Here is a 144179-nt window from a genome sequence, read left to right as displayed (position 1 = left end):
CTAGAGCCCTGTGTATTTTTATGCTATTTCTGCTAGTTATTTTGTGTATATATTGTGTATAGACATCTCCAGAGGGAGACGTATCAATGTCAGTTTAGTAGTAGTGCTGTAATAAAGTATCCTTTATTTTTGCAACACTTGTGGTTCTTTCTTGTAAGTTACTGCCTGACTACTGTGGTATTGCAAGTGCTTTACATTCCTCCTGGATAAGCTTTTGGTGCTTGCCTCAGCAAGCCCTAGAGAGCTTCTGCAATCTGGACACCTATTCACTATCACTAAGGGTTGCCTAGATTCAGTGTAGGTGCCACACTATAGGTGTACACCATAAACTGAGCCAGCCTCCTACGCCTGTGATCCTCATGTGTCAGCGAATCCATATTCATGAGGAAGGCTGTCTGTTGTCCGATAGGTTGGAGTCCTGTTGATCCAAAGCAATCACTAACGCCTCCCGGGCCCTGGCCCAATCTAGGATGCCCTGTCCCCACCTGACTTCTTGTAGCTTAATCACACTCTCATAACTCTGCCATTTCAGCATCTCCCATCACCAACTGACAACTCTCGGGCCTCGGGGGTCCTTCCAGTTTCTAGTAATTTCCCTTTTGGCTACAATGAACGCTAAATCCTGGAACTGGCTTGTGATTTTTGTTTTGGCAGTATGTGGGAACCAACTGAGCAGGCAGTGTTCAGGGGTACACAGGACTTTCCACTTGACAACTGCAGTCAACACCCTCGAAATGCACTTGCAGTACTTGAGCAAGGGCCCAAAGCTCCAGAACATGTGAATGAACTCTGCTTGTGCTTCTCCGCATCATGGGCACTTGGCATACTCAACTCCAAAATAACAGCTAATATTCCTGGGAATGAGGTAAGCCCTGTGAACTAATATGGCAAGTGTCAACATTCCCAAGTCAAGGGCCCAAAATTTGCAGAGGGCTCTCTCGAGGCCAACATGGGGAAAACACAGTATTTCCGCCAATTAACGCAAAGGCCTGAGAAGTCGCCAAACCGTTCTAGAAGAGCACGGGCCCCTTTCAGAACTCCATCTGTATCTCAGAAAAAGAGTAGGTGTAGAACGCAATGTAATGATCTTCTGCACCTACCCGTACACCATCATATAGCACACCCTTCCTGGCATGGCGTGCAAGGGGGTTCCATAGCGAGAGCAAAAAGGAGGGGCCTTGTACCCTGCTCTACTCTGTACCCCTCAGAGATAGTTCAACCCATGCAAACTCTTGGCTGCGGATCTGCATACAGTTACTTGGTCCAGGCCACAAAACTCTCCCCAAGACTGAACCACCTTAGTACCTCATAGAGGTATGGCCGTTCTAAGCTATCAAAAACGTTTTCAATGTCTACGGCAAATATCGCCGCTCATGCTCTGTCATAGGTGTCAGCCTCTAGGCTCGTGAGAAGTCTCCAGATATTAAGTGCCATGTTGCGTCTTGGTCCCAGTGAATAAGGGTAGGTATATGATGGAGCAGCCTGGTAGCTAGGATTCACTGAGTATTTTATAATCGATGGTCAGCAGCAATAAGGGTCGATATGATTTGACATCAGTGGTCTCCTTTCCTGGTTTTAGTAGAGCCACAATAAGGCCTACGCTAACAGACCTGTTTCTCTGGCTGTTTTGCATCGGCCGACCAGCCTAGGGGCAAGACGTTCAACGCAGTTCAAGTAAAACTCCACTGGGAGGCCATTAGTGCCCAGCGTCTTATTTGAGCCACATACTTGATAGCGGCCCGAATTTCCAGAAGAGTAATGCCCTTACCCAGTTCCACTGCATCCTGCGGCGAGATCACTGGGAGGGCCGCTGCAGATAAAATGTTATCAAGATCCTCTGCCCCATTTATGGTAGTGTGGTGGTATAGGTCAGAATAGTAGGAGAGAAATGTGGTACTGATATCCTCCTACAGGTATAATCGAATGCCTTGGGTAGATTCCAACGCAACTATCACTGAACCCCATTTGGCTGGGATCGTGAGCGATGCTAACAGAGACCAGGTTCAATACCGTTCAGCATACACCTGGATCATATAGTTTCTGTAATCAAAACATTGGAGTCACTCTACATCCACCACCTCTTCCTCTAGCCTCCAGGAGCTCAGTCTGCAGCTCTGGGTGGTCCCGTCTCCATCACCCAAGAGCTCTCAGTTCCATTTCTGTGACCTCAATGTCCTGCAAGAGCGTATGCCACATTCCTGTGACCTCAGAGATGCAGTGACCCCTGATTACTGCTTTAAACGTTTCCTACTCTAATAGCAGGGATGATACAGAACATGTGTTGTCTTCGAAATAGGAGCCTATAGCAGCCCCAAACATGTCCCAGAAAAAATGGATCCTTCAGGGATGCGGAATATAAGTGCCACATGGTGATGGAGGGTCTAGGGCTACTCCTCTACTTCAGATTAGCCCCACCAAAAGCGGGGTATGGTCTAATATGGTCCTAGTTATGTACCCTGTTCAAGATACTAATCCATGGACATTCAGAGAATATAGACTTGCATCAAGGCACATGTGGAGGTCATATAGGGGTGAGAAGAATGGGTAGTCCCATTCCCCCGGGTGATGACAGTGCCTGGAGTTGACTAAACCCCATTCCTGCTGCCAAGCAGAGAATGCTTGGGCTCCTCTATATACCGGGGAATCATGTAGGGGGGGTGTGAGCAGTCAAGGGCAGATCTGCAATGCAATTGAAGTCAACCCCCCCAAAATGATCAAACCTATGAAGTGAGGAGACAAGACTGTGGACAAGGATGAGAAAAAGGCAGGTTGGTCAATGCTGGGGCCACAAATACTCCCTGTAGTGATGTCACGTCCACCCAATCACCCTTCCACTAATATTCTAGGAAAGGATTTTATAGTTTACGGGGGGTTGCCATGGTGGGTAAGAATAGCAAACCTTAGTGTGTCACGGTCGCGATGTCAACCACCAAACCTCAGAGGACAACCTTCTCTGCACATGTCAAACGCTCATGATCAAGGCACGTTGTAAACATTCCCCTCTGTAAACCAGGTAACAAACAATCCAACTCCCCATCCCCAGGACGAGCACGCCAACTCCACTCATCCAAACGTCCACCCAGATAACAAGCATTCATGGGTGTACCCACAGAGCTCAAACAAAAAAGTGGGGTGGGGGATGAAGGTCGGAATTCATCCTCTCACCGGCTCTCCCCCATTCTGCCACTGTAATGCAGCTATGGTGCAGCCCTGGGGCTAGACATGATTTAGTAACATTCACAGCCATAACCCCCCACTCCACTCTCCTCACATCTACATCTGTAAGCTCACAATTCATTAACTTCTCAAGTCAGTTCATCAGCTGTCCTCTGTATAACGTGACAGGGAAGCATCAGAATCCTCGGAGCTGACATCGGGTGTTGCATTTGACTCCCTGTCGGCTCCCACACTGGGACAGGGAGTGGGAGTCAGCTCCTCCCTACTCATTGCAGCTACCACCTCCAATGCTCCCAGTTGTTCCCTCTGTATCTCTACATTAGGCAGGGCCCTGGGTTGGGAGCTTCTGTCAGGTCATGTCCATTTCTGGCACTTAGTTGCTCAGTTCGAGGGTCCCAGCTGGGACCAACGTGTGGATGAACCTCTAACCACTCCCACACCTCCCGGAGGTTTGGAAGAACTGCACTGCTTTAGGGGTGCTCACCCACAGTCTGGCCGGGAACAACATTGCGTACTGCAGGCTTTGTGTCCGGAGTTGTCTTTTAGCTTCAAAGAATGAAGGAAGCTGCTTCCGAACTTCTTTTTTTAACACTTGTGTTTATTGGCTTTTGGTAAACAGATCATCACAGCACTTTTTTAAAGGCGCATCTGACATATTGCAACTGTATGGTAACCCCATGGGTGCAGGATTCTCTAAAGCATGATCAATAACATTAGATCTTGTTGTGGCTAATCTTGCAAATTGAGTTAAGCATTCTCTCTTCCCAAAAGCTTAGGGGTTTACAGATGTCTAGGATTACTGAATACCAGAGAAACTAAAATATTATAACATTGTATAATACTTATAAACCATAACCATGTCCATATATGCCTAAGTCCTGTTCTGGAGTGTATAATCATTGTCAGTCATGTATTGTGCACGGGGTCAGGGTCCTGTGGCAAAAAGGAGATGTCAGAATGGAGGGAGGGGGACTCTCCATCGCGGGCAGAACCCACCCCGCCAGTCAGCTCTCTAGACTCATCACCTGACGGGTCATCCACTGCCTCAAGGGACTCCAATTTGTCAGCATCTTCTGTCCGTGGGGGTGCTTTGGGTCAGCTTTGGAAACCTCTAACTTTCAATCGCCGCAGCATTCTTTTCTCTGCCCACACCCACAGTGTAACATCTTTCACCCAGGTCTCCAGGCTAAGTCCCCTGGGAGGCTTCCAAGCCATGGTCACTTCATGCTTCGCCAAGGCCAGGGCTATATCCACAAATCTATTTCCCACTTACCTGGGGGCCGGTCAGTGGTAGATGCCCAGTAGACAATCTGCTGGGGTATTGTCAAGTGATTATGTAGTGTCCAGTTCAGTCGTGAGATAACTTCATCCCAAAACCCAGTGAGTTCAGGGCATCCCCAGTCTTGTGGCTGAAGTCAGAGTCCAGTGTCATGCAGCGAGGGCACCCCGGAGGATCCCCGTGTATAAGTTTTTAAACCTGTGGAGGTAAGATAGTTCCTGTGTGTGAAGTTATATTGTATGTCCTTAAAGCATAAGCTGCAGTAGACCTTCTGTTGGTAGGCAAGCACCCTCCCCCATTTGGCATCTGACAATTTGTCCCAATTCAGTCGGACATCGAGCCCATAGGGCGTATAGTGGTTTCCGGACTAGCCTATTCAGTGCTCTGTGACTAGGTGAATGCCCATCGTCAAGAGGAGTTGAAGGACCTCATGTGGCGGTGGCTCCGTTGCAGTAGTTCCCCACAGCTCTCGCAGAGTACAGGTTAGTGCTTCATGGGTAAGAAATTGTCCCACTGGGAACCCAGTCTGCTCAGCCAGGTCTCTAAACAGAAGGAAAGAACCCTTCTGAAAGCAGTCACCCAGTGTCACCAACCCCGCATCTGTCCAAGAGCTCAACTGACCCACTGTAAAAAAGAAGTGGGAGGGTCGCCGTGGGGAAGGCCCACCAATGGGAGTTCAGGGGCATAAGGGGTTGTCACAATCCTTGCCCCCAGCAGGTCAAGGCAGTTGACATTATGATACACAGGTGGGTGAGCCGAAACGCTGGTGGCAATAATTTCACCAATGGCAACCACTGATTGGGTTCCTCACCCAACAATTCCATCTCCAACAGGGCTACTCTATCCTGCCACTTTGTGATCCACTGAAGCTGGGCTGCTAAAAAATACATTTCAAAATCAGGTACTTACAGTTCCTCCTCAATGGCAGGTTTTCAAAAAGGGGGCCAAACATCGCCCGTCCGCCAAGTTGAAACCGCCGGGCGGCCACCAATGCGGCCACACTCCCGCGGGGTCTATTTTGAGATCCCCGCCGGCCCAGCGGGGATCTCGGCCGCAACACGGGAGCCGGATCCAAATGGAGCCGGCAGTGTTGCGGCTGTGCGACGGGTGCAGTTGCACCCGAAACGCTTTTCACTGTCTGCTTTGCAGACAGTGAAAAGCTCCATGGAGCCGTGGCAGGGGGCCCCTGCACTGCCCATGCCAGGGGCCCTGCGACTCCCCTTTCTGCCAGCCTTTTCATGGCGCCATGAAAAGGCTGGCGGGAGGGGGACTCGTAATCCCCTGGGCAGTCCTGCAAGCAGCGCTGCCCTGGGGGATTACAGCGCCGGGACAGAAGTGGTGGGAAGCCGCTGGTCCCGGCAGTGCAACGCCACAGTCGTAATGCCCAAGTTTGTACCGCCAGCCTGTTGGCGGTACAAACTCCAAAACAGCCCTGGCGGTCTTTGACCGCCAGGGTTGTAAAGAGGGCCATAATGTTTCCTGAATGCCTCATTAATATGACTTGGCAAAAAAAAACAATGGCCCGCCCAGCTGTCTTCGGTCGGGTGATGGGTGCTGCCCCTAGACTCCACATGGACCAGCCAAGGCAGGAGTCTTCCCACCTTCCCCTCCTCCTCATGAACTCGATTCACATATTTTTTATAAACATAGCATCTGATACACTCTAGAGTCATGTTATACTGTTCCCATGTTTCCAGCAGTTGCAGGAGAGTCCCAGGGCTCTCACCCTTTTTGTTGTCTTGCACATGTAGGTCATCCTGTAGCTTTAGGTGGCCACATGCCAGGTCACATTGAATAGCTGATGTCTGTCCCAAACAGTGCCCCCTCACCACAACCTTAAAGGCTTCTAATTCAATGGCGCGACTCAAAGCTGTCCCTGGATTGGAAGTAAAGAAGTCTGTTATTCGGTCCATCAGAGCATCTCTGAAGGCAGCATCTTCTAAAGATGCCAAGTTCAATTGCCAGGTTGGTACGGGTGAGCGTGCATAGGTTGGTTGCAATGTCAATAGGAGGGGGATATGGTCCGACAAAGTACGGCCCAGATATTGCATGTGCGTTATACAACTACTGAGTGACTTATTACAAACAAACCTGTAGATCCTAGAATGGCCGTAGTTGAGGCTTGAATAAACGAATACTTCCTATCTGTCAGGTGTTGTGTGCATCAGGGATCTTCCATGTTCCAGTATGTAACCCAAGCCATCAAATTGACGGCCACCCTCTTGGCTGTGGCCCCCGGGAGTGGAGGTGTGAAGTGGTCCATAGTTGTGTCAATGATACAGTTAAAGTCATCTTCAATGAGGTACGGTCCCTCGTCAATTGGGCCAGTCTAGACAACAAATAAAAGAATGAGAGCTGATCATAGTTAGGTGTGTACATGCTACCTAGTACCACCGGCTTGCCACAAAGGCAACCCTCCACTAAGACATAATGGCCCTCTTAATCCACATCTACAGTGGTGGTCTCAAAGGGGAGCCACACCCAGATCAATGCCCCCCTTGTAAAGGCAGACTACATGGTAGCATAAAGCTGCCCCCACCAGCATCTGGGGAGATGGTCAGCCTCAGTACGTGTGAGATGGGATTCCTGAAGCAGATCAATGTGTACCACTCGTCTCTTCAGGTATATCAGGACATTGTGTCTTTTGGCTTCCGAACCCAAGCTGCTTATGTTCCATGTCATCAATATATAAGTGCTGAGTATGTTAGCCACATGGTCTGTAGCAGAACAACCAAGCATGGAACATCACTCTCTCCAACTATCCCCAACTAGCAACCCCTCCATCCAAACAAACCACTCCCAGGGATCAGTATAGGACAACAACAACAACAAACAATTATCCCAACTCCCCAACCCCAGAGTAGTCTAGCAACGGCCACCCAAACCATACAGCACCACAAGAGAGCAGCATCACCACTTCAGAATCCCTGGAGTGGTCAAAAGGGGGATAGGCCACAGTGTTCATACAAGTCCGTCTCTGGTGGCCACAGCAGCCCCTGCAGTGGCACCAACATCCACATTGGGGTATTATAAGCAAAGGAGGGGCAAGGTGCAAATCAAACAAAATCATCCGCTGTCTAGGGAGTTACATGTGGGGGCACATTGTCTTCTATATGCCAGGATTCCGAATCAGTTGCATCCTCTTGGTTTTCTGAGTTGCTGCCACTTTTCTTGTCTGCAGCTCTGGCCTCAGTAAGCAGAGAGGCAGCCTGTAATACTGCTATTTTACCCAGGTCAGATTGTGTTAGGGTGGGTTTTGTCAGTGGGCCGTGACGTGTGTGGCCCCGTGATCCTTGTTACCAATGATGGCGTGGGGAAGCCTTTTCTGTCTTATTAAGAGATTTTTCAGTTCCAGATCGATAAGCTTCCAGCCTGGTCCAAGCTTTTTCTGGGTACTGGCAGAATTGTGAATGGCCATCTAACAGTATCTTTAGTTTAGCATAGAACATGAGGGAGTATCTTATTCTTTCCTCTCGCGGCATTCACTTTATTTCCAGGAAGGAGGCTCACTTACTTTGCACCACTGCTGTGAATTCTGGGAACATTGTGACCTGACTGTTATCACAGGCCTTCCTCCCTTGCTCGCTGCAACAGCACATCTCTGTTCATGTAATGCAACAGGTTAGCCACCACAGGTCTGGATGGTCCGCCTGGGACAGGCAGCTTAGCGGGTACCCAATGGGCCCTCTCCATTGCAAACGAAGGTGTGAGCTGTGCCGGGGCCACCACCAATCACATATAAGGTTCCAAGAAGGCCACCATATCCGATTCTTCAGTCCCCTCTGGGAATCCTATGATGCGCATGTTGTTACACCTGCTGTGCCCCTCAGTATCCTCTGCTCTGTGCTCCAATCTCTGCACCTGTTCCATAAGGTGGGTAACCTGGGTCTTCACTGCTTGGTGTGAGGGGCGTAGGTCTGCCGGGGCAGTTTCGTTGTCCTTCACCCTACCAATCATTTTCAGATGGTTCGCGTGTTGGAAATGGGGTCTTTGGTTGGCAGTCAGGTTACCCCCTGTCCAAGCAAGGACCTTCACTCTAGTCAGGGTAAAGGGGAATCACACTCAGTTAACCCCCGCTCACCCCCTTGGTTGCTTGGCATGAGCAGGCAGGCTTAACTCAGATTCAATATGTTAAGTATTTAAACACACACACACACACACACACACACAGTAATACAGTGAACCACTACAAAAGGATACAACGCAAGTTTAGAAAAATAGTAAATATTTTATCGATATAAACAAGACCAAATACGATAAAAATCCACAATATACAGTTAAAAATACGAATCTAGCACTTAAAAGCATGAAAACAATGCCTTCAGGCCCAAATACTGCACGTTGGTATTATACGGCGTCGTGACGGAGTTGTTTCCTACAATGCGACGCCAATGGTGCCGTTTACGGAGTCGTTCAACCCCCCCCAAGGTACAGTACCTTAAGAAACAAGTAGAAAACAGGCCAGTGCACGGAGTCGGGTAGAGCGGCTTCACTGGGTCTGATGCAGAGTCGGTTCCAGTGCCACGGGGCAGAAAGACTGCAGCAACATGCAGCGGCATCGGGTAGGTGGAGATGAAGCGGCGTCAGATACGCAGTCAGTCCCTTGGTTCCCACAGGTGGGAAGTCCTGCAGAGTCACGATGCTGCAGTGCAACCTCCCGGGGTCACGATGACATCACAGGGCCGCAGGCACTGCGATGGCATTGGATCGTCACGGACGTTGGACTTACGACACTCTGGTGTCAGCGAAGTTGGACCTCGGGCAGGCGGTGTTGTGGTTCTGGGGTAGCAGCGTCAGCTCACAGGATCGTCAGATTCGTCACACTCAGCGAGGTCAACAGCCTCGGAGCAAGCTGAGCCACAGTTCTGGGCAGCGGCATCCTTTTCAAAGTCGCACGACGTCAGCTGCCGTCGCTAGACTGGTTTCTCTCCAGGAATTCACTTCCAGAGGTCCAGGAACTGGAATGGCACCCTCTGGCAAGCGAGAGTCCACAGCAAGTAGTCTTAGGTCTGGTTGGTGAAGCCTTTGCTGTCCCTGAGGCTTCAAAACAGGAGACATGCTCTACTCCAAGCCCTTGGAGTCACTTCTCAAGCAGGAATGCAACAAAGTCCACTCTCTGTACCCTTGCAAAGGGAGAAGCAGCAACTGCAGGATAGCCCAACACAGCAAAGTCACAGGCCAGGGCAGCACTTCTCCTCAGCTCTTCAGCTCTTCTCCAGGCAGAGGTTCCACTTGAATCCCTGAAGTAATCTAAAGTCTGGGGTTTTGGGTCCAATACTTATACCCCTTTCTGCCTTTGAAGTTGGCAAACTTCAAAGTAAAGTCTCAAGTGTTTATAAGTGCCTTTCTTGTCCAGGCCAGCCCTCAGCCACACCCCAGGGGGTTTGAGATTGCATTGTGTGAGGGCAGGCACAGCCCATTCAGGTGTGAGTTGACCACTCCTCCTCTCCCTTCCAGCACAGATGGCTCATCAGGATATGCAGGCTATACCCCAACCCCCTTTGTGTCACTGTCTAGAGAGAGATGCAAACAGCCCAACTGTCAAACTGACCCAGACAGTGAATCCACAAACAGGCAGAGTCACAGAATGGTTTAAGCAAGAAAATGCCTACTTTCTAAAAGTGGCATTCTAAAAACCACTTTCACTAAAAGATGTATTTTTAAATTGTGAGCTCAGAGACCCTAAACTCCAAATTTCTATCTGCTCCCAAAGGGAACCCACACTTTAATAACATTTAAAGGCAGCCTCCATGTTAACCTATGAGAGAGATAGGCCTTGCAATAGTGAAAACTGAATTTGGCAGTATTACACTGTTAGGACATATAAAACACATCAGCATATGTCCTACCTTAAACATACCTAGGGCCTACCTTAGGGGTACTAAGGTTTAGGCCTGACAAGTGGGTACACTTGCCAAGTCGAATTGGCAGTTTAAAACAGCACACACAGACACTGCAGTGGCAGGTCTGAGACATGTTTACAGGGATACATATGTGGGTGGCACAATCAGTGCTGCAGGCCCACTAGTAGCATTTGATTTACAGGCCCTAGGCACCTCTAGTGCACTTTACTAGGGACTTACTAGTAAATCAAATATGCCAATCAGGAATAAACCAATCAACAACACAATTTACACAGAAAGCATATGCACTTTAGCACTGTTTAGCAGTGGTAAAGTACCCAGAGTCCTAAAGCCAACAAAAACAGGTCAGAAAAAATAGGAGAAAGGAGGCAAAAAGATTGGGGATGTCCCTGCAAAAAGGGCCAAGGCTAGAACCGCACACAGCAGGCCTGGGTCAATCAAGACCTTCCCTATTTCTTGCAGGAGCGTAATCTTTGAGTCCTCTAAAGCCCCCAATTTCCCATCCAGGGTAGCTTGTATGGCACATGGAGAGGGATCTGGTGTCCCTTCTATACCAGGCAGATCTTGCAGTGAGTCCTGCGATGCTAAGCACGGCCCGTGCAGTTTAGTTTTTGGCTTAACCATGGTGATCCCCAGTGTCTTATACTGCAGTGGGCGTGTCTCTACCTGTTGCATCGGGGGCGGATGTCGTCTGAGGGGCGGTACAGTTGGAAGTCCAGACACTGTCCTCGGGAGGCCCCACAATTATCAGGGGACAGCAGGCCCGTGTTGCTCCCAGAGGGAGTAAGCAGATGCAGGAGAGAGCACCTTCCCAATGACACTACCCCATGTGTCTCCGCGTATCAACAGTGAAAACGCCATCAGGGTCCACCCCTTCAACTGGGAACATGGTGGAAGGGCACCACAATCCTGTGGTCTGTTACAGTGTAGATGATCTGCCACTAAGCAGCTGTCTCACCTTAGATCATGCGCTCAGGTGGAGCCATTTGCTCCCATCATTGGTAACCCCTGGCCAACAGACTGTCTCAGTAGTTGTGGGTCACCAAGCAAGGCGCTCAATACCCGCCTTGGGGCTCCGCTGTCCTCACTATCAGTCTCCTCAGGGGGGAAAAGCGATTGCCATCAAATCCGGTCCTCCAGGCCAGCTACTCAGGGCACAGGGCCTCCCAGCTGAGCTGTCCATTGGGCCACCCAGCCCCACCATGCATGTCCTCTCCCGTCTTAGGTCTCAAGCAAGGGCTGGTCTGGTCTGTCTGCGTGGCACAGCAGGAAGGGAACAGGTGTCTCCGGCCTCTAAGAAGTTAAGGAGGGAGCCTCTCCCAGGCTTCAAAACTGCGGTTTCACACCTCTCCTACGGCGCAGTTCCCCTCTCTGGTCTCCTCATCCACTTGGCACTCCCTGTATGTCCTTTATCCTCTCCAGCCTCGTCCCTATGCCAATGCCGTGGCTGTACTCCCCCGACCCCAGAGCAAGTACAGTCAGCGGTGCAGGGCAGTCCCCGGAGCTCTCCACCAGTTGGGCCTGGCCTCCATTTTGGTAAAGGAGCCCACAGTAACAGGTCGGTCATCCAGGCATTCTCGGACATTTGAGTGGGCCTGACAGCGGCAGCATCTCCCCTGTTGGTGCCGACTGCTTGCAGCCGCATCCCCTGCCCGTGATGACACCCGGTATGTGGGGTTTAATCGTGGTTAATGTTAGGCCGCTGTGGAGCTCCTAAATTGCCATCTTGGCTGGCTATCCCCTACCCCCCCCCCCCCATGCTGCTTCTGGACTTCTTTTGTAAAAGCCAGAAGGGGCATGACTTTGCTGTTCCCAAGCTTGAGGTAGCATTTAGCCCTGTCCTGTGCCAAAATATGATGACAGTGTCTGTAGTGCAAGAGGCCCACAACCACTGGGTGAGGTAGCGCTCCTGCCAAAGGCAGCCTAGATGGGACCGTATGCACACATTCAAGGAAGAAGGATGACAGACCCTTCAGAGCCACCTTGTCTTTCAGCCACCATTCAAGGAAGTCCACTGTGTTATCACCCTCAGTGCAATCTGGGATACCTATCATTTCTGCAGGCCCTGTTTTCAATGTTGTTTGCTTGGGTTTCCAATATCCACACCTTGTTCTGCAATTCTTTAAGGTGGTCGCGCATCCCGAGATGTCTGAGGGGACACAGGCCACTAGCCACTCCGTTATAGAGAACCTTTCTGCGAGGTGTCTTTGGTCATCCCTCAGGATGCTCAAGTCAGTCCCCAGAGTGTCTATTGTAGTTCCCAATACCTCGCAGGATGCAGAAATAGCCTGCATGATCACCTGTAGTGTGGGGCCAGTCTGCGGTACAAGCAGGGATATTGCCCTGTCCCCCTCTAAGCCATCTGAAAGCAGCACATCTGGGCCCACGGTCCGGGGTCCAACTCTCTTTTCTTAGTGGCTTTTCCCATGGCTATAGGTCTGCACTTGATGAAAAACGGCAGAGTAAGATCTTGAGGGCAGTGAGGAAGAGGCTGATGGAGGGGTGCCAGCTCCTTACTCCCAAAGAACACCCAGGGGGTCCTTGCAGGCAGTCTAAAGATGCAGTGTACAGTCCATCAATTCGCTAAGGGCGATGGTAGTGCAGAAGTACAACTGATCCTCAGAGGATGGTCCTGCCCTCCACCAGCAGGCAGCCCGAGATCGTCTAAAGGGCACAGATTGCCACCCTCAGCTAAGCCCATGAATCTCAGGGGCCGCCAAAGGGGATGGTCAGTAGCCTCCACAGTGTGGGTAGCAGAAAGGGTCTCGCATCGCCCGAGGATGCCCCAGGGGTGGCCCACCAAGGTCAAACAGCACCCTCATGTGCTGTCTAAGTCGGGGGCATATATTAATACTGATGTGCACTCAAGTGTTTCGGGCACCCCAGAATACTCTCCGTCCCACACTCCAGGGGCCTCTGTTGACAGCCCCCCTCCATACCTCAATAACAATGAGGTCTCAGGGCCCCTCTGTGACTGCATCCTCTGGTGGGGTCATCGTTACGTGCATCCTTTAGGCGGCCTGCTCCAGACTGCAGTGGTGTGTAGCACCCAGGGGTCGGTGCAGGCAGTCCACGCCAGGCCCACGCGACCCTGAGCGAGTCAACACGCAACTCCAGGTATGTTGAAGGAGTGTCCCCATCCCATCAGCTGGGTCCAAGTGGCTCAGTATGCTGGTCAGTGGGTCCAAGGATGTCGGGCCCCAGCTCTCCCCTGGGTCGGGCCCCCCCAAAAGGCCCATCTTGCACAGCTTACCTCTGGGCTAAGACTGTAGGCGTGCTGTGTCAGGGTCACTCTCAATCCCCCGGGGTAGCTGAAGCAGTGCTGGCGTCCCCTCTGTAGCCTCCTTGCTCAAATTCAAAGGAGGAGTCCATTCAGCAAGCGTGCATGAGGCCCAGGGTCGTCCCCTTCCAGCAGGAGCCGGGCAATCCAAAAAAACAATCAACAGGTCAGAACTGCTCAGGGCCTCAGCTTTTGACGGTGCTGGAGTCACCAGGCAGACCTTCACCTTGCATCTCCTTGTAGCGGATCTGTAGGTGAGTGGTCCCAGGCCCTCAGAGTGATCCTGAGGCAGCATAAGTGGTTCCGGGATCTCCCCCTCGGTTTCCTTGCCCCGTCTGGGCTGGGAGACAACAGCAGTTTTGCAGGGCAACAGCAAGTGATGGGTTGCTTCCAGGTGCGGCTGGCAGTGGGCTCGCGGCTAGATCACCTGCAGTTCTCCACACTACCCTAGCCATGCCTGGCTGCCATCTAAGGTACTGCTGCACATGCTGCGCGTCACAACTGTGATGGTTTCGCCCTGTGGGGGGCTCAAACTGCCTGTTACACTCTTCAAGCGTGGGGGGCATATAAAGGCTAGTATTCAGGGCCCGGGCCATTTATAACAATAGGATGGTGGTAAATGGGGCAAGGTAGGAGCTGTTACCCCCTAGTGATTGTAGCTTACTCGATTGAGATAGTAATGACCCATATCCGAAGAAAACATTTGACAAATAGCTGCTTAACTCTCAATGAGATAATTATTTTGGCAGCAGAAAATGTTTCCACCTGGAGACGTAACACACTAAACCCTGTTTTACTGTTGCTAACCCCAGAAGGAGATGATGAGGGTGAATTTGATCATGACTGTGTTTGTGTTATCGAGTTGTGTACAAAACAGAGACCTGACATAATGAATCTGACCATACCCTTTTTGTTGATGGGTCCTGCTTGTGAGACAAACATGGACTTTTGAGACCTGCTTATTCTATGTGTATGGTGAGCTGAGTAGTGGGAGTGCATTATTTGTGCCATGCAACTTCTGCGCAACTAGCTGAACTGATTACACTTACCAGAACCTGCTGCACTTCAGAAGGCTGACGAGTCGCAATTTACAATGACAGACAGTACAGGTTCGGAGATGACATGACTTCGGTCAATTGTGGTCACAACGGGGTTTGTTGATTTGGCCACTTCTCCCATTCAGAATAGGACATATGATTCTAATCTGTTGGATACTTTGCAATTGCCAAGGGAAATTGCTGTGGTGAAGAGCACTGCACACAAGAGTGGCATTGATCTTGTCACCAGAGGCAACCGTTATGTGGATGAAATTGTCTGTTACTGCACTCCTGAATCAAACACTATCCACTTGGATGAACCATGTAATGCAGCAGAAATTATTTCCGATATGCTACTGAATACTGTACATACCTTCAATGAGCTGAGGGAACTGCAACATGCCCCCCAGACCTAGAGAAAGCCAAGTGGGAAAAGATGGGATGTTTGAAGGATGCCAGTGACATGTGGGTAACCAGTAATGGAAAGCCAGTTCTCCCTGATTCCCTCTTGCCCACGATGGTGCAGCACATGCACGGTCCAACACACAGGGGAAGAGATGGGATGGTGTTGACCTTCAAGCTTTACTGGTATAATCCCCATTTCTGATTAATGGCAGAAAACTTGTGCCAGTATTTTGGCAATTGCCAGAAACAAAATGTAGGCAAAATAGTTTCAGTGATTATGAGCCACACTGAGAAGTCTGATGGTCCTTTTAGCCGTCTCCAGATCAACTTCATGGAGATGCCTCGGTGTAACCAACTGAAGTATTTCCTCATTATCATGTGTTTGTTTCAAGAGGGGTTAAAGCATCTCTCACCAGAAGATGTGATAGCCTACATTTGCTACATTATTGCTGCAGGAGTTGATACTGTGATTCGGGATGCCAGTTCACCTTGAATCCAATCAAGGAACACACTTTAGGAGTGAGGTAATGCAGTTGCAATGTGCAGCCTTGGGGATTGACCAGAAAATCCATTGTAGTTACAGGCCTGAGGCATAAAAATGTTGAACAAAACAATCAAAGCTAAACTGTCTAAAGCCTGTGCCTCCACGACACATAAACGGCCTGATGCTCTTCCTCTGGTGCTAATAAGTTATCGAGGTACCCACTGTAGGAGAACAGGATTGTTTCCTTACGAGGTGTTGATGGGGACACCCATACAAATCTCTTCCATCCCAGAAGCTGCTCTTATGAATATCACAGTTGACCTGGTTCTCGAGTACTGCAAGGGATTATCCAATGTTGTGCGCTCTACCCTTCATCAGGTCGGCGCTGCTACTCCTGCTCTATGAGAGTCTCCAGTGTGTGATTTGAACACTGACAATTGGAATCATGCCAAGAAACATACCCACAAATTTTCCCTGGAGGAGCACTGGACAGGCTGTGATCTTCATCACCAACACTGTAGTCAAGGGTGCTGGTTTGATGACTTGGATACATGTCTCCCATACCAAAAGGGCAAGACACGAAGAGGAAAAAGCAGAACCAAACATCTATAAATTCCTCAAGTCACCACAGGTTTGAAGTGTCCGAGGCATCTGAAGAACAGGAAGATCAGTCTGAGGGTCCACAGTCCCCATCAGGTGAGCATCATCCAGAGACAGATGAAAGTGATGTCATGCCAGTGACCACAGTCATACCAACCAGGGATTGAGAATATGTATTCACTGGGAAAGGGAAAATTCATGGAAAGCTGAAACTAACTTGCCGTAGCTGCAAGTAGCAGAGAGTGGTGTGGGATAAGGAAGTTCCACCTTAGAGAGTAAACCAGCTTCATCAGAACCAGAGATCTAACGAAGGTTGGTCGAGAAGTACAAACACCTGAAAGAGACTACTGACGGCTAAGAAAAGACCAGAGAGGATTAGAGAAAATTATGAGGTAGGAGAACCAGAACAGTTTGACAAGACTTCTGTTGTCGATCAAAGACTAGACTTGCCTACTGCAAACAACTCAAAAGGGAGATAAAGGTCAACTGGAAGTATTCAGGCCCAGACTGGATGTTTCTTAAACAAATCAAATTTGACCCTGATGATTGCCTGACTGACCTTGACAAACCTTCCTGAGACAAAGACAAGCCACACTGAGAGCATATCCATATAGATCACTGACAAATGTTGAAGAGACTATCAGAGTGTTAGAATAGCAGTCAGAGGACAATAAGGGGGTCATTACAACCCTGGCGGACGGTGTTAAAGCGGCGGTAAGACCTCCAACAGTCCGGCGGTAAAAAAAATTGGAATTACGACTGTGGCGGAAACCGCCAACAAAGACAGCCACTTTAACACTCCGACCGCCACGGCGGTACAGACAAACAGCTTGGCGGTCACCGCCAACAGACAGGGGGAAGACAAAGTACCGCCCACAGTATCACAACCTACCAATCCGCCACCTTTTCCGGGGCGGATTCACCGCGGACAAAAACACGGCGGAAACAGGACTTCGAAAGGAAAACGCTCACCTCTACACACCCCACGAGGAATCCTGACGCCAGGGAACCAGAGCTGCACATCCTGCCAGCCCTCATCTTCTTGCTCCTCTACCAGGAGCACGAACGCTGGTGGCGAAGACAATGGTGAGTACTGCACCCACGACACAGGGGAGGGAAAAAACAGGGACACACACACGCAACACCCCCACCCCAAACCTCACCCACTAATACATATTTATACATTATAGTTACACCCCCTAACCCTCCCGGAAGAATGCAAAGACAAAAGGAAATGAGTGTATCCATTGTAATATATTAAAATCAAGTACGCAAAAATATATATATATACACCATAAACAAAATATACACCAAGCTTAGTAGTCCAGGTACTGCTCCAATGAAGTCCATGGAACACTGGGCCCACATGATATGGGCTAGGCCCACACAAGATCCCCGACCATGACGGAGAGAACACTGCAGGGGCATCAGAGAGCAAGAAAACAGGCACCTCAGGGGGAGGGAAAGGGGGGCACCTCAGCCGGTTGAGTGCACAACGCCAAATCCACGAGGGGGCCACATGCCCACTGTTCAATCCTGGGGAGTGCAAAGCCACAGTCTCTCAAGTCTTTACAGTGGGTGGGTTGCCCACTGTTCCATCCTGGGGAGTGCAAAGCCACAGTCTCTCAAGTCTATACAGTGGGTGGTCTGCCCACTGTTCCATCCTGGGGAGTGCAAAGCCACAGTCTCTCAACTCTCTACAGTGGGTGGTTTGCCCACTGTTTTATCCTGGGGAGTGCAAAGCCACAGTCTCTCAAGTCTCTACAGTGGATGGTTTGCCCACTGCTTTATCCTGGGGAGTGCAAAGCCACAGTCTCTCAAGTGGATGCCTTTCTCCACTGGTTCCCAGAGTGCTTCATCCTGCCAAGGACAGAGGTAGTGGATGTATCTCTCCACTGGTTCTGGAGGGGGCATGGTGCCTAAAGTGCTTCATCCTGCTGAGGACAGAGGTAGTGGATGTATCTCTCCACTGGTTCTCGAGGGGGCATGGTGCCCAGAGTGCTTCATCCTGCTAAGGACAGAGGTAGTGGATGTATTTCTCCGCTGGTTCTGGAGGGGGCATGGTGCCTAAAGTGCTTCATCCTGCTAAGGACAGAGGTAGTGGATGTATCTCTCCACTGGTTCTCGAGGGGGCATGGTGCCCAGAGTGCTTCATCCTGCTAAGGACAGAGGTAGTGGATGTATTTCTCCGCTGGTTCTGGAGGGGGCTCTGTGCCCAGAGTGCTTCATCCTAGTCGTGACGGACTCAGTAGCGTCAGTGCCCTTGGCGCTCATGGGCCAACGGTGCTTGAGGCGGCGATGCCCTGTTCAGTGGTGCCCTGTTCAGTGGTGCTTGAGGCGGTGGTGCCCTGTTCAGCAGTGCTTGAGGCGGCGGTGTCCTGTTCAGCGGTGCTTGTAGCTGTGGTGCCTTGTTCAGCGGTGCCCTGTTCAGAGGTGCTTGTAGCGGCGGTACCCTGTTCAGCAGTGCTTGGAGCGGCGGTGCCCTGTTCAGCAGTGCTTAAGGCGGCGGTGCCCTGTTCAGCGGTGCTTGGAGCGACGGTGCCCTGTTCAGCGGTGCTTGGAGCGGCGGTGCCCTGTCCAGTGGTGCTTGAGGCGGCGGTGCCCTGTTCAGCGGTGCTTGAGGCGGTGGTGCCCTGTTCAGCGGTGCTTGAGGTGGCGGGCTCCTTTGCAGTGACTCAGCTGCTGGCGGTCCTCTCTGTCTGAGCAGGGATTGTGCTGGCGGTCCTCTCTGTCCCAGCGGGTCTTGTGCTGGCGGTCCTCTCTGTCCCAGCGGGGCTTGTGCTGGCGGTCCTCTCTGTCCCAGCGGGGCTTGTGCTGACGGTCCTCTCTAGCCCAGCGGGGCTTGTGCTGGCGGTGGCCTCCGGGGCAGCAGGGCAGGTGCTGGCGGTGGCCTCCTGTGCAGCAGGGATGATGGCAGTGGCCTCCTGGGCAGCGGGGACGATGGCGGTCTCCTCCGCTGTGCTGCTCTTCCCAGACTTTCCGGGTTTCTTGTGGCCCTTCCCCACCTTGGAAGGTGTCGCAGCTGACTCCACACTCCCACCAGGGCCCCTGGGAGCGGCTTTGGTGGCTGGAGTCTTCCCCCTCTCCCGCAGGGCACTGGCCAACTTTTGATGCTTGACAGGTGGGGGACTGTCCGTGCTGTGGTTCCGTGCCACACTGGCTGCCCTGGTGCTGGTGCACTCCAGATTCCGGTGACTACAGGCACCACTGGAGAGTCAGGCCCTAGGAGACGGACGGTGTGGGGGAGGTGTGGGAAAGAGGTCAAGGTTGGACAGGAAAAGTTGTTTGGAGACAGTGGGACGGGTAGCTGGAGGGGGTTTGGGAGTTGAGGAAGAGGTTGTGGTTTTAGGAGGTGTTCGTTTGGTGACTTTGGGTGAAGATGCATGCACTGGAGGCTATTGTGAGGTGGATGGCTGTTGGATGGGTGTGTGCCTGCGTTTGTGTATCATGGGAGGTGGTGTCACAGACACACTGGGAAAGGACACAGGGAACGTGTGAATGGAAGTGGGGGTGGTGACTGCACGTGAGCGGGGTGTGGTGGTGGGTGTGCTGGTGATGGCAGTAGTGGCTGTAAATGTAGTGCATGCAGGTGTGAGTGTAGACGAGACTGGGAGGGAGGAGGGAGACGAGGAGGAAGGGGACACAGTGGAGGCAGTGGATGTTGGTGTGTCTGCATGTGTGTGATGCTTGCGTGTGTGCCTGTGGGATGTGTGGTGCTTATGTTTGCCTGAGCTTCCCTTGTGTGTTGACGTTTGTGCATGCTGGTCTGAAGGTGTGCTTGGGATAGGCTGGGGTACCGGGGATTGGGTCTGGGTAGAGGAAGTTGGAGGGGGGAGGCTAGAGACAGGGACAATGGCTGCTATCAGTGCTGAGGCCAGAGCCTGAAAAGCTCGCTGAAGGGCGGCCTGACCAGAATGAATGCCCTCCAGGAATGCATTTGTTTGTTGCAACTGCCTTTCGACGCCCTGGATGGCATTCAAAATGGTAGACTGCCCAACAGTGGGGGACCTGAGGAGGTCAATGGCCTCCTCACTGAGGGCAGCAGTGGTGACTGGGGCAGTGGCTGAGGTGCCTAGGGCGAAGGTGATGCCCACACTCCTGGGTGAGCGGGCACAGGGCAAAGGCTGAGGGACTGCTGGGAGGGCGGTGCTGGTAGTGGGGGTGGCGGCTGTACCTGTAGATGCAGGGGGCACAGATGTTGCCGCCACCACAAGGGAGCTCCTATCAGAGGACGAGTCTGTGTCACTGGTGTCAGCTCCTGTCCCCGCTGTGGAGCTCCCCTCGCCCTCCGTCCCACTGGTGAACTCCGAGTCCGTAGTGTCGCCCTCCAGGGCCATGTGGGATGCAGCTCCCTCGTGCTCCGGTGCCATTGCTCCTCCGCCTGATGATGCTAATGCTGATGCTAATGCACACAAGAACAGGGGGACCACAAAAAGGGGGGGGACGACAGAAGAAAGACATGTTCAGTGCATGCATTACCGCTATCGTTGGCGGACACCACAGACATAGACACAGAAGACCCCTGCACTACGCTGCGCTCTTGGGCTCCACTATTTAATCCCTGGGAAATGGCCTACTAGGCTATGGGTGACATCTGCACACATGGATGACACAGGGGCATGACTAGGTGTACTTGGCACTCTACAGAGGTGGGGTGGGGTGCCACATGGCCTGCCTTACGGAGGGACCTTGCACCGCTAAACAGGGCACCGCCACCTCAAGCACCGCTGAACAGGGCCCACCTCCACCACCCAGACACCTCCACTGCGCGCAAAATCAGCAGGATGAGAGTGTACTCACCCCCTTGTGGCTGCTGTGATGCCCTCAAGCGCCCATCCAACTCCGGGTACGCCACCGCCAGGATCCTGAACATCAGTGGGGTCATGGTGCGACGGGCACCCCTCCCACATTTGGGAGGCCATCCCCAGCTGAGCCTCCGCCGTCTTCTTGCTCCAGCGGTGAATGTCCTCCCATCTTTTCCGGCAGTGGGTGCTCCATCTGTGGTAGACCCCCAGGGTCCGGACATCCTTGGCGATGGCATGCCAAATATCTTTTTTCTGGTGGCCGCTGACCTACATGAATTGTACAGGGGGAAGAGAAACTTATTACCAAATGCACCGTCACAGTCATTGGCCACAAGTTTCTCCAACTCCTTTGATGTGTAGGCAGGGGCCCTTTCCCCAGACACTCGAGCCATTGTCTCTTCCAGACCGAGGTCACAGCAGCACATGCAGTGTAGGTCCTCTCCTGTCGAAGATCAGGTATCGAGTGATTGAACAGACAGAAAATGGCGGGCACGTCCGCAGCGATGTGTAGCGTCACCACCGGCGTATATCGTCATTGGCTCCTGGGACCCATAGGGTCCATTGTTAACTAATGCAGCACTGCGCTGCGGTATTCGACCGCCTACCGCGACGGTGTACAACACCAGCGCAGTTACCTCACATCCCATTGTCCCACTTTAGAGATTAGGCATCCGCCATTTCAGGGGCCCACATGTAGGAAAGTACCATCTTGCCTGGCATGTTACCCCCATTTTTCACTGTATATATGTTGTTTTAGTTGTATGTGTCACTGGGACCCTGGTAACCCAGTTGTGAGAAAACAGGGCTGATTGCAGAGGCCCCATAACTTTTTGCCCCCATTTTCCTCTTTTTGCTGGTGTTTTCCTGACTTTGATGGTGCCCTGGGTACTGCTAACCAGTCCCAGGGCCTGTGCTCTGTGTAAAATGGATATGCAAATTAGGCTAATTATAATTGGCTAAGTTAACCTACCTATAAGTCCCTAGTATATGGTAGGGCATGTAGGTTTAAGGACCACAGCATAGGTGGTGCACACCTAGGTGCACTGCTGAGGTGCCCAGTGTCATTTTAAAAGCAAGCCTGCCTTGCTGGCTGCTTTTAAATTAAAGTTATATGCAAATTCGACTTTGGAATTAAAGGTACTTCCAAAGTCTTAAACTACCTTATTTTTACATATAAGTCACCCCTAAGGTGTGCCCTAGGTGCCCCTAGGGCTGGGTGCCATGTAACTATACAGGGAGTGCAGAATTATTAGGCAAATGAGTATTTTGACCACATCATCCTCTTTATGCATGTTTACTCCAAGCTGTATAGGCTCGAAAGCCTACTACCAATTAAGCATATTAGGTGATGTGCATCTCTGTAATGAGAAGGGGTGTGGTCTAATGACATCAACACCCTATATCAGGTGTGCATAATTATTAGGCAACTTAACAAAAAACAAATATATACCCATTTCAATTATTTATTATTACCAGTGAAACCAATATAACATCTCAACATTCACAAATATACATTTCTGACATTCAAAAACAAAACAAAAACAAATCAGTGACCAATATAGCCACCTTTCTTTGCAAGGACACTCAAAAGCCTGCCATCCATGGATTCTGTCAGTGTTTTGATCTGTTCACCATCAACATTGCGTGCAGCAGCAACCACAGCCTCCCAGACACTGTTCAGAGAGGTGTACTGTTTTCCCTCCTTGTAAATCTCACATTTGATGATGGACCACAGGTTCTCAATGGGGTTCAGATCAGGTGAACAAGGAGGCCATGTCATTAGATTTCCTTCTTTTATACCCTTTCTTGCCAGCCACGCTGTGGAGTACTTGGACGCCTGTGATGGAGCATTGTCCTGCATGAAAATCATGTTTTTCTTGAAGGATGCAGACTTCTTCCTGTACCACTGCTTGAAGAAGGTGTCTTCCAGGAACTGGCAGTAGGACTGGGAGTTGAGCTTGACTCCATCCTCAACCCGAAAAGGCCCCACAAGCTCATCTTTGATGATACCAGCCCAAACCAGTACTCCACCTCCACCTTGCTGGCGTCTGAGTCGGACTGGAGCTCTCTGCCCTTTACCAATCCAGCCACGGGCCCATCCATCTGGCCCATCAAGACTCACTCTCATTTCATCAGTCCATAAAACCTTAGAAAAATCAGTCTTGAGATATTTCTTGGCCCAGTCTTGACGTTTCAGCTTGTGTGTCTTGTTCAGTGGTGGTCGTCTTTCAGCCTTTCTTACCTTGGCCATGTCTCTGAGTATTGCACACCTTGTGCTTTTGGGCACTCCAGTGATGTTGCAGCTCTGAAATATGGCCAAACTGGTGGCAAGTGGCATCGTGGCAGCTGCACGCTTGACTTTTCTCAGTTCATGGGCAGTTATTTTGCGCCTTGGTTTTTCCACACGCTTCTTGCGACCCTGTTGACTATTTTGAATGAAACGCTTGATTGTTCGATGATCACGCTTCAGAAGCTTTGCAATTTTAAGAGTGCTGCATCCCTCTGCAAGATATCTCACTATTTTTGACTTTTCGGAGCCTGTCAAGTCCTTCTTTTGACCCATTTTGCCAAAGGAAAGGAAGTTGCCTAATAATTATGCACACCCCTTCTCATTACAGAGATGCACATCACCTAATATGCTTAATTGGTAGTAGGCTTTCGAGCCTATACAGCTTGGAGTAAGACAACATGCATAAAGAGGATGATGTGGTCAAAATACTCATTTGCCTAATAATTCTGCACTCCCTGTAAGCAGGGACTTTATAAAAATAGATTTATAAGCCCTGGTGAGGTAAAAACAGCCAAATTCGTTTTTCCCTCATTGAAGTAAATGGCCTTCATAGGCTAGAATGGGCAGACTTTATTTTAAATTTTAAAGTCTCCTTAAATGTTACATACCAAGAATTTGGTATCAAATTAATTGTTGTAATAAATCCCACAACTTCCAGTTGTTGGATTTAATATAACTTGTTCAGGTAAAAAGTTTAGACTTTACCTAAAAAGTTGCCAATTTCAGCTCTGCATTGTTTTTGCTGTTGTGCTCTGATTGGCCAGCCTGCAGCAGCTTCTGCCAGGCTGCCTTGATGAGGTGTGAAGTGGCCTGACTTCACAGAAAGGAATGTGCTTGGGGGAGAGAATCTCCCCTCAGCAGATGGTGAGGCAGGAAGGGGGAGGGCTGCCAAACTGGTCTTCAAAGGCAGAGAAGGACATTTGCAGCACCCAGCAACACCCCCACATCCTGCAACCCCAGACAATTAGGTGCCCCCCTGATTAGATTAGGAGAGGGCAGGAGAGGGGTGTGTTTATGATTTTTAGCCACACCAGTGGGTGGGATCAGCCAGATGTAACCTCCAAAAATTAGATTCATCCATGTTGGATTTTTAGAGACTGTTGCCTTCTGGGATGGATTTTTGCCACACTTCCCAGGAAGTGGTCATCACAGGGGGGCGACCCTGTCCCTGATTGGAGAACCAGGGCCCCCCTGCTTTTCACCCAGGAGCAAGGATAAAACTGGCAGACCTGCCCCCACACCTGAGATCCCCACCAAATTTCAAGAAGAAAGAACTTAAGGAGAAGAAGGACTGCCCTGCTGGACCCCTGGCCTGCACCTGGAATCTGCACTCAGAAGGACTGCACCAGCTGCACACTTGGGCTTCACCACAAGAAGGACTTTGCCTGGCTTCAACTGGTTCAAGGAGGGACTCCCTGTTTGCTACAGGTGAAAAATTGCTAACCAGAGTCCCCTGCACCAACTCCTGAAGAAAGCGACCAGCTGACCACTGTCCAGTGGCCAAAAAGGAGTTTGCGCCAGGTGCATTCTGGGAGTTGAAGTCCGCACCCCCCAAGGACCATCACAGAACTTCTGGACCCTTGGGGTGAGCTGTGGACCCCAAAAGAACCTTAAAAGAACATCTGGGTGAAGCCCCAGAAGTTTGGAAAAGATTTTAGAATTTTTGGAAAAAAGCTCCAGAGAGGGACCGACCCGCCGCGGAAATTCTATCTGGCTTGCCTCAACCGCGACCCGGCCTGACTTCGTGGTTCGTCCCGGTAAAGAAAAACATCCAAAAAAGAGACTAAGTCCGAAGGTAAAAAGTTGACCGGGACCTCCCAGCCATCGTATCCGAGAAGGGCTCCATGGACGTCGGATCAAGATCCAGGTTTACCCCGGTCGAAGGATTTTCATCTCGAAAAAACGACTAAGTCCGAAGGTAAAAGTCTCCACCGAGGAAACCCACATCGCGTATCCGGACAAGGGCTCCAGGAGGTCGGATTCAACTGGCAGGTTCGTCCCGGTGAAGAAAAACTTCAAAATAAAGACTAAGTCAGAAGGTAACTTTTTAACCGAGGCCTCCCGCGACCTGTAGCCGAGCAGGGCTCCATCGCGGTCGGCCTGAAAGTTTGACTTTGCCCCGGTCGAGGTGCAACCAGATGACCCGATTGGCGCTTTTTGTTTCTAAGCGCTAGAAAAGTAATAATTCTTTAAAAATTCATATCTCCGGTTCCCCTGAACCGATTTTAATCGTTTTTGTGTCATTTTAAAGATAAAAATATAAACTATTTTTATAATTTGCTTTTGTATTTTTAAACTGTTTCCTGTGTTTTATTTAAATACTGTTTTGTGATATTTGAATGCTTTACACTTTGTCTCCTAAGTTAAGCCTTGACGCTCGTTGCCAAGCTACCAAGGGTTGAGCTGGGATTAATTTACTGAGACCTAACTGTACCTAGGTGGAGGTTAGTGGCTTGTTGCTAGGTGTAGGTACCTACCTGCCCTACCAATAACCCATTTTCCAACACCAGTGCTCATAAGTGTGCCTGAATGTGTTACCTGTGTAGTGACTAACTGTCTCACTGAGGCTCTGCTAATCAGAACCTCAGTGGTTATGCTCTCTCATTTCTTTCCAAATTGTCACTAACAGGCTAGTGACCATTTTTTACCAATTTACATTGGCTTACTGGAACACCCTTATAATTCCCTAGTATATGGTACTGAGGTACCCAGGGTATTGGGGTTCCAGGAGATCCCTATGGGCTGCAGCATTTCTTTTGCCACCCATAGGGAGCTCTGACAATTCTTACACAGGCCTGCCACTGCAGCCTGAGTGAAATAACGTCCACGTTATCTCACAGCCATTTTTCACTGCACTTAAGTAACTTATAAGTCACCTATATGTCTAACCTTTACCTAGTAAAGGTTAGGTGCAAAGTTACTTAGTGTGAGGGTACCCTGGCACTAGCCAAGGTGCCCCCACATTGTTCAGAGCCAATTCCCTGAACTGTGTGAGTGCGGGGACACCATTACACGCGTGCACTACATATAGGTCACTACCTATATGTAGCTTCACAATGGTAACTCCGAATATGGCCATGTAACATGTCTATGATCATGGAATTGCCCCCTCTATGCCATCCTGGCATAGTTGGCACAATCCCATGATCCCAGTGGTCTGTAGCACAGACCCTGGTACTGCCAAACTGCCCTTCCTGGGGTTTCACTGCAGCTGCTGCTGCTGCCAACCCCTCAGACAGGCATCTGCCCTCCTGGGGTCCAGCCAGGCCTGGCCCAGGATGGCAGAACAAAGAACTTCCTCTGAGAGAGGGTGTGACACCCTCTCCCTTTGGAAAATGGTGTGAAGGCAGGGGAGGAGTAGCCTCCCCCAGCCTCTGGAAATGCTTTCTTGGGCACAGATGTGCCCAATTCTGCATAAGCCAGTCTACACCGGTTCAGGGGACCCCTTAGCCCTGCTCTGGCGCGAAACTGGACAAAGGAAAGGGGAGTGACCACTCCCCTGACCTGCACCTCCCCTGGGAGGTGTCCAGAGCTCCTCCAGTGTCCTCTGCCATCTTGGAAACAGAGGTGCTGCTGGCACACTGGACTACTCTGAGTGGCCAGTGCCACCAGGTGACGTCAGAGACTCCTTCTGATAGGCTCCTTCAGGTGTTGCTAGCCTATCCTCTCTCCTAGGTAGCCAAACTCTCTTTTCTGGCTATTTAGGGTCTCTGTCTCTGGGGAAACTTTAGATAACGAATGCAAGAGCTCATCCGAGTTCCTCTGCATCTCTCTCTTCACCTTCTGCCAAGGAATCGACTGCTGACCGCGCTGGAAGCCTGCAAACCTGCAACATAGTAGCAAAGACGACTACTGCAACTCTGTAACGCTGATCCTGCCGCCTTCTCGACTGTTTTCCTGGTGGTGCATGCTGTGGGGGTAGTCTGCCTCCTCTCTGCACTAGAAGCTCCGAAGAAATCTCCCGTGGGTCGACGGAATCTTCCCCCTGCAACCGCAGGCACCAAAAAGCTGCATTACTGGTCCCTTGGGTCTCCTCTCAGCACGACGAGCGAGGTCCCTCGAATCCAGCAACTCTGTCCAAGTGGCCCCCACAGTCCAGTGACTCTTCAGTCCAAGTTTGGTGGAGGTAAGTCCTTGCCTCACCTCACTAGACTGCATTGCTGGGAACCGCGACTTTTGCAGCTACTCCGGCCTCCGTGCACTTCCGGCGGAAATCCTTTGTGCACAGTCCAGCCTGGGTCCACGGCACTCTAACCTGCATTGCACGACCTCCTAAGTTGTTCTCCGGCGACGTGGGACTTCTTTGTGCGACTTCGGGTGAGCACCGTTTCACACATCCTCGTAGTGCCTGTTTCTGGCACTTCTCCGGGTGCTACCTGCTGCTGAGAGGGCTCCTTATCTTGCTTGATGTCCCCTCTCTCTCCGGGTCCAATTTGCGACCTCCTGGTCCCTCCAGGGCCACAGCAGCGTCCAAAAACGCTAACCGCACGATTTGCAGCTAGCAAGGCTTGTTGGCGTTCTTTCGGCGGGAAAACACTTCTGCACGACTCTCCACGGCAAGAGGGATCTGTCCACCAAAGAGAAAGTCTCTAGCCCTTTTCGTTCCTGCAGAAACCTCAGCTTCTTCTGTCCAGTAGAAGCTTCTTTGCACCCGCAGCTGGCATTTCCTGGGCATCTGCCCATCTCCGACTTGCTTGTGACTTTTGGACTTGGTCCCCTTGTTCCACAGGTACCCTAGATTGGAAATCCACAGTTGTTGCATTGTTGGTTTGTGTCTTTCCTGCATTATTCCTCTAACACGACTTCTTTGTCCTTAGGGGAACTTTAGTGCACTTTGCACTCACTTTTCAGGGTCTTGGGGAGGGTTATTTTTCTAACTCTCACTATTTTCTAATAGTCCCAGCGACCCTCTACAAGGTCACATAGGTTTGGGGTCCATTCGTGGTTCGCATTCCACTTTTGGAGTATATGGTTTGTGTTGCCCCTATCCCTATGTTTCCCCATTGCATCCTATTGTAACTATACATTGTTTGCACTGTTTTCTAAGACTATACTGCATATTTTTGCTATTGTGTATATATATCTTGTGTATATTTCCTATCCTCTCACTGAGGGTACACTCTAAGATACTTTGGCATATTGTCATAAAAATAAAGTACCTTTATTTTTAGTATAACTGTGTATTGTGTTTTCTTATGATATTGTGCAAGTGACACTTGTGGTACTGTAGTAGCTTCACACGTCTCCTAGTTCAGCCTAAGCTGCTCTGCTAAGCTACCATGATCTATCAGCCTAAGCTGGTAGACACCCTATACACTAATAAGGGATAACTGGGCCTGGTGCAAGGTGCAAGTACCCCTTGGTACTCACTACAAGCCAGTCCAGCCTCCTACATTGGTTGTGCAGCGGTGGGATAAGTGCTTTGAGATTCCTTACCACTCTTGTCGTTCTACTTTTCATAAGAGAAAAATATACAAAACAAGGTCAGTGTATATACACATAGCCAAAAAGTTTTGCATTTCCTCTTTTCACTCTTTTCTAAGTGCTGAAAAGTACTTCTAACTTTCTAAAAAGTTCTAAAAAGTTTTAAAAGTTTTTTTTTCCAGTCTTTCTAAAAGCTTTGACAAACTTTTTTTTCTTTTTCTATCACTTTAACTCTCTCTAAAAATGTCTGGCACAGGCCAAAATGTTGATCTGTCCAAACTTGCATATGATCACCTTAGCTGGAAAGGAGCAAGGAGTCTCTGCATAGAGAGAGGTTTGAGTGTAGGGAAGAATCCTTCCATGGAATTGTTACTTAACATGCTTAGAGAACAAGATAAGGCAAGAAGTGCTCCATCTGTTGAAAAAGTAGCTAATGGTTCCCAATCTGATCCAGGGACTCCCCCAGGAAAAGATTCAGGAAAGAAACTTCCTAGCCTGCCCATTACTAGACAGTATAGCATAGTTGGTAATGATGTTGAGTCACACCATACAAATAGTGTTGTCTCACATCATAGCAAAAGCATTTATTCACACCACAGTGGTACTGATGTTTCTGTTAGCCAAGCTGTTAGGGTGCCCTCTGTAAGGGACAGGTCTCCTTCTGTCCATTCTCACCATACTTCTGTTTCAAGGCATGTCCCTCCCACCCACCCTGATGACAGATTGTTAGAAAGGGAGCTCAATAGATTGAGAGTGGAACAAACCAGACTGAAGCTCAAGAAGCAACAGCTGGATTTGGATAGACAGACTTTAGAAGTAGAGAAGGAGAGACAGAAACTGGGTTTAGAAACCCATGGTGGCAGCAGCAGTATTCCCCATAGTCATCCTGCAAAAGAGCATGATTCCAGGAATCTGCATAAGATAGTTCCCCCTTATAAGGAGGGGGATGACATTAACAAGTGGTTTGCTGCACTTGAGAGGGCCTGTGCTGTACAGGATGTCCCTCAAAGGCAGTGGGCTGCTATCCTATGGCTATCATTTAGTGGAAAAGGTAGGGATAGGCTCCTTACTGTTAAAGAAAATGAAGCTAATGATTACAAAGTTCTTAAGAATGCACTCCTGGATGGTTATGGCTTAACCACTGAACAATACAGGATAAAGTTCAGAGAGACCAAAAAGGAGTCTTCACAAGACTGGGTTGATTTCATTGACCATTCAGTGAAGGCCTTGGAGGGGTGGTTACATGGCAGTAAAGTTACTGATTATGACAGCCTGTATAACTTAATCCTGAGAGAGCATATTCTTAATAATTGTGTGTCTGATTTGTTGCACCAGTACTTGGTGGACTCTGATCTGACCTCTCCCCAAGAATTGGGAAAGAAGGCAGACAAATGGGTCAGAACAAGGGTGAACAGAAAAGTTCATACAGGGGGTGACAAAGATGGCAACAAGAAGAAGGATGGTAAGTCTTCTGACAAGGGTGGGGACAAATCTTAAAATGAGTCTTCATCAGGCCCACAAAAACACTCTGGTGGGGGTGGTGGGCCCAAATCCTCTTCTAATCATAACAAGGAAAAGAAACCATGGTGCTATTTATGTAAAATAAAAGGCCATTGGACAACAGATCCCAGTTGTCCAAAGAAAAGCACCAAGCCTCCTTCCACTACAACCCCTACTGCTACACCTAGTGTCCCTACTAATAGCAGTGGTGGTGGGAGCAAACCTACTAATAGCCAATCCAAGGGAGTAGATGGGCTCACTATTGGTAACTTAGTTGGGGTTGGCGTTGTTAGGGAGGCCACAGAGGCTGTGTTAGTCTCTGAGGGGGCTATTGATTTAGCCACCTTAGTTGCTTGTCCCCTTAATATGGATAAGTACAAGCAGCTACCCCTAATAAATGGTGTTGAGGTTCAGGCCTACAGGGACACTGGAGCCAGTGTGACTATGGTCATAGAGAAACTGGTCCACCCTGAACAACACCTACTTGGTCACCAGTACCAAGTAACCGATGCTCACAACAACACACTTAGCCACCCCATGGCTGTTGTTAATCTCAACTGGGGGGGGGGGTTACTGGTCCAACGAAATTTGTGGTAGCTTCAGATTTACCTGTAGACTGTCTATTAGGGAATGATTTGGAGACATCAGCTTGGTCAGATGTGGAGTTGGAGGCCCATGCAGCAATGCTGGGCATCCCAGGGCATATTTTTGCTTTGACAAGGGCTCAGGCCAAAAAGCAAAATGGACAGGGAAGCTTGGATCCTGGAACAATGGACCAAGTGCTCCCTAAAGCTAGGGCTAGTAGAAGCAAACCACTTCCTACTATCCCTCCCTCTACAGTGGATTCAACTTCTGAGGAAGAAGAATTCCTTCCCTGTGCAGAACCTATACCAAAGGAGCTTCAAGCAGACACTGCTGAGCTTTTGGGTGAAGGGGGGCCTGCCAGGGAGGAGCTGAGTGTGGCACAGCAAACCTGTCCCACATTAGAGGGTCTCAGACAGCAAGCTGTCAAACAGGCTAATGGGGATGTCAGTGACTCTCACAGAGTTTACTGGGAGGACAACCTCTTGTACACTGAGCATAGGGATCCTAAACCTGGAGCTGCCAGGAGATTAGTGATTCCTCAGGAGTACAGAAAGTTCCTCCTAACTCTTGCCCACAACATTCCCCTAGCTGGGCACCTGGGTCAAATGAAAACTTGGGACAGACTGGTTCCATTGTTTCATTGGCCTAGGATGTCTGAGGACACAAAAGATTTTTGTAAGTCCTGTGAAACCTGCCAAGCCAGTGGCAAGACAGGTGGAACTCCAAAGGCACCCCTTATTCCACTGCCTGTGGTTGGGGTTCCCTTTGAAAGGGTAGGGGTTGACATAGTTGGCCCCCTTGACCCTCCTACTGCTTCAGGCAATAGGTTTATCTTGGTGGTAGTGGACCATGCCACAAGATACCCTGAAGCAATTCCTTTAAGGACCACTACAGCACCTGCAGTGGCAAAGGCCCTCCTAGGAATATTTTCTAGGGTGGGCTTCCCAAAGGAAGTAGTATCAGACAGGGGAAGCAATTTCATTTCTGCATACTTAAAGGCCATGTGGAAGGAGTGTGGTGTAACTTACAAGTTCACAACACCCTGTCATCCACAAACAAATGGACTGGTTGAGAGATTTAATAAAACTCTCAAAGGCATGATTATGGGTCTCCCTGAAAAACTCCGCAGGAGATGGGATATCCTTCTACCATGCCTCCTTTTTGCCTACAGGGAGGTACCCCAGAAAGGAGTGGGCTTCAGCCCCTTTGAACTTCTTTTTGGACACCCTGTTAGGGGTCCACTCACACTTGTAAAGGAGGGTTGGGAACAACCTTTAAAAGCTCCTAAGCAGGATATTGTGGATTATGTACTTGGCCTCAGATCAAGGATGGCTGAGTACATGAAAAAGGCCAGCAAAAACCTTCAGGCCAGCCAAGAGCTACAGAAGCAATGGCATGATCAGAAGGCTGTTTTGGTTCAGTACCAACCAGTGCAGAAAGTGTGGGTCTTGGAGCCTGTGGCCCCAAGAGCACTCTAAGATAAATGGAGTGGACCCCACACAATTGTTGAAAAGAAGGGAGAAGTCACCTATTTAGTTGACTTAGGCACTGCCAGGAGTCCCCTTAGGGTGCTCCATGTCAACCGCCTGAAACCCTACTATGACAGGGCTGATCTCACCCTGCTCATGGCAACTGATGAGGGACAGGAAGAAGATAGTGATCCTCTACCTGATCTCTTCTCTTCCACAGAACAAGATGCTCTTGTGGAAGGTGTAGTTTTGGCTGATTGTCTTACTGCTGAGCAGAAAGACCATTGCATAAATCTCCTAGATCAATTCTCTGAACTCTTCTCTACTGTGCCAGGTACCACTTCTTGGTGTGAGCACACTATAGACACTGGAGACAGTTTACCTGTCAAAAGTAAGATCTATAGGCAGCCTGACCATGTCAGGGACTGAATAAAGCAAGAGGTGCAGAAAATGTTAGAACTAGGAGTGGTTGAGCACTCTGAAAGTCCATGGGCTTCTCCTGTGGTACTTGTACCAAAACCCCATTCCAAAGATGGAAAGAAGGAAATGCGGTTTTGTGTAGACTATAGAGGTCTCAACTTGGTAACCAAAACTGATGCTCACCCTATACCCAGGGCAGATGAGCTCATAGATACACTGGCATCTGCCAAGTATCTAAGCACTTTTGATTTGACTGCAGGGTATTGGCAGATCAAATTGTCAGAAGATGCTAAACCTAAAACTGCATTTTCAACCATTGGAGGACATTACCAGTTTACTGTAATGCCTTTTGGTTTGAAAAATGCACCTGCCACTTTTCAAAGGTTGGTGAACACAGTCCTGCAAGGGCTGGAAGCTTTCAGTGCAGCATATTTGGACGATATAGCTGTCTTTAGTTCCAGCTGGGATGATCACCTGGTCCACCTATGGAAAGTTTTGGAGGCCCTGCAGAAGGCAGGCCTCACTATCAAGGCTTCAAAGTGCCAGATAGGGCAGGGGAAGGTGGTTTATCTGGGACACCTTGTTGGTGGGGAACAGATTGCACCACTTCAGGGGAAAATCCAAACAATTATTGATTGGGTTCCCCCTACCACTCAGACTCAGGTGAGAGCCTTCCTAGGCCTCACTGGGTATTACAGGAGGTTCATTAAGAACTATGGCTCCATTGCAGCCCCTCTTAATGACCTCACATCCAAGAAAATGCCTAAAAAGGTATTATGGACAGCAAACTGTCAGAAAGCTTTTGAGGAGCTGAAGCAGGCCATGTGCTCTGCACCTGTCCTGAAAAGCCCTTGTTACTCTAAAAAATTCTATGTCCAAACTGATGCATCTGAATTAGGAGTAGGGGCAGTCCTATCACAACTTAATTCTGAGGGCCAGGATCAACCTGTTGCTTTTATTAGTAGGAGGTTGACCCCTAGAGAAAAGCGTTGGTCTGCCATAGAGAGGGAGGCCTTTGCTGTGGTCTGGGCTCTGAAGAAGTTGAGGCCATACCTGTTTGGCATTCACTTCATTGTTCAGACAGACCACAAACCTCTACTTTGGCTAAAACAAATGAAAGGTGAAAATCCTAAATTGTTGAGGTAGTCCATATCCCTACAGGGAATGGACTATACAGTGGAACATAGACCTGGGAGTAGCCACTCCAATGCAGATGGACTCTCCAGATATTTCCACTTAGACAATGAAGACTCATCAGGTCATGGCTAGTCTTATTGTCCTTCGTTTGGGGGGGGTTGTGTAGGAAAGTACCATCTTGCCTGGCATGTTACCCCCATTTTTCACTGTATATATGTTGTTTTAGTTGTATGTGTCACTGGGACCCTGGTAACCCAGGGCCCCAGTGCTCTTAAGTGTGCCTGAATGTGTTACCTGTGTAGTGACTAACTTTTTCACTGAGGCTCTGCTAATCAGAACCTCAGTGGTTATGCTCTCTCATTTCTTTCCAAATTGTCACTAACAGGCTAGTGACCATTTTTTACCAATTTACATTGGCTTACTGGAACACCCTTATAATTCCCTAGTATATGGTACTGAGGTACCCAGGGTATTGGGGTTCCAGGAGATCCCTATGGGCTGCAGCATTTCTTTTGCCACCCATAGGGAGCTCTGACAATTCTTACACAGGCCTGCCACTGCAGCCTGAGTGAAATAACGTCCAAGTTATCTCACAGCCATTTTTCACTGCATTTAAGTAACTTATAAGTCACCTATATGTCTAACCTTTACCTAGTAAAGGTTAGGTGCAAAGTTACTTAGTGTGAGGGTACCCTGGCACTAGCCAAGGTGCCCCCACATTGTTCAGAGCCAATTCCCTGAACTTTGTAAGTGCGGGGACACCATTACACGCGTGCACTACATATAGGTCACTACCTATATGTAGCTTCACAATGGTAACTCCGAATATGGCCATGTAACATATCTATGATCATGGAATTGCCCCCTCTATGCCATCCTGGCATAGTTGGCACAATCCCATGATCCCAGTGGTCTGTAGCACAGACCCTGGTACTGCCAAACTGCCCTTCCTGGGGTTTCACTGCAGCTGCTGCTGCTGCCAACCCCTCAGACAGGCATCTGCCCTCCTGGGGTCCAGCCAGGCCTGGCCCAGGATGGCAGAACAAAGAACTTCCTCTGAGAGAGGGTGTGACACCCTCTCCCTTTGGAAAATGGTGTGAAGGCAGGGGAGGAGTAGCCTCCCCCAGCCTCTGGAAATGCTTTCTTGGGCACAGATGTGCCCAATTCTGCATAAGCCAGTCTACACCGGTTCAGGGGACCCCTTAGCCCTGCTCTGGCGCGAAACTGGACAAAGGAAAGGGGAGTGACCACTCCCCTGACCTGCACCTCCCCTGGGAGGTGTCCAGAGCTCCTCCAGTGTGCTCCAGACCTCTGCCATCTTGGAAACAGAGGTGCTGCTGGCACACTGGACTACTCTGAGTGGCCAGTGCCACCAGGTGACGTCAGAGACTCCTTCTGATAGGCTCCTTCAGGTGTTGCTAGCCTATCCTCTCTCCTAGGTAGCCAAACCCTCTTTTCTGGCTATTTAGGGTCTCTGTCTCTGGGGAAACTTTAGATAACGAATGCAAGAGCTCATCCGAGTTCCTCTGCATCTCTCTCTTCACCTTCTGCCAAGGAATCGACTGCTGACCGCGCTGGAAGCCTGCAAACCTGCAACATAGTAGCAAAGACGACTACTGCAACTCTGTAACGCTGATCCTGCCGCCTTCTCGACTGTTTTCCTGGTGGTGCATGCTGTGGGGGTAGTCTGCCTCCTCTCTGCACTAGAAGCTCTGAAGAAATCTCCCGTGGGTCGACGGAATCTTCCCCCTGCAACCGCAGGCACCAAAAAGCTGCATTACCGGTCCCTTGGGTCTCCTCTCAGCACGACGAGCGAGGTCCCTCGAATCCAGCATCTCTGTCCAAGTGGCCCCCACAGTCCAGTGACTCTTCAGTCCAAGTTTGGTGGAGGTAAGTCCTTGCCTCACCTCGCTAGATTGCATTGCTGGGAACCGTGACTTTTGCAGCTACTCCGGCCTCCGTGCACTTCCGGCGGAAATCCTTTGTGCACAGTCCAGCCTGGGTCCACGGCACTCTAACCTGCATTGCACGACCTCCTAAGTTGTTCTCCGGCGACGTGGGACTTCTTTGTGCGACTTCGGGTGAGCACCATTTCACGCATCCTCGTAGTGCCTGTTTCTGGCACTTCTCCGGGTGCTACCTGCTGCTGAGAGGGCTCCTTGTCTTGCTCGACGTCCCCTCTCTCTCCTGGTCCAATTTGCGACCTTCTGGTCCCTCCAGGGCCACAGCAGCGTCCAAAAACGCTAACTGCACGATTTGCAGCTAGCAAGGCTTGTTGGCGTTCTTTTGGCGAGAAAACACTTCTGCACGACTCTCCACAGCGAGAGGGATGCGTCCACCAAAGGGGAAGTCTCTAGCCCTTTTCGTTCCTGCAGAAACCTCAGCTTCTTCTGTCCAGTAGAAGCTTCTTTGCACCCGCAGCTGGCATTTCCTGGACATCTGCCCATCTCCGACTTGCTTGTGACTTTTGGACTTGGTCCCCTTGTTCCACAGGTACCCTAGATTGGAAATCCACAGTTGTTGCATTGTTGGTTTGTGTCTTTCCTGCATTATTCCTCTAACACGACTTCTTTGTCCTTAGGGGAACTTTAGTGCACTTTGCACTCACTTTTGAAGGTCTTGGGGAGGGTTATTTTTCTAACTCTCACTATTTTCTAATAGTCCCAGCGACCCTCTACAAGGTCACATAGGTTTGGGGTCCATTCGTGGTTCGCATTCCAATTTTGGAGTATATGGTTTGTGTTGCCCCTATCCCTATGTTTCCCCATTGCATCCTATTGTAACTATACATTGTTTGCACTGTTTTCTAGGACTATACTGCATATTTTTGCTATTGTGTATATATATATTGTGTATATTTCCTATCCTCTCACTGAGGGTACACTGTAAGATACTTTGGCATATTGTCATAAAAATAAAGTACCTTTATTTTTAGTATAACTGTGTATTGTGTTTTCTTATGATATTGTGCAAGTGACACTTGTGGTACTGTAGTAGCTTGACACGTCTCCTAGTTCAGCCTAAGCTGCTCTGCTAAGCTACCATTATCTATCAGCCTAAGCTGCTAGACACCCTATACACTAATAAGGGATAACTGGGCCTGGTGCAAGGTGCAAGTACCCCTTGGTACTCACTACAAGCCAGTCCAGCCTCCTACACCACATGGCTTCATTTTTACCTGCGTTACACATACCTAGGCCTAGACTCAACAGACATACAGGCCACTTTTCCGATTATGATTTGTGTTCTGTGTAAGCTGTGGGTACGTACCTCTGAGTTGGTTGACTCTGTGATCGCTGTTGTCCTTCATAGGCACCGTCCACTGGGACATGTGAGGAGATGGCGGCATCCTCCGGTGTACAGACCGCTGGTCGACCTGTCGACAATGGAGGAAAGACATGTGATCATCACATACAGGCTTGACCGTTCCACAATCCAGGAACTGTGTACCCAGCTGGAGCCAGACCTGATGTCAGCTATCCGCCATCCCACAGGAATCCCCCCTCAAGTGCAGGTGCTGTCAGTGCTCCATTTCCTTGCAAGTGGGTCATTTCAAACAACAGTGGCCATAGCATCAGGGATGTCCCAGCCTATGTTTTCAAACGTGTTGTCCAGAGTGTTGTCTGCCCTGCTGAAACACATGCAGAGCTACATTGTTTTCCCTCAGGTTGAGGATTTGCCTACAGTGAAAGGTGATTTCTATGCCCTGGGACATATCCCCAACATCATAGGTGCCATTGATGGGACACATGTGGCTTTGGTTCCCCCCCGCGCAGGAGTGAACAGGTGTACAGAAACCTGAAAAGAGTTATCATTCGATGAATGTGCAGATGGTATGTTTGGCAGACCAGTACATCTCCCATGTGAATGCCAATTTCCCTGGCTCAGTGCATGACACCTACATCCTGCGGAATAGCAGCATCCCTTATGTGATGGGTCAACTCCAGAGGCACCGAGTGTGGCTAATAGGTGAGCACCTGGAAGCAAGACTGTGGGAATGGTTGTCTGGGTCTGGGGTTATCCCTACCGGTTAGTGTGTGTCTAACAGTTGTCCCTCGCCATTTGCAGGTGACTCTGGTTACCCCAACCTGTCATGGCTGCTGACCCCAGTGAGGAATCCCAGGACAAGGGCAGAGGAACGCTACAATGAGGCACATGGGCGAACACGGCGGATAATCGAGCGGACCTTCGGCCTCCTGAAGGCCAGGTTCAGGTGCCTCCATATGACAGGTGGATCCCTATTCTACTCACCAAAGAAGGTGTGCCAGATCATCGTGGCCTGCTGTATGCTTCACAACTTAGCTTTGCGACGACAGGTGCCTTTTCTGCAGGAGGATGGTCCAGATGGCGGTGTTGTTGCAGCTGTGGAGCCTGTGGACAGTGAAGACGAGGAAGCAGAAGAAGAGGACATGGACAACAGGGACTCAGTGATCCTGCAATATTTCCAGTGAGACACAGGTAAGAATACAAACCTGCCTACTACATGTAGTTTAACACTACTACCTCTCTACTGTCTGTCGTTTTCACCCAGTGTACGGTCACTGAGTTGTCACTTTCCCTTACGATTTCACAGATGTGGGTCTCACTGTGTGACATCTGCTTTGATTCCTCATGGACTAGAGCTGTGTGACATAGGTATGTTGACATTACAATTGAAAGAGCTTTTTGCTTCAGTAATTGCTAATACACTATTCCGAAATCACAGACTGACTCCAGATTGTTTTGTGCTTCAAGGGTGTTTATTTAAGTGCAAAATATTGGAGGGGGTTGCAAAATGGTGAGGGGTGATGGTGGAGGAATGTCCATGGCAGAGTCCAGTCTATTAGTCTCACAGGTGCATTGCCCAAATGGGCATAGGAAGGGGTGGTGGGTTAGCCTGGGTTCCCTGTAGTGGTGAACACACTGCTGATTCACGTGTCCTGGGGACAGAGGTATGGGCCTGCTGTGTGGGTGCTGTGCTGGTGTTTCCAGAGGGGGGAAGCTCTGTAGTGGCCTGTGACTGTGTGATGGGAACCGACTGTCCCGATGTCCCCGAAGGCCGGGCTGGTCATCTAGATCCAGTTGGACAGAGCTGCTGTCATCACTGTGGGCCTCTTCTGTTGGTGGTGTGGACATGTGTGGACCGTCCTGTCCGGTGACACTGGGTAGGGGTCTTGCAGGGGTATAAAAGGATGTTTATTACATCTGTGTGTGCCATGGTGTGCAATGGGTGGGTGACCGTGTACCGCAGTGCTTGCATTCTTGTGTGGGTCCTTGTGTGATGATGGTTTAGGGGGGTGTATGGGTTTGTGCAGTGGGCATGCTTTGGTGATGGGTGTCCATGCTTTGGTGTTGCATGCAGGGCTTGGTGTTGGGATGTGTGGTTTGTGATGTTGGGACATTTGTGAGGAGTTGGAGTGATGGGGGTGAGGGTGGGGGTATGTGATGGCATGCAGGTAGGGTGGGGGATGTAATAGTTAAGATTTGACTTACCAGAGTCCATTCCGCCATCTAATCCTGCGAGGCCCTCAGGATGCAGAATCTCCAAGACCTGCTCGTCCCATGTTGTTAGTTGTGGGGGAGGAGGTGGTGGTCCGCCGCCAGTCCGCTGAACCGCAAGGTGGTGTCTTGAGACCACGGAACGCACCTTCCCCCGTAGGTCGTTCCACCTCTTCCTAATGTCATCCCGATTTCTTGGGTGCTGTCCCACTGCGTTGACCCTGTCCACTATTCTTCGCCATAGCTCCATCTTCCTTGCAATGGAGGTGTGCTGCACCTATGATCCGAATAGCTGTGGCTCTACCCGGATGATTTCCTCCATCATGACCCTGAGCTCCTCCTCCGAGAACCTGAGGTGTCTTTGCTGTGCCATGGGGTGGTGATGTGTGGGGTGGTGTGTGTGGTGATAAGTGTGCTGATATGTAGTGGGGTGTTGTGTGAGGTGCGTGGAAGTTATGTGGGTGATGGTCTGGTGTGCCTGTGGATGCTAGTATTGTTGATGGTGGTGTCTCTCTGTGTGCTTCTTTCTCAATTGTGGTCGTAGGGGTTTGTGGGTGATGTGGGTGTGTGTTTTATATTGTATTGGGTGTGTGGGAGTGGTGTGTGTATGTGTATCAGGTGTGTGTATTTTGAATTGTCCAATGTGGCTGTGTTTTGTATGTGTGTGTGTATTTTGAGCGCGGCGGTGTGTACCGCCAATGGAATACCGCGGTTGAAAGACCGCTGCGTGGATTCGTGTGTCGTGATAGTGTGGGCGTATTTCAGTTGGCGTGACAGTGGAGGTTTTGTTTTCGCCAGTTTATCACTGACCTTTGGTGTGGTGAACTTGTGTGGTTGTCTGAATTTTGGAGGATTCCGAGCTGTGGGTCATAATAGCTGTGGCGGATTTCCGCGGCCGTGGCGGTGTGTTGGTGGTCTTCTGCACGGCGGTAAGCGGCTTTTACCGCCAATGTTGTAATGAGGGCCTTTGTCTTTAGAACTCCAGTTGATGCAGAATAAAAATCCTGGTAGCTTTTGAGGCAGGGTAGTGATGCTACGATAGTGGATAGAGGGCTATCCATTTTTACTGGAGAATCTGATATTTTCTTGATCTGTTTTAAGCAACAGTGGTGTAGCAACGCTGCAAAATATTACTTGTAGGTTTGGCAGTTGCCATTTCTCTTTCTATGTTTTGATGGCTGTAGGATGTTTATCTGCTAGGAGAGGATATCCCCCATTTTCTAAAACATTCCCACTTGCCTTTGTTCTTTTACTTTTCTTGCTCTTTTTTCTTAAATCTCTTTTACCAGCAGGATTCTATTAAACTGTTCTACTCTGATTTTGATAATCCATTAGAAGATGTGCCAGTTGTTACCGGTACCCATTTGTATTTGTGGGCTACTAAACATGTTTCTTGTTCTTACAAATGGTTAAAATCAAGGTAACAGCGTGAGCATATGATGAAATTCTTTACCCACATGATTAACATGAAGATTACTAACCAGAACATGCATGATGTAACCTGAAAAATGAATAAAGATGAAACAGTATTTGTAGATGAACTGAAATAGAGGATAAGAATAGATGAAGAAAAGATGGAAAAGAAAACAGGTGCAGAACCTTAAAAGGATCACTCCAAAGACTGAGCATTGATGTCACCAAGATGGGGTCTCTATGTATAATACAACACCCAGATGGAAATAAGACTGTCAAGAAAGTGGGATGAAGTGAATGAAAGCATAACTACTTATTTATGGGAGAAACCTTCTAAAAATAATAGGTAAGTATAAAGGGCATTATTAAGTGTGATGTCAGCCTACTTCTAGTTGCCACACAACTGGGTAGTTAACTGCTATGTAGCCCTAGTTTTCCCTATGATTTATCACACTAACGAGTTGGATGTTTCTCTTGAGTAATACATAAGGCGAAGCAAGCATAGTTTTCAACAGATTCTTAGTAATATCTTTGGCACACATTCTATAGGAGTGGCATTAAATGATGTAAAGATTATAAAGCTTTCCACACTGGTAAATCTTCTTGCTACTAATACAGCAGGACAGCCAATCTTAATCAATAAAGAATTGTGTGCAGTGAGACCTATGATTATACAAAATTTCCTTCCGTTGAATTTATTCCCCACAAAGGAAGGAGGAGTTTCATTCATACTCAGGAATGCTGTGGCTATATTTCGTGCATAGATAAACAGCTTGACAGCTACATTACTCACATCATGAACATAAAGCATGAACTAACTGAGCTGTAAGAGTCAGCAGCCAAAGAAGGATCTGGATATGTATTTGGAAAAGGTTTTGCTAAAATAGGAGAACGGTTTGGTAGTGTAGGTGGAAGAATTTTTCAATTGCTTCCAACTCCTATCTTGGTAATACAAATCTGCATTGCTCTTGTGCTTATTTTTCCAGAGATTTTCAACAACATTTCACCATGGAATGGCATGGATTGTTGTTATAGGAAGCTGTTAGCAATGAGAGGAAGAAAGAGAATGAGACTTGACATGAAGGTTGAAGTAATGCAAAGTGATCTCTATGACACCTTGAAAGATTTGGAAGACTCTAAGGTGTAGAACCAAAGGTTAATGAATGATGTGCAGTAATAAAGAAAATAATTGATGATTTAGAAATCATCAGGGGGGGTTTGTCAGACTTCTTTTTCCTTTGCTCATTTTAAATGTATTATAAATTGAGCTAACCCTGACACAAACTATATTTGCACTGTTCGCCATCTTGCAGTCGATGTCACAACACATCACATGATCACTACGACTGTTGTTTCTTGTTTTAAATAAACAATTGTGAGTTTTACACTAATAAATATAGAGCCTTCCCAGAGAAATTGCCTGCACTGTACCTAACCAAGGACACCCCAACTGTCTCAAGCTGTTGACGTACAATGTACCAAATAATAGGCTCCAATAAACCGTAAGAAAGACTGAAATCCAATGTAATACCATTGTGAGTGAATCTCAGAATGTATTCTGTAGTCAAATGTTCCTTCTTGCTTGTTCCTTATCGGTGCATATCCTGAGAACCATGTACTTGTGTGGAATGTATGAAAGTCTTTGTCTAAAACCCTATAAAAGTATGTGTAATTTTCTTTTCCCTGGAACCTCCTATTCTCCATCTTTAGAAGGATCTGTATACTTTACTGATAAACGTATTGATGGCATATTTCATGTAAATGCCTATAAATTCTTTACATTACAATTTCAAATGACAACCTTTGTCTGTTATTCTTATATGAATTGCAGCATTAAATTGAACTTGACCAAAATAAGTATATGTGACGGACGCAATCAGGAAGCACCAAAGTCCGTCTCGGGACTACAAAGCTCCTGGTCCTTGTGGTTGGTGCACCTTTGGGGTATGATCATTTAGGATGGGTTTGCGCACAGACACATGTCTCTAATAACCTGTAATAATGAACTGCCATGGCTATACCATACAATATTATACTATAGGATTTATAGAGCGCATGGTGATCCAAAGATATCCCTGGGCTGGGTTTGAAGAGGTTGAAACATACAAAGCGACATACAAAGATAGGAGGCAACTAGAGATAATTATTGTTTAAACCCTGTTATTATTTGATGAGCCAGGTTTTCAGGGATTTTCAAAAGCATAGCTCTTTATCTATTGCTCGAAAAGCAAGCGGAAGCAAGTTCCAGAGCTTAGCTGCATTAAAGTTGAAAGATCGCCCTCCAGTTCTGGCTCTTTTAACACTAGGGACTATGACCAAATGGAGGTGTTTTATTAGGGATGTACAGGGAAACAAATTGGCGTCCAGTAGGTGGACCTTGTCCTTGAAAAGCATGGTGGAGAATGCACAGTGACTTAAATTATATTCTCTGCATAATAGGGAGCCAGTGAAGGTCACTCAAGCCCTGTCTTGCTGATTTCACTCTGGCAAACCCCAGTAACATGTGTGCAGCTGCATTTTGGACTACCTGCAGTTTACGTATCACTCCTTTAGGAGACCCCAAGTACTATGAATGACCATAGTCTAGACACGAGACAACAAGGGCTTGTACTACCACCTGTCTTGAATTTTGTGGAAGCAGGGGTAGGATCTTACAAAACATTCTTAGTAATCCAAAGCAACTAGCAGAGATTTTAATAGCCTGGGCTTCCATCATTAAAGTGTTTTCAAACCATATCCCTAAACTTTTTATGACCGTCTTGTGGAGCGGAGGGGCACCGAGGCTGTTAGACCAGCCTGGAACCTGTTGAATGGCAGTTGTTTCCCGAAATCATGAATTCTGTTTTGGCTCCATTGAACGTAAGGCAAGACTTACTCATCCAGCTGGCCACCTGCTCCAGGCAAGGTTCAAGTGTGGATATGCAGGGACCCAAGTCTGAAACAAGAGAGACGACCAGCTGGGTGTCATCTGCATAGGATACTATGAAAATCCTGTGAGAAGCAATAATGTCCGCAAGTGGTTGCAGATATATATTAAATGGTTTTGGAATGAGTGAGGACCCTTGGGGGACCCCACAAGTAGTGGGCATGATCTTCGATACACAGTTGTCTTTGTCAAAGGCCTGGAAAGTTTGTTCCCTCAAAAAGGAACCAAGGGCCATATGTACGAACACATTTTCCCATAGACACAGAATGGGTAAAAACCTTTCATACATCTGGCCCTAACTCACTCCAGGGCTCTACCTGCGATACCAGCTTTACCCACCCTAAGAGTGTGGGGTGGTTGATGGTATTGAAGGCTGCACTGAGGTCCAGGAGTATAATAACTACTGTGGTCCCTTGATCCAGTCTCATTTTAGCCTTCTCAACCACAGCCGAGAGGGCAGTTTCTGTACTGTGTTTTGGCCGAAAGCCTGTTTGTGTGCAGTGCAAAATGGAATTAGCTTCCAGGAAATTGGACAGACATTTGTTGACATGTTTTTCTGACACTCTGCTAACACCAGGGAGCAGAGAATTTGGGTGGTAGTTTGCTAAGCTATGAGGGTCTAAGTTGGGCTTCTTGAGGTGGCTCTGACCATTGCATGTTTCCAGAAGCGGGTCACTATCCCCGTTTCTAGGGATAAATTCATCATGTCGAGAAGAATGGGAAAGATAGTTTCCAGCTCAAGAGGAAGGATTCTCAGCTGTGTCAGATCCAAGGAAGATCCTGACTTAACTTTCTTGAACAGGGCAGTGAATCCATTCAAAGAGAGGGGAGTGAATTGGGATAGGATCACACCATGCTTTGTTCTTACTTTACTCATTGATGTGGAGGTATCACTTTCATTGTTAATCTTAAGTGAATGATAAATGTCATTAATTTGAGTAATAAAAAAAGTGGCTAAGGCATTACACCTATCAATACAAGGTTTGGACACCGGTACGTTAGTGTTAGATACCTTCAAGGATTTTGCAATTTTCGTGATTTCTCTAGGGCAGTTAACTGCTTCTTTAATTCTCTCTTGAAAATATGAGGCCTGAGCTTGATAAATTTCAGTATGATAAATCCTCACTCTCACCTCTCTATGGTATTTTTTCTTTTTCTCCATAGTTTTTTCTCCATGCTCTTTCTGTAATCTTGCACAATTTTTTTATCATTCTAAGCTGCCGGTGTACCAAAGGCCAGACTTGTTTTGTGGTTTTTGAGTTACGATTTTCTTAGGTACATTTTGGTCTATAGAATGCCTAAGCCAATATGAAATCATATTATTATCGACTTCAGGATTAGGGTCTAACTCAGGCAGTGTTAGGCTCAGTGCGTGTCTCCAGCTATCTTGGCTTAACTTAGACCAACATCTTACTTCTACCGTCTTATCTTTAGGAAATGGAGTGACTTCGGCTATCCTAAGAATCATGGGGATCAAAAAATTATCAGTCCATGAGAGAGGTATCGGATTAAATACCTGTAAAGCCAGGCAGTTTGTAAAAATGGGGTCTGGTAAATGGCCCTTTATATGAGTGGGGGCCTTCACCCTTTGCTCCAGTTGGATGACAGCCAGATAAATGCTAGATTACTTCCTTTTGAATCTATGGCTTCAGGAAAGTGTCAGTTCAGATCCCCTAATACTGTGATATTCTATGTTTTGAGGCCAAATTTGCAATGGCTTCCAGAAAAATCTGGTTAAATTAGCTTGATGGTCCTGGAAGGTGGTATATTAGAACTCCTGAGAAAGTGGTTGTGTGGTACAGTGAGATATCAAACACCAAACTTTCACAATGTAGAAGTGTAAGGTCAGTTCGTCATTTGAAGGGGGACTTCACAATAATAGCTAGCCCTCCCCCTTTTTTGTCTGCCCTGTCCCTCCATATTATAATAATCTGGAGGCCTGATTCTTCATGAAGCCAAGTCTCTGTCAGGAAGAATACGTCTGGTTTTATATTTTCCAGTAAAGATCATTTATCCATTTTATGACATGGAAGGGACCTACAGTTAAGCAAATACATGTTCCCTGTCAATTTAAGCGATGGGGAGTTACAGGGAAGAGGATCTAGTATGAAGCTATAAGGGCAGTACTTACAGTTATTATCCCTCTCAAACTGCTCATCTGTAGTAAGTTATTACAGTTGAGTTGCAATGTCATAATACCTCCTCTCAGGGCCAGCAGCCAAAGTGGAAGGCATCATTACAGTTTCACTTTAAACAAGAAAAAGGGTATCTGACTTTTCATTTTCTGATCTGTTTATCTAAAATGAATAGTTATGAGGATAAAGGGGATACTTATTGCAGCATGTTTATGACCCTGAGGGTCATTACAGACAAAATAGAACTGCTCTGCAATCATCTACATTTTGTGATCCTCTTCAATTTTTTATCTGATTACATTAAACAGAGGGGGTCATTACTACGTAGGCGGTCTTTTTGCAAGACTGCCGAGGGACTGCCGTGCGGAAGACCGCCTGTGCAGGTGGTTTGCCGCTCGGCGTATTATGACTGTTGGCTGCTCTCCGTCGTTATTCCGACGGAGAGCCGCCAACAGCCATACTTGCGGGCGGCGGAGAAGTGGAGGTTGCTCCACCTCCACCGCCACGCCAACAGAACACCGCCCAGCGAATCACGTCCTGTGATTCGCCGTGGCGGTGTTCTGTTGGCGGTGTGGTGTCGGCGGAGCTGCCCCCATGGCTCCCGGAGGATCGACGGACCAGGTAAGTCGTGGCCGCCATTAAGTAGGGAGGTGGTGGTGGAGATGAGAGGACATCTGGGAGGCAGAGGGGGACGAAAAACGGTGTGAAAAAGAAGGTGGAGTTGGAAAAGGGGCAGGCCGCTGGGGCAGCAGCGGTGGGGGAGAGAGAGAGAAGGGAAGAGCGAAAGTGAGAGAGAGAGAGCGGAGTGAGAGAGAAACAAGGAAAAGGAGCACTAAAGGACAGTAGTGAAGCAGAGCAGAGAGCAAAGCAAAGCAAAAGGAGCACTAAAGGACAGAATTTCGAATTATCTGGATACACTGGATATGATACTGACCTGCAATTCGTTTTTGTCCTTCTGGTAATGGAAAAGGTAACTCCTTCGGGGAATACACCCTTCCAGCTAAGTCCAAGGCTTTAACATCTGAAACCCTCTTACAAGAAATCAGACATAATAACATGGTCTGCTTGGCTGAAATCTGTTTGCGAGACAAATATCTATTGACAGGCCAAGAATCCAAAAATTTCAAAATAATATTAACATCCCACAACACTGAGTACTTTGCTTGAGGAGGCTTAGATAAACTGATACCCCTCAACAGTTTACAAATTAAAGGATGTTACCCGACGGGTTTACCATCTATATGAGTGTGGCCTGCTGAAATAGCTGATCTGAAAATATTGATTGTCAGATAAGCTAAACCTGAGCCTGCTAACTCTACTAAGAAATTAATAATCAGTTCAAAATGTGCTTCCACAGGATTGACACCTCTTCCATCACACCAACTATTCCATCGGCGCCACGCTGAGGAATATCTTTTGTGAGTGCTACAGGCCCAAGCCTGTTTAATGAAGTCCGGAGCTTGCTGTGAAATGCCTGGGGTATTCCATCTTGTCCTGAAATCAACCAGGTCAGCAGAGTCAACTTCCCTGATAAGATCATTGGATGTTGAAGGCCCTCCGGATTCAAGAGAAGATTCCGACGAGGAGGAATGAGAAGCGGAGTGGCACAAGCTAATTGAAGGGCTATTGGGAACCAGCGCTGAGCTCTCCAAAATGGCGTCACCAGAACAATCTCTACCTTCTGCCTCTGCACCTGGGGCAGTACTCTGGCAACCATCAGAAAAGGAGGGAAAGCATACCCTAGAAACTGGGACCAATATTAGAGAAAAGCATCTGACGAGAGGCAAAAAGATCTATTTCGCAAGCGCCCCACTCCCTGGTTATCTGAGAGAAAATCACTGGATCCAGTTTACAGTCGCTGCAATCTGTCAGATACCTGGAATACCAATCCGCTACTGAGTTCTGGTCATCCGGGAGGTACTCCGCCAGGACAATCAGGCGATGAGTCAGACAATAATGCCCGAAATCCTTGGCGATTTCCGCCAAAATCCTGTATTTCGTCCCCCTTAGCTTGTTCACATATCTCACTGCTGAAATATTGTCCATTCATAACAAAATGCAGCAATCTGTCTTCTGCAGGGGAAGACTGTTTATGGCAAAAGAGCCTGCTAGAAGTTCCAGACAGTTGATGTGAAGAGTCTGTTCCCATTCTGACCATCGACCCCTGGTCACTAGAGTGTTGCAACGTGCTCCCCACCCCCAACGACTGGCATCGGACTCGATCACCACTTCTGATTGAGACCCGAAAATAGCTCTGCCGTTCCAAGCTTCCATGTGCTGAAGCCACCACTGAATCTCTGACTTCACTTTGACAGTTAATGGAATCTGCTCCGAATAACTCAGGCCCTGCTGAAGATGTCTGATTTTGAGTCTCTGCAGAGCACGACAGTATAAAGGGGCTGGGAAGATCGCCAGAATAGAAGAGGTTAGTAGTCCCACTACTCTGGCAATGGTCCTCAAGGATACAGTCGGGCTGGCAAAGACAGACCTCAGTTCCCTCTTAATGCTGCAAATTTTCTGAGAGGGGAGAATTAGTTGACATAGGACAGAGTTTATCTGGAAGCCCAGGAAGTCTATTACCTGAGTCGGTTTCAATAATGACTTCTGCGCATTGATCAAGAAACCTAAATCCTGCAAAAGGTTGATGGTCCAGTTTAAATGCAGTAGAAGGGATTGGGGAGTCTGAGCCATCGTAAAATATCGCCCAGATATATGATCAATCGGACTCCCTTGGATCTCAGCCATTCCATCGCTGGTCTCAATAGTTTTGTGAAGCACCAGGGGGCTGACGAGAGGCCAAACGGGAGAGCAAGAAACTCTAGACACTGGCCTTTCCACAGGAATTGCAGAAATCTCCTGTGTGGAGGAAAAATTGGAATTGAAAGTTATGCGTCTTTCAGGTCTAGGCGGACCTTTCAATCTCCTTCTAATAGAATATCCCTTAACATGTGGATCCCTTCCATCTTGAAGTGTCTGTACAGGATCCAATAGTTGAAATCTTTTAGATTCAAGACTAGACGATGACCTCTCCCTTTTTTGCCTACTACAAATATGGGACTGAGGAAACCAGAAGGATGAGGGGATGAAAACTGTACTGCGCCTTTGTCTAGTAATGCTTGAACCTCTTTGTCTATAAAATTTTGATTTGACTGGGAAAAACCCATCTGTTGAGGAGGGCTTAATTGTTTGGGAGTACAGAGAAACTCTAGTTGAAAGCCCAGAACAGTCTGGAGAATCCAAGGATCACCGAAATCTTTCTCCAATTTTCTAAAAACAATCCCACTCTGCCCCCAAGAATCACTTAAGAGAATGGAATAATGCCCACCTGAGTAACTTGTGTCTTGTATTGCTCCTCGGAATCTAGGACAACCTCCTCTGGAGCGTGTAGGGTAGAAGGTGGAGTCTTGCTCTCCATACCAATTGCCTCTCCCTCTGGGGTAGTAGTTCTGAGGACCATTGAAAGTTCCTCGGCCGGGCATGCGTCCTCCATAACGACCGGCCCTGAGAAAAAGGCCTCGTCTAAACACTTTCTTAAGTGACATTTGGTCCTTGCCAATGAAGAAAAGGTGGAGCGAAACTTAGCCAACTCTCTAATAAAAGAAGACCCAAAAAGAAGACCATTGGCAGAAGGGCCTGCTTCAGAAGAAGCCAAATCCGACAGTTTAGGGTCAATCCACATCAGAATGGACTTTCTGAGTTCTGATGAAATAGTGCAGTTAGTGTTGCCAAGTTGGCAAATGTCTCTCTGGGCCCAGCCAATCAGTACATCAGTGTCCACAGGGGTATCTGACTCCTTAGCAATAAAGGCCATCTCAAGAATTTTTGTCAAAGGACCAGTCAAGTCCAGAAGCTTGTCCTGGCAACTACGCCACGACCTATCTAAACCCTTTTTTGGGTCTTTCACAAATTTGCTCATGAATGTGACCATTGTAGGATTAATCTCAGGAGTATCGGATACTTTACCCTCTAGATCTGGTCTAGGACATTCCACCCGAAGACGTGATTGTACTTTGTCGAAACTTCTTCTAATATTGGACTGGACATATTGTGCCACCTCCGGAGAAGGAATCCAATTGGAAGCTCTGGGGTGCACAATCTCAGAAGGATCAAAATCCAACAGCTGAAAAAGGTGGAACTACCTTTTTGGCTTTTTTGCTGGGACCTGGAGTATCCGAATCATGATTTTGATTTTACTGTAGTCCCTTCGGGTTGTGATTGTCCTTGAAGCCAACCCTGGGAACGGGTGTGATAAAAAAGTTGTCTTGAAAAAGGTCCTAAGGCTCTCACCAGGGCATCATTAACAGATTGCTGAACCCTGGTATCAAGAACTTCCACAAGGTTAACCTCTAGTTGGTTACCTATCTCTTCAGGGTAATACCCTGCATCTTGATCACTCCACTGAGCCATGATAATGTGAGAGAAAGTGATATTTATTGTATAATTATGTATAGAGACAATAGGGTGAATGTAAAAACCCCTAACAGGCAACAAAGAGCCCAACAGAGTGTGGAGGGAGCTGCCTGTGAAACACTCTAGGCAAAAACCTTTTTTATTTTACAACCCACGTTATTTTTTGAATAACTGGGCATCAGGGAGCAAAGAGGGACAGAAAATGGGTCTACGGCACTGCGCAAGACTTCAATCACAAGCCGATCTCTCAGAAGAAGGGAACTGAGACGATCGGCTCAATCAAAGCATGAAATGGAAATAGGACTACGTGTAAGCACGTAGCCAGCTCCCACTCCACAAATATAAGGGCATAAAGCACGGTAGAAAGCCGATGCAAATACAACACGTGTAGCGCTAAATAAACATACCAAAAAGCGAGCTGAATCACGTCGCTAATAAAAGTCTTTTAACATGAAAATAAATACATCAATACAAATACATGTCATAGAGAAGGAAGAAAATGGTACTTATCTGCTGCGGACAGCAAAGAAAGAGGAAGTGACATCGTGGGTCAGGATATTTATGGTTTAAGGTCGGAGTTGGGGATTGGACCATGTGACTGTGGGTTAAGCATCCTGGGATGTGTAGTTTTTTCATTTGTTGTCATTTGATTGGCTGCTGTTTGGATCAGTAAAAGAGAGAGATAGCATAATCAGAGCCTCTGTCCTGACATAGAATTCTGGGACTTGTAGCCTTCTTTATTCCGTTATGAAACAGATCTACTTGTCCCAGAATTCAAAGAAAAAAAACACACCTGGGCTGTCCAGCACATGACGCATGGACCTATGACGTCTGGCAGCTGTGTAAATACAAAGACAGCCACATAAAACACGGCCCAGCTTCTTCTCTTCTCTTGGAGCACTCCACCTAGAGATTTTATTACAAACACGGAGGCTCCTATTATGCTAACTTCTCTTGCTTTAATTTGAATAGCAGCCAAGACAAAACTACAACTCCCAGCAAACCTAGCTGGGGAACTACTAAAATATGTCATACAGAAGATAACCAATCAGAATAACAGGTGAGTATAAACATATTGACTGAGAGCAACAAGTCCTCTTTTCTTGCTGCTCCCAGTCAAGATAAGTACTATCTTTCTTGGTCATGTATTATGTACTTATTGAAGATGGTTATTTCATGTTTCTTTATTACATTTCTATGCTTATAAGAATGTATTCCTTATACGTTCATTTTAAATTACTCTTCGTGTTAGTTTTTTAGTTTTCCTGCCACTTGTTCATTCTATAATTAGATTCCCCAGCGTTCTAAAGCAAACGCCCGGGGCGCACGCTGTGCACGGCAGCGTTTCACAGCTTAACGCGAGCCTGCACAGCGTGTTAGAGCTCAACGCGTGTGAGCTCAGCTGATTTCTCAGCTTTCCCTTCATCTCGGTCACGCTTTTCCAAGCGTGACCGCTACAAAAAAATAAACAATTGCCGGTGAGCTTTTTCTTTGCTCTTCCCCGCGGCCATCAGCTGTTCCCTCAGCTGTTCTTCCTCCTCGGTCACGCGTTGACTAACGCGACCGTTTTGAATTACAAGGAAGCCTTTTTTCTTCGTTCTTTCGCTGTTTTTTCAATTTAAGAAAGTCATTGTTTCTTTTTTCTCCTCATTTACACTGCCTGGCTCAGTTTTTTCCCCTTATTCTGTAGACCGAAGGCAGTTTAACCCTACATTTCAAATTTTAAATTATTATTGAAATAATAATATTTTCTCTACAATGGAAAACTATTCCAAAGATGAAGAGGCTCAACAGTTTAAAGAGGATTTAGATTCCTTTATTCAGGACTCGGTCCAGAAGGCGGTTTCCAACTCAATTTCCAATTTTTCTAAGACTTTTGAAGCCTCTGTCAAAAAACTACTGTCTCTCGATTCTACATCTACCTCTTCCAAGTCCATGAAAAGAAAGGCAGACAATATCGGCATTAATTCTGACTCTCCGTCAAAAAATGTTTCTAACCAACCGTCCACTTCCTCCAATAACACCTTCCCCATTCAAATCACTAACCTGGGAGATACAGATGATGACATGGGTGATACTGACACGGATAAGGATGATCCAGACATAATGATCTGGTCAGGGCCTGTGGAAAAGAGGCGTAAAACTTCTCTAAATATATTGGGAGAGTCATCTAAACCCAAATCAAATAATTTCTTATTGGATTTTGCGGGTCAACCGATGTTTGACCCGTCGCTTATCCGTCACCCTAACTCCACCGAATGGACTCCCTGTGACCACGTGTCAGAATATGTTTTAGAAAACTTACGACAACCTTTGGATAAGTTAGTACGTAATAGACTTAAATCAGAGTGCCCCAGACCCTCCCTCCCCAACAATATTACTACCACTCCTTTTATTGATCCCAACATGCTAATGTTCTTTACTAAATTTGGAAAAGATCCTAATAAAGGGGTAGACAGAGCCTGGACCAACTGCCAGGACAGGTTGCTAGATCTCTCTGGCCCTCTCACAAGAATTTTGGATTTGGCTGAAGAAGCCAGAATGGAGGGCAAGAAATGTGACCCGGTCATCCTTTCTAATTGGGCCCAAAGGGCGATTTGCCTCCTTGGCAACACAAACGCCTCTATGGCGCAAGAAAGACGCAAAAGCCTGTTACTGAAAATTGACCCTAAACTCAACAGTCTCGCCTCCAAAGAGATGGGTCCAGAATCCAACGGCCTGCTGTTTGGAGACTCCTTTATAAAGGATCTTAGCAAATATGTACAAACTTTTACCTCTATGGACAAAGCGCAGTCTTCCATGCAGAAGATTTTTAATTCTCGTGTTTTTGGAAGAGCCAGCAAAGGCAGGAGCCGCTTTGCCGGCCGATACACCCAGAGAGGTGCAGTCAACCAGACCAGAGGCTCCACTTCCTATCAACAGGAATTCAAGCCACAGTTCTACCCACAAAGGTATTGTTCTTTCAGACGTGGCTTCATATCCAGAGGTGCACAAAACTCAGGTAAGCGCTCCTGTTTGTGGTCCATTGTTGGTGGGAGGCCGGACAGCATTATTTCTGACAAACTGGCAGTCTTTAACAGCAGATCCATGGGTTCTGCAGACAGTTTCAGGTTATCATATAGAACTCTATTCCGCTCCTATCCAACAATATGTTCCAAAACCCTTAAATTTTTCCAAACAACAAGACAGTCTGCTCTCTCACGAGATTCATTCTCTCATTCTCAAGCACGCAATAGAGCCATGTTCCCCTCGTCCTTTAGGGTTCACCAGCTCAAAAGATTTCCCATCTAAAAAAGGAAATACGGTCAGTTCCCAACAAGTCACAACTTACAATCAAAGGTCTAGCCCGGATAATCGGTCTTCTAGCCTCATCTATTCAGGCCATATTTCCAGGCCATCTTCATTATCGAGCGCTTCAGCGACTAAAAATTCGCCATCTTCGCGAAGGTTTCGCATATGAGGATCTACTTTTGCTAGATCACGAGTCCCGGATCGAACTCTAATGGTGGCTCAACCACCTACACGCTTGGAATGGCCGGACAATATTCTCTACAGCACCAGATCTTGTCTTAGAATCCGATGCAAGTCGCACTGGTTGGGGCGCAAGATGCGCTCAGTTCTCAACTGGAGGTTTATGGTCAAGAGAGGAGTCATCTCTGCACATAAATTGTTTAGAGATTCTTGCAGGTTCCTTTGCAATCCAAACCTTCGCCAAAGACAGGGTAAGTTGTTCTATTCTCCTCGGGATGGACAACCTTTCAGCAGTTCGGTATATAAATCACCTGGGAGGTACTCGGTCGAAACCCCTCGCCGAGTTAGCAAAAAGTCTATGGGAATTTTGTCTTCAAAACCAAATTTCCCTACGAACAGAATACCTTCTGGGAAATATGAACACAATCGCAGATTGGTGCTCCAGATACCTTCAAGACTCCAGCGATTGGCGTCTTCACCCTTCTATCTTCAACAATCTCTCTTCCAAATTCGGACGATCTCTTTGCCTCTCGTTTGAACTCTCAAATCCCTCAATTCTACAGTTGGCGACCTGACCCTCAAGCTTTGGCTACCAACGCTTTTCAACAGGATTGGTCCAACCAAACAAATTATGCTTTTCCCCCCTTCATTATGATCTCCAGAGTTTTGGCGCAGGTCCGCCATCAATCCACCAAAATATTATTGATTACCCCACTCTGGCAGGGACAGCCTTGGTTCCCTTCAGCTCTCGAATTACTGGTAGACTTCCCTGTTCTTCTTCCACTCTTTCCCTCTCTTTTGTTGAATCCACAAGGACAACCTCACGATCTGATACTCAACCACTCACTTCAGTTAGTCGCATGGATGGTTTCGGGTCTGCCTGGAGAACCCCAGGAATTTCGCAGGAAGCTGCTAGCTTCATACGTCAAGCCTGGGCTCCCGGCACAACTAAAGCTTACAAGTCAGCCTGGTCAATCTGGCATAATTGGTGTCTGGTCAGGGGTGCCGATCCCTCTTCAGCAGATGTAGTCCTTATCGTTAATTTCTTAGCCTCCCTTGCAGCCCAGGGCAAAGCTTATAGAACGGTGAATATGTACAGGTCCGCGATTTCCGCAGAACATGATCGAGTCAACAATAAGCCTATTGGTGAACATCCTCTAATTTGTCGACTGTTAAAGGGAGTACGTTTTGCCAAACCTCCTTTACCTAAGTATAATTCTATATGGGATGTCAATGTGATCTTACAGTTTCTTCTATCTCAACAATCTAATTCTCTTTTATCCCTAAAATGTATTTCTGCTAAACTTACCATTCTCCTCTGTCTAGTTTCTGTCAAGCGTATTTCTGATGTTAGAGCCTTAGATGTGACTTCTGTACAATATACTCCTCAAGGTGTTTTCTTCCAGGTTCGAAGAAGGACAAAGACTAATTTAATGTCGGTTTTTAACCCATACTTCCCTGGTCATGCTAATTTATGCGTAGGAACTTGTTTGAAAGAATATATATCAAGAACTAAAGATTTGAGAAGGCCTTCTGTAACTCAACTCCTCGTCTCCTTCAGGTCCCCTCACAATCCTGTCACGTCCACTACTCTGGCCCGTTGGGTAAAATGGATTATGAACTTGGCTGGCATCGACCTTTCCCTTTTTGGGGCCCATTCCACTAGGGGAGCTATGGCTTCCAAGGCCTTTTGGGCAGGATTGAGTTTGGTCGACATTCTCAAAGCGGCAGATTGGTCAAATGTCTCAACCTTTAGAACTTTTTATTGTAAACCTGTTTCTCGTGTGGCTAATTCAGTGATTTCTATGCTTTGAACTAGCATAATAGGAGCCTCCGTGTTTGTAATAAAATGAAGATTTTCTTAGCTTTAGTGAAAGAAAGTCTTGATTTTATTAAACACACGGAGGCGAGTATTATCCCACCACTTTTGTTCCTTTGTTTAACCCTCCCTTTGTTTTCAACAGGTCCAGCTACCGCTACCAACCAGACATCTTAAGGTTTTTCCTTCACCACACCATGATGCTCCGACTGGCATACCTTCTTTTATTCAGAAGTGGACTCTACTTCAAGACTTTCATCTTTCCTTTTTCATCCAGAACTCGATCAAAAGACTGTTAATATCATACATCATTTTGAAGCCTTATTTTCGATTTTTTTTGGCATGTGTTATTTTACTCCTGATTGTTCCTTTATTCAGAGTGGATTAACTGCTCTGCAAGAAAAGAGGACTTGTTGCTTTCAGTCAATATGTTTATACTCACCTGTTATTCTGATTGGTTATCTTCTGAATGACATATTTTAGTAGTTCCCCAGCTAGGTTTGCTGGGAGTGGTAGTTTTGTCTTGGCTGCTATTCAAATTAAAGCAAGAGAAGTTAGTATAATACTCGCCTCTGTGTGTTTAATAAAATCAAGATTTTCTTTCACTAAAGCTAAGAAAATCTCCATTTCGTTCAGTGTTCAGGCGCAGGCAGACGTTTTGGGTGTTCATATTCACAAAAGAAAGAGGCGTTTAAGTTTCAGTTTGAACGAAGCGAGCTAAAACAAACCGCTTTAAACACATCTCGAAGCTAAACCACAACTCCCAGAGCCGCCTCGTCGACCTCCCTGTTCAGAGTTAAATATTTCACTTCCTGAGCTAGAAGCAACAGTGACGGTGTTCTGACCATTTCCGACAGAGGACCTGGGGGAGAAAGCTATGTTAGCAGCAGTGTAGTGCGAAGGAAGCAATTATTAAGGTGAGCAGCTTTGCGTGGGTTTCTAACAGGTTTCCGCGCTGCACCCGTGCTCTTGCATGTACTGAATATGCAGTTTATTTTGTGGCACACGCTGTGACCGAGCGCAGCTGTTCGTTGGGCGTGCCAGAAAACGAGGGGCTAAATAACAGGGGCGAAGTTTCACCCTTGAGTCAGTACAGCCGTTTGATATTTCACTGTCATTAAATTCCAACACACCTCTTTGATTCAACCATTTGATATATTGTTAGTTGATTCGTTTTTGCTTTCGACACTCCGCGTCCCCAACGCACATCATTTGCATGTACTGCTTCCCTGTCAATCTGAGTATTTGTTGTGCCTATAAATACTGGGAGGCAAGTTCGTTGGAGCAATCCAAAGACTGCTGAGGATTGTGGGGAAAATGCGCATCATAGGGCGGAGTGCTGGACGGTTTACTAAGCCTGTCATTTTCCGAAGGTTAATAAAAACGAGCATTGGGAAAGAATAAAAATAGAACCTGTTTTCTAATACATTCGAAGCTGGACATGTAAGTAGAATATATATGCTACAGGCAAAGTTCAAAAAAATCTTTGGTGGGCATAACTGTATCTTATGCATACAAACATGGAATTTCGACACGCCTTCCGAAAATCCACAAGTCCATATCATAGTACAAAGCAGAGATTTTCTGCTGTTACTGTTTTCAGCAAAGTTTCAGACGCGATAGAACCCTATGACTTGTTTTGTAGATATTAAAGTGATTGCTTGTTCGAACTAACCCTACTCCTGGATTGTGACAGAGCTGACATTTCGTATCCTCAGGGCGAAGCAAAAAATACATTTGCGCAAGTTATTGTTTTCGTTTTTAATTCTCTTGAACGCCGATTTTTCATGTCAAGAATTTTCTAATGCGATCAGCTAGATCCCTGCCTAAGCCTCACGCGTCCAGCAATGAGAAAAATCTCTGATTTAGTGGATTTCACTTTCAGTTAATGCCTGAACATATAGGTTCAGACGAAGGCAGCAGTTCCTCAGCATGTCACCACAGGCATGGGCATACTTTCAATGTGCTGCTGAATCCTGCCTAAGGTGTTAATGGCTGGACACTTCTCATTGGTCTTGAGGTTTCTGGGTATAGACTATGTAAGACTGGGTAGTCTTTAATGCACTTGAAGAGTACTCTACTTTTGCAGGTGGCCTTATTGATGGTGTTTCTGTATTAGGTAGGCTTGCCACCTTTGATTAGCTGCCTGTGCGTGAAACAAAGTTGTTTCAGGAAGGTAGTGCCCCCAAACAGCTATGTGCATTTACGTTTCTCCTAATGTCTGATAGCTCTTTTGATCTCAATGACCTCCTGGATGTGCACAGGATCAGAAGCATTTTCCCCTCACTAAGCGAGTTCTGTATGAGGAGTCGACATCTGCTGTTCATTGAAGGATGTTAATAAGTCCTTAAGCAGGACAAATTAATTACAGTGGATGGCTGAGATTAAACAACAAGAGACCTTACTGTACTTGCAAATAGGTCCACTAGAAGTGGCTATAAGACAGGTGCGCGACTATGAGGAAACAGCCATCATAAACCCTCTACACCACATCCTAAAACCAATACAACTCGGAACTCTGGATAACTTCAATGTTTTTATAATATCATTATATTTATTAATGTCCAAAATTCATTCTTATTTGGAAGAATTAGGAATGGTCCAGAATGTAATTGGATGTTGAGTTCTTTATTGTCATTATTCTTCATATAAAATCGAGTTGATAGTAGCCAACGCGGTTCATTCTCCCAAAACATCTTCAAGGCTACAACATATACTCAAACTGATATTCACTGTACTGTGTATAGAATTAAAACACATATATACATATAAAAACAAACCTTCATCAAGTCTGGTGAGACTGCAGCAAATCGTGATTGAGCACCACCACGTTTCCAAATATAAGACAAATCATCATCCAGTTGTCAGTTACAAGCTTGATGACTATTCCTTATCATATAGTTCATTATACTATATTTAGACCTGATAAGTCCCCATTCTGTTACCAATTTTGTTATGATCACAAATTCAGCTCTTCCTGCTCGAATTATATGGTCTGATATATGATAAAAGTTTATAAAGCGCTGTTTTAAATAAAGGCATCTTGACCCTAAGTGGTAGTGCAAAAGACCTGGCTCAGGAAATTCTATAGCTTATAGGAGAAAAAACAGGTTCTAATATGTTTTTTTGGAGCATGCATGATTCTTCATGTTCTTTATTTTGATTAGAAGAGAGTTCCACAGCTTAGCTGAGTGCAGACGAAATTACCTACCTTCCCATTTGTTGCATTTGGTTCTTGGGTACCACCACAACCTTTGCCTCTGAAGATCTAAGATGGCTTCTGGCGAGATACCAACTAATCTTTGCTTTGTTTGAGGCTCCGTTCCTGTCCTACATATAGCTCTGTTTGCCATGCAGAGAGCCTTAAACATGGAACTCTGACAGACTGGCAAATAGTGCAAGCTCTTCAAAGCCTCTCATCTACAATGATGTTTGAAAATACCTAAAATCAATCTTTCAGCTGAATTTTGTGTAACCTGTACTGTAATGCTCGTTGCCTGAGTAATTCCTAAATATAGATTATTACAATTGTCTAGACGAGAGGATATCAGTTCTTGAGTGACCATTTTGCGTGAGGGCAAAGTACGATATGGGAAGATTTTCTTTAGTACCCTAATAATGCAACAACAGGTTGCCTCCACATGTTTAATATGGGCTTTAAAGGATAGCTCTTTTTCAAAGATGACTCGTAAATTCGGCGCCAAGTCACCCAGTTGGGGAGCCATTCCCAGTTCCAAAGGCGACACTAAGCTAGGCCAGATGTTTGGAGAGTTGCCAAATATTAAAACTTCTGTTTCCTCCGGATTAATTCTCAGACAATTTTCTCATTCCGATGTCACTTCTCCCATACTCATTAAATGTTACTGCCACTGTTGTCGAGTCCTTTGAGGTGTTAATTGCTATCTGTGTATCATCAGCATAGGACGACACTGTGAAACCAAAGGACCGTAGCAACTTTGCCAAAGGAACCATGTAAAGGTTAAACAATGTTGGACTAAGTGACAAACCCTGTGGAACACTACAGGGTAGAGAGAAAAGTTGTGATCCAATTGGCTTTCATGCCACTATTTGAGAGAAATGAGGCAAGAAGATTTAAGCCCTGTGTTAAGGCCCATGTGTGAAAGTCGAGCTACTAGCATTGATTGGGCCACAGTGTTAAATCCTGCAGAAATATCTAATAGTATGAGGGCAGCACCACCTCCAATATTTAGAATACTATGATCATAGAGGTTATAGGAGGTACTTGTCTCTAGTGAAAAACTCTTTTCTACTTCTTTCTCACATACCCATACAATAGTGCACAGTCGTTTTCCCCACCTCTTCATTCTCTTCCCCTGGATGCCTCAGCATGGATACTGCATAATTGCATACTTTTAATGTTTTTTATATTTCCCTATCACTTGACTAGCCAGCAGTGAATGTGTTAACAAATGCTCCCCGGCTGTACAAAGACACATTTGGATCATAGTCTCCCTTCCCTACCTGACAGCAGCTAAAAGCACGCATTTCTATGTAAATATTAATTTGCAACTGATGTCACTGTATGCTGCATAGTTTGCAGATGTAAAAAAAAAAAAAAGTAGTTTCTAGATCAAACAGGCCCAAAGTTATTAACAGCGTGGTACATGATTTGTAATGCAGCACCATATATAATGTTGACTAGTCACCTGCAGCCTATGATTGCGTAATTAGCCATTTGAAGAGGTAACAGCATTGCCATATAGTGTAAACATCCCCATTTGATTGTGTGGATTTACAATTTTATCAGCAGCAGGAAACAACAAACACTGGCAATGCCCGTAAGTCTGGCTTTAAAGGAATTTTGTGTGGCGATTTGAAGCATTAGAGGTAAATGAGTATATATTTGTGTGGAAGTAAAGAACTTTACAATAATATTGGTATAGCTTAAAGAATTAGGTGACAGACAGGTACACTGTCAAGCCAGACCTAAAAATCCTCGTAGGTTAATGACTGCCTTCCTCCCATCTGTGCTGCTGCTAGAGAAAGAAAGACAAGCACCATAAATTATCTAGTTATCTAAGACACTTTTACAGCATTATATTGTCAAATGTATGTCCCTGACAGGCCAAGCCAGCTGGAGAAATAAACAAAATGATCACATCCGCTTGGAGGGCAAGCACTTTTTTGTCCGGAAGCACACATTTCTACCCAATCAAAACAGGTACTCAAGACTCCCAACGTGTGGGCGGAGCAAAAGCTCTTCTCTAGTGTTGCTCACATAATTATCTGGAGACAGCTGTCTTCACTATAATCCAAACAAGGTGGATGATCTTTCTTTTTCCTGATTTTTTTTAAATTTTTTTATTTCTCTATTAAAACAAATTAATGACTAGAATAAGTGTGCCGTTTTCAAAGCTGTATTATTTTAACAAGGCGCCTAGGCATTAGAAGGATCGCAAATATGTTGTATTTTCTTTTGAGTTTGTACCAAAAGTACCTACTAATGCAATACACACATACAATTATGAAATGTAGTTTAACTTTCTACAGAGCTGATCTTGTTGGATAGAGGTGCCATATAATTGCTGCATATTTTGTCTTTCCTTGTCACATACTTTAGTCACCTCTGTCACAAATTATGTATTTTGTCAGACAGCCTTCATCTAACCTTGCTCCATTTATATATTGTGCACACTAGCCCTTCTTTCGGTCCACTGCTTTGCCTTCATTATTGATACAGGGGTAAGATACTGAACACTGTCAGGCCCCAAAACCTGATGCCTGATTGGGAAAGGTTCCTAACCTACAGCACATGTTTCCACACAAAAACAGCTGAAAACTGCCCCTGCTTAGGATTCTCCTAAAGCTTCGAGAGGATCGAAATGCTTCCTACCCAACACCTCCCAAAAAAACCTTTGGGGTTGGGTTGGGCCTGAGCACCCTTAGTACCCAAACGACAGTTCTAATGGTTACTCTTTCCCAAAGAGTGGTTTTTAGTTGAAATTTGCCAAGGGGTCTGGCTGAACTTGAAAATCCGGAATTCCAACAGTCAGTACTAGGTGGTTCAAGAATTACTCTTGCCTTGGAGCTACCTACTGTCGTGAGACATGTTATTTCTCCTTAAAGATGCAGTCTGGCATCTGTGATGTTGTTTTCTTTTTTGGTTGAGCATAAGCGTTGGACCTCGTGTATACTTTTTATGGCTTAAAGCGATTTCATTTGTTGGTTGCAGTGTCCTTCAGAAATTCTCACTTGCTAGTGGTCAGTTCTGCCTTTTTCTCCCTCCTTTTTCTGTTTCAGAGCAGTGACAAACTACTGTATTAGTCCACTTTAGTTTCTTTATCTGTTGCTGTGACAGACTATTTTTGTTATTTCTTTGGTGCTACCCTTTCACTGTGGGTGTTTTAGACTGGTAGTTACCTGCGTTTTTATTGCAGTATTCCGTTCCTCCAATGTCGCTGACATTTGTTTTGGCTTTATTCCAGTGCCGTCCTCGTTTACCTCTGGCTCCCAAAATAAGTTTATTTTACAAAAGAAACTCTGGTTGTTAAGCTCTCCGTCCACAAAAGCCACAATATGCCCTTTCTGGTAGAATGTAGCTAAACCTAGAAGCAATGATGTAAAACTTGCTTGGCCTCTCATCGCATCTCAAGTCTCTCTCTCGCAAGGGCCTCTCCCTGCCAGCACTCACGACATCGCACACAGGGCATTGTTTGTCTCCTTTATTGGTGCCATAAATCTTCTTAGGCTGCTCTGCTTCTTGAAATACAAGACAAGAATGCTTGCAAGACTTTTCATTTTGTTAAAATAAAAAAGGAAATACTTTTCCAGCCTATGCAGTCATCTTGTCTCTCCTCAAGGGCTTGTTATTTCTGATGTCAGTAGCCGTCAGTGACCACCAAAACGTGGCAAGAAAAGACGAAATTGTGAGACAGGGTTGACCAATTTATGTTGCAAGAAAAGTCCAGTTCTGAATTTACAATGCCAATAGCTCTAACTCAAGAAAATGTGAGACCTATTGCATTGCAAATGCCTCTTTTCCTTGTGTCAGTGGTGATGATGCTGTTTATTCGGTTAACCCACAACAATATGTACGTACCAGAAACAGGTTTGTGATTGCACTGATTTGTGGCAAGATGACTTATGTTACAGCTGAACCATTTTTCAACTAATCCAGCAAAGTTAAGTAGTGATCGCCCATATAAGTGGATGGTCATTTCTTTTTATTATAAAACTTCAAATACATGAATATATCCTAATTCATTGTCCTGACTATTCTGCAAAAATGCAAGAAACTTGTTAGCTTAAAGGAGATATGATAATCCTTCCAGTTTACCTTGTGGATGGGGACGAACATAAAATGTTTATGGTTTACCCATAGAATTTTCAGTTTTGATTGTTTTTATTGTGATAAGGAGATGTTTAAGATGCTGTTGCTGAGAATAATTTGAAACATTAAGAGTTAGAGTTGCATTACGTAGAGTAGTTACTGCCAATGCGATACTAACCGTGTTCGTCTCTTTTATTTGATATATTTAAAAACTGTTTTTTAAAAAAGAAACAGTCTTAAAAAAAAAAAGGGGTTGTTTTAAAGTGCAACTGGCTGTTCCATATGCCGCACCCTGAAGACACTTTATAATTTGAGGACATTCCATGAAAATAAGAAGACTGATTATTGTTGATTTAGATGTTTATGTGGGGGAATTAATATAGTTTTGCTTTGCAAAAAACCTGTTTCTGAAAGTAAGTTATTCCTTTTGCTAAAATCATCATCTTTTAGAGACAAAGAGGCCCAAACAACTCTCTTGTAGAAAACTGGTACTTTCCCTTTGGAAGAGAGGCATTTCAACCCATTTCCGAGAGAGAGATTTGAAACATTTTGTCACAGAGAGGCTACTTTGATGACTGAACCCAGCATCCTCTTGCAGCATGCCACCTCCTCCTTGTGAGACTCGTGCCAATCCTTCCCTAATGAGGGCTGGCCGAAGCACCATGTTTAAGTTAACATTGCCAACTTCACTTTTTAGTCCAGATCTGAACAATGCTTTTTTTAACCATACATGTTGCCTCTCCATGTTTGTGAGGATGAGTCCCTATTTGATGTTCCTAGAAAATATTTTTTTCAACTTTGTCATGTCCAGAATACTCCTCTATCCAAAGCAAGGTGACAGATACAATTTCCCACTGCTTGTAATGCCACCTCTTGAGTGTTTCCTAGTGCTGGCATGAAAGGGCTTCCTCAGTTCATGAATGCTCTATAGGCCAATATAAGACTGTTTTATTCAGACTCAAACCACTTTTCAGCAGTGTAAAGGTTTTGTGAGAACTACATCAAAGGGAATACAATAATTGGTGAATATATGCTTATGGCATAATTGTGACCAAACAGATCAGGTCAGCCACAGTTTCTAGACTGGGTAAGTGGCAACCTAATTCCAACCCCTTTAGAGTCGATTACATTGCCTCCCTGAGCACATTCAAACATCCTTTCAATAGGAAGACTGCACAGAGCACCACATTCCTCAGAAGCCAGGCGCTTCCTCTCACTCAGGCATTTTTGCCAATTTTTCTAAGTTGTGCTGAGGGTAAATTCAGACTGATGGCATGATTTTATATATTGGCGGACGAGTTACTTCGACACAACGGTGATGGATATCCCATAGAATATTATGCGGTTTAGATTTCAGCGGATGAGATGTCCGCCACTGTTGTGACGGAGTAACTCGTCCGCTAGTATCTAAATCAGGCCCTGAGTCTTTGTGAAAGGCTCACATCTATTTACATTAGGCACAACTAACTTTTTAGGAGAGTTCACAGAAGTCTGTATTGAAAAATGTCATCAAAATGAAGATTGAGTGTCCCAGGTGACTGCCCATCGACATCTAGGAGATATCTAGCGTGAAGCTCCTATATTTCCAGGTGAAAGGCCTAACTTCAGCCTCCCGATTTCCCCCTGCTATTCCTCCCGCAAGTGAGAAGCAGAGGCCTCCAAACACTTCCCTCCTATTTTTTGTTCCTCACAAGGACGGAGAGAGGCCAAATAATGAGGGAGGAGGGGAGACGGGATCAGTGTGGGAGTGTTCTCATTGAAAAGCAGCACAGCAAATTGCAGGGTTGCTGAATGCTTGGAGCTCAGAGTCGTTGGAGCCCATTCAGGGGTTTAAATACCGACTCTATATAGCTGTCACATAAATTCACGCCCGTGACTTGGCCCATTACAGTTCTGTACGGATTTCCAATAGATGGGGGTGGGAATCAGTGGGGTCTACAGGTGTTCTTAAAAGCATAACTACAGTAGCGGCCCCGCTTTTCTAGCTTCAAGTAGCTGCCTTTTATTTGTTTTAATTTTACAGTAGATGAAAATGTAAATGTCTTCTTGAACCCCCTTCAGCCCCCACCCCCATCTGCACTCCATCGGGTTAAAAGAAAAGAAATGAGGCTTTCTCTTTTAAAGGCCTGGGACAATGCTGGGGTCACAGCTAATGTCATAGCTGTGTTGCTCAGCAAGAGCACAGAGAACTTTTTTGTTCCCTGAATTGCTTTTTTTATTTATGGAAATTGGCTTGAAGTTTAGTGAACCAGCCTGGAGCAAGTGGAAGAGAAACAAAACGGGGCGATAAACGCATCCAGAGCTTTCTGGGACCGGTGCCTACTGACACCTGTGAGTTACAAAGGCAGAGCCCAGAGTAAAAGAAGCATATGAAGTGGTTGTGCACGCTTTTCAGTAAGAGGGGTACAATGACTATTTAGTTGCCTTGCGTGATGAAGATGAAGAAGTGCAGATATTGTATCTTTACACTCTAGAAAGCTCATACAATATTTGTCCATGTGGGCCAGGTGCTCCCATTCCTAAAACAGGCCTGTCTCTTGGCGGCGGATATTCAAGGCTTAGAAAGACGGCTTAACGCTCAGTTATAGTGTTATGCATTGCCATGGTGGAAATCTAGCTTTAAATCTCATACACAGTAGAACGGAGCCGGGCTCCTGGCTTGGATTACGCCATATATTAGGTAAGGGCCCGGTCAGAATGGTGTGCAAAGTAGCTCCATCCTTGCATGGTGAAGGCAGACAACTGAAAGTCTTGGAACATGATGTCAGTGACATTAACACAGAATACTAGGCGATCGTTGGATTCGAGCTACCCTAATACTTGCTTCCATGGGTGTGGTGGCACAGAAGTTGACGAAGATGGCTTTGTTGGGATAAGCATGAAGGTTAACTCGACCAAATGCACGTGACCAACAGAACACCAGCAGTTGTTTGTGGTGCTTTTGTTTTCCGCACTATTTGTATTGCAAAATATATCCCTGCGTCAAATATTGACACCAGAATGCATTTCACATTAAAATATAGCATGAATTGACTGGTTTTCATTTTGCCTAATTGTGTATAATTTCGTGGAAAATTTGCATAATTAGGCAAAAGAAAATTACACAAACTTCGCACACCCCTAGTTTCCAGTTGTACTACTGGGAACTTTTCTCACTCGAGAAGCCCCTTCCCCCTACCGCCCCATGATGTTAATGGGTGTCCTATTCCTCATCCCACCCTGAAAGGAAGGTTTAATCCACCAGCACTTTGCAGCAGTAAATCTAAACCAATTCCAGGGTGAAAAGGTTTAGCAAAGGGTTGCCAGGGCTCATAAACTTGAGATTTTTGTGGGCAGTCACAAAGTCCAATGCATATCACACCTTTATCCAAACACATCCCACCCTTTGCATGGAAATTACTCTTGTCTAATTATATGTAGCCATGCTATACAGCTACGCAGGAATTAATGCATTTAAATCCTGCCATTTTCGGCCATTGCATGTACATTAATGGCCGAAAATGGCACGAAAAAGTGGCCTGCGAGAATACCCAAGCATCACTGCAAACTGATTATGCTCTTTTTGTAAAGGGAAAGCGGATTTTCTGACTGCTTTTTTTGAAGAGCAGTGCACATATTTCCTTTTTCCTTCACTATTGCCGTCACCATTCGAGAGGTGGTTTAAAATGGTTGATAGGTACAACATTAACGTAGCCCTTAGTTAATTTGCCATGTGATACCATCTATGCTCCCTAGTGGGTGGTCTGAATAATTCGTTGTTTGGACTACCAGGTACATTTCTTCAGATTAGTTAGATTGCGCATGCTATGGTCAAACGGGTGTGTGGCCTGAATACGAAAGTGGTCCTTTATTACTCCCTATCTTCCGAAATGCTATTTTCACTCAATAGCCAGGCATTATTATCTTCTATCTGTAACTCGAGGTCACACTGACAGGTAACGGAAGAGGGTTACTCGTCTGACAAATAGTATCTGAGATATTGGAGTAATGATGAATCTGTGTGGAGGTGTTCTATTTGAACCTTTCCTTACCAGGATTGCATCCACATCCTTGGTCCAGTTTAAGTGCTACTGTAGTCTTCTGGCTTGTCTGGGTCATTTCCTATGTATGCTCGGCTTCCTCAAGGTTTATGCATACCTGAAAGAAAACATGACCCAAACTCGGATTTGGGTATTGTAGTACAGTAAACCTACACATAAATATCCAAGTGGAGTGGGCTCATACTCCATAACTGGTTACAAGGAAACTTATCGGAGTCCTCCCACCACTTCTGCGGGGAACGTTCTTACCTTCTGCCCTATGGCATCAGCTCCCTTCTATACTCTAAAAAAAAATAAGGTTGAGGCAAGAGAAAGTGAACGTAGGCTGGGCACCCTTCATACTCAGCATGCTACATCAAGATAGACTTAGCAATTTGGTACTTTTGTGAGGGAATCTCAAAAAGAGGAGGGTCAGTCCTACCTTACGGAACTGACTCCTACCTAAAAATCCACTCTCCTGGTTATCAGAGGTTTCCTATGCACCTTAGGTATTCTGGCACATGCCTCACTTCTGAAATTCTACTTCTGCATTTCCTGACAGAGCTTTTTTATTTTGCTACAGTTGTAGTGATGGAATATTATGCACAGGCTAATACCAGACAGGTTTAGGCTCATGTGGCTATCTAAGAACATAGATTGGTCACTCGACATAGCACAGTATATTTTAACACAGAGAGGATTTTGAGTTTCCCACCAGATGTTTACGGGGAGTAGCTGGCAATTCTAAAGGCTGAAGGATCTAGGGTTCTTTGCAGTTGTTAATCTTGCCTGCACCACGTGAAGTGGATGATCAGTGCTTTGGGGCTACTAGATATATGGGGCTGGAACAGTGATAGTGGTACCAGTGACTACCAATCGGTGATCCTTGTGTGTATACGGTGTAAGCTGGGGAGGTGTTTTATGTGGAAATAGCAGCAGCCAACCTCTTCTTTCATCAGAGCTAAGAAAATTAGTCAAGGACCCAATTTACCCTTAGATTGTGCTGTGGCGCATGATGTTACAGTTTGGTTGAAGATGGATGTGTGAATGGGCTGTGGAGATGAGATTGTGTTGTGGTTTTGGGAGTATAACTTCCATTGTCTATTTACTCACTTGGGCACTTAGTTCATTGTTTTATATGGATCCACCATGATCGCTTGGCTGCTTGAAAACTCTTAGAGATATTATAGGAATGTGTACTAAACTGTTACAATGTGTATTGGGCGGTTGCATCGAGTAGCGAGGGCCTGTGACTTGTGTATTTTAAGCAATATGTTACTATACCGCCTACCATTCTAACACTTCACCTACAACAAATTCCACCCCTTTATGTATTTATTTGACAGTATTTATATAATTCAGGAACATTAACATAGTACTAGCACTTTACATTTACTTTAACTGAAATGCTATGAATGCTCTTATCGTGTTTTGAAATGGGAAGAAACGTTACATATTTAATTTGAGACGGATAAAACTAATAAAATTTGGATGCCGCTCTCCGAAGTCTCCCCCTCAGCTCTTTCAGCCTAATCATTGCAGCATATATTCCGTTGTTTATTCTGGTCGAAAAGACAATTTTAGCTTTATAGTTAATTTGCGATATCATATTATCAATCGCTAAGGTAGTTCTCTCTTCCGCTTCATTTCCCAGCTGTTTTGGTCTTGCTACAGGCAGAATTCGCTAGCTTTCATGGGTTTTGGATCTGCCTCTGCCGTTTGGTTCCCTACTCCCTATTCAAGAGTTTTCCTCCATATACGTTTGTTTGTCCTTCCCCGGTGCATTTTTGTTTTCATTCTGTTTTTTACTGGGTAAGTGCATCTTCAACGGTTTGCACTCAAGAAGAGTGCAGGGCCCTTCCTCTTTTACCCTAGTTCCCACGGTATGCCTGTTTACACCCATTTTCCTTTTCCCTGCCACCCTTGCTCTGTTTCTTTCTTTCTCTCTCTTGCCCCACGCCCCTGTTATTTATCTCCTCCTACTTCCTTGCTCTTTTTCTGTACCACACCAGTGCTCTCATGCACCTCCCTCTGTCCAGTCTCCTCTTTGGAACCTGGACACACCGGAGACCAGCGTACATTGCTCCTATTGACTTTGGCAATACTTATACAATAGTATATGTTTTTCCTTTGTTTTAAGGCACAGAGTGTCTAGAAAAATAAACAATTCAGACATAAATCTCTAGATAATGAATGGTTCTAGGTTATTTTAGAAGATGGCTGGATCATTATATTTTTTAAGTATTGTATTAAATCACAATATACAAAACTTAACCAATGTTGGTTATCTACAACAAATGTACTATGTCACCTGTTGGATTAAATGATTTGCCTGTAGCCAGGTCTGTTATCAGTCCTTTTATTACCGCAGCAGCTGAGCCTGTACCCTTGTAGCTGTTGTACTACAGCACGGTCTGCACAAGGGTCGGACCTGTAGTTCACGCTATTAGAAAAGAAGCCTTCTGCGAACCCTTCTGATCTGGCCAGTTTCACACCCATAACTGGGCAGCTCATTTTCATGTATTCTCTTTAACAAGTAGGTCCAGTATAGTATTAACCACACAAAATCAAGCTTCCAGTAAAATTCTGATCTTTATTTCACAATGTGTCCATTTCACCTATAAGAAAACCACAGAGCAACACCGCATCCAGCTACCTCCCCACCGCCGCTGGGGCAAAGTCACCCAAGAACAACTGACCAGCACCCTCAGCAACAACCCTCCACCCGACGCAATCGACCCGAGCACAGCCGCCATCAACCTCCATCAATGGATCCTCGACTGCGCCAACACCCTTGCCCCTCTCAAGAAACCCACCACCATCCAAGGAAAGAAAAAACCAGCCTGGTTCACAGACGATCTCACCACCTCCAAAAGCAACTGCCAGAAGCTCAAAAAGAAATGGATCCAAGAACGCACACCCAACAACCTCGCCGCCCTCAAAAACGCCAACCGCGAACACCACCAACGGATCCGCACCGCCAAGCGCGCCCACTTCACCGAACGCATCAACAACAACACCCACGACTGCAAAGAACTCTTCGGCATCGTGAAGGAACTCTCCAATCCGAAAGCCAACTCCAACGACATCCCGCCCTCCCAGAAACTCTGCGACGATCTCTCCACCTTCTTCCACCAGAAAATCACCACCATCCACGACAGCTTCATCACCGGTTCACCGCCAGACCTCACCCCTGACGTCTCCTCCCGCGACTGCCGCCTCACCGCCTGGACCCACGTGGACGAGGCAGAAACCATAGCAACCATGAACACCATCCACTCAGGCTCCCCCACGGACCCCTGCCCCCACCATGTTTTCAACTCAGCCAACGCCACCATCGCCCCCGAACTCCGCAAGATCATCAACCTATCCTTCACTTCTGCCACCTTCCCGGACAGCTGGAAACACGCAGAAATCCAACCCCTCCTCAAAAAACCCAAGGCTGACCCCAACGACCTCAAAAACTTCCGTCCGATCTCTCTCCTCCCTTTTCCAGCGAAAGTCATCGAGAAGATCGTCAACACTCAGCTCACCCACTTCCTCGAAGACAATTCCATCCTGGACCCCTCACAATCCGGATTCAGACGAAACCACAGCACTGAGACTGCCCTCCTCGCCGCCACAGATGACATCAGACATCAAATGGACAACGGCGAAACCTCAGCCCTCATCCTCCTCGACCTATCAGCCGCTTTTGACACCGTCTGCCACCGCACCCTACTGACCCGCCTCCAAGATGCCGGCATCCAAGATAAAGCCCTCCACTGGATCTCATCCTTCCTCTCCGACAGAACGCAGAGAGTCCGTCTCTCCCCTTTCCGCTCCAAAGCCACCAACCTCATCTGCGGCGTCCCCCAAGGATCCTCCCTCAGTCCCACGTTGTTCAACGTCTACATGGCCCCCCTCGCTCAACTGGCCCGCCAACACCACCTCAGCATCATCTCCTACGCCGACGATACCCAGCTCGTCCTCTCCCTGACCAAAGACCCGCTCACCGCCAAAACAAACCTCCACGAGGGACTAAAATCCATCACCGATTGGATGAACAACAGTCGCCTGAAACTCAACTCTGACAAGACGGAAGTCCTCATCCTCGGACGCACCCCCTCGGCCTGGAACGACTCATGGTGGCCCTCCGTCCTCGGACTCCCACCCACCCCTGCCAGCCACGCAAGAAACCTCGGCTTCATCCTGGACTCCGCCCTCACCATGTCCAAACAGGTCAGCGCCGTCTCCTCCTCCTGTTTCAACACCCTTCGAATGCTCCGCAGAATCTTCAAGTGGATTCCAACAGAAACCAGAAAGACGGTGACCCAGGCCCTCGTCAGCAGCAGACTTGACTACGGCAACGCACTCTACACAGGCATCCCAACCAAAGACATCAAACGCCTCCAACGTATCCAAAATGCCTCCGCCCGACTGATCCTCAACATACCTCGCCGAAGTCACATCTCCCCTCACCTAAAGGAACTCCACTGGCTCCCGGTAGACAAGAGGATAACCTTCAAACTCCTGACCCACGCTCACAAGGCACTTCACAACACCGGACCCTCCTACCTCAACACCAGACTCAACTTCTACACTCCAACACGTCAACTCCGATCCGCCAACCTCGCCCTCGCCATCGTACCCCGAATCCAGCGCAAGACATCCGGCGGCAGATCCTTCTCCTTCCTCGCCGCCAAGACCTGGAACTCTCTCCCCACATCTCTTCGCCAGACCCAGGACCTCCTCACATTCAGAAGGCTCCTCAAGACCTGGCTCTTCGACCGCTAATCCAGCAGCGCTCCCCCCCCCCCCCCCCCTCAGCGCCTCGAAACCCTGACGGGTACATAGCGCGCTTTATAAATACCATGATTGATTGATTGATTGAACGGCCAAAGTACAGTTCTCTTTGACCAGCCAGGGTTTCAACGGACCAGAATAGAATCCTCCAGCGCACAAAAGCTGAACCGAACATTAACACGGCTTGTTGTCTTGAAGATATAACGTGTCTTCTATTCATATAACAAAACAAGTGAACATAAAATATGCTAAAAGTGTTATAAAGTAGAAAACCAAACCAAAACGTATCAATGATTCCAAAATAAAGAACACTAGTAAAACTTCTGACTAAAACATACTACACACAAACCTAGCCTTCAGACCAAGCAGGAGCCCTCCTAGACATACCTACTAATACCCTTTTTTGTTTCTCCACCTTGACACAATTCTGTCCATCCTCTCGCCCTTTTAACTCCTCCTTTGACAGCACCCATGCCAGCTTCTCCATCTTCTTGCACATACCTATTGCGATCACCTCTTGTCCCCTTTCAACTTTCTTCCTGTGTCTCTTTATCCATTATCATAAACCTGTTATAGTGCTCACCCTTTTGTCTCCACACCTTGTCACACGTTCCACTGCTCTAATTTATTGTTACTCTCATGTGGTTCCTTTTATTACCATTATTCTGAACTACAAAGTTCCCCAGGACTTTCTTCCCTAATAAGGTTCTTCAAACTTTGTGAACCTACTACTCACTCTACCAGTCTTGACCTTCACCCAATCTCCAACTCATACACACTCCTTTATGCAGTCTCTTGTGCGCCTTCCCTCACCACTTCAGCCTCCATCAATCAAGCACCATAACCATGTTGGCATTAACTTAAACCCAAGTTCTCTCCCTCTCATGACTTGGGTAGGAACTTTACCAGTGACACTGACAGCGCTATGATGTTCTCATTTTATGTCCACAACTTTCTGGCCACTGCTCAGTGCCAATTACATGGCTCCCTTAATCACTTTGTTTGCTGTCTCAACAATCCCCCTGGCTTACTGGAACAATCCCACCCTTCTGCAAGAAGTCATGAGATTATGAGTGCTATTATTGGAATCAAACACACTTTCTATCTTCCTGGTTATGGTGTGGCGTAAATGACCCTCATGGCCCAGACCCTTGACCTTTTATTTTCTCCCTTACCCCGTCTTGAGGACATGAAGCAATCACTTGCCACTAGCACACCACCCTCTTTTACTGACAGTTCACCTAAAATCTTGAATGTGGTATCACCCCACGTGAACTGCACTTTCCAATACTCCAGCTTCCTACACTACATGGAGTACTATTTATTCAAAACTTTATCCTTAGCCATAGCACACTTCCACTCTCCACTGCATGCTATACCTCCACACTCTTTCATGGCATCCTGATTACTGACAACAACCTCTTGAGCATGAGCAAATTCACCTTTAATCTCACTGGCTCTTATTGTCACCATCTCCTCCCTACTCACAGGTAACCTTGACAAATTGCTCACCTGTTTGCTGCGCCAACTAGAAGTATGTTCCAACGTCTACCTATAATTTTGCAGATGAGATGCCAATTCTGCTAGCATTGTTGATATCTTGTTAGCCCTACCTGGTAACAATACCCTCAAAAGTGATTTATGTACTGTGTATAACACAACTTCAAAACCCCAAATGTATGTTTTGTAATACTCTGTGCCCCAAGCCGTAGACAACACCTCTTTCTCAGTTACTGAATGGTTTGTTTCTGCATTGTTGAGTGAACAGATGGCAAATGCTGCAGTTTTTTCCACATTCTTATGCACTTGGGATAAGATGGCTCCAGGGCCTCTGGCACTCGCATCTACTATCAAAGTAATCTGTTTTTATATTGAGTTGTGTTATATCATTTATTATGTTCATTGTTAATAATTTCAAAGCTCACCTATTGTGTCCTGTCCCACTCAAAACTCTTCCTGTTGCGTGACAATACTGTAAGATCCTCCGTTTTCCCTGAAAAGTGTTTGGGAAAATTTGCATAACATTCAATGAGCCTCATAAATCATCTAAGTTGATCCTTGTCTTTCAGTAATGAAGCCAGGTTTTTAGCCTTTAAGATGTCAGCTTTTGGCCAGACTCCTCTTTTCGAAATGGTGTATCCCAAGCACTCCACATCTCTCTTCAGAAATTTGCATTAATCATTCTGCAGAATCAAACCTGCTTTGCCTAATCTGTCAAACACTTGTTTGAAAATAAGATTGTTTTCTTTCACACACTCCACAAACACTAGAACGTTATCCTCCACAATGGCACATTTGTCATCCCCTCAATTACCTTCACCATCATTGGTTGGAAAATACTTGGAGCTGATAACAAGCAGAAATCAATTTGAGGGACCTGAAGCACTCCATCCATTGTCATGAATACGGTCTGCTTCCTAGAATTTTTGCAAAGTTGGATCTGATGATAGGCATTTTTGAAGTCTGACTTCAAAAAAAAGTCCACCTTTCAACAGTAGTTAATTGATGTTCGATAAATGGAAGGTATCTCCCACAATTTTCTAGTGGAGTCTGCGAAGGTCTCCTCAGAACTTCAACTTGCATTATGCTTTTTCAGTTACCCCATTGGTGATGACCAAATAATTGCTTCTACTGGCTCCATAATGCTGCACCTCATCATCTGTTAGCAGTCTGATCACTTCATACTTTATGATCACAGGTACTCTCCTCAAAGCATGCTTGACTGGTTCTGTGTTCCTCATAAGTTCAATCTGGAGTACAAACCTTAACTACAGGCATAATTCCCCCTTTACACATCTTTGGCATTTTTCATAATATCCTCCACCACTATAACCTGATCTGCAGCCTGCTGATTTTTGTAAAAAAATATGCAAATCGTATTGATGCACCCAGCCTGGAAATGGGCAAAAACACAAACTTGGACCACAAAGAACTAATGGTATCAGTCTCACCTCCTTGGTAACTGCCTGGCAGTATACCCCTGGGCTGTAATACTGTCCCTGGCTATTCCTTCTGAAACTTGTTCTATGATTATGTACATATACCCTGAATCAACCATGAGAATTAAGTTTTTCCCATTCATACCAAAAGAGACCTAGGGTCTACTTTTCCTGCCATTGGCTGTGATGATTTCCTTCAAGCAGTGCATACAACAGTCTTTCTGTCTTCTCCAATTCCTCTTCTGATAGTGCTGCAATCAGGTTCTTAGTATCTTTGTTTTCTTCTTTTTTTTTTTTGTAAATGTTCCTTCCTTGCACATTTCCTACGTTTTCTCTGAATGGCGAAAGTGCTTTTAGTTTCAAGGCTGCAAAAATGTATTTCACGTCTGTGACACCCTGTGAGTCCCTGTCTTACAGACAAGGATGCCCCTTTGTTCCCCGTTTGCTGTGCTTTGTCCCACGTTTAGCTTATATCATGTGCCTCAGCATATACTACACTCATCACATTCATCCTACTCAATCACTGCTATCTCTGCCCTCTTGTTGGTGTTCCTCTTCCACATCTTTCTCTAATTCTTCCACTTCTTTAGATTTCAGTGTCCTCCTTCAAAGACTGGTTTCTAGCTGCCCTTAGTCTTTCCTGGTTTCTTTTACTTAAGCAGTACTCTATTAACTGATCAGAATAAGGTTGTCTGTCCTCGCCCTGCATGTACAATTTATGGATAATTCGCGTAGTCTGTCCTCAAATTCATCAACAGATTATCCATGTCTCTCTGATTGTTTGTAAAATGTGTGTTAGCCTTTTTGTGTTTAAATATACATTTGCAATAGATTTGTTATTTCCCTTGAACTTCAAGTAGCTACCTAAATATATATTGGACCTCTTTGCCTAATGCAGTTAATAATGGTACCTTTTTCCATTCTGATCTGAAATCCTGGCCATCTAACTAGTTTTTGAAAATTTCCACCTTTGCTTCAGTGCTCAGTTCGAGGTGGGGCAGCTTGTCCAAAGAAACATAGAGTGAGATTGATGCAGTGTTTTCTATGGGCACAAACAATTGTTTTTTGTGTTTCAGTGGTTGTCCTTGTATATCCTTCTGAGACAGTACATAATATTTGAAGGTAGTGCCACAACTGTGGTGTTTATCCCAAGCGATACCCTTATAAACTCCAGTATCACAACACTTGCACATTGTGCTTTGATGATGACCACAATACATTTGTCCTAAGAGAGTTACAGAGCCCTTGGTCTTAATGCCCAGTCTTGTTTTTTGGTAAGTGTGGCCTAGCACTAGCTCTTGCTTGTCTCGATTTTGCCTCCCTTATTCATAAATTCGTAAACAAAATGTGCATGCATAGAGGGGCTTTGGATCCACCCTTTTCATCCGGTGATCTGCTTAATTGTCATTCATATCTTGTTCCTGCCACGTCAACATATTGCATGTGCAGTGACTCCACTTCAGCTGATGGCTGTCTTGCAGTGTGAGTGACAGCATTTTGCCTCTTTACATGGGGAAGGATCGAGACGCAAATCTGTCCTTTTCGTTGGCTACATTAATTATTACCTGTCCTTCACGTAGCAGATCTGAAGGAGCTGTCAAGCAAGTTACAAAGGAATTAAGTGCACAAGTATACAAGTAAAGGAAGCAGCGATCGTTCCCGGTGCATACATTGGAGTGGCTTTTTTGCTGACTTTAGCCCAAGTGACTGAGTTTCTCATCCCAGTGTTAAGTCTAAGCCAAAGATCAAAAGCATGAAAATGACACCTAGTCTGGAAATCATCCCAAGTATAAAACACCGAACAAGAAACTCAGATCAAAAGCTTTGACAGTTGCCACTTCATCATAGAGAGCATTCCTCTTGGGATCTCAGATAGTTTTAGGCATCTCTGTTTTGTTAAGTGTTTCAAGCTACATGTAAAATATTCGGCAGCTGTGGCACCCACATAAGTTGATTCATGCTTTTTAGTATGTTACACTTTTTTTTTTTTTTTTTTAAATTAAGGACAAAGTAAGTTTGACAACGTCCTTCTAGTTTACTGGTGCATTTAATCAATGCTCAATATAGTGTTCCATTTGAGTCTTCTGCCACTGATGCCTGATTACTAGGGTTCGACATATTGGAGTCATGCAGAAAACTGACCAAGGAATGCATTCCATTTGCTTTGTGCTGTACTCCATCCAGCATGTCTTTGTCCCTCCCATGTAGCGTGCTTTTTTACAATCTCTCTGATTGGCTCTTTCTATTCTTCCACAAGTTCTTGCTTTTCAGCGTTTTTTTTTTTACTTTTTCTTGAAACAATCCACAAGAGTACATGTGCTTTCAAGTTGTCTTCCTTGTGTGCTTCTTTACCCTCGTCCCTCTCCATGTCACTTCAAAGCACAGTGTGCTTCTGTGCAACCCCTTCCTTCCTCATGTTAGTGTTGGCCTGTGTGCTTCTGTTCTCCTCCACGCTGAATGTTTCTGGAACTAGCGTGCCGGGATATATGTGCTGGTTTGATGATCCTCTTGCAGTGCATTCAATTTGTAGCCTATCTGCAGTTACAGATCTCTAATAAAAGTACATTTAAAAAACTTGCAGTCGTTTTTTGAGTTCATGTTATCTGTCTCAATATAAGCAACCAATGTTTCCTTGCAGTGCCGTTACAGAATGTGTCTGATCTAATTAATGTTTCCATATATTTCTGTAGCACTTCGTATCCATTTGTGGAAGTCTGGACGCTTCATGTAGTTATTTATTTTGTATGCCTGAGTATGTTGCATTTTTCAGTGCTAAAGCATGTATGGATGTGAGTTTTACAAGTGTATTGATATTTCCAGTGCCAAAGCATGAGGTGCTTTGTTGGTTTCACACGCTTTTGTTTGGGGGGTTCTCTGCAGACAAAATCCATTAGTTTTTTAAAACTTCTCTAGCACCAGCCTCAGAGGCCTTTGTTTCTTCACAAGTGAGTGTCGGCCCCGTCACTAGAGGGCTCTAAGCTCTGCCCCTACCTCGGTTGTGTAGTTGGTGTTGGTCTGAAAGACCCCTACCCCTTCAAGGCTGCCCACCGGGGGGGGGGGGGCTGGATGGGGTTGGCGGGCAGAGCTAGCCACTGGCGAAGGTGGCTGCAGGCTGAGAGAGCTCTATCACCGCCTTTAACACATAACCCACAATCCGACAGAATCCTGAATGGACACATGGACAGTCCTGTGCGGAATGCCCATCATGAAGCATAATTAAGCGCTTTAAAGAGTGGAGGACTGCCCAACAGCAGAGAGCAGCAGTCCTGACCTCTCCTCGCGGCTGAGACAAGATAGCAGACACCAAGGGGAGGCCCCGGTGATGCCAACACTGCGGTGAGCAGGAGATTCACAGGAGGACATTCGTGCGGACCCCCCTGGAATTGGAGAAGAGCAGCAGTCAATTCACGCAAAGACCTTGACAAGTGACTAGGCAGTGGGCGGATATGCGGCAGACTGTGAGGCTCGAGGCCGTGAAGAGGGGAAGCCCGGCAGGGACACAGAGAAGCCGCATACCAGTGATAGCAGCCCCGGAGAGCTGAGTCGGGAAGAATCTGGAGCCAAGAGAGGAGAGGTAGGAGTCTCCCTCCCTGACAGCTGCCCCGTATCGGAGCTGCTTCCTCCTGCGGCCTGGGCATGCCCCTGTGCCTGTGGCCCTCAGGGAGAGAAGCGTGTGGGCCAGACTATACGGCCTCCATAGGCCCCATATGCCCAGAACCTCTGTGATTGGGGCCACCTGGAGGTCTTTGACTGGTCCTGTGGGAAGAGACCCTGCCACCCCGGCCCCAGTGTGTGCCATATGTGCATCGATTGGGGAGGCTGGCCCAGTAGGAGCGGGGGCAGCCATACCTAGCAACAGGGCTTCCCCAGCCAAGTGGCAGAACACGGGTGGATCCCAAAGACAGGACCTATTGCTGGGTGCAGAGTAGCACCAGCATGAATGGAGCACTAAGGCCACTCCCCGAACTCACAGCAGAGGGACCAAGAGAAGGGTGCCAATTTGTGGGCAGTCCCTTGCTTATGGCGGCAGGAGGGGATCAAAGACAGTGCAGGGCCATGGTCAAGGGTTGCACACCAAAACTGGCCCAGATTAACAGCCTGGACAAGTACACAATACAAATGGCGACCCCAGAGGGAGAGTCAGCAGGTGCTGAAGGGGGACATACCAGAGAGGATCAACTGCACAGTATTGAGCCCTCACTATGCACCATTATGGCAGCTATACAGGATCTCAGGGGCTCTATCTCACCCCTAGAGCCCAAACTACACACAGTCACAATTGTTGTCAATCTCCTTAGGGTGGATTTTGGATACATTTCTGAGAAAGTGGCAGAGACACATATCGATGGGCTACTGTCTACTCCAAAACGCCTGGAATAACAGATTAGTTCCCTCTCCAGATAAAGCTCAGAGATGGTGGCCAGACTGGAGGACCAAGAGGGTAGGTCTATTTTATTGAGGAACAATAAAAGAGTGGTGGGGACTCCAGAGGGCTTGGAAGACCCTAGCACAGAACTCTTTGTGGAAGATCTGGTTCTGAATAAACTCCAGCTGAAAAAGATGTATAACCTTTTTAAGTGGCAAGGGCGCATAGGGGGCCAGGCCCTCCTCCAAAACCATGGACCCCAAGGCTCACGATTATCACCAGAATTCTGAACTACAGGGATCGCAATGCCATTTTGCAAGCGCCAGGTCCCACGGTCACTTACACCTAGATAATGCTGTCATCCTCTTCTTTCCGGGCTTCACCCTCCAGGTGCAGCGCCAACAGAAAAGTAAAAAAAGCATAAAGGGCCAAGGAGGTGAAATACATGATGCTGTTCCCTTAAAAGTTGCGAGTGGTGGTGGATGGCAAGACATGGTATTTCATGTCACCGGAGAAAGCATGGGACTGGAAAGTGGCAGGTAAGACACATGGAGATTATGGGAAACCCCAACTGACTGGAAATGGAGAAGCGGGACCAGCCACACAGCGTGGAAAACACCAGCAGTGTCACTCCAGGGTGGCTCTTAGAGGGCTCCCGGGACCGTCTTCTGACAATTATGGACTCCACAAGAAACAAGTTTTCCGAGTGGCCGTCTCAGGAGGAAGGGGCGGATTGAGGTGTGATGCTCAGAACATGTTCCACCACATAGGAACCACGGGCAAGGTAACTCCTCTGATCAAGAGGGAGGGGGGGGGGTTAAACATGATACTAGACCAATGAACATCCATTCAATTTCATTCATTGCACAGGCGGCGGCTCACCCTCCATATTAGATGACTTATTTAGTTTAGGGCGACAAGCGCTCTGCAAGTTGGGGTGGGTATTTCGGAACCCACAATGCAGGGTTGCTGGGAGTGGGAAGTTTTTGGGAACTATTCTATTGTTATTTTTCATGACACTTAATTTTCTAATTGAGCCTAGTTTTTGAGTAAGAAGGGGTTCGCACTGAATTGCTTGGGTGGGTGATGGTTCTTGTATGGAGAGGGGGAAGGGCTCCACCGGGGCTGGATGCCCTGCTCCAGCACTGTAATGGTTCTTTACAATGCATGACTCAACTGCGAATCTGAGTGTATGGTCCTGGAACATCAACATTTTAGGTAGTAAAATAAAATGAACTCTAATTCTACAACATTTAAGACTCCTCACTCCAGACATTGCCCTGCTACACGAAACACACCTCTGTGGTAACTATTACAAAGCTCTTGATAGGTTAGGGCTCATGCTGGTTATACCACTGACTGCAGAGGTGTGGGCATACTTATGAAAAAATCAGTGCCCTTCACCCACCACCGGGTGTGGCATGACACCAATGGACGCTATGTGGCACTGTCGGGAACATGGGAGGGAACAACTTTAAATATCTGTTCACTGTATGTTCCCCCTTGCCTCTGTTGCACAACTCTTCCAGAGGTAGGTGACCTACTATTTGAACTGCCTCCAGGGATTCTGATTTTAGGGGAAGACTTCAACTCGCTCCTGCATGCTGGGGTAGACAGATCAGTGGGGTCTGGGCAACAGGGGTGGAGGGGGGACCATTGCCCCAGTTCACAAGCGCGCTGGGCTGGTTGACCTATGGAGGGAAGTCATCCCCAGACACAACATTACATGTACTATTCCGCAGCTCACAAGGGTTTCTCCTGCATAGATTACATCTTTATGCTGGGTATTCATGCTTCCCGGTTCAGGAAGGCTGCCCTTCTCGCAAGGGGGATCTGTGACCATTCCCCAGTTGGGGTCATACTGAAGGACCCTTTCTGAGACATTACGGTACGTCCCCGACTGGACGCCTGGAGCCTGCCCGACATGGAGAGACAGGGCAAAAAGGGAGGGAGCGGATCTCTACTTCAAAGAAAACTGGGGGTATGTATTGTCAGCTTGCAGTGTATGGGAGGCATTTAGAACAGTAATAAAGGGCCAGGCCCAGGCACTACTTGTGGCAAAAAAGAAAGAGACAAGATAGGAATGCAACATCATAGAGAAAGACAGAGCCGGTAGGAAGAGGTGGCCCTTTCCACAGGGGCCCCAGAAGATCACGACAAATTACAGCTGTGCCAGCAGGATCTGAGAACCATGACTGAAAACCATGCCCGAGAGCATGCCCTTCCAGTACAGCGTCATTTGTACGACGTGGGTGAAAAAGCCAGCAAATTGCTGGCCTGGTTGGGACAAAGGGACAGGGAACTCTCCTGGGTGCTTCAGGTAGATAAATGCAAATGAGTTTTCACAAATGACCGTTGCAGCCATAGCAGAGACCTTCGCTATGTACTACGATGGCCAGATCCCTGTTGAATATGGAGGCCATGGTCTTGGCTGAGGCCCTGGCGAACAGACTCCTTGGGGAGGAGGGGTGGTCATTGACTCACTTCTCCATTCAGATCAGTTGGGCTTCATGCCTGACAGGAGCACGAGGCTTAATTTTAAGCGCCTGTATGGAGTGCTCCACATGACAGCTGATCCGCGGGTGGAGCAGACGGTTCTGATGGCCTCAGACGCCAAGATGGCATTTGATTCTCTTGAGTGGAACTACATGTTTGTTACCCTGGAAAGGCTGGAATTTGGACCGTGATTCGGTGGTTTGGTCAGATTGCTCTATGTCTCTTCAGTGGCGTGGGTGAGGGTGAAATGAGTGGTTTCTTGGTAGTTCCAATTGAGGAGAAGCACCCGTCAGGGTTGCCTCTTGTCCTTTGCCCTGGAGCCATTGGCATCATGGATTCATCAGGACCCTTTGGTCTGGGGGGAATTCAGGCCCCGGGAGAATGGGAAGAGCGAATCCCTATATATACTGATGACATACTTCTTTATGTATTGGCAGCCTTCCCTCTCTATTGGCAGGCTTATGCAGATTATTGGGGGCCACTCCGGTTTTACTATAAACTGGTCGAAGTCTGTTGTATTTCCCCTCTTGTGCACAAGCTCTTGCCTGCCCCGGGATAGTGAGGTGCCAGTGGTCACAGCTGGTTTTCGCTTTTTAGGTATTTATGTGACACGAGGCCCCCAGGAATTTCTGCGTAGGAATGTATCTCCCCAGCTGGAGAGGCTCAAGGGAGAAGTTTCTCACTGGCATAGTCTTCCGTTGACCCTAATGAGCAGAGCGGCCCTATATAAAGTGATGAGTCTACCACGATTTCTTTACATCTTGAAGAACAAGAACACATCCCATAAGATCCTCCATCAGGTCTTCAGGAAAACTGATAGAGGTTTGTATGCCCTTATGGAACTGGGGTACTCCTAGAATAGCCCTGTCTAAATTGCAAAAAGGTGTATATGAAGGGGGCCTGGCAATTCCTGATATCAAAAGATACTATGAGGTGTGTCACCTCCTAATAGTCAATGAATGGGTATTTGCAGATCAGCAGGCTCCAGCCTATAGACTCGAGAGAAACATAATGGGCAGGGATGGTCCTGAGGCCTTACTGAATGATACAAGACAAGAAAGGGACCTGACACATCATACTCTGATGGTAATCGGGGCCTGGAAGGAAGCAAACAATTATTTGGGTTGGAAAGGGAAACTTACAGGCTTCTCCCCACTCTGGCACAGTGACCTACTTGCGGAGGTGCAAGAAGGACAAGGGTTTCGAAAATGGGAAATAATATGTATTGAGCACCTGGGACACATATGGAGGGGACAGGCTATAATCTGCTTTGAGACTCTTCGTACGGAATATGACCTCGCAGAAACTAAACGTTACAGATACTTGCAAGCTGGGGCATGCCCTCGGGAGACATATTCAGGAAGGGGAACAGCTGCCGGAGACCTCCCCTTGGAAGAAAGGATACTCACGGAACCTATTCAAGAAAAAGGGTTCTCCGTGATGTATAAAGAACTGGTAAGTAACTCACCGGACCTACTGGTCAGACTGAGGGAGGCATGGGAGGAGGACCTAGGAGCCATTGGAGATGGCGAATGGAAGGAAGCTATCAGAGGGCCCCAGGAGAAAGGCATTAGGGCCCAGTTCAGACCTGTTCAGCTAAAAAAAAAACTGCATAGGTCATATTACTCTTGAATGCTGTTATATAAAATAGGGAAAGTGATAAATCCACTGTGCCTGAGAGGCTGTAACGAAGAGGGCACGTTCATGCACACTCTCTGGGGGTGCCCCCTGATAAAAGTATATTGGTCCATCATTGCCCTGGTGATGTCCCATTACTTGGCGTTGGAGATACCCCTGGAACCCAATTGGGTCTTATTGGGGATCTCTGGGGATACTATGTGGCCCAGACATCAGGGTGTCTGGTTGCGGCTGGCTGGAGTAGCCAAACGCAACATAGCGAGAACCTGGGGGAAGTCCAACCACCCCCAGGTTGGTTGATTGGCAGTCTGACCTGGACTGGTGCCAGAAAGCAGGGTGGGTTATCTAGAAAAGGGGATGCCCCAAAAAATGGGAAAACGTCTAGGGGGCATGGGTGACTTCTAGAGGTCTGGTGTGGAGGGAGATCAAGAAGGCAGTCAGGAGGGATAAGAATGAGGGACCGGGATGAGTTTCTTTCAGTTGTAAAGGTGCGGTAAAAAGTGCCACAGATGTTTTTGTTTGTCAACTGTATGCTGTGAAGCAAATGACTTTTGATTGGTTCATCTGCAAGACCTATGATCCCTTGGATGTTACAATCTGAATCCTCTTTGGTAAATAAAAAAGAATAAAAAAAATAAAAAAGACTGCCCATCTCACCCAGTGAAAATATACTCCAAGTTAGCAAGTCTATGCCCGAAAAAGCATCATTTACTTGGCTTAAAGTGGGGTTCAGAGGAGCACCCGACAGGCTAAAGGAAGGTGACACTGCCAGCTGACTCTGCACCCAGCAGAGGATGTAAGAAAAGTGCATGATTGACATGTCACCCTTTTGGAGATGAGGACGAGACCCACATCTGGCACTGATGAAATGCCAGAGTACTTTCCCGTCTGGCACATCTCTGCTTACCCTTTTCAGTATTGTGTGTAAGCCCTGGCATCCCTGTAAATACATCAAACACACAAAAAGTGATGCTTGCCAGTGATTAGACCGATTACAATCGCTCAGGATAGCATACCAACCCATTGTTCTTTTTCTCACCATGCCACTTCAGTTTGGACCCAACCATATGCAATCTGCCTTGACCATGCTCCTCATGGGAACAGTCTAGCCGAACTGCCAGGACAGGTCTTCGCCATACCAGAACACAAGCAAGCCAAGGCCATTATCATTAGCCATTCACTCCAACCATGACATACCAGGCTGCCCTCGCTACTCTGTGGAGACTCTTATGCTTGACCATGACCAACAGGAAAGGGATAGTTGAACTTTTATCTGACTCATGGTTACATTATTTGGTCTGGCCTAGAGACCACTCTAGTTGTCTCGCCACCTTCACATAATCAAAAATGAATAAATAAAAAATACATATAAACATGCTCCCAAAAAGTGCTTTGGAACAGCTCTCTTCATTCACTGATCTGTTCAAAAGCCATTCACATTTTCTTCCACCCACCACTGAATACAGCGTAGAACAATGGGTCAGCCCACTTCAGGCCTTACATTAGGAGTGAGAGCTTTTTTCCTGACCATGTGCACATCTGTCTAAAGAGAAGTGCAACTCAGTGCCAAGGCTGGTGGGCAAATACTTTACTTAGCCAATTTTTTCTTCCATTATCACTTCTTATTTTTATTAATCATCCTCATGTTTTAGGCTACAGTAACTCAAAATCCACATTGCCTTTTTTGCATCCATAAAAATCATATTTTCCTGAGATGTGCATTAAAATATCACGGTCTGATTATACACCTAACTATGTAGAACTGTTATATTAAATATGCAAGGGTTATTTTATTTGAATACCTGTTTTATGGTAGCATACATCCACCATCGTAAGGTAGCAGCATGGTTTCATTTTTTAAAATATTTAGTGTAATAAATAAACATAGCACTACCTTGCCTTACCCTTTTTTTTTTTTTTCCTATTGTAACTCAGACATTTCATTACGGATCCTTTACAGTGCATTGTTATACCATGCAAGACTTCATAATCCATGCCTTTATTCAGCATTGTAAGGCCTTAGATCTAATGATAGATATTAATCACTTAAAAAAACAAAGGTTAAAGGGATGTTATAGTTAGGTGAAGTAATTATAACTTGTGCCTTAAAGTAATTCTAACTTGTGCCCTAAAGTAACTATAACTTGCACCTCCGCCATTCACAGTATTGTCATCAATTATGTCATTTCTGGTGTTGCAGTGATGTTATCAATGATGTAAGAGAACATGTCATGAATGATGTAATATGTGAGGCCCTTACCGGTGCATGGTGAAGGCGTGACTTATAGTTCCTTTAGGGCATAAGTTATAGATACTTGAGGCAACACTAACTGGTGAATTGCAGTGGTTTTGTTAGTTTGAAACAGTATGTTTCAACTGAAATTTTCACCTACCTATAACGTGTCCATCGCTGCATGCAGCAGGAGGTTTGGTTCATGTCCTCTGCCCAACAACAAGCCGCGCATGGCCTTCTGCCATGATGGGGACGGATTTAGATGCACCGCCTCGCCTACAACCAGGGCCTCGCCAAAACCTTCACAGGCGGGCACCCCCACTACGCACAGCCTTTGACCGTATGCGGTTAGGGTTGAGCCCAGGGCATAGTCTGCAGCCAAGCCCTGCACTACCCCCTTAAGCACCTCCCCTCTCACGTGACCACATGGAGTTGGGCACAGGGCCTGCATCCAACTCCCCACTGCTGCCCATGGCTATGTCATTTAACAATATAAGGGCTGTCATTTTAAGTAAGAAAGACCTATTGGCTTTGTCGACATGTCAGAAAATAAAAAGCAATGCGCCTATTGGCTTTATTATTATTTTTTAAAGATATTTTTATTAACATTTTACTTGCATACATTCTCAACACAGATGTAATATTCATAATTTGAAATGTTGTTCAATCATGTCAAACATTATAACATGCAAGTACTTTCAAGGTTTTGTGTCGATTTATGGAGTCGAGCTTAGGTTCTGAACGTCCCTGGAGCATTTTAACATTGAATATTCCATATACGTTTATTGTGTAAAAGTTTCTATTTAGCACCAATCAGAACTATTTACACAATGGTGATTGAAGGGTATTGATTGTCTACTGTATGAGGGGAGAACTAATGGGGCCCGGTCTGCGTGGTTCTGTATTATTCCCGACCACACCGATTCCCAGTTGATCAGGGGTTGTTTCTTATCGTGGGATTTAGGACGCTAAAGTTTCCATCTTAGTCAGTCCCGGACAGGGTCAGTTTAATCTAGGTGTTATCTGTCACTCTCTCCTTTGTACTCGCAGTATATGGGTCAAGACCCGCATAATGGGCCAGTAGTCAGTAGTGTTACCTCACTATGCGTGCCTTCACCCCCTTACCTAGGCCATAGGCACTCAGGTTATTCTCGGAGGGGTTCCCCTTTCATGTTCTCTGTGTTCCCACCTGTCTAGGATCTCCTCCCAGAGGGGGGTGATGGGCTTCCGGCGCATACCCTTCAGCTCTTCACGTCTCAGAACTTCTAGTTCATCCCTAGACCACGTTGTAACATCCTGTCTCCAGGCCTCCAAATGAGGACACCCGGGCGACCTCCACCCCAAGGCAATTTGTCTCCTATAAAGCGCTAATGGCAAATCTAAGAATCGGGCAGTGACCGTCCTAGTAGGTACCCCTGAGTTAGAGGCCCATCAGGCACTCTGAGGGGGCCAGGGTCAAACTGACACCCAGTAGTGCTTCTAAGTCGTGTAGTACCACTTCCCAGGCCCGCTGGAGTCCCGGGCTGAACCATAGCATATGATCTAGGTCTGCATCTGGCTCACTACATCTGGGACATTTTCTAAGATCGCCCCCATAGATAATGTTCAACCTGTGCGGAGTGAGGTATGTCCTGTGTAAGTAATTATATTGTATGTACCGTAATCGTGTGTTCCATGATACCATTCTTGGATATGCAAGTACTCTCCTCCACTCCGTCTCTGTCAAGTCTCCCCCCAGCGTTTTTTCCCCATCTCTTCCTTAGCGATTGTAAGGGAACCATTGTGCACTCGACCTGAGTCTTGTACAACTTAGTAACCAGGTGAGTGTCCTCACCCGATGTCAATAGGAGGTGCAAGATCTTGTGTGTATCAGGTTCTGCATTGATTGTACCCCAGTGTTTCTTAATACGGTGTGACAAGTATTGATAGGACAAGAACTGTCCACCCGGTACACTATTCCTATCAGTCATGTCAGTAAAAGACCACAATACTCCATTGTGGAAGAAATCACCCACGGTCTCCACCCCAGCTCTCGCCCAGTTTCCCAGTCCACAGCCTATCAGTGACCTATCCGCAGAGTCCTGCACTAACACCGATAAGGGCAGGGCCGGAGAGTAAGGCACTCCCACCCGCCGTGAGCAGCGCTTACAGCAATCTGTTGCAACCTTCATGAGGATATTTTCCTCCCTGGGTGCCCCTCCTCGAGCAATCATACGTGTCAGTATCCAATCTCTATTCTTCGCCCCACCAACAGTGCACTTATCCAGGTGACCCTCCCCTGTAAACCACCTAGCGATCCACTGCAACTGGCATGCCAGATAGTAGAGTTCGAAATCTGGAACACTCAGGCCTCCCATAAGTGCTGGTCTGCAAAGAACAGGGAACGAGGTACGTCTGCGGCCTCCATCCCATATAAGGTCCCTAAGTAGTGCGTTTAACTCATGAAACCATGTTGAGGGCACAGATACCGGCAAATTAGTAAAGAAGCAGAGGAGGCGTGGGAGCATGATCATCTTAGATAAGGATATCCTAGCCGAAATGGTCAATCTCAATGACCTCCAAAACCGTAGCGCCCTGTCTATGTTGCCCTCGCGGAGATCCCTCAAGTCATGAAACACCTGTATGCCCAGGTACTTGAAGGTGCGCGGGGCCCACACTATATCCTCCGGCACGAGGAGGGTCGCCCCCCACCCGCCGTCAGGGGAAAGACAAAGGTCTTACCCCTATTCAAGCAGAGTCCAGAGAGCTCTGCAAAATTGTCCAACTCGCCCAGGGCAGTCCAGTCTTGCCATTTCTCAGATATATTAAAACATCGTCTGCGTAAAGCGAGATAATGTGTTCAGTCTGTCCCCACTCCACTCCCTGGCCTCTACCCTCCCATCAGAGCCGGGCCACCAGTGGCTCAATAGCCAGGGCAAATAATAATGGGGACAGCGGGCATCCCTGCCTAGTGCCCCTGTGTATAGGGTATGCCTCGGAGACCGATCTGCCTGTCCTCACTCTTGCCAGGGGGGGTCGCATACAGTAAGTCTACCCAACGCACCCAGCCTTCACCCATTCGAAGCATCACCGTTCGCAAATAGTCCCACCTTAGTGAGTCGAAGGCCTTTTCAAAAAGTCTATTGCCAATAGTGTCGCCTTTGTGGGTTTCTCAGTTCTTGGCATATGCAAAAGGGAAAACCGGCGTCTCAGGTTCAGGGAGGTGTTTCGCGCCGGGATAAACCCATTTTGATCTTTGTGTATTAAACTGGGGACATATCGAAGAAGTCTATTGGCCATGAGTTTACTTAGAATTTTTAAGTCACAATTCAATATGGACAATGGTCGAAAGTCTGTCACTGAGGCATCACCGGTGTCCCGCTTGGGTAAGGGGACCACCAGAGCCTCTCTGAGAATCAGGTAGAAAACCCCTTTGGAATGCCTCTGCATACATTTCAACTAGTTGGGGAGCCAAAAGTGCAGAGTACTTCTTATGGAAATCCATTGGCAGCCCATCCGTACCCGGGGTCTTCCCCGCTGCTAGTTGCATTATGGCTTCTTGGACTCCTCTAATGACACCGGGCCACCCAGACTGTCCCCTTCCTCAGCTGTCAAAGCAGTCAGCGGCAATGGTTGTAAATAAGCCTGGAACTGTTCAGTCCTCAATGTATCCGGTTGTCTATAAAGAAAGGTATAATAGTCTCTGAAGGCTCCATTAACATCTTTGGGTGTAGATCTGTGCTCCCCTCTCACATCACGCACACTCACAATAGGAGTCCCTTCCCCTCCCGGCCTAACCAACTATGCCAGCATCCTCCCGACCTGTCCTCTGCCTTATCCAAGCCAAATATCTCTGCACACTATGGCACCTCAATTGCTCCTCAATCCGGGCATGTGAGATCCTCGCCTCCTTAAGTCTGTTACACTCTGGTATTGCTCCACTCCCTTCCCTTTCTTCTTCATGAATGATCTTTTCTAGCTCTATTAACTCCCACTCTAGCGTGCGTTTAATCCCAACTGTTTGACTCATGCAGTGACCTCTTACTGCAACCTTAATTGTTTCCCACTCCACACTTCTGGACGATGCAGATCCTATATTAATAGTAATGTGATCCACAAGATAGGAGCGGAGTGTCTCTCGATATGCTTGGTCCTCCAATGCAGCTGGGCCCAGTCTCCACAACGGTATAGGGGGCCAGTCCTCAGTTGCCTTCCATATGAGTAATAAGGGATTATGGTCAAACAGGGTACGCCCTAGGTACTCGTGTGAGTCCCATTCTGTGCAGTATTTGCAGAGCACATTACCCTGTCTATCCTGGTGTGCAAGCGGTGCAGGCTGGAGTAGTATGAATGGTCCCTATCCTTTGGGTGTTGGGCACGCCTGGCATCCACCAGGCCCCAGCCCTGCATCCATTCCCCTAAGTACTTAGCTATCTTATGTGTTGCTGCGCCGACCAGTGGTGGTGTAGAGCGGTCCCGTTCTATATCTAGCACACTGTTAAAATCCCCTCCTATTAGCAGCTCCTCCCCCCGTTGATGTGTAAGGTAGCTCGACAGACGCTGCATGAATGGGATTTGATCCTGATTAGGGGCGTATACACTGCTTAGGACAATTGGGACTCCATGAAGGTGACCCTCCACTATCACGAACCTGCCCTCTTGATCTACATCAGTAGTTTTAACCTCAAAGGGAACTCCCGCTCTTACCCACACCAGTGCTCCCCTGGCATAAGCAGAATACTTGGTAGCAAATACCTGCCCTCTCCATCTGCGCCTCAATTTATCTATTTCCTTGGCAGTGACATGAGTCTCCTGTAGCATAGTCACATGAACACCCCGCCGCTTCAAATATGACAACACTCTATGCCTTTTAGAAGGTGATCCCATACCCCATATATTCCAAGTTAGAAAGTTGTATTCAGTCATATCAGAGTGAATAAGTCAGAACCGAATCTCCAGATCCCGCAGGTGTCCTGCCCCCTCCCCTCATCTGCTGAGTTTGGTATAGACATTTCCCGGCACCCATGTCACCATGCAAACCCCAACGCCCGATGCCCAGGGCACCTTTCAAACTAAAAGTTGCCCACAAAACAGTGCAACAGCGCAGCAATAACAACAAGTTAAATAAAGTTCTCGCCATTCTTCGTCGAGTGGTCGAAAAACCAGTAGGGGGGTGGTTGTGTGTCCGTCGAGGCCTTGTCCGTATAATTCTCCTCACCTCGGGGCCAGACTTTGAGGTTGTTTAGCCCAGCTCATCGGTTGTCTCCGGATCACCTTAAGGGCCTCCCCGGAATAGCTGTAGCCCTCACCAGAGGACACAGACACACGGTCCATCCCACTGTTGTCCACTGAGGGCGTTCCCCCGCACACAGTCGCCGCTAATTTCATTGCTTCCTGATTTGCCAGTTCTTTTTGGGCCACGGTCGGACCCACTCACGGTCGATTGCTATTGCGTTGCCTCTTCTGTCCTTTACGGCCTGTCCGGCCTGCTTGTTCGGTCTGGGTGTGTTGGCTCTTTGCCATTCCTCTCGCTTCCAACCATTCCCATGCCTGTTCTGGCGTCTGGAGGAATGTAGTTTTACCGTCTAAGATCACTTTCAATTTAGCCGGGAAGAGGAGTGAGTACTGAATCCCTGTCTCCCGTAGAGCCCTTTTCACTGCCAGAAATGAAGCTTGCTTCATCTGGATCTCCAAGGTGAAATTAGGGAATAGCGTCACTACGCCATTCTCCACCTCAAAGGGCCCAGCCTCTCTGGCTCTCTGGAGCACGGTGTCTCTATCCTTGTAGTGCATCAACTTCACCACCACTACTCTTGGCGGCCTTCCCGGTGCCAGAGGTCTCGAGGGAACCCATGCGCCCGCTCTAAGGAGAAAAAGGGCGTGAGGCGCTCCGGTGCCACGACCGTGCGTAGCCATCCCTCAAGGAACTCTACCATGTTTGTTCCCTCCGCGCGGCTCACGACCCGTATGTTGTTCCTACGGCTTCTCCCATTTGTGCCTTCCACCCGTCGCTCCAGGCGCTGCACCCGATCAGTCAGGTGTGAGACCGTGAGACTGCGAGGTTATCATGTTTCGGGGCAAGTTCTGTCAGTGATGTTTCTGTTTCTTTCACTCTGTCCACCAACTTGTGGTGATCCGCTCTCAGTAGCCCCAACTCCACTGCCACATGGTTAATGTTGTGTCTCAGAGTTGCTTTAGTGTCTTGAATTGCGCCCAGGATCTTATCGAGGGTAGCCTGTACCGTGGGCTGCGTGGGATCCTCCATACTCTCATAGGTATAATTGCGATGCAGAACCTTGCTCCTGGTCCTGCACCTGGAAGTCATCCGGGACCTACGGTGTTATAATTAGATCGTCAAACGGGGTAGCAGGCTACTCGCCGCTTCATTACAGGTGGTCACAGGTTCAACTCCGGATGCACTTCGGCCTGGACTGCGACGTCTGTCCGTGAAGTCTCTGATTTAGGCTGACCCTAGAACGGTTATCTCAACCCGACTCTGGCCTGGTACAGCTCATCCATGCTAATTGAACGAATCTTTCCCAGCTGGGCTAAGATAGTGTCTTATGTATCCCCAATAAGTGGGTACCATTTCCTGAATACTTATGCCGAGGAAGATACAAGCAACCGTGGCAATGTACAACGTTATATGCTGCTGCAGGAGGCCTTTGTTACCAGGTAAGTTGTGAAGGCGATGGGATTCACGCAACGGTTTGGCGAGCTGACAGTCATCACAAAAAAAGTAGTATGCATGGGTTGCTTTTTTTTTGCGTTAGGAGCAATGTACATTTTTCAGTCACATACAGCTTCCGTAGTACACTGTCCATTCCAGGCCAAAATGAGCTGTTTTCAGAGATCCACCGCCAGGTAAGTCCTCATCGACGGGCCCTCCTTCCGCACTGCCCTCCAGGTTCCAGCATCACCTTGTAACCATCCAAGTCGCAGCAATTACTTCCACTCCTAGTTCCCTATTCGTGTTAAATGCCTGTTCCCGGGTCCATTGCCAACTCCGGCACATATAAAGCGGACATCTGTCACGTTTGCTTTCCCACTGCCACTTCAGTCAATGCCTCTTTCACCTTCATCCAGCGCAAGGCATTAAATGTCCCCAAACAGTTCACAGGTGCCAGCAATAACCGCAGGCAGGATGCCCCCACAAAGCTGTCGGAGGAACTGTCCCACGCGTCTGCCGGTGAAGTCTCAGCTCGTTGGCACAGTGGAGTCAAGAAGAAGTTTCATTAAAACGGAGAGTGTTCCGCAATTCGCCTCTGATCGAGTTCTATTGCCGTGCCGCTGGCCCAGGGATCACGAACTCCAAAAAGGTGGTCCGCCTTGGTGCCCGCTCCCGCTTCAGGGCCGGCCACAGTCACTCACCGACAGCGCGCCGGGCCGCTATGCCCGCTCCACCCACGGCCGCCGTCCGGGTGACAGTCCACCGGCAGAAGAAGGGATAGGGAAGGCCTCCCCCGGTGCTCCAACAACCCCGACAGGGTCGGCAATATCCTCCGTCTCCGCCGACTAGTTCTCACCACCGTCTGTCGGCAATGTGCTCCCTCGCACTGCAGCTCCGTCCTGGCCGGACCCAGGTCCACGCTCGGGCATGCCCCCGAAAGCCCACATCTTAGGCCACCACTGGGGCGAAGTTCAGCCGGTCAAAAGGGGCAGGGGAGGCCTCCTTCACTGTTCTGGGAGCCCCCGCAGGTCAGACAAAGCCCCAGGAGCCCGATCCGCCCCTCGCAGCTAGGCTTTTCGCTGTATGCCAGCGATGTGCTCCCACACGTTGCGACCTTGTCCGGGCTGGGCTCCGATCCACACCCAGGCCCACTCCCGAAAGCTACTTGGGCCTGCTCTCGATTCACGGAAATCGGGTCGATCGTCCCCCGCCGGGTTCCTCAGCCCTTCCCCACCTGGTCTGTGCTTCTGGTCCACAGAGAGAGCCGATACCAGGATTTTGTAAGGCCCGACGGAGCCTTTGAATTATGTGTCCGCCATGATGGCTCGGCTAGCCACCCCCCACTGGCTTTATAAATAAGCTGTTTATGTTGCTCCCTCTTGGCGGGAGATATCTGTTGATCTATTTCCATCCCCGCATGCGTGCAAGCAGGGAAACCAGTCTACTCCTAGCCAGTGGGACTATTTTTTTATAGCTCCGACCAGCTGTGAGCAGTCTTTGTGTTTGCTCCAGTTTGGGGAGAGGTTTAAAAATGCTCACATCAGGTGGGAGCAAGCACAAGTTTACCTTCCTACGTTGGTGCAGACAGGGATATGGCTGTGTCCCAGAGGTGGGCTCCCCAGGACGTAGAAAGTGAGCAGGGCCCTAAGGTTGGGGTTTCCAGGGCTAATAAAGGCTCCGGGGAGGGGAGCTGTGCAGCCCCCTCCCTATTTATGGGCATTTCACCCATGGGGAGGCTATCCGGAAACTATAATGGCTCTGGGAGGTTGGGGGTGCGCATGGCCCCCTCACCTTAAGCAATCTAGCTCTGGGCCGCAATTTTTTTTTTATCGCTACCACGGGAATCCTGTGTGATTGTGGGAAAAATTGAAGTTTTTTTTTTTTGTTTTTTTTTACAGTTCAAAGCAGTGGATTAAGTCCCCAAGTTGTGGAATGGCTGCAAGGTTCATTTTGTGATGTTGCTGGCTGCTGGCTGCTGGCTGCTAGCTGCCAGTCCGAGCACTTGCTCCCACTGTAGTCTAACTCCCCTGGGAGCGAATTGGTCCAAGAGGAAAAAAAGCTTGCTGGGCCAATAAGAACGCTCTGTTTTTTTAATTGGTGCTCCCGCGAGTGTCTCAGGGACCCAACCATCCAGTTACACAAATATCTTTGAACCTTAGTTTCTTAAAAAAACAACTGAACGGATTTTCAGCAAATCACAAAAAGCTAAATATGCGGACCAAGATCGAGCTTCCTGACAAATTTGGTGTAAATCGGTCCAGCAGTGTTTCTTCAAGAAGTCTATGAAAAATGCATGGGGATTTTGCATTTTAAGACCCCCTCCTTTTTTTCTGAGCTTCTGCACCTTTCCATACACAAATTAGAGTGTTATTTCTATATAATAACTTCAGTATTATTCAAAAATCATAATATTAATGTTATTTATAAAAAATATAACCTGCAGAGTAATGTACTACTTGTTAAAGGATGTGGGTTAAAGGTAAAAACCCATAAAAATTGCATGCATGGCAGAGAATGTGGGAAAAGGCTGTGTGGGGTAAATGTTACATTCCATGGAGGCCAGCCCTTAATCGTAATTTTTCACCTTGTTATAACAATGATGCGCTTTGTAATTAAATGCTCTCTGCAGTGTGACTTCCAGGAGTCCAATACACCTTGCTTCAAACTGGATGCAACAGCTGTGAGTCAGTGTTACTTTCAGTAACCTCCAGGGTCGCTTTGCAGGGCTGACTGCCATCTCTTGCCCAAAGTGTATTAGTGACTACACTGGTTTCAGTAAAACCTGATGTTTGTTTCACAACGACCCTATTGTGGCTCTCTCTGGCCGCCTGACCTTTGTAGAATCCCCACTCCATACAAAATCTGCACATCACATTAACGCAGCATATGCCCACGATGCATTGAAGGTACACTATCCAGACTCTCCCAATGTCTTATAACTCCATAGAAGAGGTCCGTAGCCAACACTACTTGTACCACCTGAAACTGCACACAACTATGCTTTGCATTTCTTTCCTGGTTTCCTCACACTTACCGGATCTCGGTGGTCACTACATTTATCTTGGCTTGATTGGATTGCTTCAGGTTTTGTAATTTACGATAGTTATTGGAAAAGCTATGAGGAGGATTCAGTGAGCCAGAGCTCTAATTACGTTACTCTTTGGTGGCTAGATTTCCAGGGTATCAAGTTACATACAGGAACTACATCAATGCCCATAAAGTTTGTGGTGGTTCTCCTCAAGCTGGCTGACTCTAAATGTACCCCCTGCCCTGCTCCATATCCTACATTCCTCGACCGTGGTAAAAAACGTTTTGTAGTTGCAACTTTTCCAGCCTTAAATGCAGTGTATGATTGGTATATTGCACAGATCCTCACTGCATAAGTGAGGATGTGGCATTTGCCATTGTATGTTGGGTTTTTTTGCGCATCGAGGATAGTGTATCGGACCTATGACTCTTACATATGGGTTTTAGGTTATTGGATGAAGTTAAGGTCTTCGTTTTGCATCTCATTGGATCATTCTGCCTGCTGTTTGGTGTTGCATCCTGGCAATTTCAATTACCTGCCATTAGCTTGCGGACTGCTTTCTCTTTTGAGCATATGGTATTACTAAGGTGCAAGCCAGTAAGACTAAAAGATTTTCCTCACCTTATTGAAAATTAATTTCTTAACATTTTTGACAGCCTCTAAGGTTTGTAAAAAGTGTTCTACAATAACTACTAAATAGGAGAGAATAAAGGTCAAACATACCATTTTTTTATTTTAAGATCTCGGTTTCTGTTAGTGGTTGCTTTAATTGATAAAACTGCATCTTAATATGTGGATGTTGTTGTTTTAATTCTTATGTTTCTTTTTGAAGGTTTCCAAGCATTAGACTGTGAATAAATGGAGAGGATGGAGATACTGTGAGAAATGTAGGGCTTGGTGGCCTTCAGCATCGTGGGGTAATCTCAAGTAGGTAGCTCATTTTTGTTCTTCCTAGCTCCTTTATGAAATATGTATTCCGCAGGGGTGGCTCCTCTGCTATGGCATAGAAGTGTGTCCCCCCCCACCAGCAGCAGTAGCTGCATAACTTCCAAGAAAACAATAATAAACTATGCTTATTATAGTTTTCTTGAAAAAGGGACGGGGCTGCGGTCTGCGATGAGCATGGAGGGAGTGCGCATGTATGTTTGGCCGGCCATCTCGGGTCGGCCAAACACACATGCACGCTAGGCTCTCTCCAACCCTGCAATGCAGGCACTGCATTGCTGGGTTGGAGACAGGAGGCAGAGACTTTCACTCTGCCTCGGAGCGCACTGGCTAGGCGCTCCGTCCAATCCCAACGCTGCTTTCATGCTGCCAGCAGCTTTAGGATTGTACGTAGGGCGGGCAGGGAGCCTGTGCCTGCAGTTGAGCATCAGCGCGGCAAGAAAGGTATTTTTTGTTTGTTTTTTTTTTATTATTAATTTTCTATTTTTGTCTCCACCTTGCCACCCCGCCCCCTTTCCCTCATGCTAACTCTCACTGTATGCAGGATACATTGTTGTTTGACAGGCGCTAACTTACGTAAATTACCAAGTGGTTTACATTACATGCTGTGCTAATTTGTTCAGCGGAATGCTTTACTCAACTCACACACTTGATGGTTAAACAAGCATTTGCAAAGCTGATAGGTCTGGCTTTAATGTGCCAACAAATGTAAGCACAAGCTTTCACAAATGCTTCTTTATATATATTGCAAATGCAAGTGGAACTTCCTTAGGATAGCGGCCGAGACGGCTGGCCAAACATACATTCGCACGGAGGGTGGAGTGCTGTGCACTGGCTCTCCGTGCTCCTCACCCATCACTGGAAACTGGGTGGGATGGCTGTTTACTGGTGTTTTAGGATACCTCACAGAATGGTAGTTACATCTGCTGTGTGCTAGGGCCTCCTGTTGGATTAGCCATTCCTTGCAAAATACACAGACCGTGTCTGTCCCCTGAGTGGGCTTTGGCTTCACTCAGAGGAGTATTACTCTTTAATTCATGTTATTGGCTGTTTGGTGTATCATTCCATCTTCTGGTTGGTGCTCAAGTAATAATAACCATGGCATCCCTAACTTGAGCATAGAGTCCTCCAATCAAGGCAGTGGTGTAGATTAATAGGGAAATTACATCAGTTTCTCCTCCACTTTAGATCCCTTATTCACTGGTTGGTATATAGCCTGCACCACAACACTCTATACAACATACATGACTGTGGAAAAGCATTGGGGGCGTTAGGTCTGGAGTAGCATGGACAGAAGTCATGCACTTTTGAGAATGCATGAAATTACAGTGACACCCAGCTGTGTTGTATGCAGTCATTTAATTCATATTGACTTCATATATTTAATATTGATGAATTTCTTTATCACACAGCCCAGGATCCCAGGCCCTCTAAATTTGTTAAATTTAAACCATCTCTCATTTAAAAAAAAAATGCCATCTGGCCTCCAAAGGCTTTCAGTTGTTGCTCAGCCTTTAACCTCGGCTTTTCCAAGAGGTTCTTGAGTGACCCAAAAACTACAACAGTATGCTGAGACTAGCACCATTCTAAATGATCATGTGGCATTGTTGTTATTACACCAGTCTTCATTAGACACCATGTATCCTGCATCCATCAGGGATAAATGGAAAGGCCAAATGAACAGGTGTAATAAGTACAACAGATGCACTGAGATAGACAATTCGGTTAAATTATCTGCTCTCTGAGTCGGTCCATTTGCAGTGTCTTTTGAAAGCAGCCTAGAATCACTGTCTTTGAAGTTCACAAAGGAGGTAGTTCACCTTTTTGCCCTCATATTATCCTAGGTTATGTCTCCCTGCTCACAGCTTCTTAAACCTTGGGACAGATATCATTGAAGCTTCCTCAGAAGGTGTTTGCTCTTGGAATCAAGGAGTGTGAAACTGGAAAATCATCCGAATGGATGAAAGCCTTCACGTCCGATTTGGCTGAATCTATTCTAGGATTTCAAGGCTCCCTTCATGGTGTCAAAAGTGTCCTCACTGCTGACTCTGCTCTTTGTTAAATAATATGTCCTGTGACCAGACTTATCAGTCTTCACCTCCTAAAGTTAGAGATGATACCCAGATTTACTTTCCTGCGTGGGACGGATGGGGGAACTAGTACGATATCTCAACCTGCTTGGGAATGATTAGACAGTGGATCAGATAATGCTACCTTTTTCTCAATGCAGCTAAACCAGGGATTCTGCTAATGACCAGCCGTAATAATGATACCCATTTCTCCATATTATCACAAGTGCTAGACAAGGTTCCTAACACTGTGTTAAATGCATGGTTGATGCTAAGTTCCCATATTAACATCTGGTTAAAATAGCAGTAATTAGCATGAACCACTAACTGATCGTTCTGTGAGAGTCACTCCTGTTAATAAATTCTGACCACATGTTTGACCAAGCACGTTCCCTGTTCTGCTTAAAATAAGATTATTGAACCTTTGTGTACACGCCATTTGTAAACCCAAATCCAAACGCTTTAGCAGTAGAAAAACAAAGCAAGCAGGATGTGTCTACATATGAAAAAAAACAGTCGCATATCACCAGGCCTTAGCAGCACTTCAGTTGTTCAAGGTTGACCAAATATTTAATTCAAGGATCTAGGAGCCATTCGAACAGTGTTCTATGACCGCAGCTGGGTATACCTACAAAAATTCACCCTCCAGTCTTACCAGGTCTGAAACCTGAACTCTAGCAATTGTTTTTGGAGCAAAAGCCGTTAAATGTTGGAACATAAAACAGGGACGCAGAATTCAATAAAATATGTACTTGTCCATGGGTCAGGTTACTTCATAAATCTAATTGTCCTGTAAAAAAAAAAAAAAAATCCTCTTTGGTGCCACGTAGTGTAGAAACAAATTATGGCAGCAATTTCATTGTATAAGAGCTCTGATAACAGGCTCTCTGATTATGCAAGGGATCATATAGTAAGGTTTGAATACTAGCATTATCTTATTTTGCCACCTTTCAGAAGATCTACATACTGGGGCTGTAGGTAATTGAAAGCAATAGTTTCAGGGTTGGAATGCACTTTGGTGTCTGTGCAAAGTTAACTTGCATGTTTTAGAGGCATTCACCAGCTTTTCTCGAATCCTTTCCCATACTGAGAAAGGTTGGAAATTTACTCCTGAGAAGGGCAGAAGTATAACATTTTGCAGGTTTGGGGAAAAAGTGGTTGAAGGGAAAGTGAACTTTAAACTCCCAACATATTTTTGTGTGAACACATCTATGTTTGCTGAGGCTAAAATGCAGTTCATAAACATTTTCTAGGAGTACAAATTCCCTTTAAACTTCTGTAAATTCTTGTGAATTCATTAAAGGTAGAATTCTGCATTAATGCAAAGACGTATACTATGGGTGCACTTTTGTGATTTTCATTAAACAAATGAGCCCCAATTTACGTCTGGCATTAACCAAGGTCTTTGTTTTTTATTAAAATTCTATCTATCTGTGTGCTTCCTTGTGAGTGAAAGCATTTTGCTCTTTTACAAGAAGCATATCAGCACACAAAGTAATTTTGTTCAGTACTAGAACCTACTGTGGAAATGTGTGCTTTTTGAGACCAAAAGATATTTTAGCTTTTTTACAATGTTTGTTGTGATTGTTGGAGCCCGGCAGCTCTCACAACAGTAAAGTTTTACAAAAACCATGTCAAAACAAGACATAAAACAACAAAACAAAAGGCTGACCACCAATGTGTACCTAATGCCCTTGCTAATGCTTGTTTTTCATGATTCCCATAATCTTGTTGAAACTGGTTACACTGATTTTCCACTATGAATATTTATTGCAAGTACTAGCTTACATCAACACATTTTACTAAATGATGCTTCAAAGAAATAATACCTAAAAGTTCACAGTAGTTTGGCAAACTGTTTTTTCCTAGTTACATTTTACTTTGAAAGCAAAAAATCATCAGTCTTGATTTCAAGCTTCTCTAAATATTTGCACCTAAACAGAGGGAATTCTGGGAGCATTTTACATAGCTTCATATTGTTAAACTTTGCACATGTGTGAACACATTTTTTATGCAAGAACCACTGTCTGTAGTGCAGTCTGATCTTATATTATGTCCTTAGAGCGCGCATCCTAATAATAAAGGGTCTGCATTAATGTACCATAAATACAAGTTCGAGCAGCATTAACATATGGACACACAGTCAATGCCCTTTCCTGATCAATAATGTACAGTAAATTGTCTGCCAAAAGGTTTGTGCTGCAAGGGGTTGGGCCTACTTGTCCCAAGGACAAAATAAATATGAAAACTTGTTGTCCTTGTCCCCAAACAATATGTCCTGGGCGTTGGGCTATAAGAATTCCACACCCCTGATAAAAATATCTCCTGCATAGCTTTTGCAAACATGCACCCATGCTCGGTTTGCATAGCAAATTTCTCTAGGAGCCATTCAATGAGTGTTCTAAGACAGCAGCTCAGTGTACCTGCAAAAGCCTCACACCCCAGCCTTTCCAGTGCTGAATCCTCGACTCTAGTGATTCTTACTTTATGGGGCCAAAGCCATTAAATGTTGGGACAGAACAATATCACCGGCATAGCTTTTGCGAGCTTGTACACCTGCCCTGTTTTCCATAGCATATTTCTGAAGTCTTATTTATTTGGTATTTACTTATGCATGATTGTCATTTGTGCTAATTGTAATATGTGCTGAAGCCCCACTGCCACATTGAATGCAACCCACAGTGGGGCCTGTGGCCTGGAGGGGCACACCACGTGCACTCCTTCTTTACTGAGCATGACTACTTTCAGCTTACCCAGCTGTGGAGAGCTGACATTGGTGGTAGCAACAGATTTTAGTGCCAGTACAGGCCTATTTATGTGTTGCTTTGCTTTTTGTTTCCATTGGTCTATTGATCACTCACAACTAGTAGAAGATAGGAGATTCAGGGGCCCATTTTAGTTCAGGGACAGTCCTCGCCCCCCTTCCTGAGCCATTCTTTTCATCAGTTTCAGAGTTAATTCAGAGAGTAAGCCATTCCTTCTTTTGTCTCTTTGTTTTGAGCCTCCATTGAAAGGGAGCTCCCAGCCCAATCCCACGTTCCTGCTGACAAAGCCTGGATCCCTAATGCAGACTTTTATTGACATAGGTGAACACAGGTCATGCATGTGTGCCATGACATAGGCCTGTCTCACAGATGTTGGTCTTGTTGGACCGGGAGAGGAGCCCAAAGTTCTACCTTCATAGTGGTGGAAGGCTACTACCTTCACGAGGAGTTATGCAGCTCCAGGACAGTGGTGGTAGCATACAGTTTGGTAATCCGTAGTAGTGAGAAGGACCATTTTTACCTTGTTTCTCTGGAGTAAGGCCTACAGCCCCACTCAAATTTCTGCTGCTGTGTGCTTAACTCACCCTTGTCCTACATTAGGTACATGTGAAGTGACTTCGCGTGGCTGTATGTGTGCCTGGGAAGGTTAAAGTACAGGGGCAGAGTAGTACTGTGTTGTATATTTGGGATTAGTGCATGTGGGGAGTGTATGTATGCCTGTGAAAATACATTACATGACTGATGTAGTGCTGCACAGAGCTTGTCCAGTGAAAGCATGTGCTGGGTGTATGTGTGCGTGCATGAAGTACAATACTTGAACTTTGAAGCAGTGTGCATATGGTGAGTGAGGGTGTTCTGGTAGTGTGCTTATTTGTAAATAACATGCCCTGGTCGAAAGATAGAAAAAGCTTCAGCACTGAAGAGTGCGCACAGATTGTGTGTATTCAGTGCATGTGTATATGTAAGGGTACAATGCATAGAGGTAACAGTGCTGGACCCAAAGTGTGTTGTGAATGTACACAGAGTAAATGTGCCTGCAATGGTAATGGTACAATATTTGGAGGGCCCTGGAGTTCCGTTTTGGGAAGCCCAGGCCTGCCTGGAAGAAGAGGAGAGGAATCTTCTGCCCTCCCTCCATTCCCTCCCCACCCCCACACCACCCCAGAGTGATTTGTGTTTTGCTGCTTTCCGGTGAGTTGCTCTTTGACTCCGCGATAAATCATAAGGAAGAGCCCTAGACACTTCTCATGAAAGGAGATGGGGCTGATAAGGAAATAATAAAGACTAGGGCTGGGAGTCTGGGATTAACATTTTGATGCACATAACACTGTGGGTGACATCCATGTGTGAACTCTGATCACTCCCGTGATTTGTGTCGTGAACAGTTGTGCCTGCTGTTGCAGACATCTTTCATGAAGAAAGAAGGAAAGAAGTGCCCCCTTCAGAAAAAGCCGAACTCCAAAATAAAACTTCAATGACCCAGCCCCTAAAACATATTTGGGGCCTGGAAAAGGACTATAAAAAGGGAATATTGAGTACCCAGAAATTGGTTATCTGCCAATCAGCCAGACGGGCTGTGTGAGAAAGGAAAACTTTTCAGGACTTCTGCCTGTGACCACGACTGGGAGCCAAAGCCTGCTAGTCTCCCTTTTAGATGAGGGGACAGTACCCAGGGAAAATATCACCCCCTGCAGTGGAGACTAGCGCACCAGCACCTGCCTGCTTTCTAAGACTAGTGCTCCCTGTGCGGAAAAGGAGAGCATTGGAAGGAGCAAGGTGGGCAGCCTTACTGTGAGGACTTCCTGAGTGAGGATTTGGTTGTGCACAGATCTGGTCATCGTCTGTGTGCAGGGTGACTCCTGTATGCCAGGAGAGGGCTGCCGTAGACTAAACCGTGTGTCGAGTGCCATGCGGGTCTCGCTACACCTGTACTACCGAGCTGCAGTGATCTCCATATGCCAGAGCAGGCCATTGGCAAAGTTACCACTTTCAGAAGTGCCAAGACTTGTGACCTGCTGGATTGAGGTGCTTGTGCTGGACAAGCCTGTGCCTGTATAACCATGTACCGCAGGAGCTCCATATGCCAGAAGGGGCTGCCAGTACCAATTGCCTAAGGATTTGGACTGCCGCCCAAGGGAGAAATTGAGGCTACAATCCACAGGTTGGACACTCACTGCAAGGGAACTGCCTCCGTCTCACTGTGAAGGACTTACTGAGATGTCGTGGACTACGTTGCATCCTAGCTGGCTCTGGTTAGGAGCACCTCTACCCCATGGAGCAGAGTCCACTTACTGCATCTTCACTAGCAGGGAGCAGCTCCAATATTTGAGAGACCTCCGGCAGTGCCACTCGGGAGTGAGAGCCTATGACACAAGGTGCTGCTGCGTGGACCTCTAGCAGCCTCACATCACTGAACTGAGCAAGATTCAAGGGTGCATGTTGAAGATGCCTTCTGCATCGCTGAACTTTTCCGTGCTATGAGAGCAGGTAAGATATTAACCGGGCTAGTTGGGCCCCGTGGGACCTGCAGAGATTCTGCGACTTCGAGAGTGTATAGTATTCCATTTGAGACTTGGTTGGAGGTCAGGGATTTTCAGTCCCTTAGCAGTTGATGGTGACAGAGTGACTCGAGGAGAAGTGCTCTTCTCCAGTTAAGCAATACCTGTCTGATTTGACAGATATAGATCCAACAAAACCTGCAATGTTAGCTGATAAGTGGTTGGATAACCGAGTTCACAAACAGCTGAGACAGCATGGTTCTAAGGGGGAAAATAACTCTCTACAGACTGGTTCCAAACAGCAGGGTAAGGGTCAGTGTAATACTCTTGGGACTTGAGGAGGGCCCAGGAAACATGGGAATGGTAATGATGTGTCCAGTCTAAAGTGGTTACTTGTTTTAAGTGCAACAATAGGGGGCATTGCAGGAAAGTCTGTCAAGAGAAGGAACTTGACACAGCAATCCCTTGATAGCAAGTATGTGACGTGTGGGTAAAGGTAGTCAAGAAGGACCAGATGTCCTCAGTCCAGTAGCTATGTACATTTTGAAGAAGGACCCAGATGCCCTGGAGCACACTCACCCTAATACAATGGGTTTGTGCAGGACGTTAGTTTCAATGGAAGGAACGGGTCTGCCCTGAGGGATACTGGAGCCTTCCACACTACTGTTGAAAGGAAGCACTTTAAGCATGAGGAGATACTCCCAGGAGCCAAGGATTCAGGATTGGTAGCGAGTGGAGAAGGCATTGAGTATCCACTTGCCAGGGTTGAGATTGAGCTCAGTGGCAAAACAGCTATGCTTGATGTCAGGGTAAGGTGTTTTTTTTTTTTTTTTTTTTTTTCTTTTCTAAAACAAGGAGCTAGATTTCTCTTGGGTAATGATTTGATTGCCTCTGGTTTAGTGCCAGGACCAAAATCCTTTATTGCTTGAACAATGTCAGCTGTGTTGACCAGAGCACACGCTGAACAACCGTCCCAGAGTGAGGCTGGGATAAGCTCTGATTTGCAGGAACCAGGGCAAGGTAGTATGCAGGAAAGGGCAGACTCCAGTAAGGCAGTGGCCATGGAGGTCATTGCTTTTGCTACAGGGGAGGAGGATGAAGCCCCCGAAGTGGACTGTTTGATGGAGTCTTGAGTCGTTTCCAGAGCTACAAGAATTGTTAGCTGCCAGGGGGCCTACTATGGAAGATATCCGTGAGGCACATGGGGAGTGCCCTCTGCTTGTGGGACTTTGGAAGGAAGTCCAAGATCAGGTCAGCAAAGTAGTGCTTGGAAAACACTGTTGAATGGGAGGATGGTCTACTCCATTCCTGTGAACTGGATGGGGGACACACTGGAGGAACAAGGAAGAGACTCCCTTTAAACTTGAAAAGACTGCTTTTTGATTCAGTGATAGATCGCAGGCAAGGGCCCCTGACACATCTCCGGAACGGAGTCGGGACATATAAGGAAATCATAAAGAGTAGTAGGGGCTGGAGGTCTGGGATTAACCTTTTGATGCACATATCACTGTGGCTGACATCCAGGTAGGAACTCTGGTCACTCCTATTAATTGTGTTGTGGACTGTCCTCTTTGGAATTGTGAGAGACATCTTTTATGAAGAAAGAAGGAAAGGAGTACTCCAGACTTCAGACTTCAAAATATGCGGAATCCCAATGTAAAATGTCAAAAACCGTAACCCTAAATCACATTTGGCGTCTGTAAAAAAAGGACTATAAGAAGGGGAGATTGAGTCCTTAAAAACTGATCATCTGCCAAACAAGCAAATGGGCTGTTTGAGAAGGGGAAGCTCTGCAAGACTTCTGCCTGTGACCAGGACTGGGGGCCAAGGCCTGCAAGGCTACATGCTGGGTAAGGGGACATCACCCAGGGAAACCAAGACCACCTGCCTGGAGCACAACTGCCTGTCTGCTTGCTAAGATCTTTGTTTCTTGTGAGGAAGTGGAGTGCGTTGGAGGGACTCCCTTTGCAAGGTGTGAGGATTTGGCTGTGTACAGATCGGGCCATCGCCCATGTGCAGGATTGTTATTGGTGACCCCTAAATGCCAGGAGAGGTCCATCATAGACTGAGCCATGTGTTGAGCACTGCCCGGGTCTTGTTATGCCCACACCACTGCCCGGCAGTGACCCTGTATGCCAGAGGCGGTCCCTGGTAAAGTTACCACTTCCAGGAGTGCCAAGACTTAGGATTGTCTGGGCCAGGCCGTCTGTGCTTGACAAGCCTGCGCCCCTCTCACCTCGTACCGCGGCAGCTCTGTATGCCAGGAGAGGCTGCCGGCACCAGCTTTGCCAAAGGATTCAGGCCACTGCCCAAAAGAGAGATTGAGGCTAGGATATGTGGGTTGAATTAGCACTGCAAGGGAACTGCCTTTGACTCACGATGGAGAATTGACTAAGAAGCCATCTCACCCTCGCTGGCTCCATTCGGGAGCCGAAGAAAGGATTGCTCCTACTGAGCAAAGTAAACGCTGCATCTTCGAGAACATGGACCTACTCAGACTTCTGTGAGACCTCCTGCAGCGCCACTTAGGAGATGGAGCCTGCACTGCCACGTGCAGCGAGCAGCCTGACTTCTCTAAACTGAACAGGACTTATCGGTGTGTGTTGAAGGTGCCCACTGCATTGCCGAACTTTTCCATGCTGCAAAACCGGGTAATATATGTACTGGGCCAGTTAGGTTCTGGGGGAGTCACTGCTAACAGTGCTGCAGCACCATAGTCCCTTTTGACTACATTCTAGAATCAAAGGGAGAACTCTTGAGTACGTTCTAATAGTCTGAATTCCCTGATGTGGCCACTAGTGATCGAATAATAATGCTAAACATGTTACATGGAGGAGGGTGGGACAGGGATGCACCTGACAACTACAAAGCCCCTACCTTAAGGGGAATTGTGTTTGCATCTAAATGAAGTACTTTGTTGCATGTGTAGAGTTTGAAATAAAATACTACTTTTTTTTATAAACTTATTTGGCTGGACATTGATTTATTGTTCGTACTGTTTGTAGTTTGAGTTCTGAGTATTGTTCACTGATCTGAATCTACATCCCCCCTGAGAAAGCATGGACTGCTCAACCACAGCTACCACTGAGAGTCAAGTGAAGAAGGCCCAGTTGAGCAGGATCCATAGTATGTGGGGCCTGGGATATTAGGAGTAAAAGGCCTCAACCACCACGGTTGGGCCCAGTACCTTCTGCGTTCCCCGTGGACCTCTGAAACAGGTTCTGACACTGAATAATAATTTATTAAGTATCAAGATACTTTCGTTTCTACCCCCACACCACCTCCTAGAGTAAGACTTAGACTGCATGACTTCACCACCTTTACGATTATGTGCTTTAACGGGGAACTTGGTGCTTAGTTTTGAGTTCTATGGTAATGTGCAACCCCAGGACACCAATGGTAAAAGGATCTTATTGTTACTGTTTAAGCCCAAGAACTCATGATTACTCTAGGAGTGACTAAAAAGTTCTTACAGTCAGTGTGTTATAGCCTGCATTATAGAACAACTTGGATCACTCTCTCTGATCCAACTAAGTTATTGACAGTTACAAACTGGCCTTGAAAATCTTTCTGTTCTGATATACCTTTGCCTACTATTATAATGCAGCAGAACTAATTCCTTTCAAGAGGAGCCCACCTCCCTAATTGTAACTTAGCTAGGCTTGTGTTTGCACTTAAAGGTTCTCTAGGCCCAGTCTAAAGATAAACTGCATCTGAGTGCTCTTAAAAGCATGCCGAGTGCTAGAAGGGAAGTGCTCCACCCCAGTCTGCACCACCAAAGAATAGAACAAAAAAAGCATGCTGTTGAAACTGCAACACTGTATGCTGGATTAAACAAAACTCCCAAATAATGTATTTTATAAATTATTTTATGTGATGGAGCTTTGTAAAATAGCTAAATTGGCATATTCAGCTAGTTTGAAATAAGATTTCCTGATTGGGGATTATCAGGAAGGTAGCTTTTCATACCCTCCTCATCTTAGTACGTGTCTTTGGTTGTCACAGCAAAAGGGAGTATATGCATAGGTCAACTTGTGGAGCCACAAGCGTAGCATGACATCTCTGGCAAAAACTCTGGCCTCCCATCTGAAAGAAAAATAAATAAAAATAAGTTCCCTTTTGGGTCAAGATACAAATCTATACGACAGTCTGACCAAGTAACTTGAGAACCGAGTGTTTAATCGTTGTACTCTTTAATGCATTTGACTTGTTTGTCTATTCACCAGATGGTGCTTGGATGCAGGATACCATACAGTTTAGGTTTTGTCAGTTTTATATAGTCCTTATTTCGATAAATCTCCATAGCCAAAAGGATTATGGTTGCGTAGACCGCTGTGCAGTTTAATAGTTTCCCTTTTGCTATGACTCCATTGTCTCTCCTCTGTGAAGATTGCTTTCGGGACATAGACTTCGACACTCACTTGACTAGTGTAAAAGGCCATTTATTAGGACAGGACTGCTCATCATAATATAATATCAACATAAGCTGGAACTTTAAATTAACAACCTTTCATCCTCACCCTTTGGAACTTCCCCCGTCTTCCATTCTCACTTCATTCCCCCACTTTTGCCTCCATTCACCCAGCCTCCAATTCCATTCTCCCACCTGTCCCCCTTTTCCTTTCATCTCATGTCTGAATCAGGCATCCCCCACTCTGTCATCCTTCACCTGCTTCTTTTCCCGCCTGGAAGGGTGGCCTGGCCCGCATCTGACGCTCCACCCTCCCCCATCTACCACCTGCATCTAGCAACCTGCCCTAAAACTGGCATACGCCCCCACCTCTCCCCCCACATTACCCCCTCACACCCTCCTATACACAAATGTCCCCCTTGCTTCCTCCATGCAGGGCGGGTGGGTGTCCAACCTCAGCGCGACTGGCTGGCGCAGAAAAGGCCAGTCCCACCCTCAGGTCCCCTCTATATACCCCACCCACTTAGACCCTCCCCGCTTAACACCTGCCCTATCCCTGTCTGCAGAACTACAACCAGCGGTAGATCATTCTCGCACCTCGCCACCAAAACATGGAACACTCTTCCCACCCACCTGCGCCAAACCTTCTCAAGGCCTGGCTGTTCGAGCAGTAGCAGCACCTCCTCTTCTCCCCCCCCCCCCCCCTTCCTCCCCTCCTCCTCAGCACCTTAAGACCCTCACAGGCGAGTAGTGCGCTTTACAAATTCCTGATTGATTGATTGATCCCCTTCATGGCTGTCTCTTTCCGGCCTGAATGCTCCTGTGGAGACACTAGACTGCGTCTGCTCTCCACGGGGCCCTACATCGGGACTTAGACTTCAACACTCAGTTGACTAGTGTAAAAGGCCTTTTTATTGGGACAGGATTGCTCATCATAATATAACATCAACATAAACTGGAACTTAAAATGAACAAGTTTTCATCCTCACCCCTTGGCACTCTTCCCATCTTCCATTCTCACTTCTGACTCTAACTCTCCACCCTCCCCCATCTCAGCCACCCAGCACAAACCCCTTAGGCAGTTTGTTGCCCCACCAGTGAACCCAGTGCAACACACCGTAGCCCTTAAGCAGGCTCACTACGCACCAGTTTCCTCCCCCTCACCCCCCACAAATTTGTCAATAAAAAACACAGCTCCAACATGTAATGTGCATTCCCTATCTCCAACAAATGCACTCTGTCATCTCTGACGAGCACCTGTTCTCCTTCCTTAATCCCTTTGTGCGTCAGCACCTTAATGTCATGCACCCAACAGAAAACCCTCATAGCCCAATTGCGCTTCCTCCGAACCCTTGCAATAACCCCATGTTTCATTGCCCTTCTCCATTTCCTCCTGGGCACAAACTCTGTTCATACCAGGCCGGCTCCATGTATATCGCACCTCAGCAATGCCAGATCCCACTGCATGTGTTGCAGTAGGGTGAGCCCTGATAGCTGGACCAGATCATTTTCCCCAAAGTGCAATACGAATACATCAGGACAACCTTATGTCGGCATGACCGATGTTGTAAAAGGAAGCAGATTGCCCCTCTTCATTCCACTCTTTCCCCACCACAACACTTCGTGCCAGTTACTTGGGAGTACCAGAGAACGTCCATAAACTTGCTTTTCTGCATATTTAACTGCCAAGTGAATAAACAAATGCCCGACCAGCCATGTGACCACTTTCGCTAAACCTGTAAGAAAACACAAATTTCAGTATGTGACCATATCCTCCCTCTTCCCCCAAACTAGTCCCGCCCTTAAAGAAACCCACCCCTCTTTGCTCATCTACTCTGCACCCCTGGAAGACTTCCCACATCAGGCCCTCACATATCGCTCACAACACTTGGATCGCCACCTCCCAGTAAGCCTGATTTGGTCCCAGTACCAACCCAACTGGGCTGCTTCCGTTGCCGCACCAATCCTGAATGAATGGTTACCAAAATTACCCGGCTGTCGTCCAAGCCACCCAAGGCCATTCTCAAAACAACTGAAATGGCGTAAGTTTCTTGCCACTCCTGTGACAAAAAAACACTTACCCCTACACTCCCGCCCCCCCCCCCCTTTTTCCACCCCATGCTTCCTGAAACTGTTCTGTTCCAACACTGGACATGCTTCTACATCACCCCCTCGGTCCAAACATACCCATTTACCCCAACCCAGTTTATCTGTTTTGGACCGTCTCAGCCAGATGCCCAAAAGCTCACCCTGCCGGCGCACCTCCCCCTCTTTCACACCACAATCTTTCGCCACGCCCAACAATTCAGACACCCGGAAGGCCCCAAAAAACATCCACACCACGAACAAGCAAAAAAGCTCCACCTCGTGTGCATCCACACAACAAACTGGCAGTACATGCAATGCTTCCAGAAGCAAATCAAACGTAATGGCTCACCGCACTACACTGCTTGACCTCAATCTTTTCTTCCCCCAGATCCCAGCCAAAGAACAGCTTCCCATAGAATGCCACTCCTACCAACTTGCCACCAATCATGGCTGGCAATAAGCCTTTCTTAATCAGAAAAAGTAAGAAAACGCAACAATCTAGACTCCAGCGCTCCCTGCTCCTGCCTCCAAAACTGCACTATGATAACCTCAAAATCCTGAAACTCTAACCATGCTAGACGATAACTCTTCCAAGTGGATTCCGCTAGTGACATCTCCACCAGTCTCATGACCATCACGCCCCACACTTCCAAATTTCTGCCGGGACCGCCGTCTTGTGCTCTTCTGCGCCTGGTGCCAAGTTGCAGAAACGCTGCCATTGCGAACAAGACAGGGAATCTGCGATAGAATGGTTGACCCCCGGAATATGCACAGCATTAAATACTATGTTCAAAGTCAAGCAGTGAAGCATAACCCTCATCAGTAGTCACAATAAACCTGAGATCCCTTACCCTCTGTCTGTTCACCAGGTCAACCACTGTCAAGCTCGTCCCCCCACACTGACAATGCCACTAGCAGTGGAAAAAATTCTAGGAACGCAATGCTCCTGCCCTGTTTCGACCATTGCTCAAGCCACGCCTCCACGCACCACCACCTATCCCAAAAAGGTCAGAACCAGAGGCCCCTGACGCGTCCGAACAAATCTGCACCTGCCATACAGTGTCTTCCTCCTGAAAGGACATGGAAACCCCATTGAATTGTGTCAAAAGTTCCCAGGCCTTAATGTCTTCCCTCAGACCTACTGTCAGCCAAATCCTGTGATGAGGAAGTGATGCACCTGATAGCGCCAGACCCATGCGCCTACAGAACATCCTACCTCTCCGGACCACTCTGCATGCAAAGTTGAGGAAACCCAGCAGTTGTGCCACACGCAGTTCGATCTTTTGTCTCAGCCTAATCTGCCACAAAAACTAAAAAATTTCTTCAACCTTCTCTTTCAGCAGATGCGCCATAAAGGCCACTCTGTCTGCCCAAAAAAGTCAGCACACAGCTTGGCCTTCCGTTTTTTCTGGAGCCAGAGGCACCCCTAACTCCTGCGCCAACAGTTCAAAACACTGCAATGCCCTACCACACGACCCAGATCTTGGCTTAACCACAAAAAGAAAATCATCCAAGTAGTGTGATACTGTCCGATGCCCTCTCACCTGAATAAAAACCCACTGCAGGAAGGTACTAAAAACCTCGAACAATGCACAGGAAATTGCGCACCCCATTGGCAATACTCTGTCAACCGTAAATGCCCCCAGCCATTTGCATCCCCAGCAAAGAGAAATCCTCAGGGTGGATAGGTGACAGCCGGAAAGCTGCCTTGATGTTGCACTTAGCCAACTCTGCACCCCTGCCACACCCCCAGATGAGCCGAATGGCGTCATCTACTGAGGCGTACACTACCCGTGTATCCTCTGGTGCGATTAAGTCATTCGCTGATGCCCCTTCCGGCCATGGCAAATGGTGTATAAGTCAGAACTCACCTTTGCTCTTTTTGGAGACTACACCCAAGGGTGAAATCATCAGGTCTTCCATAGGCCACTCGTAAAAGGGGCCCGCAATTCTGCCCTCTGCCACTTTACTCAATCAATCAAAAAAATGTATAAAGCGCACTACTCAACCATGAGGGTCTCAAGGCGCTTGTGGGGGGGGCAGGAGGGTCCCTGTTCGAACAGCCATGTTTTGAGGTTCTTTCTGAAGAGCAGGAGGTCTTTGGTTTTGAGTGTGCTGGTTGGGAGGGAGTTCCAGGTTTTGGGGGCGAGGTAGGAGAAGGACCTGCCTCGTGTGGTGGTGCGTTGGATGCTGGGGACTGTAGCTAGGGCGAGGTCGGCTGATTGGAAGTTGCGTGTGGGAGTGTCGAAGTTCACTCTTTCGTTGAGGTAGGTTGGGCCGGTGTTGTGGAGGGATTTGTGTGTGTGGATGAGGATCTTGAATGTGATTCTCTTGTCTATGGGGAGCCAGTGAAGGGATTTGAGGTGTGGTGAGATTCGTTCGTGAGGGGGGCAGGGGGAGTTGGGGGGGGTCCAAGGACGAGATGTTCAGCTGTGTTCTGGATTCTCTGGAGTTTGCGCTTGAGTGTGGTGCCGGCGTAGAGGGCGTTACCGTAGTCTAGTCTGCTGCTGATGAGTGCATGGGTGACTGTCTTCCTGGTCCCAGGGGGAATCCATTTGAAGGATTTTTGTTTAGAGTGCGGAGTGCGAGGAAGCAGGAGGAGGTACAAGCATTGATTTGCTGTGTCATGGAGAGGGAGGGGTCCAGGATGATGCCGAGGTTGCGTGCGTGGTTTGCGGGGGTGGGTGCGGGTCCTAGGGCGGTGGGCCACCAGGAGTCGTCCCATATGGTTTTGTTGGAGCCGAAGATGATGATCCCAGTTTTGTTGGAGTCAAGCTTGAGGTGGTTAGTTGTCATCCAGATGGCGGTGTCGGAGAGCAGCGTTAGGGTGTGGTCGTGCACAGCGGGCGCGCCAAAGGCAAATGCGCCAAGACTGCGCCAAGGTTTCCATAAGTGGGTGGGGGGAGTGGCAGCTGGGAAAGGAAAGGAAAGGAACAGTGAGGTGGAGGGGGGAGGCGGGAGGGGACGCAGCGGCTAGGGAAGCTGAGGAGGAACAAAGGGAACGGAACGGTAAGGAGGTGGTGCTGGGTGGCGGAACGGGGAGCGACCTGCCTGCTAATGCAGGGTCAAGGGTTGCTCCTCGTTGCCGCGGCTTCCATAAATGGGGGGAGGGGAGAGAGTGGCAGCTGGGAGGAGAGAGGGTTGGACAAATGGGAAGGCTGGGGGGAAGGGGACGCAGCGGCTGGGGGAGCTGAGGAGGAACAAAGGGAACGGTGAGGTGGAGGGGGAGGCGGGAGTGGCTGTAGGGGACGCAGCGGCTGGGGAAGCTGAGGAGGAACAAAGGGAACAGAACGGTGAGGTGGAGGGGGGAGGCGGGAAGGGCCGCAGGGGATGCAGCAGCTGGGGAAGCTGAGGAGGAAGAAAGGGAATGGAACGGTGAGGTGGAGGGGGGAGGCGGGAGGGGCCGCTGGGGAAACTGAAGCGGAACAAAGGGAATGGAAAGGTGAGGTGGAGGTGGGAGGGGCCGCAGGGGACACAGCGGCTGGGGAAGCTGAGGAGGAACGGAACGGTGAGGAGGTGGCGCTGGGCGGCGTAGCGGGGAGCAACCTGCCTGCTAAAGCACCACATCAGGCATGTCTTTACCCGACCGCAAATTGTCAGCTCATCTCCTGGCTCGTGGCCCTTGGTATCCTACCCTGAAACCTTCCTTGAAACCCCATTCCAATTTTCGTGCCATGTCTGTATCTGGGTACATGCGCAACCAGGGCAGTAACCTGGCCAACTTAATTAGAGTTGTCGCCTTTCGGCCCAGGAGCGCCCTGCCCCTGGTAGATCTCCACTGTTCCACCGGACTAGCAAGTAGAAAACATTGCATAACTGGTTGTCTCCCCCCACATTTGGAACACTCATGTTTAAAGTTGCTGGGGTGTCTAGAGCAAACCCCCCTGTTAAAATTCCAAAACATGTTCCTGAGCTAGGCACTGGGGGCCGTTGAGCAGTACCTGGCCATCCTTGAGCGGGACGCTGCTGAAAAGGCTTATAGACCACCGGGACCTTGTCCACCGCTTGGTCTTTGCTGCCTACCTGTACCGGGCATGCTGTGGATTGAGTCCTCCCCCACTCCAATAGATTTATATTGAGCTGTACTGGCTTTGCCCTTACTGGTCACCCCATGGGGACCACCATTCACCCTTACCTTGAACACCTTATTCTTGAGTTCTCGTTTCTCGCATTGGCTTGTGCCCGCGACCCTTCTTGCGTGACCTTTAATGCGCTCATGCACCAGTCTTCGAGGCCTGCAAAACAGTAAGAGAAGAGAGGGTTGTGCCGCTCCTGCGCCCCTTCCCCCTCCCCGCTCACCTTCTCATGATACTCCCCATCTTCCCATTCCTACAATCTTCTTCATAATCCAGCTCCACCACATCCTCTTCTTCCATACCCTACTCGTCCTCTGCACCCAGGGCATCCACCACTTCTCACTCTTCTTCCATGCTGTGTCCCTCATGGCCTATGCCATGAATCTGTTTTGTGCTCTCCTGCGGCGCAGAGAAGGCCGCCAAAGAACCCTTTAGTGCTTCTGACCAACGTCCTGGGGCCGTGTTGCGCCCCGTTGGTTTCGCCACCTTCCCGTCAGCCTCTGATGCTGGCTTTGACTCACCACGCCGCACCTGGCTGTGTGAGACATGTGCACCCATCACGCTGCCTGACCCACCAGCTGCACCAGCCTCCTGTTCCTTGCCCTACTCTCCATAAGGAACCCACATCAAACTACCATGCCCTAAACCACGCCCTTTGCTGTTCTGCACGCTACTCCCCACTGACTTTCCTTTTTGCCTGTCTAGTTCTCCCTTCTGCCTCCTCCCTCTTTGCATAACAGGGCCCACCTTTTCTCTGTTTCAGCCATCAGCTGCCTCTGCTCTTGAATCCTGGCTTCTATATCCACTGCTGACCAGTCAGTGGGGGGATGTTGCTGAGTCTCCCCTCCCCTCACCCTGCACCTGTCCCCTCATCCCTGCCTTGACCCCAGCTGCCCCATTCTATTCGCCCCTCCATTCCACCAAATTGGCCCCCAGGGGCCCAACCACCAGAGCCTGCGCCTTTTTCCCCTTTCCCTTGCCCTCAGCCTGACCATGGGACTTGCCTCTTCCCTTCACCATGGCTTTCATACCAGCCATAGAAAGGTCCATGCTCTGCTCCTGTCCTTTGGGGTCCCCTGGCCTCAGCGATGAACTCTGCTCCCCAGGCCCGGCTGTAAGGCCCAGCCTAGGGGGCCCCCTCACTGCCTCAAAATCAAGCTCCCCTCGCGCCTCTGCCCTTGTGCTGTGCAACAGGGTTTGGACGTGCTGCGTCCCGCCGTCCAACTTCTTCTTTGCACCTCTCAACGGTGAGCGGCAGGCTGCAACCGCTGCCGCCACACTGAGTGCCTCTGCATGCGTGGTGCATGCTATGACCACCCAAGCCTGTTTGAGCACGCCAGCTCGAGTAGGTCAGCGCAGCCGGCTTTGCCTATAACTCAAAGCGTGGCCCGCACCGCATCGGAGCCCGTGGCAATCGCTGTGCCACGTACTAACCCTCACCTGGACTTCGTTCCCTAAAACACCTTTTTAACCTGGGACTGCCAACCTCAGCGCAGCGTGACAGGCTGGCACAGAAGAGGCCGGTTGCGCTCCCAGCTACCCTCCACGCTTAACACCTGCCCTATCCCCTTTATGGCCGTCTCTTTCCGGCCCTAATTCTCCCGTGGAGAAACTAGACTGCGTCTGCTCTCCACAAGGCCCTACATTCTCGATATAACACAAGTACTTTCTGTGATTCATTTGTAGAGTGGAATATCCTCTAGTATTCAGTTAATTCCTACGTCCTGCCATAGCCTTACGTCAACTGCAGTATCTCTGTGTCCATCTACTAACTTTCATGCTGCACTTCCAAAGCAGAGGAACAATGAGGGAGTGACAAGGTAAAGATCTGCATGCTCTTTCCTTGTTTCCTTGCCAGCCTTATGCCAGCCCTGATGCTCCTTGTTTTGACTTTGTTTTATCTTGCGCTACTTACTCCATGAGGCATTTAACACCAACAGGGCATTCTGAACCCAGAGGGAATAATTATCCTTCCTTCTACATATCATGTGAACCCAAGTGACAACCCCAGTATTGTATATGATACCAATTACAACTCCTTGGAGAGGATGTGAGACAGGGTCGGACTGGGACAGAAAGTAAGTCTGGGCTCCAAAGTAAATGTTGCCCCTGTTAGTGAATAAAATAGCTAAAAAGGTGACCCACATTTGCAAATCGCAGTAGTCTTGAACTTGTAGAGGTTAGCAGTATAGGTGTTTTGCAAGGTAGCAACTACTGCATACGTTTGTGCTTGCTGCAGGAAAGTTATGTGGCAATATTCGGGAAAGGAACAGTACACGTGGACCACCAGACCATAAAACAGGATCACAAACACCCACAAAAAACAGGCCCAAACTCTGACCAGCCAATCATGCACTGCCTGATTACCCTATAGGATAGCCCAACACCGATGACAGGTTGGCAAGGACTTTTAAAAACAAAAAGGAGAGGTGTATATATTTCGAACATTGCTGTTCTTTTGTTGTATGCTTCTTGTCAAGAAACAATATTAGGTCAAACATGCATTACACACTCTCTTGAACCATTTACAGATGAGATCCAAATTGTGCATTTCTATGAAGAAGTATCCCACATTTTACTCAGAAGTTCTAAGCGTAAGCTCTGATGCGAGACTGCATGTTCCTTGTCCATGGAGCCCCTCCGGACAGCCTTTCAGCTGTTAGCACAAGAGAAAAAGTAATTTTACTGCAGACGTTTCCTAGACACTCCTAAAAAGCTTTGAATCAACCTCCACGTGTATAACACAGATATGATGATTGTGAACAGAGTAGTCTTGTAGTGAACCAGTAATTTAGGCAAAGCGAAAGGCTACAGTCTTGATGTGAGCTGTCAATGAGCTTCTGCAAGGCCCAGACGGCCACTAATAATAGTCAAAATTAATCTACAGTTCAAGTTAGAATTAACTATCTGTACCTCTTGCTTGTCTGGCTTGTTGCAGGATTGGTTGGGCTTAAATGTTAGCTACACAAAGGTCTCTGTGACTAAAAAATTTAAATTCTTTGAGAAGAATTACAAATTCTACTGACAGTTCAACTAAATCGAGCCCGCTGTTAGTCTCTCTGTGGATACAGGATCTCTTCTGCCCCTTAGCAGAAAGGCTTCTCAGGGCAAGTTCTTCACAGTGATGGTGCCATCTTCAAACGGGTAAGCACTTTTCCACTCCACAGCACCCTAAATGCTTGGGGCTGTTAGTCTAGCTGGCACGCTGCTGTCAAGAACTAGTTCCAAACATTCCTGTTACTCCAAAGCTGGACACTGGGGCTTTTGGTTCAGCAGATTATGGGAGCCAAAGGTTCAGTACCGAGCTCAAGACAAGTCTGTACTCAAAGGTTTTCTGGCAGACAGTCAGAAATTCTTCAGTGCAACTGTCCAAGAGGTTTTCTTTTCTTCTACCTCACCAAGCACGATATCTTCCCTCAGTGACTCAAGAAGAAATTATAAAGGCTAAAATAATTTGTACTGCGGGGTGATCGCTTAGCAGGTCCTAATTAAATTCACTGCTTTCCACATCCATATTTTCCCAGTTAATGCCCATATAAATTCTCAGAATGTAGCATCCAATCTATCCTAGACTTCAGTCACACAACTGAGACAAGGTTCCACCATCTTTAATGTATCACTTTCTTCTGCTACCAACAAACTAATGCCCCTCCCATTTCAGACCCCTGTACTTTTCAAGGAACATCACCAACCCCATTAAGTCTTCACCTCTGCCTTTACCAAGAACACTGAAAGGAGAAGGGTCTTTACAGGTTTTATTCAGGTGTAACTGTGCCTCTTCCTGGCCCGGTGTCAACTTCTTCACACTATCCTGTGGAGTAGCTGTTGCAGAGTAGAAGAGAGAGTAGACGAGCAAGATTACCAACCAAAAGCTAGAAATCAAAGGCTGCAAAACATCTTACAAAATAAATGTTCCTAAAGCAGACTTGAGCAGACAAATGTGGAATTGGTTAATTTGCCATACGCCACTGCTTCCCAGATGTATTCTTGACATGCTTACAGGGAACCTATGAAGAGGCAGCTAACTTCACACAAGAGGCTGGCCCTAATCAGGTGGGTTGTAGCCACAGCAGAGGGCAACATACTACCTTAACACTGTATGTTATGTACAATAAAGTTGTAAGTGCAAACAGAAGTCATAGAGTGAAAAGTTTTACAGAACACTTTCCTGTCTTTCTTGCAAAATCTACTGGGTGAACATGCTAAACAGATAGTTTCATCACAACTATATGGCCACTAGAATGCAAATTAATGAATTTGTTATCTTTTCCAATGTAATGAGTTGAGCTTTTTAAAATTACAAGTTTTCCTGTAGGTTTTGCATTGATTTACAATAGATTTGTGACCGAAAGATGTCTTCTACTAACTTGTATTATTGAGTTTTATTTTTCAATACTGGTAAAATAAGTTTTATACACATTCTCATGTTTGGATATTTTAAATTATATTTTCAATTTCTGTTTGCTTTCAGGACAATGTCTTTAAGTAACTCTTGGATGCTTCCGAAGACAGTACTACGACTCAACATTATTTTCCCAAAAGTACAAGACTATTTTTTTTCTGCTGTACCTTTTTACAGTCAAAGAAATGTTGCAGGTGCCTTGACAAAGTATACCGTCCGATATTTAAATACAAGTGGCATGATGGCTTCGAGTTCCATCAAAACTCCCAGTGTTAAGAGGCTCTCTATAGAAGGAAACATTGCAGTGGGCAAGTCAACATTTTTAACTACATTAGCTAAAGCATTCCCAGGTTGGCATATGGTTACAGAACCAGTGAAAAAATGGCAACACATTCAAGGTTCTGGTGCTTGTTCCAAGAATACAAATTTACTCCAACTGATGTATCAAGATCCTTCCAGATGGTCTTATACTTTCCAGACATTTTCCTGCATGGGCCGATTAAAGGCTCAGTTGGAACCATGTTCTGAGCAAGTAATGAAAATAGAAAATCCAGTACAGATATTTGAGAGGTCTGTGTACAGTGATAGGTACGTGTTTGCTAAAAATCTATTTGATCTTGGACATATGAGCGAGATAGAATGGACCATATATCAAGACTGGCATTCTTTTCTTCTCCAACAATTCAAGGATCAAGTAGCTCTGAATGGAATTCTGTATCTTCAAGCAACACCAGAGAAATGTTTTGAAAGACTGAGGCAAAGAGGCAGATCAGAAGAGGAACAAGTTGAACTAGGATATTTAAAGGATTTGCATGTCCAACATGAACATTGGCTCACAGAAAAATGTACTAAAGTTCATTTTGAGAACATAAAAAATGTTCCTGTTTTGGTTTTGGATGCAAATAAGGATTTTAAAGACAACCCAGAGGAAGAGGAAATCCTTACAGATAAGGTCAAAACATTCTTAGCGAACCTATGAAAATGATTGAGCGAATAACGTCAGATACATGCTAAACTGTTCACTTTTTTTATTTATGCTACTAAAAATGTATGTCATTTTAACACAAGCATGTTTTTATGTCTATTACTTTGGTGCAGGATCCGGTTACTCTGCATCCTCTAACTTTGTTTAAAAAATGTCACATGAATAATATACCAGTTTTAAAATGGACGAGGAAGTGGCAAATCCTGTGGGATTTTATGTGTGTTCTACTGTCTTGTGTTCTTCTTCATGTCTGGTTTATGGTATGTTTCTTCATGCATTGCCTCCAGAAAGATTCACGTTAAGATATACCCACAAAATCTGGCTAATATGATGTACAGTGTGAAACAGGTGAACTTTTTCAGAGTATTCCTAAACTAGCACCCTCCTATCCATGATGCACACTGAGCAACATGAGGTGGCAAACAAGGCTGATCACATTCCATAGGTGTGTAGGTGCGCAGCTAGACCATTTTCACAGGAGAACCGAAATGTTGCCAAGAACTTTCCTACAATATCAGCCTTAGTGATGCCCTCTAGCAGGAAATAGCTTCTAATAATTTTAAAGTAAGACTTTCAGCATAGTGGTTCAGGAATTAAATATTCATGAGCAATTGTATGTGCCAGAAACCTATGACACTGAGACATGTTGTTTATAATTTTCCCTCCAGTATTGGAACAGAATACAAACAAAACTCACTGGACTATTATCTGAATATATTAAGCAGTTTGCTTTTGGTCTGTCCCTCCTCAGCAAGTACTGATGCCCAGAAGAAGTCACCCTTCTTAATAACAATGTCTTCATCTGAAACTTGTAATATATCTTCTTTTTCCTTTTTGACATCCTCCTTCACTAGAACAGATTTTCTTCTTTGCCTTGCCGGTCTGAAAAGTGTTGTATTTCAGCATAGTATATTTATTTACTTCTCTGTATGACAGAATCCCTCTAAGCTTGTTTGGCAAGCTCCAAATTGTTCAAAATGTTTCTCTTAGCAAATTGATAAGTACCAGAAAGCCGTAAGTCAGCTTAGATAGGTGCAGGTTATGAGTTAAAGATGGTATCCTGATACCTTTTCATTAGGCATTCTAAGATCTTTTTAGGAAATATTTTAAAAACATTAACTCTCTCAATTACAAATTCATCAATCTCCAAATACTTATTACTAAAAGAATTCTTTGATTCTTCTTTCCCATCTCAGTTTATCACTAGATCCTTTTCAGTGAGGGCCTTCCAGTTTGAAAGAGTCTTTGGAGTTATGTAGATCCGGTGCCAATATTCTCTGTTTCTACAACATTCCAAAGGTGTGGTATTCCCTAGTGCGTTTTGTTTGCTTGACTGATTCAATGTGCTATGTCAGACCTTCACTTTCCTCTGATTCGAGTTTGGCAACACTTTGAGTGCTACAGTTGTTTCTCAAAATTAGTCATCACCTTTTTCTGGAGAATTACCATCACAGACTGATAAGTGCAGAATGTGTCATCTTCTACAACCAGAAATTCTGTTTAAAATATGCTTTGTTAGCTAATCCTGTTCAATAGCTAGATGTCTCATTGCAAAAGGAGATATTAGCAAGGCCTAAATCCAGCAGCATATTAAAGTATTAGCAATCATGTATGGATCTAGAAAGGTTGTCAAATGTAGTATCTTCAAATCTAATAGATAAGAACATCCTTATTAAGGCCATAGAATGATGCTAGGATCCGTGGACCATTCATAATTTCTAATGCTGCTATTACTCCTCTATCTGACAGAATAACAGAATCTTTTACAGTGAATCACAGATCTTGTGGTCATTGAATGCCCCTGTTTTATACACTTTTGTTACATATGTTGAACTTACCAAGCCAAGTATCCTTTTTGCTATCCAGTGGAGAGCACTGAATACAAGAGGAGTAATTTACAGGTGCAGGGGATGCAGATGACTGCCATGTACAAAACTGTTGTGTTATTTAAGCCCTTAGCTTTGTGAAAGTATGGATTTATCCTCATGCTTGTCAGAATGTTCAGTACAAGTCTCCGCACATTAGTTTTCCAGTGTCGCTGTTTGCACCAAACGGCTCAGCTAGCCTGATTATCTTCATAGCCGTTATCCCGCTGACTTAGATGATCACTATGCAATCACACGTGCCAGCTGAAATGGGACCCTAGCTCTGGTTCTGCTCCTGCCATTACAAATAACAGTTTTTAACCTGCGTTTAGTATTCTGAATATTGGTGATCACCTTAAATATAATGGTGTCATCTTGTTAGACTGAAAGAAATTTGCATTTTCAGAAATATAGATGAAACCAACTTGAAATTATTGCTTTCCCTCCCTTACTGTCATTGTTCAGTTCCAGTATTTGTATGTACTTGCTGCTCTTATAATGCATGTAAGCTTCATGCTGCTAAATGTTAGCATGCTATCGTTTAGTGCAGTGTTCCCCAACCCCCGGGCCGCGGACCAGTGCCGGTCCGTGGATCAATCGGCATCGGGCCGCCCCACTGTGGCGGGCGGTAAATGTTTGATAATTTTTCCGTGGCCCGCTTGTCACACAATGGGACAAGCGGGCCACGGAAAAATGATCAAACATTTACTTGTCCGCGGCGATAAAAAGGTTGGACAACACTGGTTTAGTGCAAGGATGGTATTACTTTTTTCCCCGTAATCCTATTGTGATATTGTATGTACTGTTACAAATGACTCCTTAAGAATTTGGAGTTAGTACAGAAGTGTAAGTAGAGAATTGTAAGGATGTTGATGTGTTTTCTAAATAGTTTTTATTTAATATTTCTCCTTTATTTGTTATATATTTAAAGAGTTGTAGATGTTAATGCACTCCTTATCTTTAATGTGGTTTGTATGGTGTTATAAGTTTCACAATCAAGATTTTTGCTTCATACCTGTTATGCTTTTGGATTTATGTTTTAATAAGAAAGCCATGTGAATCATTCCCATTCGCATCATAAGAGAAATGTACAGATTTCACAAATTATTCCAGATGTTATCTTTCAACCTGCTTTGTATGTCACATAGTGTACTTTCGTGAATAAATGTGCTGACATTCCTTACTTCTAACGCTTTAGTGGATTCTTTATTCCCTGTTGAAAATACATTGTGGATAAATGTATTGCCCACATCTGAGTTTGGAAATGGGAAGGGTTTGCAAGAGATGTTGTGGAATAGATGAAGTAGCAAGTGATGAGTACTTCGCAAAATAAAAGCTTTCAAAGTAATTGTATGACAGTGTAAAAGATACACATATGAAATCATATCCCCTGCAGTAAAGCACTGAAGTAAATATCTCCGACAAAACTATTTCTGAAGGTAAGACATGCTACAATTGCTTTTACCCATGGAAAAAAAACATTCAAAAGCCAATTTTGACCAAAAGGACTTTCTATGAATTTGTTTCTGCAAAAATGGTAAAAGCCATTCATTTTGAAAATGTTTTTCTATGAAAACACCTTTAACCGTCCAGTGTACACAAGGAACTATCACATACACCCCAAACAAATATTTAATGGCATACATAATTTACAATTTATGTGCCACAAAGCATATAGATAGTTTTTGAAAGTTGTGTATGTACACCCACATCAGATGATAACAACGCAGAGGCGACAAGGTATAATAAAATTCTCTCTGGACCAGCGGTTCTTCACCATTTGACTTCTGAGGAGCACCACTAAATCACTAATGGAAGCCATATATTATTTTGTCTTTTTTTGTTCCTAATTCATGCTTTCTTTTTGTCATTGCATACCAGTGCTTCAATTGTGGCCACCAATTGTCCACAGTAGATTACGTTTGCTGTACCGATCCTACTACTGCAAATCAAGCTAAGGATACCAAATTAACGTTTAGCCTCCCAGTTCAAATTCTTTTACATTTACAGCAGGTTTTAACATTTTCTGTTTTACATTTTGCTTTATACTACTACTACTAATAATAATAATATGATTATATATACTTTATTAATCTGCTAATAATATTTAATTTATTAAACTATTGTTAACACCCTGAATAAGAGCCATATGCCCCAATGGTCCACGGACCTCATGTTAAGAACCATTGCTCTAGACAAATAACCACCTGCAACACCTGTAGGCCTAAACATATTATTTGCATACCATATGTAGTAGGAAGAACTAATTTGAAGCATACGAGCAGACTCTGAGCCTATGAACTATGCATGATCTGAGGGAGTCTTCTTGCAAGAATTCTTGTTTAGTACTTGGCCAGACTATCATATTTCTCATTAGACAAATATGCTTGTGTGAGGTGTATTTGTCAGTACTCTGCGACCTTGGGTGCAGAAGAGCAAAATTGTAAGTTAAGGTTCCTCATTTTGAATCTATGAACTTATTACAAACAATTTTTCTTTACAAGGGTGATAGCTACATTGTGTCTCAAGCCACACTTTTTAAAGTTTGAGAAGGGGTTTCTGTATCAGTTGTTAAAAAGGAAAATCAAAATAGGTCTTCTCACTTTTAGAGTAAAGTGACCTGCTTGTACTACACCTGCACATTTTCACTGTTGATTTGGTGTGCATAGAAAAAATATTAAAGTTATGACACAAAACCATTGTGTCAAAAGGTAATATAATTAATATTTTTAAAATATACATTTTGAGAAAATTTGAAATAATGTTTGTAAATAAATATAAAATAAATGTGCTTGTTCTGGTTAGCAGACAAGCTTCCAGCAAGACCTGGAAGTCAAGGTCTTAGTAGAAGTGCAAACACTTGGTATGTGTAGTAAAATCTCTCATATGTCATGATTGTTCTTTACGTCATCATGCTGATACCCACTAAGAAACAAGGATTCAATCAATCATAATACTTGTAAAGCGCGACTAGTCACCCGCTAGGGTCTCAAGGCGCCTGAGGGGGCAGTAAGAGAGGCCGTCAATGAATGGAGGGGATCAGGTGAAGAGCCAATTTTTTGAGGTCCTCTCTGAATTGCTATAGAGTGGGAGATCTTCTCAGGTGGATGGGAAGGGAGTTCCAGGTCTTGGCGGCGTGTTGGGAGAAATATCTTCCTCCAGCTGTGGCCTTTCAGATGCGTGGGATGGCGGCAAGGTCGGCGGAGTGGAGCTGTCTGGTGGGCATGTAGAAGTGGAGTCTTCGGTTGAGGTATTCTGGTCCGGTGTTGTTGAGGGCTTTGTAGGTGTGCGTGAGAAGCTTGAATGTGATTCTCTTGTCTATTGGGAGCCAGTGCAGGTCTCTCAGTAGAGCAGAGGTGTGGCTGTGTTTGGGAGTGCTCATGATGAGATGGGCAGAGGTGTTCTGGATGCATTGCAGTCTTTTCTGTACCTTGGTGCTGGTTCCGGCATAGAGTGCGTTGCGGTAGTCTAGGCGGCTGCTGACGAGGGCCTAGGTGACTTCTTTTGGATTCGGCTGAGATCCATTTGAAGATCTTCCAGAGCATGTGCATGGTGTTGAAGCAGGGGGAGGAGACTGTCCTGACTTGACGGTTCATCAAGAGTGCTGAGCCCAGGATGAAGCTGAGGTTGCGGGCGTGGTCGGTGGGGACCGGAGCGCTTCTGAGGGCAGTGGGTCACCAGGAGATGTCCCAGGCTGAGGGGTTGTTGCCAACGTCGATGATTTCGTTCTTTTCGGTATTAAGCTTGAGGCAGCTCTCCTTCATCCAGGCAGCGACTGCCTTCATTCCATTGTGGAAGTTGGTATTGACTAGGTGCGGGTCGTTGGTGAGGGAGATGATTAGCTGAGTGTCGTCGGCTTATGAGACGATGTGTGTGGTGTCTGGCGATGGTGGTTTGGGGGGCCATGTAGAGGTTGAAGAGAGTGAGGCTCAGAGAGGAGCCTAGCGGGATGCCGCATATGATCTTGGTGGCCTCTTAGTAGAAGGGAGGGAGTGGAACTCTTTGGGTCCTGTACAAGAGGAAGCAGGTGATCCATTCTAGTGCTTTGTCTTGGATGCTGGCGTCATGGAGATGAGTCTGTAGCCTGCGGTGGGAGATAGTGTTGGAGGCGGAGGACAGGTTGAGGAGGATGAGAGCTGCGGTCTCACCCCTATCTAGGAGGATGCGGATGTCGTCTGTGGCGGCGAGGAGGGTGGTCTTGGTGCTGTGGTTGTTCCGGAAGCCTGACTGTGACGGGTCCAGAATGTTGTTGAGTTAGATGTTTTGGTGAGTTGTCTGTTGACAGCCTTTTCGATGACCTTAGCTGGGAAGGGGAGGAGAGAGGTGGGCCGGAAGTTCCTGAGGTTGTCTGGGTCTGCAATGGAATTCTTCATTAAGGACTTGATTTCAGTGTTTTTCCACATTTCTGGGAAGGTGGCGGTTTCGAAGGAGCAGTTGATAATGTGCCGGAGTTGGGTGCGATTGTACTGCTTGCTTTGTTGAAGATGTGGTGGGTGCAGGGATCGGAGGGAGAGCCAGAGTGGATGGAGTTCATGATGTTGATGGTTTCTTCATCAGAGTTGTTGGCCCAACAGAGTAGGTGGAGGGGGTTTGGAGGAGCTTTGGTGATGGATATGCCGATGGTGGGCGTGGGAAGGTCCTGAGTCGGGAAGCTGTTGTAGATTGAAGATTGACTTCATAAAAGTATGCCAGATTAGTTGGTGACTCTATAAAAGTTTACTATTTTATTGGGTTTTTGCCAGCACAGCAGCAAGACGCCTTCATCACAAACCAAGAACCTGTAGACTTTTTAAGCTGAAATAATATCTGCAACCAAAGCGAACCTTCTTCAACAGAAGTGTATTCTTATTAAAAAGCTCCAGGTTCTGCAGTGGTTTGCATCAAGACATTTAAGCAGAGCTCCCACAGAGCTTCTTGTGCATTTAAGATCCCAAAAATGGACCTTTGAAAGCGCAATCTTATTGAACCTTCTGCCCAATCAGGGCAAACTCTTTATGCTTCTGACTTTGTCCTGTATGCTTCATCTCTGTTTGTACAGGTGCTGTGCACCTAGATGGCAAGATGCTATAACTTGGTCAAGTATTGTCTGGATCAACTAATTTTTATTTTATTTTTTTAATGTCCGTCGAGGAAGGGATGATTTCTTTTTCATCTCACTCAACTGACTAAAATTACAAGTATTGGGGTTGTGCATTTTCAGTCCGATAAATATGGATTGGAAGTAAAGTGCCCACCTTTTTATATTGTGTGTATGATTTAGAATTCATTACAACATATATTTTCTTACTTGGAATTACTCTGTGCCTGTTGTTAAGGATCCTTTCCGGCCTAGTATGAATACAGCGATATAGTACGCTTAGATCGGCATGACTCTTTCTTTTATTAAATGTGTCATATAGTTTGCAGCATGCTATGGTTAGTGAAAGAGGGTGTATTTATAAGGTAAGGTGGAGGTTTTTCAGGCTTGAAGTTTCGGAACAAAAAATACGTCTGAGCTGTGTTTTTTTTTTTTTTTTTTTTATCTATGGAGCCCTACTTTACTGTAGCAGAAAGAAGCCCCAACTAAACGATAAAGTTGATGGAGTAGATACTTAGAACTAGCCGAAACAGACAGCCACGTGACACAACGGATATGTTGGGACAAACCAAAAACTTTCCAGCTTCCTGGTTTGCTACCGAAAGGGAGCTTTTAACCCGGAAGTGATTCCTCATTGGGTTAGTGCTCCAAATCATGGAAAACCTTCCATGGCCTGATTTCATAATTTCTCCTGCACAGAGCAAGCCAAAACTACTTTGTTTTCTGTATCTTCCCTCTAAGGGTTGTCTGATTCCGTGCCCGAAATATCAGTCCGATGCTCCCTTGAATTCATAACAAGAAGGAGCACTAGTAAACTATGTGCCACCCAATGTCGAACAGAGAAAACAAAAAATCACTTTCAGTGAGCTGAGAGGTGGGCTCCCCAGCCAAGGATGCTTTGAGCTCAGAGATGCCAGGCTTGCTGTTGGGGGGCTGAATTTCATTAAAGTGGAGGGCGTATGTCAAGAGGAGGATCAAAAACTATTTAAGTTAACAATTCAAGGATTTTGAGGCCTGGAATCCAACTTCTAGATGAATTAAAACAGTTACACAGCTATTCTGTTTTGTCAGACTGTCCAATTGTGACTGAAGGCCAGGTGTATTTAGATCACCAATTGGCAGGAAAGACACATGACTACAGTTGAACCTGTACTATCATGCAGTGGAATGTACTCCATAACGTAGACCTTCACAAAGTCTGAAAGCGCCTTCTACGCATAGGATAAGGACTCTCATAAGCACTCAGAAGACCTTTTCATTGGTTCATCAACTCTTCAATTTCCCAATTCCAAAGTGACCAGAATTATGTGGTCCATCTGCTGCTAGAAGAAAATCGACATAGCCACATAAGACCAGTTCTAAAGATCCCCTATTGCCTCCTAATAAAGGAAAGTGCAAACTGCAAATGCTTTGCTCATGTCCACAAAATACAACACAGCTGCTTACCTTACTACTTGGCCCAATTGTCTATCCCTTACCATCAAACAAGATCATCTGGTGAGCATATTGCAAAAGATTTAGAGGAAGCACCCAGAACATGAAAGACATTTTAAGAACCTTTATGATTGACCTTTAATAACCAGAAAAGTGACTTTACTCCGCACATTCAAAAATTATCAATCTAGACAAAGAACTCCCCGAAAGCAAAGCTTGGCCTCTACCTTTCTGTAAATAAAGCCACGGATATGTGTGAACTGCAAGGATCAGACATTTCTCTGACCCTTTACAATATCTACATGAGCCTGTTAACGCCATTATAAATAAATATATTGGCCAATGTGAGTATGCTGAGAATACTAAGTAAGGTAGAACTAGAACCTGAAAAGCGATGTGGGGATCTTTAAAAAGTGGCAATTTGCTTTAAATATGCCCAGCTATTGGTAGACCCCAATTACCTCTGCCTCAGTGATCAGAAAACTCAGATTCTTCTCCTAAATAAAGTGAATCCTCCTACCATATATCTTCCGAGGTCAGGCACAGTACTTGTACGGAAAATACAATTTAGATGTATTGTTTGGCCATTACCTATTCTTCACATCTCTGTGGATGCCATTACTACAGTGCATCCTACTACTACATGTAATCCTCCCTCTGCTGATCTTGCTTATAAAGTAGTTCTCCTGTGGTATCCACCTCATGGCTAGACTTTTGCATTGTCATTTATATATAGGGCTGCCTACGTAAGATCCTATAAAACTTCAGTAGACCTAAAATCATGCACCTCCTCGTTCTTAATCCTGAATTGTAGGCCCTGTGTTCATATCTAACTCCTCTCAAAATACATTTTTTTTGTGTCATAAAGAAAGAACCCAGTTCAACACTCTGTAATCGGTCTATTAGGCATTGCATGGAAAAGTGAAAGTTGCCTTGTAAGGATTTTCTAGCCATAATCATCCCTCTAGAAATTTGAGGCCAACCATTATCAACCTTACTCACCCCACAAAAGCGATTCAAATGTTTCTGCTGTAGAGCACCCCACATACAGGGATTTACACTGTGGTACATCCTTCTAGTGCATCTACGACTTGAGAAGGATTTTCTGAAGTATTAGTGGGGTCTAATATTCAGTGGATAAACTTCAAAATAGTCTTAAAAGATCTGTGGACTCCAACATTCATAGGTTAGACCAGGAAGCAGGAATGAACCAATGACCTGCAGGGGAAAATGTAAGTTCTCAGTATTGACCATGTATTTTTGGGATACTGCCTTAAATGCTGTAGAAACTGTTGTGAATCAGCTGCATGCTTAAACTGCCATAATGAGGCAGGTAGTACATTCACGAACCCAAACAGGTTTCTAAATTAAATACCATGAGAACCACTAAGTTGATTTGACAGGAGTCATACGCTTGGGATTGTCAGTGTGTCCTAGGCTATCATTTCCAGGACAGAAATAGTGGCCAATTTTATAAATGCCCAGTGGGTGAAGTGAGATTCTGTCTTTAAGTCTGCAGACACCACAATCCCTCTGCAGTGTTAGGCAACAGAAAAGGGCAATCATCCTGCAGGGGAACATGCAGTGTTTTCACCATGACTGCTTTATACTTTTGCGATATTCCCTTGAGTGCTGAACAGAATGATGTGAAAGTGTTGTGTGCGCCAGAACCGCCATCGAGAGATGAGTGTTTTGTTTACAAAAGGTCCCTTCTCTCTCTGGCTCATAGAAACAGGAAAGCAGTTCCAAATGTATTGCCCTAGAGTGAGAGAGGTTGAAACCTCCAAAATAAAAGCCAACCATCAGGCCAATCAAGACAGAGGTTTGAAGTTGAGAGAGCGGGATTTCTTTATTTCAGTCTTTGGGTGTAGTCATTAAATAACCCCCACCACTGATTAAAAGTGAATATAGTCCAAATTATATACGAAAGAATAAAATATTGGTTAAAATTACAGTTAATATTGTAATAATGCAACATGCGTTTTCCATAAAGGAAGTCCCCTAATTTAAATTAAATCAGAATGAAATATCAGATTTTCTTTTTTTTTTAATATATAAATTGATCTGCATTTAAACTGTGAAAATGTTAATATGCCTTATGTTTGCTACAGTGTATACGTTTGTGCTTTTATGATTAGAATTGTATAATCTTATTAAGTTTTAGTGATCGATTGACTGCACCAGTTATACGTGAGGACATCTAACCTCTGTGGTATCTATCTTGCCTGGAAAAAGATAAGTCTGGATGTCACTAAATCTCCTCATGTTCAAACATGACCAACCGAGAATATCTGCTCCTAACACCTAAATATAATCTACATTTATTACAATTTAGCCTCGATGCTCCAATGCCAACGTATCCATTCAATGTAAGTCAGTAGGTTCTGTGTTATACTCTGTGCACAAGAAGTTATGCTCATTCCAAAAATGGTCCTTATCAGAGAGCATTTTCCTGATACGTTAAACTGGGATTCACAATACGTCAGTTTCTGCATTTTACATATAACTTTACAACAGTATCTTTCCCAAACATTGTTTTGTACACATGTGGACAACTCCATCTAAAACATAAAACACATCCCGTCTTGTTTTTAAAAGTTCCGAAATTTAGAAAAGTCCAACACAAACCCTTTTCTGGAATGGCAGTGACGACCTACACCACTCTCTCCGGATTTGAGGCCTAAACCTTCTCTTACATAGTTCTGTTGACACCTGAAAGCTCAGTTGTTTCAGCTTTTTCTGAAATAAGATTGCCTTTCTTCCTTTTCCGTCCTAGTCGTCATCTGTTGATGCAAATGTTTGCATCCGTTGTTGAAATAGGGAAAACTGTAAATAGTTCATTGCTGGAGTGCTATATAGAAATGTTAAAAAAATGAGACGTGGGAAAACAGTACGCTGAACAACTGTGCCATTCTGAATTTAAGTACTTTTAAAAACAAGACGTTTTTTGTTTTTTAATCCTCTTGTCCATCCATATTGTTGCCTAGATTGGCCTGATATGCATTTTTGTTCTTCAAAAGGGATTTATGGGCTAGGAAACAAATCTTTAAACTTTATATGATTCGCAAAGAAGAGACCGTGGGATGTACGAAAGGGATGTACTAGACTACACAGTGAACTGAACCTATTGTAAATCGAAACGAAATTTGTGACCTGGAAAATTAAATTTCCAAGTTGCCAGTCTCAACCAGTGTGCACCAAACATTTTCGAACTGTGAGCAGTCGCAGAACAGGCAATTTGCATGTGCAAATTACAATCCACTTGGAGCTGCTAATAACCAGGTGCCAACTACATAAGGTGCCCCAGAATACAAAGCACTCATTCAGAATGGCAGCCGTCTGTGAGGAGAATGTGGATGAGGGCGGTAAACAGATGGAGAATGCGAGAGAAGAGCTTGACCCTGTTTTAGAAAGTCCCACCCAGCTTAGCCATACCATACCAGATCGTGCTGGCCCTGTGTTCATTACACATTCTAGGGTCATATAACTGCCAGAGATAAACACTTAAGTACTATAGTTGTTCATTTAGCAAGCTTAAAATTTGGCAACTCTTGACTGCAGCTTTGAGACCTTGAATTTGTTTTAAATGTTTGTCCAATTCTGTTGGCTTTTTTCAAACTTGGTATTTTAAGGCTGTCAGATTTTTTTAAGTTTGTATTTTAAGATTGGTATTTTTCTGGGGCGGGGGGGTTTTAAGTTGCAAAGCTGATCTCGTTTTCAATAACAAATCCAAGCTAAGTAGATGTTTAAAAAGAAAAAATAAATACTGTTATTACTTTGCTCCCTCTGCAATTACAAACGACTGGTACCTTCTCTCACCCCACTTTCTGGGCAACCTTGCTCTTTTTCAACACAGTGGTAGTGTCGCGTAGGCTCTCGTTATTCTAATGAGACTATTGGATTTGAGCAGCAGAATCGTCTGCGGAGTGGGGAACTGAGTCTAACCCACTACAGGTAACACCTGTCGGCCGAATCCGGGTTTTGCTCCGGCTAACTAGCAGTGCCTCATCTCCACCCAAGAGCAGGGATGATTGGGCAGCCGAGCGCATGACACAATTGACTCCTCAGGTAAATCGTGGTCACTTGGATCGTTTCCGTTTCTCTCAGTTACATTAGACCCACATATACAAGGACAGCCAGAGGAAGTATATGTTTCAATAAGGTTTTAATAAAGCAACTGCATCTTCGATAATAAAGCATGTACTGCAATAACCAGGACGATGAAGCATGACAGGATTAAAATAGTGATGAGAAGAGTGAAGCATAAAAATAATGCTACCATATTGTCACTAAAATCATTAAAGTAATTCCTACCTAGGATATATTAGAGCACAGCATGTTAAGCTCTAGTTCTGCCCTTCAGGTTCCTCTGGGAATACATCATCCCTCATACCTGAACAAGAGGCCTGAAGTCTGCATAAGCAGCTGTAGCAAAACGTTCAGCAATCAGCATACAGTCGTGGTCATCTGGCTGGAATCTCCCTCTAACATCTCAGAGAAGTGTTTTTAGAATAAAACAGTTGATGTTCTAAGAAAATGTCCCTACGTAAGGATGTGTATGTTTCTATGAATACCAGAGACAAATCGTTACCACATTTACCGGCAACCTATCTTACTGCAGCCTTGAGAAAAGCACAGAGTGAAAGAAATGTATTTGTTTAAGAACGAAGTGCTGGCATAGGCAAAGAACAGCTAGATAGAGAAAAATAAAACAAGACCTCAAATGTGACTATTGTTAAAATAATAAACAAAGCTGAATAAAATATATCTAGGTCAAAGTGCACAGAGGCAGGCCTAGTCTGCTAAAATAATGTGCATGGAGCTATAAGTAAAATGGCTACACAACAGTAGTAACCTGCTCCTTCCTATGTTGGAGCGTAAAGTTTAGTAATGCTTGTAGCCACCAAGACGTCAACATTTGGTGACATTTATATTCACGTCTTTAAAAACCTAACACAGAGAAAGCTGCACTGACACATATTTTAAAAGTGTTCACATTTTATTTGGTGGCAGACATTGTGCCTACAAACCTGACAATGTACTAAAAAGATTAAAATAATACTGGAGTATATTTTATACATTAGAGTAACTTCTAGTAGTGAAACAAATTTGATTTATAATGTTTAATGTGATTTATTAGTATAAAGTTATGTGTACAGAAACATAAATGCACTTCTGTCATATCTAATGGGATGCTTTAACAACCTTTGCAATTGATAAATGTTTTTACCTATTCTGATGACATATTATTAATGCTGAATTTATAAGTTTGCATATTGTGTTTTATTAAAAACGATATTAATGCATTATATTTCTTGTGTTAGCATAAAGAGGCATGAAGTCTTCGTATTTGCAGCCATGTAAAAGCGATGAATTATTTCTTTCCCTGTAACATGAATGTTCCATTAGGTTGTTTCTCATGAGTAGTAAAGGGTCCCATTGTTCAGTGTATATGACCTGTTTCCCAACATTTAGACCTGGAGACTGAAAACTAAAGCAGTTGATACTGTTAATTGAACCTTTCTCACAAGAACAGTTGAAATCGTCTTACACCATGAGACGAAGGTGAATTCCAACAAGTGATGTACAAAAGTGTTCAAACTATTGGATTCACACGGAAAGAAGAGATTACTTTGTCCTAAACCAGACAATTGTCTGTCATGTTGCAAACTCGATTTGTGCTCAAATTCTAATTGGACGTTGCTTATTTTGCATGAAGTGGACTAATTGAACTGACCAATCAAACTTTTTTGGAGTATTTTTTATTTGGGATGGAGTTCATAAGTTTCAGTCAGTCCCCCTTAACTCTTATTCTGTTCCTTGCTTTTTGTATGTTTCCTGATTGTTTCCCTGTGTAGCCTGTCTTCTGCATTTCACCTGATGGTGCTTCCTAATAGACTTTGCTAATGATCTACCTGCTTTGTTGACAAAACTGAATTGAATGCTGACCCTAGGAGAAGTATATGCTAAGGCAAATGTTATTTTCCCCTGACCTGCGTTTCTTTAATAGAATTTAGCATTCTGACACCTGCCTATTTTATTTTTCATTGTTAGTTTAACTTAGCCAGAGCTAGATGACTTTCCAAATTATTTGTATCTTTTTCTTTTTGGATTTTGCCCCATGTGTTAGCCTGTTCCCACGCATGCTTGTCTTAATTTAGTTAGCATTAGGGATAACATATGTCCAAGTCCTGATTTGTAAATCTTTGCAATTTGTTTTGACTAATGTATTCACAGTCTGATTTAAAGCATGTCTGTCTCAAGTGATCTTATTATTAATATGCATTATTATTCTTGAATGTTTAATGGTGTTGATGTTGAGTAGAATAAACTTGTTTAGTTGGTTTGGTCAGCCCAGGTTTTTTCTTTACCTTTACAATCTGATTTAATTTTGGACACTAATTACTTGACTTTGGCTTTGTGGTCATAAAATAAAGTTTTTTTTAACTTTTATTGATTGGAGTTTTCTTCCGTGGCCACATGGGTCATGGTGTTAACATTTTTAGTTGGGTTTGAAAGGATTGTGTATGGTTAGCCACACTCTTCTCTAGGTCCAAGTATCCCATTGACCTCAGAAGCATTTTTAAATCCTGCAAAGGATGAGGAAACGTGTTACCAAATCTGGTAGCTGAATGACGGTTCTGTCTCATGAGGAGGGGGCCCATATATTTTGTCTAGTGTTAAGGGTGACAGAGTTGGTAGTAGAGATGTTCAATGGTTAACTGAGAGGTTGATGAAATTCCAGAGTTGCGTTACAAGTGTTGTGTTCAGTGTACGTATAAGTAGGGATTTGCACGTGTGGTGCTTTTTGCTACAGATTGCTGTGAAGTGTGATGTGAGGTGATTGTGGGGTCATTGTTGTCGAAATGATTGTGGCGCTTTGTGCTAAAAAATGTCTGTGGTTGTTGTTTTTGACAGGTCCGTTGAGGTCTAATACCCCGGAGTAACGCACAGGTGTATAGGGACACTTGATTAATTTATTGTCTGAAGCAAAGTATTGGTCATGGGGTGCCATTGACAGTACCAGTAGTTTTCTGTGACTTAGTGTGAATTGTTGGTTGGTATTAGGTGAATCCTGAGTGTGCGTGGAGGATCTGTATCAACTAAGGTGAGATTTGCTAGTCAAGTTTCACTTGTGTAATTGTGGAAGCCAGAGTCAGAAGTGTAGCCTGTATAGCTTCAAGGTGTTTGAGTTCCTACCCGTCGTGAGCAGACAGGTTGTTTTTTTGTTTTTTACGTGCTCGCTATATTTTGCATGAAGTGTATGTGTGAGTAATTGTGTAGGAGATGATTGCAGCTGTTGAGTGTGACGTCAGTTGTACTCCACTGGGATAGGTCGGTTTCTGAGGAAGCTGCATAGGTATTGGTGGACAATACTGCATTGCCATTGGTTGAGAACAGCTTGCCAAAAGAATTGTGGGATTGTATTTACTTCCTTGTTTACTTGAAATTTGTATTATTGATTCAAATTTAGTGCAAAAATGAAATTTTTCAAAGCTTCAAGAAGTGCGCTGAGGGGAGATGTGTTTATTCCAGTTAGTAAGGGTGAACAGACAGCACCCAAAGGAATACCGGCATATGAAGTGGCAGAGACCAGAGGAGTTTCAGCATACATTTGGGTTCAACAGTGGTGTAATATCACCGAGAAAGAAGGGTAATTGGCTTTTCCATGTTACAGACCTTCAATTTTAGAAAGTTCGAAAATTTGAGGAGAATATTGTGCGAATAAAAGCCTCCTCCAAGACCTGCACAATTTGAAGTTCTTGCTATTTTGGAACTTGTTGCTAGGCAAAAAGAAATGGCGAAATTTGAGGATAGAATGAGGAAGGCAAAAAGGACACTAATGGAAGCTAGATGGGATGGAGAACAGAAAAATTGGAGGACAGAAACATTGGATGAAGAGGGAATGCTTCCAATAATTACAAGTGAAGGTGATGGGAGTACCAAGCCTAAGATGAAAAAGAAGCAGACAGAAAATACAGAGCAGACAACAGAAGGGGTAACAAGACAGATACACGAGTGACTCAGAAGACAACTTTGTAAATCACTTTTACTGAATTGTCCCCAGCCATATAATTCAGTTGAGAGAATAGTTCAGAATGTAGCCAGAGTGTGCTGACAGCTCCAGTTTCACAAAGCCCGATTCAGGTAGCCCCAAGTACACCTGTCAGTTCAGTGACAAAGGTGCCCCCAATTTATCCATCAGTTCCAATTTTTAGTATAGCACAGCATGTTACAAGCCCATTTGTGAATCAGGTAGTGCCAAGTACCAAAATGATTCAGATGGAATCTACATGTAATGAAAGAGTGTCACGTGGGCTCATTATCCTAATGAGGCTGGTGGATATGGGCGGCAGTATCACCTGAGTTGTGGGGAACTGAGTCCAATCACACACCATGTGACAACTGTTGGCCTAATCCGTTTCCGGCCAACTAGCAGCGCCTCATCTCTGCCCAAGAGCAGGGATGATTTGTGGCAAACAGGCGCATGGCAAGATGACTTCTCAGGGAAATCGTGGTAGATCAAATCTCATCCATTTCTCTCAGTTACATTAGTCTCACACTTGCAAAGACAAACTGAGGCAGGAAATTGTTCAATAAGATTTATTGAAACAGCTCCGTCTTAGATAAAATGGCATGAATCGCAATAATTAGAATGATGAACCATAATAGAAGCAAAATGGTCCCAAAGAAAGAGAAACACAGGAAAGGTCCCAACATACTGTCACTATGCGTAATGTATGCAATTCCTACCTAAGCTATGTCAGAGCACAGCAGGATAAGCCCTAATCTACCTTTCAGGATTGCCCTTGGGAAGACATCATACCTGAGCAAGGAAGCCTGTTGTCTATCGAGACACCATCCCAATGTAGGCCAGGGAACCGGTAGTCTCAGCAAGCAGCTGCACTAAAGTCAATCAGCATGCGGTGTGGTCATCTAGCTTGAATCTCCCTCTAACATGCATCGGACAGGGAAATGTTTTTATGATAAAACAGCTGATGTTCTGAGAAAATGTCCCCACGTAAGGATATGTGTGTTTCCGTGAACACTGGAGACGCAGTGTACCACTTGTGCCGGCAACCCTTTCTCGCTGCAGCCTTGAGGAAAGCACAAAGTGAAAAGAATGTCTTCCGAAGAAAAGCAATGTTTCCTAGCCGAAAGAACAACTAGGTAAAGAAAATAAAACAGCACCACAAATGTGGCTGATTATGAAATAAAAATGAAGCAGAATAAAACGTAACTAGGCTAAAGAGAACAAGTGGCAGGCCTAGGTGCTAGAATACCATCCCTAGAGACATCACTGAAAATGGCTATACAACAACAGCACCCATGGAAAATGTTAATCCGAACCAGACTATGCCCATGTATACTCCAGTAGAGACAACCTCAAGTAATATCCGAATCAATCAGCACAGACTTTCAGTACAGTAGTAACAGGTCAAAGTGCTGGGATGGCAATTCCTCAAAGTCAGACAAATTTGACAGGACCAGATGCACTGATGGTCCCTGTAACCATAAGTCCGGTTGTACCATTGTATGCTTCAGGTATTTCTGGAAGTAACCTCCAGACTCCAAATCCTGTATCTGCTGGGGTGTCACCATGTGTTATGGAGAGATCAGTATATTTGGCTTATTCTGAAATGGAGTGAATAGCTCAGTTTGTTCTGACTTTAACTTCTACACAAATTGAAAATTCTAACCAGATGTTAAATCAAGCAGGACTGATAGTAGATGTGAAATGTCCACAGGGAATGCCAGTTCCCCACATAGATCAGATTGCCAATATACATTGAAGTACCCCACACAATATGACATAATATTAGTTTGAAGGGGTTTTCAGGACAACAGTTAAATGAGTGGTTAGACAGTTTGAGTCCGAGAGGAGCAACAGGTACAATAAACAACAGTGTCAGAATGAAAGTGACCCCAGAAAGAGACAAGACAGCGAATGTGCCCAGATTGAAATTAGAATTATATGAATTAATAGAGGGAACACTTGAACTGGAACTATTGGATACATACAATGAAGATGAAGTGTGCTGCATGTGCAAAGATGTGACACACTGTGCAAGACTCACATATGAGAAATTAGTTGAACTTGCCAAAACATATGATGTAGACTTAGAGAAGTCAAAGCCTTTAGGATAGCGTTACAGATTATAATTTAGTTCTTAAGACATTGCAAATATGAGCTCACCCAGCATGAGAATGCACATAAAAAAAATTGTATGAACCTGGGGAGCATTAGATAAATAGGAAGGAAGATGGGCAAAGAAAAGACATCGAAAGAAAGCAAAGTAGAATTTGCCTCGAGTGTGAGCAAATCAAGCTGATCAGAGTGTAAAATACTGCCAATGAGGGAGATTCTAGGTGGAGGTTATGTGCATGTTCTATGAAGCAGAAGTGACATATTGTCAATCACAAATGACTACCCGGGATTGAGGGAAAAACCAGTAGAATGGTACAAGCAAACCAAAAGATTTGTGATACTTTCAAAGTGCCTGTAGGAGGATTTGAATACATATTGTGGTTCCAGTCAATTTATGGGTTGAGTGTTGATTGGCCAACCTATGAGCCACCGAGTGATCCAGTAACTGGTGTGCCGCCTAAAGAGGTGCTGACAGGGTATTATAAAGTGACAGAGTGTCTGAAAAACAAAGTTCCCCCAAAAGATGTTGATTGGCAAAAGATTGACAGGATAGCACAGGAGACGAAGGAGTTGATTCAAGCCTATTATGAAGGATGGCTGCAAGCCTTCACACATGATAGTGGGTCTGAAGTTATTGCACTGAAAGAATGAGTCATTTAGTGTTTAGATTTGTGCAAGGATTGAAACCTGAGATTAACAACATGATTCAGCAGCATTTATTTGCTGGCAGAATAAACCGATTGATGAAGTACTGCAGTAGCTGGGTATTGTAGTGATAAAACTGAATTGAAGCAGAAAAAGCTGAAGGAGAAATTGATAGTGATGAAAATTAAAGCTGCTCAGACAGGAATACAGAGTCCACAAATGATGATGAACACTAGTGGGATGCAAGGTGTGCAACAGCCAAATCATCAGCGTGCCTCAGTTTAGAGGTAGAGGACGTGGTGTTGGGATAGATCAGACTGATAATGTTTCATCTTCAGTCAATGAAGAAACTGCACCCATGTCATGTGTGCAGAAGTTTCAGGCACTGGAAGCGGGAGTGTCCATAGAGTAATGTGAATAATATGGTACAGAATGGTGGTGGTGCCCAGGCTGTAGACAGTAGTCAAGTTCAAATGTAGAGAATCAAAAGACCCCAAAATCAAAATGTGACTGTTCCTAGAGGATTCCAACAGATGCAGGTCTCCGTCAGATTAAAGTCCCTCAGCAAATGTAGGTTCCTCAAGCCCCAGTGAAACAGCAACAAGTCATGGTTCCTCAGCAAAACTTGAGTCAGAGAGAAAACACAAATGTAAATCAATTGGTTATACCCCTTAATTGATTTCAGTGATGAGGACGTTTCAGAAAAATATAAGTGACAGCGCTGATGAGGAAGAATGCTTGTTAGCAGCATCCTTAGAGGTGGATCAGCATGATCCCTATGTTAATGTCAACGTTATGGGACATTATGTTTCATTTCTGCTTTCCACTGTCAGAAACACATAAGTACCAAATATTCCCTTGTCAGAAAGAAAGGTTCAGGTTTTAGGAGTAGCAAATCAGCAGTTAACCAACCCCATTGCAGAACATAACCCAATCAAAATGGGGTCATTTGAGGACTGGAACCAATTTGGGGTTTGCAATTCAAGTCCTGTGAGCCTCTTAGGACATGACCTATTTTGCAAGCTAAATTGTTCCATTAGCTACACCCACAAGGTAATAGCATTTCAGACATATAATGATGATGAAACATCCAGCATTTGATGAAATGTACCCCCTCATTTAATTGTTACCAATGATGACGGTTAAGGATTTGCCCAAGGACTTACAAGAGACAGTTATGGTAAAAGTCTGAGATTTTTTTAGGGAAAGATATTGGACTCATAAGTGGAGTTGAGCCACTTAAAATCACAGTAAAGCCAAATGCACTGTTTCCAAGGACACCACCTTATTATGTGCCTCCATAGGGAATTGCTGGAATTATCCCATAATTGAACATTTTGTTGAGCAAAGTGTCTTGAAAGAAATGATGGGAAGTCCCTGTCATTCCCCTATTATGGGACTGTGGAAGCCCAATGGAAAGTACCAAATAGTCCAGGATTTGAGAAAGGTGAACAAGATTGTTGTTCCATATTCTCCGGTAGCACCTGATCCTGCAATAATTTTTGTTCCAGATTCCTTGTGAAGCGGAATGGTTCTCTGTCATTGACCTGTGTCATGCATTCTCTCTCATTCCACTTCATGAGGATAGCCAATTCCTTTTTGCTTTTAAATTTTGAATTCTGAATCTGTTTATTCATGGTGTCATATGACTCAGGGGTATATGGAGTCACCATCCGTTTTTAATTAGATCTTGAAAAATAACTTGGAGTCCCTGAACATGCCATCCATTTCGTTCAATTCTAGTTCTGTATATTGATGGTTTGATGGTTGCATCAAATTCATGTTAACCCCTTCGCTGCCAGGCCTTTTCCCCCTCAGGTGCCAGGCCTTCTTTTTGGCTATTTTGGGGCAGATTGCGCTTAGACCATCATAACTTTTTGTCCACATAAGCTACCCCTGCCAAATTTGCGTCCTTGTTTTTCCCCAACATCCTAGTGATTCTAGAGGTACACAGAGTTTGTGAGTTCCCCTGGAGGAGACCAAGAAATGAGACAAAATACAGCAAAAATGTTTTTTTTTTTTTTTACATATGGAAAAAGGGGCTGCAGAAGAATGCTTGTGTTTTCTTCCCTGAAATTGGCATCAACAAAGGGTTTACAGTGCTAAAATCACCATCTTCCCAGCTTTCAGGAACAGGCAGACTTGAATCAGAAAACCACGTTTTCAACACAATTTTGGCATTTTACTGAAACATACCCCATTTTTCTATTTTTTGTGCTTTTAGCCTCTTTCCTGTTAGTGACAGAAATGGGTGTGAAACCAATGCTGGATCCTGGAAAGCTAAACATTTCTTAAAAGTAGACAAAATTCTGAATTCACCCAGGGGTCATTTGTGCAGATCCTACAAGGTTTTCCTACAGAAAATAACCGCTAAAATAAAAAAAAGTGAAATTGAGGTGAAAACAAACAGCCATTTCTCTCTACGTTTTACTTTTTCCTGCGGTCAGATTTTTCAAAGCAATATGCCATTACGACTGTGGGACTTTTCTGGTTGCGGGGATATATCAATCAATCAATCAAAGAGACTTATAGAGCGTGCTACTCACCCGTGAGGGTCTCAAGGCGCTGGGGTGGGGTGGGGGTGGGAGGGGAGGGGAGATCACTGTTCGAAAAGCCAGGTTTTAAGGCTCTTTCTGAAGAGTAGGAGGTCCTGGGTCTTGCAGAGGTGGGTGGGGAGGGAGTTCCAGGCTTTGGGGGCCAGATAGGAGAAAGATCTGCCTCCAGTGGTGGTGTGTTTGATGCGAGGAACTGTGGCGAGAGAGGGGTCGGTGGAGGTGGCGTGTGGGAGTGTGGAAGGTCACTCTTTCGTTAAGGTAGGTTGGGCCGGTGTTGTGGAGGGATTTGTGTGCCTGGATGAGGATCTTAAAGGTGATCCTTTTGTCTATGGGGAGCCAGTGGAGGGATTTGAGGTGTGGTGAGATGTGTTCATGGCGGGGGAGGTCGAGGATGAGGCGTGCTGCTGAGTTCTGGATTCGCTGTAGTTTGCGCTTGAGTTTGAGTGTGGTGCTGGCGTAGAGGGCGTTGCCGTAGTCTAGCCTGCTGCTGAGGAGTGCGTGGGTGACTGTCTTTCTGGTCTCCGTGTGGATCCATTTGAATGTTTTTTTCAGTGTGCGGAGTGTGTTAAAACATGAGGAGGTGAGGGCGTTGATTTGTTGGGCCATTGAGAGGGAGGGGTCCAGGATGATGCTGAGGTTGCGTGCGTGGTTTGCGGGGATGGGTGCTGGGCCTAACGTGGTGGGCCACCATGAGGGGTCCCAAGTGTTTTTGTGTGGGCCAAAAATGATTATCTCGGTTTTGTTGGAGTTGAGTTTAAGGTGGTTGGCTGTCATCCAGGCAGCGGTGTCAAGGAGTGCAGTGTGTAGGTTGGTTTTGGCGGTGGTGGGGTTGCAGGTGAGGGAGATGAGTTGTGTGTCATCAGCGTATGAGACGATGGTGATGCTGTGAGGTTTGAGGATGTTGGCTAGTGGGGCCATGTAGATGTTGAAGAGTGTTGGGCTGAGGGAGGAGCCTTGTGGGACTCTGCAGGTGATTTTGGTGGCGGAGGATTGGAAGGGTGGGAGACTGACTTTTTGGGTTCTGTTGGTGAGGAAGGAGGTGAGCCAGTCCAGGGCTTTGTGGCGGTTCCCAGCGTCGTGAAGTTGTGTGCGGAGTGTGTGGTGGCAGACAGTGTCAAAGGCTGCAGAGAGGTCCAGGAGTATAAGTGCAACGGTCTCGCCCATGTCGACTCTGGATCTGATTTCGTCTGTGCTTGCGATGAGAGCGGTTTTCCGTGCTGTGGTTCTTGCGGAACCCAGATTGGGAGGGGTAAAGTGTGTGGTTTGCCTCGAGGAAGTGGGATAGGCGGGAGTTGACTAGTTTTTCCTTGACCTTGGCTGGGAAAGGGAGGAGGGAGATGGGGCGGTAGTTGGAGAGGTCGTCTGGGTCGGCTTTGGGCTTTTTTAGGAGAGCAGTGACTTCTGCGTGTTTCCAGGGGTCTGGGAAGGTGGAGGTTTTGAATGAGCTGTTGATTATGGCTCGGAGTTTGAGGTCGATGGTGGGGCTGGCCTTGTTATATATTCGATGGGGGCATGGGTCAGAGGGGGAGCCAGAGTGAATGGAGTTCATTGTCTTTTCAGTTTCTTCATCGGTGGTGGGGGCCCAGGTGGTGAGTAGGTTGGGGTGTGTGTGTGGTGAGTTTGTGTTGGGAGGGTGGAGGTTGCGTGTGGAGGGTGTGTGTGGTATGAAGCTGTTGTGTATGTCCAGGATTTTGCAGTGAAAATGATTTGAGAGGGAGTTGCAGAGGGTTTGTGTGTGCGTGGGGTCTAGGTTGCTGGCTTTGGGTTTGGAGAGCTCTTTGATGATAGTAAAGAGTTCTTTGCTGCTTTGGGAGTTGTTGTCAATGCGTTCCTTGTAGTGTGCTCTTTTGGTGGTGCGTATGAGTTGGTGGTGGATGCGTGGGGTGGTTTTGAGGGTGGAGAAGTTTGTGGTGGAGGGTTCTTGTCTCCAAGTTTTCTCTGCTTTGCGGCATTTGCGTTTGGACTCGTGGAGTTCAGTGGTGAACCATGAGGCATTCTTGATATTGCAGGTGGTGATGTTTTTTCTGAGGGGCGCGAGAGCGTCTGCACAGAAGGTGATCCATTTGTTGAGGTTGTGTGTGGCGGTGTTGGGGTCGGTGGTGTTGGGGGGGTTGTGTCAGTTGGGAGTTCAGGCGCTCTGTGGGGGTCTTGTCCCACATGCGGTAGGGGGTGGTGTGTTGGTGGTGGTGTGTGGGTGGTTTGTTATAGGAGAAGTGGACGCAATGGTGGTCCGTCCATTGGAGTTTGGTGGTGTGGGTGTAGGTGATGTGTTGGCTTGAGGTGAAAATTGCATTGAGTGTGTGTCCAGCCCAGTGGGTGGGGGCTGTGACCATTTGTTTGAGTCCCAGGTTGGTAAGGTTGTCCTGGAGGGAGGAGGAGTTGTGGTTGTGAGGGTTTTCCAGGTGGAAGTTGAAGTCGCCGAGGAGTATGTAGTCTGTGGAGGTGAGAGGGTGCGTGCTGATGGTGTCAGCAATGGTGTCACAGAAGGGGTGGCGTGGTCCTGGGGGTCTGTATATGAGTGTGCCTCTGAGTGTGGTGGTTTTGTTGATGTGGATGAGGAAGTGCATGTGTTCTGCGTTGTTGAGGGTGTTGGTGATGACCTTGATGGTGTCTCTGTGAAGGATGGCGATGCCGCCTCCTGGTTTGTTAAGGCGGTCTTTGCGTTGGAGTTTGTATCCCTCCGGGGTGGCTGTGGCTATATCTGGCTCGGATGAGAGGTTTGTCCAGGTTTCTGTGAGGAAGACGATGTCGGGTGAGTGTGATGTGATGAGGTCCCAGAGTTCTATGGCATGTTTGTGTAGGGACTGGGTGTTTAGTAGCAGGCAACTGAGATGGTTGCGAGTGGTGTGGTTGTTGTGTTGTGAGATTGTGTTGGCGGGGATGCTTGTGGTGTTGCTGTGGGTTGAGGTGGTATTGGCGTGGGGCTTGTGCAGGTTGTGGGTTTTTTTGGTGGGTGCGGATGTTGTTGTGTGGAGGCTGTTGCGTTTGGTGTTGGTGTGGGGTGCGTGGAAGGTGGAGCAGGAGAATAAGCAGGTGCGGCAGGAGAAGGGGCCTTGTGTGTGTGTGGGGCTGGTTTGAATGCAGGTAGGGTGAGCTCTGGGGTTGAGGGAAAGGAGGGAGTGGGGGTGGTAGTGTAGTCTGGGGGGAGTTTGGCTGGTTGGGCCAGGGGGACTGGCGCTGGGCACGGTACGGGGCAGTGGAAAGGCACAAAAAACAATACAATGCACAGATTAGTAACGCAAAACGGCATACAGAAGGAGAAACAGTGGAAGGCACAAAAACAATACAATGCACAGACTAGTAACGCATAACGGCAGACAGAATGAGAAACAGTGGAAGGCACAGAAACAATGCAATGCACA

At 46.0% G+C, this 144179-nt stretch overlaps 1 protein-coding gene across 2 annotated transcripts; it reads left to right on the top strand.

Moving 5' to 3' along the window:
* Nucleotides 1–56213: 56213 nt before the first annotated feature.
* Nucleotides 56214–122139, top strand: LOC138287951 (deoxyguanosine kinase, mitochondrial-like). 2 transcript variants are annotated; one of them, XM_069228989.1, is made up of 3 exons: nucleotides 56226–56325; nucleotides 95685–95779; nucleotides 118176–122139. In XM_069228989.1, exon 3 carries the CDS (start codon nucleotides 118180–118182, stop codon nucleotides 119083–119085), a length of 906 nt encoding a protein of 301 aa, XP_069085090.1. In that variant the 5' UTR covers nucleotides 56226–56325; nucleotides 95685–95779; nucleotides 118176–118179; the 3' UTR covers nucleotides 119086–122139. The 2 variants fall into 2 exon arrangements, with proteins under 2 accessions (XP_069085091.1, XP_069085090.1); XM_069228990.1 differs by lacking the exon at nucleotides 95685–95779 and having other exon boundaries at nucleotides 56214–56325.
* Nucleotides 122140–144179: the final 22040 nt, after the last annotated feature.

The sequence above is a fragment of the Pleurodeles waltl genome, chromosome 4_1 (genome assembly GCF_031143425.1).
Source record: "Pleurodeles waltl isolate 20211129_DDA chromosome 4_1, aPleWal1.hap1.20221129, whole genome shotgun sequence".
Lineage (NCBI taxonomy): Eukaryota > Metazoa > Chordata > Amphibia > Caudata > Salamandridae > Pleurodeles > Pleurodeles waltl.
This window is presented reverse-complemented; position numbering and strand designations above follow the sequence as displayed.

Coding starts and splice junctions, on each gene's coding strand:
- LOC138287951 (XM_069228990.1), top strand. CDS start 118,180: ATGTCTTTAAGTAACTCTTGGATGCTTCCGAAGACAGTACTACGACTC.